At 32.7% G+C, this 144,179-nt stretch overlaps 2 protein-coding genes across 9 annotated transcripts; both read right to left on the bottom strand.

Moving 5' to 3' along the window:
• Positions 1-40,426: 40,426 nt before the first annotated feature.
• Positions 40,427-119,301, bottom strand: LOC127729557 (tripartite motif-containing protein 5-like). Of its 7 annotated transcripts, none has more exons than XR_007994698.1 (3): positions 119,202-119,301; positions 65,372-65,414; positions 40,427-40,479 (listed from the first exon to the last, which is right to left on the bottom strand). XR_007994698.1 is itself a non-coding variant. In XM_052237384.1 (3 exons), exons 2-3 carry the CDS (start codon positions 117,014-117,016, stop codon positions 63,726-63,728), a joined length of 1,374 nt encoding a protein of 457 aa, XP_052093344.1. In that variant the 5' UTR covers positions 117,017-117,333; positions 119,202-119,295; the 3' UTR covers positions 63,253-63,725. The 7 variants fall into 7 exon arrangements, 5 of the variants coding, with proteins under 5 accessions (XP_052093344.1, XP_052093343.1, XP_052093339.1 ...); XR_007994699.1 differs by lacking the exon at positions 119,202-119,301 and adding an exon at positions 69,749-69,870; XM_052237384.1 differs by lacking the exons at positions 40,427-40,479; positions 65,372-65,414 and adding exons at positions 63,253-64,688; positions 116,606-117,333 and having other exon boundaries at positions 119,202-119,295.
• LOC127729556 (uncharacterized) lies at positions 92,793-97,972 on the bottom strand. Of its 2 annotated transcripts, none has more exons than XM_052237377.1 (2): positions 97,867-97,972; positions 92,793-94,693 (listed from the first exon to the last, which is right to left on the bottom strand). In XM_052237377.1, exons 1-2 carry the CDS (start codon positions 97,969-97,971, stop codon positions 93,005-93,007), a joined length of 1,794 nt encoding a protein of 597 aa, XP_052093337.1. In that variant the 5' UTR covers position 97,972; the 3' UTR covers positions 92,793-93,004. The 2 variants fall into 2 exon arrangements, with proteins under 2 accessions (XP_052093337.1, XP_052093338.1); XM_052237378.1 differs by lacking the exon at positions 97,867-97,972 and adding an exon at positions 97,739-97,779.
• Positions 119,302-144,179: the final 24,878 nt, after the last annotated feature.

Genomic DNA, 144,179 nt, shown 5'->3' with positions numbered 1-144,179 from the left:
TGAGGATTATTTCTGTTAATTTATACATAATTTGTATGGACTAGGAAGTATGCAGAGTTTGGTATATTGTATTGAAATTTGTCTGTTGTCGGAGAATGTAAATTTTCCTATATAGACATCTAACATAAACAGCAGTAGTTGTCTTTTTCTAGATTTAGACATTTCAATTTTTAAAGGGAAAATCCATACTAAAATTTACGAAAAAAAAGACGATTTTTCATTCCCTATTGATAGTTTTCACTTTTTAGACGGCGATGTTCCTTTGTCTCTATCATACGGTGTTTATATATCCCAACTCGTTCGTTATGCCCGTGTGTGTAGTGATGTCATAGATTTTAACGAACGTAATCAATGCATCACTGGTAAATTATTCAGTCAGGGATTTGGTAAATATTTGGTAGATACAAAGATTTGATTATTAAATTTGGCTGAATCTGTAGAAAACTTATTTAAAACGGTATCTCACATCCTAAATGTTACGGTAATATTGTACTAAAAGCGCGGAAATCACTATGTGATCCGTGTAAACTCATCGAGCCTTTAAACAAACTTATTAGTAAAGGTTATCTTACCAATGTTGTAATTAGATCTTTGAATATAGTTTACATTGGCACATATATCGATTTTGTCATCAGCAGATTAAAACATAACTAAATTTGTATTCTTTTCAAACGGTTTTTGGGGATGTATAAATACACATCCACGTTCATTTTCTATATAGAGATTACTCTATCTATATATTACATTATACATATTTATTAACGGATTAACTCCTAACTATCCTACTGCCTGTCGATACTTTTATTTTTGCATTGCACAAGTCATGTCTTCTTTGACTGTCCATGACGTTAAAACACTAAATCCTTGGAATGTGTCTTACTTGAGTTTAGTCTCTGTTGCATGATTTTTTATTATTAATTGTTTTGGACTTTTAACTTTCAGTAACTGCGAGTACTTTCAAATCGTACTTTCGTGTTAATTTGACCTGTTGATACAATTTGTAATTTGTTTTTGTTATTCAATGTTTACTTATTCAGTGTTATATCTAGTCTCAATATTTTTAATATATACCACCTTTGATAATTAAGTGTTTTGTATGACGATAAATTTTTCTTTTGTTCTCGTACTAGGAACAACAAAATTATTCATTTTGTAAAAATTATTTCCGTACTTCATGTACACATTACAACCAAATTATTTTTATTTACCTGTGTACCTTATTTTATTAGGCGGCATTTTGTCCAAGGTTATGGTTGTCTTTCTGATATTGTTAAACATCTAACCCCTTTGTTTTGTTAATTTTGTATTTTCATAGTGTCATAGATCAAATTTATTCGTTCAGTGTATGTTCACTTGTTTTTGTCAATATGTCTTTTGATTGAGTTAAGCCATTTCAATTGATATTTTATAGTGTGTCTTTCTATGTTGTGATGTTACACTATTGTTTCAGGTAGTCAAAATATTGCATGAAGATATAATCTAAAAATTGTCACAAAAATACGCTGACTTATTTTTTCGAAATAGTAAGAGTACAGTCATGATTAGTTTTGATCAAATAATGAAAAATGAATGGTTTCTTTAAACGCGACATAAACAAAAACAACAAAAGTATCTTCCGTTGTTAGGTTCTATGTAAGCCTTAGAAATAGGAATTGTCAAGAAGTCGGTTTTTTAAAACTCGGTGTGATGCGACAAAATAACCGTTTTGAATTTGGACATGAATAATGATATTTGGAAAATCAAATGAATGGACCTTTTGTTGCTGCTTTTTATTTTTGTGAAAATTGAATTTTCTTAAAAATCTAATCATGAATATTTTATTTTTGTTCCATATGATAACATGGATAAGTTATAGATCAAATTCGCATTTTCCGTTCGACCCTTGCAGTTTTGAGTGGGTTATTTGAGTTGTCTTTTCTTAGTCGTTTGTGTTTTTGCCATGACTTTGTCATTTTCTCTTCGAATTATAAGGTTTAATGTACCCTTGGTATCTGGAATACAGAAGCCTTTTAAATGGCACAGGGGACTGCCCTTAAATACAACAAGCTCCAGTAATAATTACAAATTTGTTTACGCTTTGAAAGGAAATTTCAATAATAATAATGTAAAAATCAGACCTGACTTTTAGTCGTATAATGTTGACAACAGAGTATGTTTTTGGTCAACGGGAGTGAATGAATATACCCCTACGGATTGTCTACTGTCAAGGGATGACTGGTCGGCAAGTTCACACAATAACCAATTTGTCTGTTTTTACTATATTGTCATTTTGTAAACATGTAGACCTAACTATGTTCTTGACAATTTGGTTTTCTTTACAGTCAAGATATATAAAGACCAAAAGTTAATTGAAATAATTTAAATAAAACATGCACATTCCAAGTTAAAATCAGACCATGAAGAAAAAAATGCCTTCTTGTATGATGTACATATCGACTTGTTTTTGAAGCTACAATAAACAATGTTGTAAAATGCAGGTAGTCATCGGTGTCATTGATAAAAACGGCATGATAGATAAAAATTACTGCTTTTGGAAAAGCGAATATAACAGCTAGAGCCTCATTAACATTCGAACATACTTCTATCAGATTCCAAAAAAAGTATTAAAATAAAACATTATGTAATCGTGTCTAAAACTCTGCATGCATTGAGTTTCGATGTGTGCATGTAGATGACGTTATGCAAAGAAATTATAGCTTATAATTAATTCAAATATTTCAACAATAGCGATCAAAGCTTGAAAGTTTGCTTTATGTTAGTAGATTTCGATTTATTTGGGCTCTTTACAAATAAGCCGAAAATCTTATTTTATGTATAGTGTAGTATTTTCGTCTTTTAGGTTTGAAAACAAACATTGAGAAGGTTCAAAAAAGTGTTTGTATAAACCATTAAATGACTAAAACTTAGCGAAATCTCGAAAAAAAATGTTTCATCACAACCTGACATAGTACGGTAGAATGCAAAATAATCAGGTACGGATTGAAACTTCTACTACTTAAAATCCTACAATCGAGCATTTATGGGATGAATTTAAAGACGTGACCAAGATTACCCCAATGTATGGGAATTGCTCGAAATGCTGTAAATATCTATACCCGTTAGAATGTAACAACAAGCTCCCACTGTATCAATAGACAAAATTGTTGATACGTCGTAGATTTGAAGCTATTATAGCTAGATCCCTGAAATTGCATTGCGAATTTGAACTTTCAAACGTTTGGTAAAAAAAAACCACAAACATGCATCGAATAGCATGGCTAAAAATAAAGAATACTACTAGTAGTTAGAGATTTAACAATTCACAAAGTTCAGAGGATCGATACAATACCAATAAGACGGTGGTTTCTTCCGAAACAAAATGGTGGTTTAAACCTGGTTGTATAGCTAGCTATACCTCTCATTTGTAGGAGGGTTGTTTATAGTTCTGTTATAATTAGAAATTGGATGAGTAGCTCAAACAAACATAATTTGTTAATTCATTGGCATCCAGCAGCCAAATATGTGCAGATATACTTCACAGATATACAACACAGCTAACTATTGTTTCTATCAATATTTAATCTATTGACAAAATTACATACTTGATTGAATAAGTGACTACAAATGTATGTGATACAAAAAATGATTCTAATATGATAAAAGTCTGTTACATAATTGTGCTAACTATCGGCAATGTTAATGCCAATGTCCGTTTTTCTTCCTTTATATTTTATACAGGTTAGATATACAGCTAATTTAGACAACAAGACGGGTGCCTCACGTTTGGCTTGATCTAATCACCTTTCGGATGTCCCTGAGATCACTCCGAGTTTTCGGTAGGGTTACTGTTGTTCAATCTTTAGTTTCGTAGGAAGTGTTTGTAAGATTTTGTTGTTTTTTTTCGTTGTTTTTTTTTTTTTTTATTTATTTTTTTTTGTCATGACTTTGTCAGTCTCTCATCGACTTATGCGTTTTGATTCAGCCTTTGGTATCATCTGTAAATGCCAAAGGTGTCTGAAGATGATTTGTGTAGAATTGTTAGATAAATTGAGAGAGATTTAAAGTTTTTGTGGTCATCAAAATGATGTGGCAAGGACACAAATATACTATAAACTAACAAATTACCACTCCTCCAATTTACAAGAATTGGGATATCTCATGTTTTTAAAAGGTTTCTCATATTGTTAATGCTCAATGGTGTCATTTGGGAAAAATATAAGCCTATGACCCGTTAAATCGTTCATTCCGCTGCCTCAATTATGACATCCTCAATGTGCTATCGTAATTCACGCTGAAGATACTAGTGCTATTTTAGAAATATACTAGGAATTATACAATTCTTTCTGTTGTTGGTATAACGACAAGGAAAATAACAATTTATAAAATTAGGTCGTCCGAATCACATTTCTCAGTTTACCTTGCTTTTGCTTGTTATTCAGTGGATGTTGTTGGTTGTAGTTTGCAATATTGTTTTTCGTTCATTGTTTTACCATAAATCAGGCCGTAGGGTTCTTTTTTTTTTTTGTCGTTTCAGGTTTTTTTTTTTTTTTTTTTTTCATGCCGGGGTCATTATAGTTTTATACTATGCAGTATGGATTTTGTTCATTGTTTAAAGCCGTACTATGACATATAGTTGTTTATATTCTTGTCCTTTGTTCTGTGGTGGATAATTATCTCATTGCCATTCTAACACATCTGCCTTTTTTATATAGAATACGTGAGGAGCTTTATGACCGGTATCGATTTTGATTGTTGGTTTGATAAATCACTGTTTCAAAGAATGCTAGTTGTTATTTCTATGCACAGAATATCTACCAAAATATATATGTACGAATGTTTTTATGCCAAAAAGGTGTCTTACAGAGAAGGGTTGTATGCCGTTCAATTTAATCATATGTATCGTGAACGTGAATTTCATCAATTTATTAAAATAGATATCCAACCTTTATTAAATGTGTTCAATTTAATCTGAAAAGCTAACAGATATCTATTAGTACTAAACAAAAAGCACTTAATTATATTAAGGTATTGTAATGCGTTTTCATGTGATAAATGAGTATCTTAAGCAAAAGTAATTCTTTTTCGAATTTAATATTCAAACCAATGACACATTTGTCCCACGTGATGTAATCGTCTTTTTAAAGAATGTTAAAATGTCATATAAATCTAATGTCAGGCAATTCATTACAAACAGTAATTACTTCATTCTATTGTGAACATTTATTTCTATGACACTTGATACCATGCGACGCTTCCTTTCTTGTACCCTAAACAGACAATGTCATTTTCTTTGTTGCAATGCACTTCGATCGGATTATTAAGTCCATCACGATCAGTAAGTAAGACCTTACTACCTTTCCCGTCATGTTGTATTACTGTCAAGTTGTCAGACAATTCACCTACAACATATACGTTCTGATTACTGTCCACTGTCAGCCCTCTCGGATTGGAAATAGACTGATCATTGAATACCCATATTTCTTGTCCTGTCATACTACGGCAGTGCACTGTATTACTGGTCAGGTCTGTATAGTATATCCTGTCACTGGTCGTTGTTATAAAATACACCCTTGAAACATTGACATCGATTGTATTTAATGTCTTCCCTTTCAAGTCCATCACCACTATGCCTTGTTCGTAAACAATAACATACATCTTCTGGTCCTGGTAAGATATTCCATAGCAGCAACTACTACATTGTACCTTCTTCCTTTCACTAGTATTCTTAGTGTTTATAATCTCTAGGTATTTAAACTGTCCATATGTAACAGCAATACAATCGATGTCTACTGCTGTAAGACCGTACGGTTTATCTGCGACAGGAATGTCACGTATACGTCTTCCATTGTTATTGTATTCAATCAATTTACCACATCCAAAATAGTCTGCAATTATTATTCGGTCGTCAGGTAAGACGATGCAGCCACTGATTGAAGCTTCTGATTCTTTTAAATTAAACTTCTGTTTAAGCTTGATATTGACATTACAAATATTTTGCGACAATCTATGTATCTGTATCTGAGCATGGTCGGTCTTTACGTCTTTTAATTGCAGATCGGCCATAGTTTCACTGACTCTTATTTCTCCAAACTGTTTTACCTCCTTCATCAAGGAACCGATCACGTCATGTATATCTTTTTCCATTCTGCTATTCGTGCAACCTCTGATCTCTTCTTTTAGCGATCCAATTTTTTCACTTACTGTTTTGCTTAATTGACGCGTACCCAGAAAGACTTGAAGGTCAGATGCAAAACGTTTCATTTGAAGTGTCTGCTCTCTCAGTTTTTCTACTTCTTTCTCCATTTGCTTCAATTGAGTGAGAATTTTCATGATTTTAGATTTACAGTTATCATGTTTGGATTTCAAATCTAGGAGCAGTTTTCTTTCGAGTTCATCCAAGTATGTATTGAGATTCTTCCGTGTGTCTGTAATCGTTTTACGTATTGTTTGTTCGTCTTCGTCCACATTTGTCACGGCTTTTTCTCGATCGTTTATACAATGCTTGAAGTTATCCAAAGTTAGTGATATAGTCCCTTCTAAGTCTGAGAGAGCAGTTGATTGTTTGGCGTTTTGAGATGCTTCATCAATGGAGATTACATCAGAAGAGGTGCATGATTTATGTTCAGACGGAATACAGACTACACAAACCGCAATATCGTGCTTCGTACAGTATAGATCAAGCTTTTTACCATGCATCTCACAATTTAGATTTACTGAAATGTCTTCTATTTGACGATAGTCCTCAATAGAAATCATCTTGTGATCTCTCAAAACTTTCAAAGATTTATGGTATTTTTCACATTCTCCACAGAATCCCTCTTCACAATTGGTACACCATTGCTTTGCATTTTTTGTGATGTCCTCGTATGAACACGAACCACACGATATGGTCAGTTTTGCTGACATATGTAAATTCGTTCCTGTGTAAATATATAGTATTTTAGCAAATTAGAATATCTAGAATTCTTTAACGTCAAAATAGATTTTAATTGATTGTTTGTTGTTGGTGTATAACGCCATTTCGGGCACTGCATGTTTACTATTAATATACTGGTGGCCTGTTTTAATGTGGAAGATGCTGGCTTGCTCAGAGAGAACCGCCGACATTCGGCAAGAAAACTTACATTCCTTGTCAATTATCATCGGGGTCGAACGCATTTTGTGACGGATTTTATAATTGGAGAGGTGTTTAGGGGAGCAGTTTTATTGATTGATTGATTGTTGGTGTTTTAACGCCACTTTTAAGCACCGCTTTTGGGCTATTTCGTGGCGGTCAGTTTTTATTGGTGGAGGAAGCCGGAGTGCCCGGCGAAAACCACAGACCTTTGATAGGAAAACTGACAATCCTAGTCAATTAAGATTGGAGTCGAGTGTACCCGCACGAGCGGGGTTCGAACTCACAACCTCGGTGTTGACTGGCTAGTAATTACAGTAGTAGTGACGGATTTTATAATTGGTGTGGTGTTTAGGGGAGCAGTTTTATAATAAAAATGTAAAATAACACTTTATAAATGTAATGTGTCTAAAGCGCTTTTGTGGATTTACTTTCATCAGGAACGCTCGAAGCCATATTAGTATTTGAGAGCCAAGTATGTATAAGTACCGAAACACGTGAAGCTTAATATGAACTAAATGAACCTAAGGGTAATAGCCAAATCCATCTGGTAACTTCCAATTTGATAAATTCTGCTTGAAATATTTATTTAAATGACTTCTTTTTTTTGTGTATCGTTGCCGTCTCTAGGTCATTGACATACATCCTAGATCTTATTTAATTCATATCAAACAAATTTTAAATGGTATTTGCTTCCACTTGAGGTAAAACATTAATTGAAACCCTAGTCTGGAATAATCCATTTGGTAGTTGTGTCGAAAAAGCTCGCCGTTCACTAAAACCGAAAACTCTAAAAACCAACTATGCTCTTAAAAAAAAATCGTTTATGACAAACTATGAATCAATTAAACACATTACTAAGAGAAAAGATTAAAAAAAATGCATATTTCTGTACGATGTACATATTGTTTAATCCTTTCTCTTAGTAATGTGTTTAATTGATTCATAGTTTGTCATAAACGATTTTTTTAAAGAGCATAGTTGGTTTTTAGAGTTTTCGGTTTAAGTGTTGTTTGGCTGCTTGTACTGACATTGACGTTTACTATCATCTCTATTTGTCCATGTTTGAGGCAGCAAATATTGAACAAGATTTTTCTAAATAATATTTCACCTTTCCCTCCAAATATGTTGTTTACAAAGGTTTGTATCTTTTACAAATCAAAGCGCGAGAGCGATACAAAGCAATTGCCGCTAAGTCAATGTTTTTGTGATTTATATTTATAGATTTAAATCTATTTAATTTAAAGTGCATCCTGGTACAACATACATAATATAACATCATTATCAGGATTTCCCCTTAGTCAATTTCTTTTTCGCAACCTCTTTCGCCAAAAGAATATATTTTGCGCCACTTTCATTTTTTTTTCGCCAACTATCATTAACATATTTTTCGTTTAAAATTTTCCTTCTTTCTAACAAAAAAAAAAAACATTTTGACACATTGTTGTCTATGATAATTCTACAAGTCTATATTTAAAGCTTCATTGTAATAATAAAACCACTAAACATTTTCTTTTTAAACGATACTGTAAAATTGCAAAAATTAGATCATGAAATCGTCATTATTGAATACGTAATTCTTCTTCAATTAAGTTTATCGGATATATACTTCCCGTCTAGTTGAATATTTCTTCATAACAACAGTTTTCTTTTCCGGACCATGGTATATAAAGCATTAGTCGAGACGTAAAACTATGCTTTAAACACGTCAGTCGTAAAACGATTGTAAAGTACCCACTTCAAATCAATTATTTCTATCAAAGTTAAAGGATAAAATTTCGAAAAAGTTGAAGATTTTTCTTGATTTTGAATATTTTTGGTCAAAACAACAGTTTTCTTCCGGAATATCGCCAAAAAGAGAAAGAGGAGACGTAAAACGATACTCCAAACACTTTGTCGCTAAAACGATTGTGAAGTACCCATTTCAAAACAATTATTTATATCAAAGTTGTAAATAAATCCTTTAGGTGACATGTGACGCCATTCAATCACACCTTTTCATTATACAATACAATCAACACCTTTATTAATTAGTCCATTTTTGCCTATAGCTATAAAATACTATCAGCTGATTATTGATTTTCTGTCAAAATGGTATCGAGTTCAAGGTGAATTCCCAGTATTGTCTGATCCGGTTAAGTCCGAGAAACCCAAAAGAAGTACACAAGATGGATAAAATCGAACGTTATATTTCTTTCGCCAAATTATTTCGCCAATTATGAATTTTAATCGCCCTGATCATTATTACATTTCAATATATAAGCAATATTATAATATATCAGCCAGCCTTTAGAGGCTTATGAAACACTAACAATATTCATACATTCATATAAAAGAATTACACCACGTACAGCGTACAGGAGAAACTATATTGATCAAAAACAGGAAAAGACTATTGATAATTGATTTAACAACCTCAGTATCATAAGGTGAAGTGACTTTTCTTTTTAAAACTGATAAGCAGAAGCAGTGAGACTTAAAAAAGAAGTGCTTGTTTGGTCATTACGCTATAATGTTTGGTTTATATCTTACCATTTATAATATAAGAAGATGTGGTATAAATGCCAATTAGACAACTCTCCACAAGAGACCAAATGACACAGACATTAACAGCTACAGGTCACCGTACGACGATTTGTATTTTTTCAATTTTTTTTTTTTTTTTATAATTGTTTAAATTTAATTGCAATTCTTGTCTCAGAATACAATTATACAGAAACAGTTGTGCTTATTGCATGTCCTCAATTGACATTATAGTTATAGGCAATCAAGTGTTTCCACTTGTTAGAAACTACCAAAAAAAAATGTACCAACTAAATATCTAGTACTGTTGCAAATCTAGAGAAAAAAGGAAAACAAATTATTATTGATTAATTAGTTAAACAAAGAACAATATTCTGTATATGGTATACCTTGTTTTTGATTACAAAATGTATAAATATAACGATAAATTGAAAATAATTATGTTGCATTAAAATATACTTGTGACAAAGGGAAAAAAATTCTTCGATTGGCATAAACAGTTGTTCCTTTGAATTACCAACCAGTCTACAAATTCAATAGGCTTAGTTCTTACTTTAATTTCACATAACTGGCACTTTAACGAGTAGTGTACTAAAGAACAAAAATATGGCACTGATAAAACGCACTTTGCCACACGGATTTCTACCTATATTCAACTAAGTCATTCGGAAACATGAAAAATGAAAAATAAATCTTTTATTTCAATGTTTTCAAACTTCACCGTTCCACCATCGTCTTAAACAGAACTTCTTTTAAATCGATTAATCATGAAAACATAGGAAATTTATCATGTCATAAGAAGAATCTAAATTTTGTAAGTTTGGTATCCCGCTGCAAGACTACATCACAAAAATGTCAGATTCACCATAGCATATAAGCAAGCTATGACACAAACGTGTCATGCATCGTTCCATTACCATGTAAACGTTTGTAAGTTGGATTATTTTACACCTTACATGCCAACGTAAATGTTATTTGACGTTAGGGAAACAACCCGAGAAATTTAAACGTTTTTACACAAGAGAAGGAAATAAGTAGCTAAAATAAACGGAGGTCACACTCACAATGATTAATTATAGCAGTATGTCGAACTCAAGCACACTGTGATCCTCTTTTCTTCGATTATGACATACCCGAAAGCGAATTATAATAAAATGTTACTTGCTGTTATCGTCACATTGATGCCAATAATGGAGTAATTAAAACTGTTTAACAATCATAGCACACGAGCTAACCTAACCTCCTAACCCTCTCCCACCGCTCTTCGGTTGATTTTAGGATTCATGCTGCTCAATCTTTAAAGATGTTCGCTACTCATGTTTTTGAATTTTTTGCCAGATATTCGGAATCTTCTGGTGTTATCCATGTAGTGCCATTAAAACTTTTCTTTTCATAATATTATTACATATAGTTTTAAAAGCCATATTTGAAAATTTTATAAATTCTTTGTTATTTTTTCTTAGTTTTTGTAAGAAAAAAGGCGCCAGTGTTAAATGTATGAAAAATCTAGAGAGAATCATTTCACGCCAAATTTTCAATGGCTTATATCTAAAAATAAAGTACACGGATCCTTCATCTTTTTATGCTTTTTTAGTTCCTTTATTTACATACTATCAATTTATAACAGTCTTTTAAAAAGCTTGTTATTTTGAAACAGAGTAGGGGACATCCTTAATATTATATAGCAATTGAATTGACCCAAAAAGCAATCCCTATTTAAAACTATTATGATAACAGTTCTGTTGTTTATTTGTTTGTTTTGAAAATGTATGAAGTATGAAGCCTTTTTCAGGTTGTGAATGGTAGCAAATAGTTTCAACATATCAACAAATACCAAATTCTATTTCGGCACGTCAAATTATAACTGTTCTGGTTAAGTACCAAGACAAAGACATGGAAAGGAAAATGTTACTTTGTTCGATCTTGTTGTTGAGCTTGAAAATCAACAAGAACGTTTGTTACTTTTAAGATTTTACTTTGTTCACTAAAGTAATTATTTACACTAAGTTTGGAGATACATTGTAACTATTACTTACCCGTGAATATGATAAACAACAGGAAAACTGATGATACTATCTTTCTCAACTTTCTATCGTTAATCTAATGTTGTGTGCGTCAACAGGAACAAGCCGCATAAATCACATGACCTGTTTGTTCAAATCAAATGAAATCAAATCAAATCAAATCATTTCATTTCCTAATTAAAGGGCCCTTAAGGGCATATCAATTACAAACAAGAAAATAATAAAATACAAACATGTATACATTCATTTCAGACAAAAACATTCATTAAACATTATTTTATGATTTATATAACATGTACATACTATTAGTCAAACAATTTGTGAGAGAGCCAGCTGGGTGAAAGAAAGATAACTTCAATCTATATAATGTCACTAAAAACCTGCAGTAAGGTGTGTCAATTTAGTAAATTTATTTTCCAATTTTTAGTTTCCTAGTTTCAAAACTTATGTTCAGGTATTTGCATAAAAATGTTATAAAGTTTTTGTCGTTATTTGACATAATCCAAATGAATAAATTCTCTAAGTTTAGTATTTTGAAATTTGAATATTCAATAAATAGACTATCTAGTAAAACTTTTCTTGATGCTGCATAAAAAGGACATTCCAATACTAAATTGGAGCTTGTCTTCAATCACATTCAAAATCAATAATTACAAAGTCTTTCACATCTTTGGATATATTACAATTTACCTGAGGAGTTGAGCATGCGTTCATGACGGCCAGTTTCAATTCTTAATTTGTGATTACTCAATCTCAATTATGTGAGAATTTTCCAATCATTAGTATGTGTAAAGGATAAATAGTTATCTCTACCAAAGGAGAATTTGAATGTAAATTATGTACTTAATTTGCCTTTATCGTGTAAATAAGAAGACCTTACTTCCTTCCAGGTATCTAGGAAGCTGTTTTTGAGACAGATTTTAAGTGATTTTTTTATATTTCTGTTTACTCCAGGTCTTACAAATGGTCAGTTCAATGCTTACTTTTTCACCATAAAAGAGTAGGTATGTGAACCAAGAGTTATGACCTTTGTTCATGCTATGCAACTGAATATATTCCTTGTATGCATTGTTGAGCAAGTTTGATGTTTATACATTTAAAAAGTGAAAGACACGGGTAAATTTAAAAATTATGAAACATAACGCTTTTCATATTTATCAGTTAGATGCTCAGACCATATAAATCGATAGGTCTTCGACGTTGATTTCATAAAGTTATCCCTAGAAATGATGAACAATGAAATATACAAGAGATGTCATTCCCAGATCGAGCATATCGAATGAATTATTATGTTTTACTCCTGTTTACCATAAAGGAGGGTCTGGGTGGGGTTCCTTCATTTCTGTATTCTCTAATTCTTTAGGTCATTTTTCTCTATTCTTTATACTTTTTGCCCATTATTCTGTATTCTTTTTTTATGTATTTTTCTCTATTCTGTATTTTTTGCCTATTATTCTCTATTCTGTAAAGCCCCATCCACACCCTCATGAAGAAAGGGGAAAGGTCCAATAACACATGGCTGGGTAAAACTTTCTTTTCTGCACTAAAAACTACATAAATGTCGATCGATGGATTATAAACAAACACAAAACGAACGCACAAATATAATTAACAGTTTAGTAAAGTAAAAAATGTTACAAAAAACAATAACCTAACAATAAATTGAAAAAAAATCAATACCAATGATATTTAATAGAAAAGAATAAAAAAAAAGAACTTTGTACACGTAAAACAATACTATTCAAACATAACCGTATCAAAGTATAGTATTTATGGAATCAGGACTTCTGACAATAAGAGCATAATCAAATCAAACAGAATAAAGAATCTTAGACATAAACAGGTTGAGTAAAAAATATAGATCTTAGATAGGAAAACATTTCACTTGAAGAAACTATATGGATATTAAAACAAATTTAGAATTTACCATGGGGGGAAAAAACATTATAAAAAAACAGTAAGCAGCATGGCTAAAAGACTAAAATTAGTCGAAAAAACTAAAATTTGAGAAACACTTACTACAACAAATATGCACAAGGGTTTGACACAGGTTATCCGGATAGGACAACAGTTACTGTTCTAATAGAGACCATTCGTCATTTTAATTTTTATCAAAATAATTTAAAAGGCATTATTCAGTACAAGATGAAAGCAATTATTTTTTTCAAGATTTACCTTAATTCATCAGGAACTCTCACAGCCGAATACTTGAACGCTAAGGATGTATCAGAACCGAAACAGTTGAAAAGATACAACCAAAAAGACTGGTAAATATCTCCTGTTTCAACTCTCAGACAAACCAACTATATAAACCATCAAATACTCTATATCAAGGCCGAAAGGGAAATTTTGAAATTAAAACAAGTTTCAAGCTTAAGACAAGAGATGAAAGAAAAGCAGTTTTATTCATTGTAGCAAATGTTTTGTTATGGACTTTTTTGTTCTGTAATATCACTAGGGACATGACGTGAAGAGAAATAAAATATCTTATGATATGACAGAACACCTATAATAAAGAAGTATAAACCATTGTCTTTAAAAAATAAACTGACCGGAAAATAAACTTACATTTCGAATAGTTTATTGTGGTTTTATACCCAATTTCAAGTAAACTTTATGTGTTTTTTGTTACTATGGTAGCGTTACGTAACGTTGCTTTGACGTATAGTAAGCTATGAAAGTACTATTGAAAACAAAATATCCTGCAAATCAATTGCAAAGCAATGAATGAAAAACAAGCATTATCGACTGTCACCAACGATTAGCACAAGACTATTATATCCCTGCTTTAAATAAGCGCATACAAATGAGTGCAATTAACATGTTAATTAGCAGCACTCAAAACTGTTAATATAAGAATGGGACTTTGAAGTATGAAGCTAATAATGGACATACGACGGTTATCGCTAAAGTATAATTGCGGGAATTTTAAATTGCGATTTCTAGCATGCTAAAGCTTGGTTGTCATGTTTGTGATTTAAGTCCTTGTTTAACCCGATTGTTTCTGACATAAGATAAAAAAATTCTCTATGAACAAAAATGCAAATATCAACACAAACAAAAATGACAAAGAAAGATGAAATATTAAAAATAATATAATATAAATTAAAGTTACATGTACACGTACTTAAGTTAAAGAAACATACATAACACAGATGGATGTTTTTGCTTTAACATTTTCGTTGCGAAGCTGTCTGTTCTGGGACGCCGTGCAATTTTTTTTTTTTTTTTTTGGTAGAAAATTTAATTATCACGTTCTAAAGTTGTTTATTTTGTTGATCATGACAATAGATGATGTTTGTTTTGCAGAGAAGTAAGAAGTGTTAGATACAGTCAAACCTCCGGCAGTTCAAGCTCTGATCTGCATTCTCTACACAAATGGTGTAAAGGAAAATATTTCCTAAACAGAATAGATCAATTTTAAGGATTTGGGAAACAACTAGTGCACAATTTGGTTTTGATTATGTAAATGATACGGTATTGAAAATAATAAATTTATACATTAGAATTTTTGAAGGCATATTTTTATGAGTCATACATTGATGAAAACTAACGAAAAAAGTCCGAAACGGAGTGAAAGAAATGTCTGAAACGCAAATTAAACAACGGATGTTTTTTTATAAATGTTTTATTTGCAAGCTTGTTGTCTTCGGACGCCGGACAAAATAATTTTTGGTTGAAATTCAATTGTCCGGTCTTATTCTGTTTCATGTTATTCATTTTGTTTTTATCATGACAATAAATCGTGTTTGTATTGCAGAGAAGTGTTTGATACAGTCAAACTCCCCGGCAGTTAAAGCTCCTATCCGCATGCTACTCTATACAATGATTTGGTTACAATTATATCATGAATAAAATGAATATAAAAAAGGAAAACACAATATATAATAAAAAAAAAATATTTGCTTCCGCAAATTTGCAGATTTAACATTGTTGTGCTGATATTTAGAGTAATTATGAATATAATATGTGTTTTCAACCGTGTATCATCTTCACTGGTGATCCAATGGATGGATCTGTCGAAGAGTTGTCACTTGTTTAGACGTACTTATTATATATATTTATATATCTATATATATAGTGTTTCCTGCAGGAGGTTTTGGCGTGGTATGGTACCTGCCGTGTTTTCTTGACGACCTACCCTTTTTAGGAAAAAATTTGGCGCCATGCCTCTTTTCCGTCGTATTTTAGAACGCCCCGTCGTAATTTAATATCGGTTCTGCATCATCTATTAGCAAGGCCATTTCGAGTTATTTCCCTTGGAACGAAATAAAAATTTTAATGGCAGGCATTTATTAAATTTCATACTTATGTTTGAACAGTTTGAAGCAACAGAGTACAAATACGATTCATGATTGAACCTAAATATATGGATAACATCGATGTGTACCTCTACGAATTTAAAATGTAAACAATTTAAAAGGGAACCAGACGATCGTTTGAGTTATAATTTTACGATGCATGAACATTACAATCCGATGTTTTTTTATATTTTCTCTTTATACTATTTGGTCGGTCGAGACGTCGGATTGGGTGTGAATTTACAACGACTTTCATACTGTTGTTATCTTAATAAAATTAAAGCTAAGAATATAGCTGATATAGTTTTGAATAGTACGAAAAATCAACAACGTTTCAATAAAAAACAAAAAACAGAAATAAACACAGATGGAAACCAGATGAAATGAAGAAGAATATGCATAGTTGGTCTTGTTATACAAATCTTTGAATATCCTTAAAATATTTGTTCAGTTATGAGCCAAGGTAGCTTTGATTGGTATACACATGCGAGATCCAAAAGGTATTTGGCACTTCGAATTCTTTTGTGCATCTAAACGCAATGCATTACATATGCTCTTGGTCATGCAAAGTCCACTTTCACAACACATCCTTAGAGAATCAGTCTCAGTGATCCAGTATTAAAGTTTATAACTGGAGTTATTGATTGAAATGGGGCAGTTGCACAAAGAACATGATAACGATTCTATTAGCTGAGTCTAGAAGTGATAATTTTATTACAAAAAGGAAATAAATTAACAACCTAATATACCTACATCTGTATCTTTATTTCTTACCAAAAAATATGAAAAAATGGTATATACGATTAAATTCCTATCCATTAAAGTACCTTTTTATCTATGTAAAGAGTGCCCTAAAAGTGAAGTCCTCAGTGCAAAGGATGCCCTTAAAGTGTAGCCAATCGCGCTAAGAGTGACCTGTGAGAAAAACAGATACTCTGCCCTTTTCAAAAGCTGCAGGAAACACTTTATTTATATATATTCATATATATATATATGTTTTAAAATTACCAAAGACAATCATCCTCAAATATAGAAAAAATGAATCCGGAATATTAAAAGAAACATTCTGTTTTGCATGTGGCTGCCGTAGTCATATACTTATAATCACAATTGTAAATAGATCGATAAAATTAATATTAAGAAAACATTCCCGACAAATATTTCTTCTTACAATTGAAAATAAGATATTTACTTCGTTTATAGTTTCTAAAATTTGTGTCTAATAATAATTAAATTATTGATCATATTACATACTTGATTTAATATGTGACTATGTGATACAAAAGATGATTCTAATTGTGTTAATAATCAACAATGTCGTTGGTAATTTTAATGTCCGTTTTTCTTCATTCATATGTTATATTGGATGTTAGATATGTAGTTCCAATGATCATTACGACTTGGTCTTATCACCACTCCGGAATTCCTGTTTTTTTATTTGACAAAGAATAAAATACACTGTAAACGAATAAATGATTCACAAGAATTAGGATATCTTACTTTTTTAAAGACTTCTTATATTAGTTATGCTAAATGATGGCGTTGGGAAAAATAGTTCCCTTTTCCACGCTACCTCATTCACTCCTCTGCCTAAGTTATGACATCCTTAATGGCTAGTACACTTCACATGGAAGATACCAGTACTATTTCAGAAATTAAAAAAAAGAATTATGCAATTCTATGTGTAGTAAGTATAATGAATATGAAAATAAAACCGTTTAAATTTGAGGCGTCCGAATCACAATTTTCCCTGATCAGGAACGCTCAAATCCAAACATTTTAAGTCGAAGGATTTATATATCCTAGCCTGAAATTCAGTGGTTGTCGTTAGTTGCTGTTTGTCATATTTTCGTTTATTGTTTTTACCATAAATCAGGCCGTTGGTGTTCTTTTTTGAATCGTTTCATATTTTTTTCATGAGGGGGCCATTATCGTTTTACACTATATGGTATGGGCTCGGTTCATTGTTGAAAGCCGTACGATAATGGCGTATAATTGTTGACATCCTCCTCCTTTGTTCTCTGGTGGAACATTTTCTCATTTCCCTTCTAAAACATCTCCTTATTTTTATGTTGAATACATTAGGAGCTTTATGATTATCGACTTTGATTGTTGGTTTGATACATCATGTTTCAAAGAATACAAGTTGATATTTCTTTGCAATTTTCCGTACACTAAATATTTACGAATATATGTATATAAAAATGGATATAACAAAATCTTAAAGGTTATAATATCAAAAAAAACTTAAAGGTTAAACCCTACATGCTATGTTTTTTTTATGGCGATCAGATGTCTTACAGAGAGAGAGAGTATAGACTGTTGAATTAAATCAAATGTTTCGTGTTCGTGAATTTGATCAATTTATCAAAATAGATATCTAACCTTTATCAAACTTGGTCAATTTAATCTGAAAGGCTAACGGATATCTATTTGTACTAAAAAAAAAATCGTAAGGGTTCCGCGGAACTCAGTGTCTCGCCTTCTTTTTCTGTTAATCGCAGGCTCAACAAAAATGAGGAAGTAAATCAATAAAAATATTCCTCTTGATACTATCTTTTGATAGTAAGAAGATTCAGTCCAAGTTTGGTAAAAATCCAGGATAGTTTATGAATCTAATAAATGTTTAAAAACTTTAACTGCAGACTGAATGTAATGTTAACTGGAAGAAAACAAAATTTCCTTCTAGATACTAGCATTTGATCATAAACAAGCTTCTGTCCAAGTTTGGTACAAATAGTATAAGAAAGTTATTAAAATTTTAAAAACTTTAACCACAGAGTGAATATGTTGTTTCCTGGCAGAAAATCTAAGTCCATTCAAAAGTAAAATACGGAAAAAATAGATTTATTTTTTTACAAAATTTCCTTCTAGATACATACTAGCTCTTGATCATAAACAAGCTTCTGTCCAAGTTTGGTACAAATCCAAAATAGTATAAGAAAATTATTTAAATTTTAAAAACTTTAACCACACAGTATATGTGTTGTTTCCTGGCAGAAAATCTAAGATCATTTAAAAGTAAAATAAGGAAAAAATGGAATTAATTTTTTTACAAAATTTACTTCTACATACTATTTAATGATCATAAACAAGCTTCTGTCCAAGTTTGGTAGAAATCAAGGATAGTTTAAGAAAGTTATTAAAAATTTAAAAACTTTAACCACAGAGTGAATGTAATATTTCCCGGCAGAAAAACTAAGTCCATTTATAAGTAAAATATGAAAACTGGAATTTTATTTTTACAAAATTTACTTCTGGATACTATCTTATGATCATAAACAAGCTTCTGTCCAAGTCTGGTAGAAATCTAGGATAGTTTAAGAAAGTTATTAAAATTTCAAAAATTTTAACCACAGAGTGAATATTTGTGGACGACGACGACGAATGAATGTAGGATCGCTATGTCTCGCTTTTTCGACTAAAGTCGAAGGCTCGAAAAAAAAAGGCATTTAATTATAGAATAGTATTATAATGTGTTTTCGTGTGATTACTTAGTATTTCAAGCAATTTTTTTTTTTCGAATTTAATAACCAAACCAATGACTTTGTCCCAGGTGAAGTATTCGTCTTTTTATAGAATGTGAAAATGTAACATCGTTTAAATACTTAATATCAGACAAACCATTACAAACAGTAAGGACTTCATTCTGATGTGCACGAGTACTTTTTCGACACTTGATACAATGCGACGCTTCCTTACTTGTAGCCTAAACAGACAATCTTCTTTTCTTTGTTGTAATGCACTGCTACCGGATTATTTAGTCCATCACGATCAGTAAGTAAGACCTTTCTATCTTTCCCCTTTATGTTGTATTAGTGTCAGGTTGCTAGACAGTGAACCTACAAAAAAACGTTAAGATTCCTGTCCATTGGTATATCTCTCGGATTGGAAATCCCAGATTTCTTGTCCTGTCGTACTACATCAATGTACTGTATTACTGTCAATATCTGTATAGTGTATCTTGTCTCTGGTCGTTGTTATATGTGTACACCTTTGAAACATCGATATCGATTGTATTTAATGTCTCTCCATTCAAGTCCATCACCACTATGCCTTGTTTAAAAACAACAAGATACAGCTTCTTGTCATGTTAAAATATTCCACAACAACCACTACTACATATCAACTTTTTCCTTTCACTATTACTCTTACTATTTGTAATCTCTAGGTAGTTAGACTCTCCATGTGTAACAGCAAAACGGTCGGTATCTACTACTATCAGACTATGTTGTTTATCAGAGACATGAATGTAACGAATATGTTTTCCATTGTTATTGTATTCCATTAACTTGCCACTTCCATAATAGTCGGCAATTATAATTCTGCTGTCAGATAAACTGATGCAGCCAGAAATTGCGCGATCTGATCCTTTGATATCAAACTTTTTTTCAGCTGCAGACTGGCATTACAAACAGTTGGAATTGATCCAGGTATCAGAATCTGAGCCTGGTCGATTTTGCATCTTTAAATTGAAGACCGGCCATGGTTTCATTGACTCTTATTTCTCCAAACGCTTTTACCTCCTTCACAAAGGAACCGATCACATGATGTATCTCTTTTTCCATTCTGTTGTTCGTACAACCACTGATCTCTTCTTTAAGTAATTCAATCTTTTTACTAATTATTTTGTTTAATTGACGCGTTCCAAGAAACACTTGAAGGTCAGATGCAAAACGTTTCATTTGAAGTGTCTGTTCTCTCAGTTTTTCTACCTTTTTCTCCATTTGCTTCAAGTGATTAAAAGTTTTCTTGATTTTAGATTTACAGTAATCATGTTTAGATTTCAAATCAAGAAGCAGTTTTCTCTCTAGTTTATCCAAGTATTTATTGAGATTCATCCATGTGTTTGTAATGGTTTTCCTTATTTTTTTTTTTCGTCTTGGACAACATTTTTCAAGGCTTTTTTTCGATCGTTTATACAATGCTTGAAGTTATCCAAAGTTATTGAGATAGTCCCTTCTAAGTCTGAGAGAGCAGTTGATTGTTTGATGTATTTAGATGCTTTATCACTGGAGATGACATCGGAAGGGGAACACGATTTATGTACAGACGGAATACAGACCACGCATACTGCAATAAAGGCAACAGTAGTATACCGCTGTTCGAAATTTATAAATCGATTGAGAGAAAAACAAATCCGGGTTACAAACTAAAACTGAGGAAAACACATCAAATATAAGAGGAGAACTACGACACAACAGAAACACAACATTAAAATGTAACACACACAGAAACGAACTATAATATAACAATGGCCATTTTCCTGACTTGGTACAGGACATTTTAAGAAAACTATGGTGGGTTGAACCTGGTTTTGTGGCTAGCCAAACCTCCCGCTTTTATGGCAATGTTAAATATAACATTAAAATGTCAACATTACATGACAGGACTACAATACAAATAAATGGGAGAACATATAGGACAGAGAAACAATATCATGCTTCGTACAGTATAGATCTAGCTATGACAATAGTCCTCAAAAGAAATCCTCTTGTGATCTCTCGAAACTTTCATAGAATTTTGGAATTTTTCACATTCTCCACAGTATCCCTCTTCACAATTGGTACACCATTTCTTTGCATTTTTTGTGATGTCCTCGTATCCACACGAACCACACGACGTGGTCAGTGTAGATGCCATATTTCATTCCTGTTCAAAAATATAAAATTTAAGCGACAAAACCCCAACCTACATTGTTCATTAAAGCACTTATTTACACTAAGTTAACATTTAAATTATAACTAGTAACACCCAGACTACTTTTTAACCCACACAGAAAATACAACAACAAGAAAACTGTTGATAATATCTTTCACACCTTTTGTTTCTATCGTTAGTAAGATGTGTGTCCGTTGTTAGGAACAACCCACATAAATCACATAAATCACATGACGTGTTCGTTTATATATCTAAAATGTGGAAGACGCGGGTAATTTTGAAAATTAAGAAAAATAAAAGTTTATCATATTTACAATATGATGCTCTGACCATATACTTGTAATTCGATAGTTCTTTGTCGTATATTTCATAAAGTTATTCCATATTAAAGGGGCACTATACTAGCTACGAGATATGAAAAAAATTAGAATATGATTTTGTTTGGTTCAATCATTAATATAAGTGAAATGATGAAATAATAATTCGTTTTTAGCAACCAATTTGGTTCAATTTTGTCAAAATAAGCAAAGAAACATTGCTGATGAATTATTCACTTGCAAGTGAATAATTCGACCTCATTAAATCCGTATTCACGTCACCTTCAATTTAACCCAATAGCTAAAGGTAGGTTACGCATGTATAAATCGTGGCCAGCCATTAAAAGGAAAAGAATGTCAACATTGAAAGTGAAACTAAGGTGAATCATTTCGTTGACTGATTCGATCCACAAAAAAATCATTCTTATACAGGTAAAAACGATAGTTAACTTTTTATTTAACCTATAACATGAAATCAAACAGACCTAGACAAATCCAAATGCACGATGTCGCTAGTTATTTATATTTATGTTTATGTTTATATCGGGTTATATGACAATCGGCAGTCTACGGTGGTCATCTCGAAAGTTAATAAGATGGCGTCTAGACTAAAATACACACGAAATTCTGTTATATATTATCAAGTACATGCAGTGTTAACTGTTTATTTCAGACTTATTGTAAGTTGAATATACGTTTTAGTATGTTATAAATCAAATTTAAGAATTTGAGTCAAACCAGTGAACATGAATTTGACAGCTAGTGCCCCTTTAAATGAAATGAACAATGAAACATACAAACAACATGACAGAGGTGGATATACATGATATTTAAATCTCAGAATGATCATATGTCGAGGAAGACTTCTGTTTGCCATTAAGATAGCCACTGTCACGCGGGTTATTCAGTGTGCACAACATTTGTGATGTTTTTTATTCGTAAACAGAAAAAATATTACAGTCATTCCTTGAATAAACAAACACGAAACGAACGCACAAGTAAAATAAAAAAATATTTGAAACATCAGAACCTGACAATTAATAAAACGAAAAAAAAAAGAAAAAAATAATAAAAAGAAAGGGAAAAAAAGAGAAAAACATAACTGCATCAAAGAATAGCATTAATAAAAACAGGACTACTTACAATAAGTGCATAATCAAACAATACAGAAAAAAGAAAATTTTTGGCATTAAATGGTAAAGTAAGAACGATAGATAATAGATAAGTAGACATATCACTTGAAGAAAAATGTATGGATGTTCAGAAAACAAATTGGAACTCACCATGGGGCAAACAAACATTATCTAAAAAAACAAAACAGTAAGCAGCATGGAATAAAATCTAACAAGAGCCCAGAAAATCAAAATTCGGGCACAACAACAAACACAAGGGTTTGACTCAGGTACTAAGGGTAGGAGAACAGTTTCTGTTATACTAGTAACACCCGTCAGTTTCTTTTTATTAGAATAGTTGAAAAGGTATTATGCAGTAGAAGAATGGTACATATCTCATTGTTCAACTCTTAGTCAACCCAAATATATAGATCATCGATAGATGTAAATTCTTTATATTAGGGCAAAAAGTAAAATTTTGAAGTGAAAACACTTATCAGGACAATAGATAGAGAAATAACAGTTTAATTTACAGTAACACATGTTTTGTTATCAGCTTTACGTCATTTCTGTAATATCATGAGAAATATAATAATCATCTTATGATATGACAGAACACTTTTAATACGGAAGTATAAACCATTTTATAGCCCCACTCATAGAGGTACAGCACAGAAAAAGTGTTGAATTTATCCGATCACAATTTTGTAATTAAAGGTTCACTGTTATTTTGCCGTCAAATTGCTGATTTTCATTACATGCAACTTGGATGGAGAGTTGTCGAATTGGCACTCATACCACATCTTCTTATATCTATGACATCGGAAGGTGACAAAATGTGCTTTTTTTCTTTACAAAAAATTGATAAAATTGGATCAGATGTAATCGGTAATCAAATGAGTACCTTGAATAAATTTGAGTCGATAACTTTAAAATTGTTTTAAACAGTTACTGTATAGATTCCTTTATTCCGTGTATTCATGGGTTAATGGAAATATATATAATATCATTTACCCCTTCCTCAGTATATCTTCTATCTTGCAACTCAAGTTACCTTCAAGAGATCATTTTTTTCATATGTTTTTTATTTCTAGTAACAGTGTCCTTGACCATCTACTTATTGACCCCAAAATAAAAAGATTTCTTCTCCTTCCTTATATTTTCCATCTGGTTAGGTAGTATACACTGCCCTAGCTATAGTTGTCCACATCCTCATCCTTTTGTCTCTAGTGGATAGTTTTGTTTTCTTATTTGCCAATTATACAACATTTCCTTATTTACAGGGCCAGTTTGAGCTTTTCCTATCACTTAGCGACCGTCGTCAGTTGAAGTCTCCGTCGTCGTCTGTTAAATTAAGAAAAAATGTTCACCTTTGAAACTACTGATCCAATTGAAACTAGACTTGGCCATAATCATCATTGCTGTATCTAGATTAAATCATGCATCCGATGATCCCGCGCGCATTTCAACCAATATGGTAGAAAAATAAATTTAAGTTTGGTACACCAGGAGAAATTTTTCTCATAGCAACATTTTAAACCGATATTTCCCAAAACTCCTATAGCCTGCTGTACTCGTCATGTGCTATTCTTAAAAGGGAAATTATATTATAATATGGAAATTTTATATTTATTTCAATTCATTTTTATTGTTCCTATTTACCAGGATGTGTTCTTGTTAATTTATAATTAAATGGCGACCTTGCATGTTAAAACGGGACAATCATTAATTGAAAAGCTTAAGTTTTCAATGTTTACAGTAGAGGTAATATTTAACACTATATTTCCCAGTGTATAGATATAAATGTATACGCTTTAACCATGTTGTGATGGTGGTGAGCAATGTTATGCAATATTTATTAGCTATTGACAAACAAACCCATGCTCATTGGATAAAGATAAAGATTCTATATGCATCATTTAACGGAAAATGACTGTCTAGTAGATCTAAAAATTGCTCACATCGTACAACTCAACATCATAAAGTACCAGAGCAAATATGAAATAATTCCTTAATACAAAAACTTGAATAATGTGTTGCGTCACCACCGCACTATGCATCTCCCCGTCAGCTCAATAACCACACATGAGACGACAACATATCAATGTATATATTTGTTACATAAGTCAGTAAGTGTAGGACGTCTTACTATATCTTGGGCTTCACAGAGACAGTAACTGGTAGATTTCACTTCCAGTTTATTGCGGAACTATTTAAGTCACAACTGTTACATGAGAATAGGCAGTTTTGAAATAATTATCAAAGAAACTTCATCATTAGGGTCTGGAGTTGGGACCTTCATTTCTGTATTCTTTAATTTTTAAGGGCAGTTGTATCTTATTTTTGTTGTCCATTATTCTCTATTCTTTATATTTTTAGCATTTATTCTGCTTCTTTTTTTTTCCATTATTTTTTCTTCTGTAAACCCCATCCGGCCTCCCTCTATCATGAAGTATGATTCGCCTCGGTTGACAATGTTTTCTCTGGGTAACAATCTTGTCTATCACCCTCTCAGCTATGTGTTATTTATTTCCTATCCTCTCTCAGCTATGTATTATTTGATTTATTTTATCGAATTTTGAATTTGAAATTGAATGTCACAAACAATGACGAAAATTGTCTCCCTCTTGTTAACCAATTAAAATCTTAATTTTAGCGTAGTTTATATTATAAACAATGCCGTATTAAAGAATGCTGATATGAAATAATGCCGCCAATTCTCTAATATCGATGGTTATACTTCAGAGACTATTTATTCCTAAATTATCGTCATACTCATAAGTATCTCTGTATACTTCATGTAATTACATGTAATATATATTTTTACAGCTTTGGCTTAATACTTGTTTAACTGCTTTAGTTTAGCGTATACATATGAAAGATAGATAGCAATTTTTAGTTTAAAGTACAACTTGGTACATGTACATATAATACAATAATTTACATATATAGTCAATTAACATGTATATCATTACCAACCAGCCTATGTACGAAATATTATATAAATAAATTGTTGTTTAACAATCTAATTAAACTATAAATATCTGATTTCCTTATGCTCATATAGACGAGTTAGCTATTAACAATTAATAGATCTAAATTTTAATCAGATTGTGTTGTGTAGATGCTTTAGCTTAATACATATATAATGTATGTGCTTATAACTACTAGTATATCTTTTTAAAATACACGAACAGACTATGTGTATGGCATGTACAAAAAAATGTGTTTATAGACATGTGTGTTTTAAAATGTATATCTATTTTTATTGTGCATGCATGGTTGTCTATGTATATGTTTTGTGTCTATGCATGTTGGTTTTAAAAGCTTTATAAATTGTACGGTTTTGCATATGAAACGACTTTTAAATTAAGTTCTTTATCTAATTTAAACAGAAAATCAGAAAATTGATAAGGCAAATCGTCACAGAACAAACAGTCGAAATCAAACAGTTTATACTAATTTCAATAAGAGAGAAAATTCTTCAAAAAGTTTTTTTTTTTAAATGAATTCTAATCATTTGTGGTGTTCTCAGAACGAAACATTTTGCCATTTCGAAAACCTTTAAAAACCACAAGTAATGTTAATTGGGACGCAACGGTCACGTGACCATTATAGAAAATGCGCCGTAGATACGGTGGTGTCTGATAAGTCCAAATACTTATGACATCTTGGCCGGGTTTTTTTGTTGTTGCTGTCATCTTACGAAGAAAGCCTAACAAGACGTCATAACTATTTGAACTACTCTCTGGTATGAGACATGGAGACGCTGTGCAGCAGTTTCACGCATACTGGCATGGATGCCGATAACTTGAGTCGTAAGTCGTTTCAAACAGACAGGCAGTACGACATTACTCCAGTATAGTTGTATTCAACTTGTAATTACGTCATAGTGTCAGGGCAGGCATATCAGATTCATTCAGCTGTGGCAAATTTACATTCTGCGCGACACTTTCGAACCAATTAACTGCGAACATCTTACAAAATAGCTAAACGACAATGACTTAATTATGAACTCCGTAGTAGACGTTCTTGCAACACGAAACCACGAATGACACTTGACCCACTCATGTATAGCCTTATTAATTCAATCGGCACCACAAGCGTGTTCTTCTATAATCAGCAATGTCACCGGATTTATCATCGATCAAACATTTTAAGCATTTGAAGACGTGACCACAATTGCCCCGATGAACTGGAATTGCTTGAACTACTGCAAATTGTTTACTCCTAAGAATGTGACAACAAACCCCCACTTTATCATAAGACTGAATTGTTGACACTTCGAAGATTTAAAACATTATTAGCATATAGTAAAATCTTGAAGGAAAATCTTTAAAAAAATAATTTCGAGCTGTTTAAGAAAGGAAATGATCAGTAAGGTCGAATTTACAAATTGTGCTCAACTCCCCCCGAAAAGTGCATTCAGGAATAAAATAAGGGAGGATTTATAGAATAATGACATATACATATGCATATTTTGCAACTACCGACTTCATAGTTGTACTTTTATATTTCCACATTTTCCATAATGTGACAATTGTGTTTAATTAAAGACGCCAACAAAACAGTTATTGTTGTTGATAGGATGAAAATATTATCCTTTTCTGTTAAATTTTTATTATGTTTAAAAATGGATTCAAATTATTAGCACATCTTGGACCATATAATCAGTCGATCGTACGAACAGCTTTTCACTTCAATGAGCGGTCCAGTTTGTCCATTATCATCTGCTCACCGACTACTGCTAACTGTCATCAATCGACCAGTGGCTATACAATTATTTTAACCTTTAAATCATTCAAACTCAAGTTTATTTGAATAAAAAATAACAAAAAATTTGCCTCAAATTCCATTATGAAATATTAAGGTAACTTACCGTTGCTGACTTGGGGTTAAAATAGGTTAAGGGAGTGACACAATGTTTTTAAGAACTCGGCACAACGGGGTCAGCCCTCGCCCTCCTTAACTTTAATCTCCAGTATATTTGAAATGTATTGGTATATGGTGTTGTGTTTGTCCGTTGACTCAATCTTATTAAAATATAGAACTCGGATTTCGTTATACTTCATACGAGATCTAACAATTACCCGTATAAGGTTTCACTTCTGAAGGATTTTGCATGTGACTTTTTCAACCAATCAGAATTCTAGTTATCGAATCTGAACAACGCACACGGAACATATACTTGAACGAGGTTCATTGAAAGGTCCAAAGGGTATCCAAAAATAAAAACAATGGGATTTAAAATTTATCGCTTCTATTGTTAATCGTTTGGAAATAGTTTTTAAATCTCTTTCTTCGTAATATTGTAACTATAGCCATGAATATTTGAAATATGTGACGTTCGTCATAGTTTTCAGAAGTGCCTCATATGCTTTATGACTTGAGGTCGGATCGTAATCGTGGAAATAAGAGAGTACACTAAACACTGTTAAACTGTACACTATATCGGGGCTTCCCTCTGCCAGATGTGGATCAAGGATTTTGATAAGGGGGTGCAAACTATGCATAGTTTGAATGGGACATGTAAAAAGTCTAAGCATTGATAAACCATACATATATATGTGTAGCGCCACAAGCACCCCCCTCCTCCACCTTGGCTTGCATACAAGAAAAAAACTGTCCTCTATTAGCTGCTCTGGTGAAGTTCTTTTTAGCTCAGTTGGTAGAGTCTACTAGAGAGGTGCCTTACTGTCCCATTATTGTGCACTGTCAAGGGGGGCTCATTTATTTTGTATCTAGTAAGAAAAAAATCTTAGGTAGTAGGCTATATATTTTAATACACGTGTATTTCCTATACCATTCCCATGCTGTAGCGGATGCATATATACCAAAAACCAATCCTAGTCTATCATTGACATAATAATTGATATTTTTACTGCTTGTTTCCTAGACACCTTCCTTCATTAGAATACATCCATTCAAATATTCATCAATAGAACTAAATTTTATTATTTTTTTCTTATATGGACATTTTATTAATCTTAAAATCTAGATAAAAAAAGTGGCAAGGTTAATATCTTTACTTTAACAAGAGTGTATAAGCTGAAATGTCTTGCCTGCTTTACATATGATTGAATGTATGTTGAAAGTTATATGAAGGTTTCACTACAAGCATCATACAAACTTAACATTATCCATGATTATGAGGTCAAGATCAGATGAACTATCACTATAAACTGCTGAGTTTGAATTCAAAAGGACCATATTTTGTGCACAACCAGTAAGGTAGAGCACAGATGTTACTTGACACGACTCAACATAATCAGAACAGTACTTAACTGTACTTGACTTTACTTAATCAGCCTAAATGAGTACTTGATAATCTTGGTCTAGTCTGAATATGGTCTCGACAAATGATCGACTGGTCTGTACTTAATAGTCTCGAGCAGTCTTGACTTGGTCTGAATCAGCCCATCTATCTGTATATACATATACATAAAAGCATCAGACCGGAATAAAATTCGAACTTGATCTGTAACTTGTCATGATAAAACAATACACCAAAAATCAAATCAATATCTTCAAGCACGAAGAAAAAAAGTGTGGAAAACTGATTTGCCGGACTGACGGATGGACAGACGGACGGAGTGCAAACCTTAAGTCCCCTTTGACTTTGTTGGTAGGGGACTAATAACCAGGCATTTTGTAATATCAATATATGATTTAGATAGCTGTGAATTTAGCTCGAACTGAAAATTCTTGCTTTTTTACCTTTTAAATAAATCCTTACATTTATAGCTAGCAATAAACCAGACTTCCAAATAACCTTGCATTTTGTAAGATCAATATATGATTGAGATAGCGGTAGAGTTTTATTAAAATCCAAGTTAATTTGAAAAAGTTATAGACATTTTTAAAGGTGACTATCTGAATTTAGTCCAAAATGAAAATTCTAGCTTTTTTTACCTTTTAATCAAATTTTTAATTTTGAAAGCAATAAACTAAATTATCAATAACCTGTCATTTCATAAGATCAATATATAAATGACAAAGATGGGCTGATTCAGGTTGGGTCAAGACCAGAAGTCCGTATGGTGACCTATAGTTGTTCATTTCTGTGTCATTTGGTCTCTTGTGGGGAGTTGCCTCATTGGCAATCATACCACATCCTCTTATTTTTATATTTACCAAGATTATCAAGTATTCAATCTGACTTAAGTAAGTCTAGACAAAGGTCAACTACATTTAAGTACTGTTGAGTCTTGTCAAGTAAAATCTGTGCTTGACCCTTCTGGTTGAGTACAAAATATGGTCTTTTCAGACTTTGAGCAGTTTGTAGTGCATGCCAGACAAACATGTTCACCTTACATTCATTACATACACCAAACATAGTGGTCTTATATTTTTGAGTACTTGGAAATAAGACCAAATCAAAACTTACCATTGACAAATGACCCATGAAAATGAGGTCACAGTCATATGAATTCTGCCAAACAAACATATTCAATATATACCGGTACCTATCATTTCATATACTTAATCTGATAAACTGATAAAAAAAAAACATTAGCACTGACAAATGAACCTGGCATGACAATGAGGGATAGGTCAAATGAAACTTGCCAGACAAGAATATAGTGGCCCTAATGCTTTAAGTGTCTGCAAAATAGACCAAAATCATAAATAATAAATGTCATATAATGAATCATGAAAAAGGTCAAGGTCAGAAAAAAAATGCCTGTGTCGGACATGTTCACCTTAAAATCATTCCATACACCAAATGTAGAGGCCTAATTGCTAGTTTCCAAAAAAAGACAAAACCACAACAACTAAAGATTGAACCATGAAAAAGAGGTCAAGGTTCGATGAAAACTGCTAGTCCAACATGCACATGTACATCTGACAATTATTCCATACACCAAATATAGTTGACCTATTGCTTATAGAATCTGAGAGACCATAATACATTTGTAAGTGAAAATTTCACATGAGAAAAAAAAGCATGATTTTTATTCAAGCAGTCACTGAACCATAAAAATTAGGTCAAGGACAATGTACATTTGATGGACAGAAACTTAGTGACTACAGATAAGGTACACAAAAATGTATCTGTGTACAAGGTATGAAACATCCAGGTCATCTATCTTCTGAAATATCAAACTTTATTCAAATAGCTTATGCTGCTGCATGATTATGCTAATTGTAATCCCTAAGTCATGTAAGTTTCGCATTTTGCAACAATGGTCTCAGGTGACACAAAAACTATTTCAATCATAATTCATGTGCCTGTACCCAGCATAAACCCTGTTGTAGACTTGTAGTACATGTTGCATGGCATATAGTTTTTATTTTTTTATTTTTAGAATTGTGTATTAAATGCATATGACAGATCTATATAAAATAGATATCGATGTGGTACATGTAGTGATGTACATGTACATGAATGATTATCACAGACACAATGAACAAGATATTTCTGCTAAATTTATTCACTACTTTTATAGACACATTAAAGACTAGGGCTTGACATATTGCATAGACAATTGCCTTTCCTTCTATTGAAGCCTTATACATACATGTAGGTTTCACTCTAGATGTTATTTAATTATGTTTTGCTATTTCAGTTGCTGTCAAAGCACTACAAAGCAGGGTTAATATTCATATCACATTAACATATTCTCGTCCTGAATATGAATACATGTATTAATTTGCCACTGGACTGTAAGCAGCTATCCATCATCATCATCATCATTGACATATATATAAACGTTTCATGTATACATGTAGTATCTCTTCTTGTTCATATGTAAATTTTAACCTACTGCTTTATATACATTTTGTAGAATCTGAGAAATGGAATTAACCACAATTTGCACAAAAAAATTTACCTTAATCACTGATGGGTGAAATGAGGTTGGGGTCACATGAACACCACCTTTTGTTTGATTTTATTTTTACCTAATATATATACCTTAATGTTTTATTTAGATATCTGTAGACTTATAAGTTGAAAAAAATTGAGAGACAAGTTGAACCCTGTCTGACAACACATGTAAACCTTGGATCCCATACATGTATACCAAATATAGTTATCTTATTACTTATAATATGCCACAAATTCACTTGATAAAATCACTACACATATAGTTTTTTAAGGAGTCGCTGAACAATGAAAATGAGGATAAGGACAATGGACATATGACTTGACAGAAACTTCTAAACATAAGGATTCTTTATACATTATGATTTTAAGTATGAAAAATCCATGATTTCTACCCTCTGAAATATAAAAATTTATATAATTAGTAAATGTTGTTGTCCGATTAGCATTTCATGTCTTGCATGTCTTGTATTCTGAAACTTTTGTCAAAGGCAGGACAAAACTGGAGACCTTGGAGGAATTAAGCCTCCTTATAAGCCTCATGGTGATAGTCAGTAAATAAAAGGTACAATTATCTGGAGGAAAATGAACAAGGAAGATACATGTACAAAAAGTGCAAGTACTCTTTTAGTTCCAGAACAGACATAGTTGTCAGAATTTGTTTTTAATTATCTGGTTTATCCGTTCAAATAAAGACAGAAGAAATCTATTTATTACTAACTGTTCTGAACTGCATTTTATTAAATGAACTTATAGCACTGTCAACATGTACAATGTACCTGGCAAATAACTATCTTTTAGTTCACAAGTACAACAACTTGATCCATATGTGATCCAAAATGTGCAGAATGCTATTATGGTGGGAGGTTCAACTTCACTTTATCATGTTTATACTTCTCAACATTACTTTGATTATTAAATCCTATATCACCTTCATTGCTGGTGATCATCATGTCATGTACATGTAGAACTTATTTTTAAACTTCTATTGGAAACCAGATTGGTCAAATATGTCTTCATAACGAGTTGAAAATATGGAATGTCTTGAACTAGGTTCCGTGGCTACTGAAGATTTAAAGAATGTCTGTTGGCCTTAAATCTGTACTGTATATGACTGTTACATGTATAAATGAAAAAGGCTTTTATATCTTTGCTTTTGTACAGACATCATTGACATTTATGTTAGCAAACAATTTGCATTTCCTGGCATATCTATTTGTTTGGTGGCTGAACATTTCCAAATGCATATTTCATGTTTTTCACATCCTTTTTAGTTTTCTGATGAAAATGCTGTTGCTTCCAGTTGATACAGATTCTATAGCTGAGCCTATGTCTGGCCATTTCTTTATGTCTGGCATGTGTGTGAATTATTCACAGTGACTCTCAATTTCATTTCCCCAAACTTTCTGTGTCTGATTCCTTTCCATGAAGCTATATAGACCAGGGAAGAATGTCTGCTCCTGAAATATCAATTTAAATATATTTATGGAATATTCAAAACAATGCTGACTCCATAATAAAGCTTATTTAAGATTATTTAACATCCATTTCAAAGGATCTCATTTCATTTTTTTCTTTAATAATTATTACTAGCTTTTCGAGACTAAAAGGTGAAGACAAAATGTACATGCATGTTTGTTTAGGGTTTCCCTACCTACATGTACATGTACATACCCTGTTACTAAATACAAGTGTTTATTCAAACACATTTTAATTGATATGTTCCTCTGGTTAATGACAGAATGTCCTTAAATAAATGTTACTTATAGAGATTATATTAGAGGTTATCTAGAGTAAATTTATAAATTGACATTGTGAATCCATTTCTAGGACCCACATCTTCTTATCTTTGAACATTTTTTGGGGAAATATAAACACTGGCCCTTGAGTAATCCTTTTTGGGATTAGTCTTTGAGGTGTGGATTCCCTTATTAAATTTGTACGTATTTATTATCAGAATCAGTACACAAATCTTTAAACTTGTATTTCATTTCATTTCACATTTTTACTTTTTGTTTAGCATCATGATTTCCAGACATTAATTTTATAATTTATAGATACCTATTGATTTTGTTTGATGGTTGGTTGTTTTCTGAACAATTTAAAATACATGTATGTACTATGATAGAGATAGCCTCATCTGTCTTGTTCTTCTATATATATTGATCAAGTATATGTATTGGACATGTTGAAAGTAAAGAGAGAGTATTCTATCAGTCACAAGCATAATTACTTAAACATGTCTTCAAAATTATTTATACTAGTAATGTTACGAATGAAGACAAAGCAGTGGCGGACCCCATAAGGGGGGCCTGTACAGCCATGCTTCAGTGATTCCCTATATACTCAACCAAATTTTTCCCAAAAAAGGGGGCCCGGGCCCCCTATGCTCCCCCTCTAAATCCGCCTCTGCAAAGTTACTTATGTAGTTAAAGCTAAATATTTAAGCATGAAAGACTACAATAAATGGGGAATGTGTCCATAGGACACAGATGATGCCCACTCTTGCAGATCATATAAAGTTATAAAGAGACATAACTGAAGAACGGTAAAAGTGATGCTACCCAAATTTGTGCTTGATCTGAGTTTTGTGGTAATACGTATTGTGTATAAGTTTCATAACATTTGGTTGAGGCAAACTAAAGTTAGCATGGTTAGAGAAAGGAAACGAAAAATTCAGCAATTTTACTATTTGTAAAGAGGCATAACTCTGGAACGGTTAAAATGACGCCAATAAAATTCAAACTTGATCTGTGTTTTGTGGTAATAAGCATTGTGTATAGTTTCATAAAATTTGGTTGATGCAAACTAAAGTTAGAGAAAGGAAACCAACTTTGGGATGAACGGACGGACGCACGGACAGATGGACAAGGGAAACACTTAATGTCCCCTCAGCTACGTATACTGCAGGGGCATAAAAATGTATTTTCTGTAATTTCAGATATCTGGTTAACATACATGTACATGAACAAGATGGAGTTATTTTTCTCACAAAGCATTAACATGATTAAACTAATATTTAATGAACACTGAAACACTAATTGCCATTATGACCCACTGTGGCCGAGTCCAAGAATAGTGAACAATTAATTTCTTTCTTGGCAGAAAAATTCTAACAATTATCTGGAGCACCACATGATATCTACATGTATCAGTGTGTGACAGAAGTAAAAAAGTATGCTGATATTAAAACTTCTTCTGCATGTGCAGGCGTAAGTATACATGTACATGTATATCTTTGCAAGAACACAGTAGAATATCATTATGATCTATATACTATTACTAATGAATTTAGATTTATCTGATCCCATATCTTCATTGACATTGTAAATTATAATTTTTTGGTAGGAGAATGCTTGAAAGACTTGCAATGTATTTTCTGGGATATTGTCATGTTTTTAAAGTACACTGAGAATCCTCCACAAACATTTTATTATAAACACTTGAGAAGTTGCCCAATGATACAAAAATGTCAACCTTTAATACTCTATTTTCGAGAATTTACCTTTGAATGCAGACTTGATTATCGGTACAAACTTAAGTTTGGAAACGTGGACCGCAGACTACGATTTTACCATCGGTCCTAGTGTCTGTACCGTGTTCCTTCATTTTCCTTGCAACAGCGAACAGGTAGCAGATATCTGGTGTAAACTCTTTCCATAGCCCGTTTGAATCATGTTGGAAGCCTGACCATGCAATATTTGATCTCCAAAATAGTTTTCAAAATTTGTCTCTTCTCAAATTTCAATTCTTTCACTTTGTACTAATGCAAAATTTCAATTAATGCATTTTCTAAGTTGTTTTTCCATTTCTGCGTCGCCATCTTCAACATATTCCTAGGTCGCGTTCATAAGGAGCATTCTGATTGGTCGATATAAATTCTTTCTGGGGTCAAATATTACGTAAAAAAGGTCACAAAAGTGAAAGAGATTAGGGTCATCGTTAGATCTCGTATGAAGTATAACGAAATCCGAGTTCTATATTTTAATTAGATTGTCCGTTGACTTTGATTGCCTCTTTGTTCTTTATATTTATCAATTTTGATTTTACTACGAGTGATAGAGACATATGAAGACGGAGTATTCTATAAACTATTTAAACACCAATATTAACACATGACATAAGCAAAATTTCTGTGTTCTTACTGTGCTATAATCTGGATATAATGCACAGCTGAGGTGGCCATTAACTACCTTAAAGGGAAAGAAAAGCAATTAAACTATACTCAATAACCCTTTCAGTTATGGTAAGTCATAAACCGATTTAAAAGTACATTAAACGGAACTAAAACTGTAGGAGATGTGTGTTATACCTCAATAAGACAGCAATCAAACATAAAAAAAAACAGTATAATCTCATCTAGAGGGCAACATATAGTCTTCAGCAACAGACAGGTGTCTAAACAATATCTGTTCTAAATCGTCACGAATTTATATAAGAATTGGAAATAAATTTAACAGATACCATCAAAGATCTGCCATTAAAACGCATTTCTTGAAATAATGTATCAATTTATGAGAAAGCCTGAATATCAAAAACAAATTATAATTTAAAAGTTACCAATCTTTCTCTACTAAAGGACGTATTTTCCCCTTTATTTACCTAACAAGAGAACTTTAATTCCATAATAAACTACATTCTTTTTGTGCCTGTCCCAAGTCAATGTCTTTTATATTTGTTTTTCGTAAATTGTTTTGTTATAAATGAGGCCGTTAGTTTTCTCAGTTGAATTGTTTTATATTTTTCATGTCAGGGCCTTTTATAGCCGCCCATTCAGTATGGGTTTTTCTCATTGTTGAAGGCCGTACGGGGCATATAGTTACTTACATCCACTTCAATTGACTTTTGGTGGATAGTTGTCTCATTGGCAATCATACCACATCTCCTTATTTTTATATATTTTCCAGGTGCCGTGGATTTAATATCGCCCACATATTTCCAAAACGTTCATGTAAATGAAGGCGTCATGTGTTAAAACAGTTATTGGCAAATCAGATCGGTATATATCATTTAATTTCCACGGTCTGGATGACCCTTTAACCCGAATTCCTACGTCGTTCGGGTCAAATAGGGTGATCCAAGCCGTGCAGATTAAACGACATATACCGATTTTCTTGTTCAATAAATATAAATTAATCTCAACTCCATTAAAACAGTTGAATATGATACAAGTTCAAGTTCAAGTTGAAGTTTTATTATCAATTAAGGACGCCCATGACTACAGACAGGATTATCAAAATAAATTTGGTACAAATGATTTGGTTAATATCATATCCATGTATAAAATAAAAAGAAAAAACAAAATAACACAATACTATATATTTATTTATATATCTATGTTTTGACATTGACAAATACAGTTATCCTAAACTATAGGAAAATTAAATCCTGAATATTAAAACAAATATATTCTGTTTTGCATGGGACTTCCATAATCATATACTTATAATCACAATCGTAAATAGATAAATCAAATCAGTATTAGGAAATTATTCATGACAACTGTGTCTTCTTGCAAGTGACATTAAGAAATTAACTTACTCTTTAAAATTTGTTTACAGCAATATTTAAATTATTGATAAAAATACACTTGATTTTTAAGATATATGACTATGGAATACACAAGATCTTTCGCAGAGGACAAAAGTCTGTCACATAATTGTGTTAACAATCAGCAATGCCATTGTTAATGTCAGTATCCGTTTTATTTCCTTCATATTTTATATAGGTTAGTAATGTAGTTACTATGAACAACACAACGGGTGTCATACATGGGGCATGATCAGATCAGCAATCCGGAGCACATGAGAGCACTCCCAGTTTTCGGTCGGATTCCTCTGCTTAGTTTTTAGTTTCTTATGAAGTATTTTGTAAGTTTTTGTTGATTTTTTTTCGTAGTTTTTTTTTGTCATGATTTTGTCAGTCTCTCGTCAACTTTAAAAGAGATTTGATTCTCTTTTTGGTATCTTCTTCAGGTGCCAAAAATGTCTGAAGATGATTTTGTGTGGAATTGTTAGATACATTTTTAGTTTTTTTTTTAGTTTTTTGTGGTCATCAAACTGATTTAACAAGGACAAAAATATACTTTATAGGAATAAATTATTTACAAGAATTGGGATATCTTATGTTTTTAAAAGACTTCTTATAATGTCAATGCTTATTAGTTGAAATGGGGAAAAAATAATACCCTTTTACCCGCTAATTCAGCTGCCCAAGTTATGACATCCTCATAACTTCTAGTTAAAGATGCCAGTCCTTTTTCCGAAATGAAATAGGAATTATACAATTCTTTCTGTTGGTAAAACGACAAGAAAAATAACACTTTATAAATTTGGGGCGTCCTAATCAAATATTTCAATTAACCTTGATTAGGAACGCTCAAATTAGAAAAAAATTCAAGCCAAGGATTTTTAAATACTAGCCTGTAATTCAGTGGTCCTCTTTGGTTGCTCTTTGACATTTCTGTTATTGTCTTTACCATCAATCTTGGTTTTCCTTTTTTTCATACCGGGGTCATTATGCTATACTGGGTTTTGTTCATGGTTGAAAGCCGTTCAAAGACCCACAGTCCTTTTCATCCTCGTCCTTTGTTCTCTGGTGGAAAATTGTCTGATACGCATCCTCGCACATCTCCTTATTTCTATATTGAAAACGCGAGGAGCTATGTATGATCGGGATCTACTTTGATTGTTGATTTTATAAATCACTGTTTTAAATAATGCAAGTTGATATTTCTATATATGCAATTGTCCGTACACTCAATATCATGAAAATATATATAAAAATGGATATAACAAAATCTTAAAGGTTATAATATTAATAAATCTTATAGGTCATACCCTACATGTTATTTTTTTTAACAAGGTGTCTTACAGAGAGAGAGAGAGAGAGAGAGAGAGAGAGATTGTACCTTATTCAAATAAATCATTTGTATCGTTTTCGTGAATTTCATCAATTTATTCTGATGTGCAAGTTTATTTTAACGACATTTGGTACAATGCAACACTTCCACTCTTGTAACATAAACAGAACATCTTCTTTTCTTTGTTGTAATGCACTGCTACCGGATTATTTAGTCCATCACGATCAGTAAGTAAGACCTTACTATCTTTCCCGTCGTGTTGTATAAGTCTCAGGTTGTTAGACCTTGTAGCTACAACAAATACGTTTTGATTATTGTCCACTGATATACCTGTCGGAAAGGAAATAGACTGATCATTGAATACCCAGATTGCTTGCCCTGTCATACTACAGCAATGTACTGTATTACTGTCCTGGTTTGTATATAATATCCTGTCACTTGTTGTTGTTATATAAAACACCCTTGAAACATCGATATCAATTGTATTTAATGTCTTCCCATTTAAGTCCATTACCACTATGCCTTGATCGAAAACAACAACACACAGCTTCTGGTCCTGGTAAGATATTCCACAGCAGATATCACTACAAATCACCTTCTTCCTTTTATTAGTATACTTAGTGTTTATAATCTCTAGGTATTTAGAGTCTGCATATGTAACAGCAATAAAGTCGGTATCTACTAATGTAAGACTATGCGGTTTATCAGAGAATGTCAGGTACATGTATTCCATTATTATTGTATTCCATTAATTTACCACATCCATAATAGTCTGCAATTATGATTCTGTCGTCGGATAATATGATGCATCCATTGATTGTTAAATCTGATCCTGTGATATCAAACTTCTGTTTCAGCTGCAGACTGACATTACCAATATTTTGCGATGATCCATGTATATGTATCTGAGCCTGGTCGATTTTTGCAACTTTTAATTGCAGAACCGCCATGGTTTCATTGACTCTAATTTCTCCAAACTGTTTTACCTCCTTCACTAAGGAACCAATCACGTGATGTACCTCTATCTCCATGTTGTTATTCGTATAATCTCTTATCTCTTCTTTGAGCGATCCGATCTTTTCACGCAATGCTTGGTTTAATTGACGCGTTCATAGAAACAGTTGAAGATCAGATGCAAAACGTTTCATTTGAAGTGTCTGATCTCTCAGTTTTTCTACTTCCGTCTCCATTTGCTTCAATTGTTTAAAAATTTTCATGACTTTAGATTTACAGTTTTGATGTTTGGATTTCAAATCTAAAAGCAGTTTTCTCATGAGTTTATCTAAGTATTCATTAAGATTTTTCCGTGTGTCTGTAATCGTTTAACGTATTGTTTGTTCATCTTGGTCCACAATTGTCAAAGCTATTTCACGGTCTTTGATACAGTGATTCACGTTGTCTATCGTTGTTGAGATAGTTCCTTCTAAGTCTAAGAGTGCACTTGATTGTTTTGCGTTTTTTGATGCTTCATCAATGGAGATGACATTAGAAGAGGAGCAGGATTCATGTTCCGAAGGAATAAAGACTACGCATACTGCAATATCGTGCTTCTTGCAGTAAAGATATAACTTTTTACCATGCATCTCACAATTTAGATTAACGGAAATGTCTTTTATTTGACGATAGTCCTCAATAGAAATCATCTTGTGATCTCTCGATAATTTCATAGATTTGTGGTATTTTTTACATTTTCTACAAATCCCCTCTTCACATATGGTACACCATTTCTTTGCATTTTTCGAGATGTCCTCATATCCACCTGAACCACAAGATATGTTCAGTTGAGATTCCATATGTGTGTTTCTGGTTAAATATATAATACGTTAAGTAAATGAGGATATCTAGAATTCATTTGGGTAAATTTTGATTTTAATTGTTTGTTGGTAGATAATGGCTGTACACTATATGTTGGTGGCCAGTTTTTATTGGTTGAGAAAGTCAGATATAGAGTGCCAAGAGAGATACCCAGCAGTCAATTTATAATTCATTTGTAGTTTAAGGGGGCAGATTTTATAATAGAAATGAAAATAACACTTTATAAATGGTATGTGTCCGAAGACATTCTTTGAATTAACCTATATCCAGAACGCTCAGAGTCCAATATTTGAAAGTCAAGTATGTCTAATATGTACCAAAACACGCGAAGAGCAATTTGACCAAGATGTTGGATGTGTAATGATTAATATTTTAATCTTAGATACATGATTTTTTGTAACTAGGTATTATTGGTTATGAACTAGCTGTCAGAAACTGCGAGTACGCTCAAATCTGTACTTTGTGTCGTTTTGTTGTTAAGGATGTATAAATACCCTGCCACGTCCAGTCTGTGTTTTTGTTAGATGTTTTCTGCTTTGTATCGATCTGATGAGTTATACCCTTTTCAACTGATTTTTATAGTATTTTCTAATGTTGTGCTGTCCCAGGTATGGGGAGGGTTGAGCGCTCAAACATGTTAAACCCCACAACATTCTTTATGTGCCTGTCCCAAGTCAGAAGCATGTAGTTCAGTGGTAGTTTTTGTTTCATGTCTGTCTCATTTGATTCTCTAAGTTATTTTGATATAAATTAGGCCGTAAGTTTTCTCAATTGAAATATTGCATATTTTTTATGTTGCGGCCTTTTATGGCTGACTATACGGTAAGGGGTTTTCTCATTGTTTAAGGTCTTACAGTTATCTATATTTGCTTCCATCCACTTCAATTGATTTTTTTAAATTTTGTTTAAAAGATTAACTTTTTTTTAATTGCAGTTTTACAATCTTTTAACGCTTTATCTCGATAACTAATGAAACATTATGTGTTTGCATTTATATTTCTAATAAGTTAAACACAGTTTAACACATACTTATTTTAGATATACGATTGTTGTTTTGATATCACATTTAATCATTATCGTCACCGATATGGTTTTACTATTGAATTTGTCGACTTATCATTCGAAGATCGAGTTTCTTTTTTATAGTCCTTGTTTCATCGGTTTTCCTACTGGCTGTTGAGAACTGTGCATGGTTTTCTTAATTGTCTTTTTTTTATTAATTGATTCAAAAGTTTTCTGGATTCGTGTGGGTATTAGGATTAACATGTTGTGCAACCGATTGGTTTTTTTACGAGCTATGTTAATCACTAGCTTTTCTTTCGTTTATTGTGATTTTAGGTTGCACTGACATTGACGTTTACCCTCAATTTTTTTTATCTATATTTGAGAAAACAAATATAGAGCAAAATTTATCTAAATAATTGTTCACCTTTCCATCCGATTGTTGTTTACAAAGGCAAGTAACTTTATAAAAAAATTCAGGTAACTGCTCAACTTAACTAGCTATGACATAAAGGTGTCCGGCATCGTTCCATAACGATGTAAACGTTGGTAAGGTTTTTATATTACACGTTACATGATGAGGTAAATATTATTTGCTGTTAGGAAAAACAACCCCAGAAATAATAAATGTTTTTACACTCGTAAAAAATAATAATCGAAAGTCACACTCATTATGATTAATTATAGCAGTGTGTCGTAGTCATGGACAAAGCTGTCCTCATTTCTTCTATTATGACACCCCCGAAAGCGACTTATAATAGAACGTTTACTTGCTAGGTCATCACGATGGTGCCACTATAATGGGGTAACTATTAACCATCGTGAAACGCATTAGCACAGACCCTACCTAACCCCCGGATTTACAGGGACCCTACTGCTCAATCTTTTATATTACATAGCAAGTGACAAAAACAGCAATCTCTATCAAATTAGGATAACAGTTCTGTTGGTTTCTATTATGATGGGTCTATTATGAAAATATGTTAACTCTGTCGCCATTTTCAGTACGTGAATGGTAGTTTATTCAGCTTTTAATTAGCAGATAATTTCAACATATCCGAAAATACCAAATTCTATTTCTGCACGACAAATTAAAATAACTCTGGTGACCACCGACATGAAAAACATAATGTTAATTTGACTGTTTATGTATGTTATGGAGCCGGGGAAAATCAACAAGGAAGCTTGTTACCTAATTAACATTTACAGTTTGTTCATTAAAGTAATTTATTTACGCTAAGTTGGTAGATAAATTATAACTAATAAAACAACAACAGCAAAAACTGATGGTTATATCTTTCCCAACTTTCGTTTCTATCGTTAGTCAAAAATTGTGTATGTCGTCCACAAATCACATGACCTATGTGTTTATACATTTAAAATGTGAAAGACGCGGGTAAATTTAAAAATAAAGAAATGTAACGTTTTCCCTTATTTTTAGTTAGGCAGTCAGATCAAATGATGCGATAATTCTTTGGCATAGATTTCATAAAGTTTTCATGCATTCAAAGTGATGATCAATTGAAATAGACAGTGGTGGATTTACATGAGATATTATTCCAAGGAGGATCATATTTCGAAGGAGGAATTTAGGTATAGTTCTGTTTACAATACGGATAGCCGCTATCGAGGTTCATAAGCACGTGATGAGGTTACACGTTTTTTAACTGAAAGCCACGTAAATTTCTATCAATGGATTATAAACATTGTGCATGTACATGTTCAATACCTAAAGAAATATAAATAAAACTAACGAATGTTTTGCTTTAATATTTTCGTTGCAAACTGTCTGTCTGGTTGAAATTCAAATGTTCGTTATTATTCTATCGAATGTTTTTTTATTTATTTTTCTCATGACAACAGAGAAATCAAACTCCCGACAGTTCATTCTCCGATCCGCGTGCTACTCTTCACAACTGTAGTAAAGGAAAACCAATCTACGATTTGGCATACAGCAAGTGCACAATTTGGTTTTGATTACTTTACTGAAATTATATTGATATCAAATAATAAATTAATACATTTGAATTAAAGACATATGTAATTAATAAGAATGAATAAGAACTAAATTTGTTAACTCAAGTTTTTTATAACAACTATACTATAAAATTAATATACAACCATCGCACAAACTAATTGCTGGGTGAAAATGAATCCATTCCATAATCAGTGCCATATATAGTTCATTATATACACATGTAGTTGTCTTTCAAACATGTTCTGTCATCCATCAGTTCATAATTTGTGGCTTAGCCTAACACGTGAAAAATTATACACTAGTCAATAAGAGAAACGATACACGAATTGTTTTTTAATATGTTTACTGTTTACCGGGAGATGATTTCATCAAGCCTATAAGGAAATAACTTCAAAGAAAGAATAAGGATGTTCACTTCAAAAATTTGACCCTTATTGCACAACGTGAAGTTCGGGGGATTGTAAATGACGCCATTATGCAAACAGTGTTTAAATCATACGATATAATTATTTGTGGTGTTCTCAGTCAGACACATTGTATTTTTGCCATTTTCGAAACCTTCTAAAGCCACAAGTAATAGACGCAACGGTTACGTGAAAATTAAAGAAAATGCGTAGTAGGTATGGTGCTGTCTAATTTCTCTAACATATAATGACGTCCCATCTTGTAAGGGTATTTTATTTTTGTAACTTTGACGCCTTTTTACGTAGAATATTGAAATAGCCATACAAGACGTCACAATTATTTGGAATACTGTCTGGAATGCTTCATGGAGAAGCTGCACCAGTTTCACTCATATAGGGTGCTGATATCTTGACTCATCATTCAAGACAAACAGGCAGTACGGAATGACTCCCTTATAGTTGTATTCAACGTGTGACGCCTCAGTGTCAGGACATTTATATCATGGTTAATTCATCTGTGGCAAGTACATTCCGTGCGACACATTCGAAATAATTAAAAGCTAAAATCTTACAAAACCACCAGATGACAGTGACGTAAATATGAACTCCGTAATAAACATTCTTGCAGCAAGACAACCTCGAATGTCTATTGGCCCGCTCATGCATAGCCTTATTCAATCGCCACCACACACGTGTTCTTCCATAATCAGCACTCTCACCGTGTTTATCATCCATAGAGCATTTATGGAATAAATTTGAACGTTTAAAAATAATTACCCCAATGCACTGGGATTGATTGAATTCCTGCAAAAGAGAGGCGAAAGATACCAAAGGGACATTCAAATTTATAAGTCGAAAAACTGACAATGCCATGGCTAAAAAAGAAAAAGACCAACAAACAAACAAACAGCAGTACACAAAACACAACATAGAAAACTAAAGACTGAGCAACACGAACCCCACCAAAACCTGGGGTGATCTCAGGTGCTCCTGAAAGGGTAAGCAGATCCTGCTCCACATGTGGCACCCGTCGTGTTGCTCATGTTAGTACAAACCCGGTAATAAGTCTACTTCGTTGGGTTCGTTCGGGGAAAGGAGACGGGATTATAGTTACGACATTTGGAACATATCCGCTTCTACCTAAGGAATAGATTACCTTAGCTGTATTTGGCAAAACTTTTAGGAATTTTTGGTCCTCAATGCTCTTCAACTTCGTACTATATTTGGCTTTTTAAATTGTTTTTATTCGAGCGTCACTGATGAGTCTTTTGTAGACGAAACGCGCGTATGGCGCAAATACAAAATTTCAATCCCGGTATCTATGATGAGTTTATCTATCATCTGTGAAACAGATATTCCATAACGGTCAACCAACTCGTGATGGCGTCCTTAAAATTTAAGAAGGGATGATTTCAACTACACAACTTGGATCTCTTGGTTTAATAGCTTGTGAGCAGTAAACCTCTATCAAGGAAATCATGATAGGAAATACAAGCCCTGGAATATCGTATCAACTGGGAGATATATACTCCGTATGCAGGTGTAATACCACCATTGATTTTCCCCTATTAGTCTTTGTTAAATTTGCACTTTTCAAAAAATTGTGCAGAATTTATCTTTGTTTCAAATAAAGAAATACTTGGCATGAGTAAAGTTTTATCCAGTCCAGTACTATAGAAAAAATTTCACATAACATTTCATTGCATATAAGAAAATAACCATCACTGGAAGTTAACCAATCAAATTTTCCCCCTTTTTTAACCTGTGTACAAGCTTTAGTAACCATGTAACCTCAAGTTTCCAAAATATTTTATAGAAACCCCAAATAAAAAAATAATGGTGCTTTGAAATACCCAAGATATATGTTTATGACCCAGAAATGTTTTACTGCAATGACATGTAGGATCAATTACCTACAACTGTCAAATTCAAGGGAATATTTTTTTAGACCTATTTTCGTATGCAACCGGATGTGACGTACTATGATTTGGTGGTATTACACCTGCAGGCGCTGCTGGAATGTTGCTACATAGAAATGGAAAGTTCACAATTGGGAAGCTGAAATCATCGTAGTAAAGGTTTGTTTTCAACCGACAATCATTGTCAATTTCTAGATGTAAGTCTAGATATGAGGCAGACTTAACTGTATTTGTTGTATCCTTTATCTCAAGTTCGATGGAATAGATGCGTTCGACATAATTTTGAATTATTTAGTGAAAGAACATCATCTATATAGCGGAAAGTAAAGTTAAAGGATACTGCTCACTTCTTTTCTTTCTTCCTAAGAAGTTCCTGAACAAATCGGCAAGAAGAGGGGTGCAGTTGGTTCCCATGGGAATGCCGATTGTTTGTTGGAAAACACGTCCTCCAAACGTAACAAATATGTTGTCAATCAAGAAATGAAACATCTGCAAATTTCTAAATGTAACAACAAGCCTCAACCTTATCAATCGGCTGAATTGTTGATACTTCGGAGATTAAAACTGTTCATGGGTCAAGAGGAGAGCATACCCTATTAAAGCTAGACACTAGCGAAATCACAATGCGAATTTGAACTTTTAATCGTCCGGTCGTTTGTACATCTTCAGATTTTACATATTTTACTGTGTTTGCAATAATTTTGGTGTTCAGTTTTGTAGTAGTTAGTTTTTCATTATGATTAATGTGTTATCTTTCAATCAGTTTAATTGAAGTGTGGAGCTGGCATGTCAGTTAACTGCTAGTAGTCTGTTGTTATTTATGTATTATTGTCATTTTGTTTATTTTCTTTGGTTACATCTTCGGACATCAGACTCGGACTTCTCTTGAACTGAATTTTAATGTGCGTATTGTTATGCGTTTACTTTTCTACATTGGCTAGAGGTATAGGGGGAGGGTTGAGATCTCATACACATGTTTAACCCCGCCGCATTTTTGCGTCTGTCCCAAGTCAGGAGCCTCTAGCCTTTGTTAGTCTTGTATTATTTTTAATTTTAAATTCTTGTGTACAATTTGGAGTTTAGTATGGCGTTCATTATCACTGAACTAGTATATATATTTGTTTAGGGGCCAGCTGAGGGACGCCTCCGGGTGCGGGAATTTCTCGTTGCATTGAGGACCTGTTGGTGACCTTCTGCTGTTGTCTGTTCTATGGTCGGGTTGTTGTCTCTTTGACACATTCCCCATTTCCATTCTCAATTTTATGTTGAAACTAATGTTAATTTCTAACGAATGGCTTAAAGCAAAGGCGACTATTCAATAAAATTGAGAATGGAAATGGGGAATGTGTCAAAGAGACAACAACCCGACCAAAGAGCAGAAAACAGCCCAAGGCCACCAATTGGTCTTCACAAAGCGAGAAAATCCCGCACCCGGAGGCGGGCTTGAGCTGGCCCTAATACAAAAATGTGTACTAGTTCAGTGAAAACGGACGTCACACTAAACTCCGAAACATGTAAATGAACTAAAATTAAAAAAATATACAAGACTAACAAAGATCTCAACCGTCTCCCTATGTTTAAAATGAACAAATCAGAGAGTTCAGAGCTTCGATACAGTACATACAAGGCGGATGAAAAATGCTGGTGAATAATCGTAATTCACTCTGCAAAATCTCTCTGTATATTTCATAAATCAGAGAGATATCACCTTCAATCATAATAAATAATAAATACAATATTTATAGAGCGCATTATATAATAACAACAATTACTCTAAGCGCTTCACATTTAAAAATAAATAAAATACAAAAACACATAAAACATAAGGACGAAAGATACCTGAGGGTCAGTCAAACTCATAGATCGAAAACAAACTGACAACGTCATGGCCAAAAATAAAAAGACAAACAGACAAATAATAGTACAGATGACACAACATAGAAAACTAAAGACTAAGCAACACGAACCCCACCAAAAACTGGGGGAGATCTCAGGTGCTCCGGAAGGGTAAGCAGATCCTGCTCCACATGTGGCACCCGTCGTGTTGCTTATGTTATTACAAATCCGGTAAATAGTCTAATTCGGTAAGTCACATTCGTGAATAGGGAAGGGTATTGTAGTTACGACATAAGGAACATATCCGATATCATCTGTGAAACGGTTATTCCATAACGGTCAACCAACTCGTGATGGCGTCCGTAAAATTTACGAAGGGATGACTTCAACTTCACCATTTGGAACTCTTGGTTTAATAGCTTCCTTGTGAGCAGCAATCCTCTATCAAGGAAATCATGATAGGAAACACAAGCCCGGGAATATCATATCAATTGGGAGATATATACTCCGTATGCAGGCGCTGCTGGAATGTTGCTACATAGAAATGGAAAGTTCACAATTGGGAAGATGAAATCATCTCTTTTGTCGTAAAGTTTTGTTTTCAACCGACCCTCATTGTCAATTTCTAGATGTAAGTCAAGATATGAGGCAGACTTAACTGTATCTGTAGTATCCTTTATCTCTAGTTCGATTGGATAGATTCATTCAACATAGTCACCAAATTTTGTATTATTTAGTGAGAGAACATCATCTATATAGCGGAACGTAGAGTTAAAGGATATTGCTAACTTCTTATCTCTCTTCCTAAGAAGCTCCTGTATGAAGTCAGCCTCATAATAATAAAGAAACAAGTCGGCAAGAAGAGGGGCACAATTGGTTCCCATTGGAATTCCGACAGTCTGTTGAAAAACACGTACTCCAAACGTAACAAATATGTTGTCAATCAAGAAATCAAGCATCTTGATAATGTCAGTTTCAGAGAATTTTTTGTTTGAATCAGAGTGATTCTTTACAAAGTAGGATTTATCCCTCCCCAAGACAAGATACTTGTATCTACGTTCGCCATTCGTTTTAATGAAACAAAGTAATACCAACTCTTTCAATTTGTCTTTTAGTTTGGAATGGGTAATACTTGTGTAAAGTGTAGAAAAGTCAAATGTTTTAATACTATTGCAAGATGAGAGAGTCTTAGATTGTATGTACTCTAAAAGATCTTTAGAATTTTTTAGTATCTACATCTGATTCACGCCACCTCTAGAATAGGCAGTTTCACAATAACTTTGGAGCCCGGCTTTGATTGCTGATAAAATAGATGTTAATAATTTAGAAAGAGGTTTCGTGGAGCACTTGGAAGACCCAGCAATATACCGTTGTTTGTAAGGACACGTATGTAGTTTAGGTATCCAATACAGTGATGGAAGATCCAGTTCTTCGTCTTTGGTTGAAATTCCAAAGGAACATAGAACAGACCTATGATTATCTAGGATTTCCTCTTTGGTAAGTGTCGTGAGGGTATATGTTGAGTTTCCATGTGAATTGTCAATACCTAATTCATTTATCAAGCAGTTTATGTAATGATATTTACACACAAAAACGATGTTGTTTGGGGCTTTATCTGCGGGGACAACAACATATTTGTCATGGAGGTAGGACAAGTGTTTTGCAACATTTGGGTCTTTAAAAATTGATGTAGCGTGGGTATTGATATGCCCATTTAGTTTCTTAATTCGGATTTGTATCAACGACCTCACAGCCTTAATCCATTCGGAAAGAGTATCTACGTCTTCTTTCTCGCGTTTAGCCCATTGCCTGGCATAATCCTCGACGGAATCCATCAGTATTTTGAAGTTGTATTTCCAATTGATGGATTTAGGCTCACGATATTTCGCAGGGAAGTGTTATTGACAATGTTGAGGTCTCCAGTAATAACGTGGCCAGCCGGATTATATGTGAATTGGGAACTAGCACAGGTGCAATCAGGAGGTTTAGACTTGAAGTCGTCAATGTTGAGATCCTGCAAAACGTGTTTGTAATTGAAAATTTTAGTTGCAATTGGTTTGGTATAGGTATAAGAAATTATTGGTACTGACTGATCTTTAAAATAAGGAGGTATTTTCGACTGAACTAATTTATGATGAAGGATATTGCCTAAGTTGACGCCATCGAGACCTTTGTTGGCAAAGGAAAGTTTAAGAAAAGATCTTTTCTCTTTTTCATCTTTTCCAATGCGAACTGGTTTGAAAAGTCTGTGACTTGCAATATCCGAAATAATAGCTGTAAGTTTGTATTGGTATGAATGAGTGTTTGTAACAGTGGTTTCCAAACATAAATTGAACAGAAAATGAAGTTTTGAAAGGGGTAATGAATACAGTTTCGTGCAAATGTGATGAATACCTAACGGCTTTTGTATAAATGGCAGCAAGTCATTAATAGAGACATCATGCAAAGTAGGTGATGTATATTGACGATGACCATGACTGCGTCTACGTCGAGGAGTAGAGTTGAAAATATTCATCACATTCACCGAGCTACAGGAAGGACTAGATAGAATACCTATACCATCAATTTTGTCATTGCAACCATATGGTGTCGCAGTTCCCAATTGTCGAATCCAGTAGTCCTCTTTTTGTCTACGGAGAGGCGTTGCAAGTTGAGGATTGTTAGTCTTGTGGTATATTTTTTCGATTATACGAACTGTCATAGAAACGATGGAATGATCAGGCTGAATAAAATACGAAGCACCAACTAATACGAATCAAACAAGAGATAAAGATTTAAAAAAATAATAAAATAATAAAAAAATGCATGTTCCCTAAAATATACAAAACAATGGTAACTGTTCCAGAGTGTAGGCGCGGCCTTGTCAAAACGCCTCTCGCCGTAGCTTTTCGTTCTGACGTCATTCGGAGGATGTAAGAGCATACTGTTTTCCGACTAGCTGAGGGATCTGTTGGGTTTGTATGGCGTAATTAGATCTTAAAGGTAGCTAGGAGCCTTGCCATGCTGTGCTTTGTACACATATAACAGAAGTTTATATTGGCAACGGTAATGAATGGGTAGCCAGTGTAACGATATAAGAACAGGCGTAACTGAGTAAAATTTCCTTTTTCTGGTAATCAAACGTGCTGCTGTGTTTTGGATACGCTGTAGCTTACTGATAATGTTGGTGTTAGTACCGTACAACAACGCGTTGCTATAGTCTAGCCTTGGTGTAACTAGGAAGCACACTAGTGTTCTACAGGCTTCAACCGAAATTAAAGATCGAATTAGACCAATATTCCGAATCTGGTAAAAACAAGCCTTAGTGATCGCACTGGCTTGATGTTCTATACTGATGGTACTGATACAAATCATCAGCAATTGTCCTGTTTCAGTTTCACATTGACTCAATCTACATAATCAAGAATGGTTTTTAACCGAACTACTTTGCGTGTACTGTACGAAATTGAAAACACAGTCTAAGGAAGAACTGGTGCTGGGCACTACACCAGATTTTTGCAGCAGGTTTTAATTGATTCATTAATGGATTTTTGCTATGCTCAATATTATCCGTTTTAAATTAAAAAAAAATAGATGAAAAAAGAATTTACAAAAAAACCGAACTCCAAGGTAAATTAAAAAAAGGTTTAGTACCTGTCAAAATCAAATGTTAGACTATATCAACAAAAGAAACGAATGAAAAACAACTGCCATATTCCTGACTATCTACAGGCATTTTTCGAAAAAATGGTGGGTTAAACCTGGTTTTATAACTAGCTAAACCTCTTACTTGAATAACAGTTGTTCATAGTTCCGTTATATTGAGAAAAAGATGGGTGAGCAACCCAAACAGACATAATTGGTTAATGTGATAATAATGTGGATCCATCGGCCAAATCTGTGTAAACATAAATCACAGACATACATTGTGTACAACATAAATGACTAAAAAAAAAAAAATAAATCTGACAAAGACGCCAACAAAAAAGTTGTAGGTGATAGTAAGAAAAGATTATCGCTTTATCGTCTTTTTAATTGGTTTCAAATTATAGGCACATATCTGAGCATATAATCAAACGATTGTTAGTTAAGGACTATATCTCTCTCATGCATAACTCTGATTCTTAGCCCGTCTTTGGCTATACTTTTTGTCCCTGGTTTATAAGCTCTTCATTTTTTAAAGAAGTTTTGGATTTTCAAATATGTTGGCCTTGAGCATCACTGAAGAGACATTTATTGTCTAAATGTGCATCTGGTGCTGAAAAATTGGGACCGTGAATATTATTACAGGTATAACGTCTATGAGCGGTTTTTCGTGTCCATTATCATCTGCTTTCCAACTTCTGCTAATTATCATCAATCGACCAATGGCAATACAATGAATATGTCAACCTCTAAATCACCCAAACTCAAGTAATGTTTAAAAAAATAACAACATATCTACCTTAAAATCCAATATAAAAAAATAAAACTGAACGCTGCTGACTTCGGGTTAAAATACGGCTAATGGAGTGAAGCAATGTTTTGTTTTTACTTTGATTTTAATCTCCATAATATTTGCAATATATTGGTGTATGATGTTGTGTTTGTCCTTCTTTGGTTTGATTAGATCTTGGTATCTTTTATATTTATTATTTTTTCTTTTTACTATCAGTAATAGATACATTATAGGACGGGGTATTCTATAAACTATTTAAACACCAAACGATCAAATATTTATCTCATCTGCAATACAACAGTTGAATATAATATAAGGTCAGGTTCAAGTTCAATATGTTATTGTCAATTAAAGACGCCCATTACAGACAAAATAATAAAGTTAAATTTGGTATGAATGATTACAAAATTTTGGTTATAATTTGAGTCATGAATAAACTGAAAAGAAAACAGAAAATATGTAAACATCTATGTTTTGACATTGACAAATACTGTGCTCCTAAAAAATAGAAAACTGAATGCTTTATATAGAAATTAATCTGTATTGCATGGGGCTTCCATTACTATATACCGTAGAGTCCGAAACTACTACGTGCATTTGTTCATGCGATTTTCGAAGAATGAACAAAAAATTGACATATTGCAATTTTAGGAAAAGCTATATACAGATATGCCATCAGATATCATAATGCGAGTGCATATTATTGCGATACTCAATGAGTCGCATTATTCACATTGATAAAAACCTCTCAATAATATCTGAATTTCAAAACTTAAAATCACATTTTATAAATAGATATATTAACTCCATAAGTTTTAAGGTGATGTTGTTTATTGAGCCCTGAAATTTAAATACGATCTAGGTAAACTTATCAATCCCTTAAATAAACTTATCCTAAAAAGTTACCAATTCAATCCTGTAATTAGATCTTTGAATATCGTTTTATTGGTATACACATTGATTTTGTTATCAGCAAATTAAAATCATACTAAATATTATTGTTATACACTTTCACGGTACTACAACCTGTCGATACCTATAGTTTGACATTGTACAAGGTCATCTTTTTATCTGACTGTTAAAGGCGTCTTTTCACTATATCCATTGGATGTTGGATGTGTACTAATTGAAATTTTAGTCTAAGATACATAATTATTTTCTTATTAGTTGTTGTTGGCTTTGATCAGCTGTCAGTAACTGCGAGTACTCTCATATCTGCACTGTGTGTCTTTTTTGTTGTTAGTGATGTATAAATATCCTGCCACGTCCGGTCTTTTTTTTTTGTTCGATGTTTTCTGCTTTGTATCGATCTGACGTGTAAGCCCTTTTCAACTGATTTTGATAGTTTGTTCTTATGGTGTGCTGTAACACCACTGTCACAGATTAGGGGAGAGAAGAGTGCTCACAAACATGTTCAACACCGCCACACTCTTTATGTGCCAGTCCTTAGTCGTTGGTTCATGTCTGTCATATTTGTTTCGTGAATTGTTTTGTTATAAATTTAGCCGTAAGTTTTCTCAATTGAATAGTGTTATATTTTTCATGTCGGGGCCATTTAAAGCCGACAATACGGTATGATTTGTTTTCTCGTTGTTGAAGTCCATACGGTGGCCTATAATTGCTTACATCTACTTCATTTACACTTTGGTTGATAGTTGTCACATAGGCAATCATACCCCATCTCCTTATTTTTATATATGTGATACACAAGATGATTCTTAGATGATAAAAGTCTGTCACGTAATTGTGTTAACTATCAGTATTGTCGTTGTTGATGTTAATGTACGTTTTTTTTTTCACCATATTTTATATAGAAGGTTAGTAATGTAGTTACTTTGAACAATACGACGTGTGGCATCCATGGATCATGATTGACCACCACTAATTCGGAGCACATGTTAGCACTTCAAGTTTTCGAATTCCTAATACTCAGTCTTTAGTTTCGTATGTAGTGTTTTGTATAATTTGTTTTGTTTTCGTCGTTTTGTTTTGTCAAGATTTTGTTAGTCTCTTATTGACTAATGAGTTTTGACTCACTACTTGGTATCTTGTGTAGGTCCCAAATGTGCCAGAAGATGATTGTGAGTAGAATTGTTCAAAATGATTTGACAGAAAAAAAATAATACTTTAAACGAATAAATGATTCACAAGAATTGGGATATCTTATGTTTTTAAGACTTTTTAGATTGTTCATTCTAAATGGTGGCATTGTGAAAAATAGCCCCCTTTGCTCGCTACCCCGTTCATTTCGAATGGTGGCATTGTGCAAAATAGTCTCATTTGCCTTGAAACCTGGTCATTCCGTTATGACATTTTTCACATGCAAGTATACTTCACGTTGAAGATATCAGTACTATTTCAGAAATAAACTAGAGGCTCTAAAGAGCCTGTGTCGCTTACCTTGGTCTATATGCATATTCAACAAAGAACACTCCCCAACATTGTACACAAGAATATAATAATGACAAAAATCTCAGTTTTGTTGATCTTGTAAAGAGGGTAAAAAAAAATCCCCTTTGAAGGGCAATCACCCCTATAAAGAGTGATAGTCTAATAACTATATCGGCAAAATTTGTGATTTAAATTGCCTATTATTTTTTTTATTATTATTTATTTTTTTTTAGTTAGTCACCACTTCGGTGTTACTGTGACTTGACTGTAAGTGTTGCTCTCCAACTATTGCAACTTATTCAAAATTCTGACCAAATTGCAATTTGTCTTATAAACCCAAACTGTTCAACTGGTCAGAAATTTGAACAAACTGCTGTAAAAAACCACAGTCAAGTCATGAAAGTGCAATGTGATAAAATAAAGCATACTTACAATCCTATAAGACTTCAATGATAACATGCAAAATCTGTCTAACAGTTTGTATACAAATTTTATTGTTATTGTCATGCTAGAGGTGATAGTTAGTAATTTTGAATTGCTATAAAAATGTCCAAACTAAGCTTTCATACAATTTTTCTTTCGAAAAGTCTTCTATATTCATGAGAATCAGACATGATTTTAATTAAAACATCTTATATTCAGTAAAATATATGTGAAATTACAATACGTTGTTTATAAGTTTCCATGGGAGATAATCTTAAATTATTATTCAATTGAATATAGAAGACTTTTTGAAAGAAAAAATGATTATCACCCATGGAAACTTATACACAACGTATTGTTATTTCACATATATTTTACTGAATATAAGATGTTTTAATTAAAATCATGTCTGATTCTTATGAATGCAGAAGACTTTTGTAGAGAAAAAATTGTATGAAAGCTTAGTTTGGACATTTTTATAGCAATTCAAAATTACTATCTATTACCTCTAGCATGACCATTACAATGAAAGAACCTTAGTGAGCGCGCTCACATACCCCACGTCCCCGCATTGTCATTGGAGAAATGAAATGAGTGTAAGAAAAAAAAATTGTGTCAGAAAAAAAAATTGAGTCATAATTTCCTGTCAATATGCACATCTACATAGTATGTCCTTATTATCTACACAGTTTCATGAAATTCTGTTGTGTGGTTTGAGAGGAGTTGCGATGACAAAAGGTTGCAGTAGTATATTGGGCAAATAAGTTCAAAGGGGCGTAACTCCTGGAAAAAAATTGAATCCTAATTTCCTGTCGATATGCACATCTACGTAGTATGTCCTTATTATCTGAAAAGGTTTCATGAAATTCTGTTGTGTGGTTTGAGAGGAGTTGCGATGACAAAAGGTTGCAGTAGTACATTAAAGTAAATAAGTTCAAAGGGGCGTAACTCCTAGAAAAAAAATTTAATCGTAATTTCCTGTCGATATGCACAACTACATAGTATGTCCTTATTATCTAAAAAGGTTTCGTGAAATTCTGTTGTGTGGTTTGAGAGGAGTTGCGATGACAAGAAATAGGACTGACGGACTGACGGACTGACGGACGGACGGACGGACGGACAGACGGACAGACGGACGGGATAAGATGCAACTGGTGGAGAGCAACACTTACAGTCAAGGCACAATAACATGCATATCTATTATATGGTCATTTTTAAAAATTTACTGTTTGCAAAAATATAAATTATTAAAAATACTAAGGATTTCCTTATCCCAGGCAATAACCCTAGCCATATTTGGCACAACTTTTTGGAATTTTGGGTCATCAATGCTCTTCATCTTTGTTTGGCTTTCTTTGCTATTTTGACCTGAGCGTCACTGGTGAGTCTTGTGTAGACAAAACACGCGTCTGGCGTATTAAATTATATGCCTGGTACCTTTAATCACTATTAGATTGTCGCAATGTTCTATCGTATTGTTTATTTGTGTGTTTCTCTGTCCTGTATGTTCTTCTATTTATTTGTATTGTAGTCCTGTCATGTAATGTAGCCATTTTAGTGCATTTAACATTGCCATTAAAGCGGGAGGTTTGGCTAGCCACAAAACCAGGTTCAACCCACCATTTTTTTCTAAAAATGTCCTGTACCAAGTCAGGAAAATGGCTATAGTTATCTTATAGTTCGTTTCTGTGTGTGTTGCATTTTTGTGTTTCTGTTGTGTCGTTGTTCTCCTCTTATAGTTGATGTGTTTCCCTCAGTTTTAGTTTGTAACCCGGATTTGTTTTTTCTCAATCGATTTACGAATTTCAAACAGCGGTATACTACTGTTGCCTTTATCTATTCGTCTATGATAACTTTGATCATATAAGGCAAAACGCCAAAAAATGGTAAAAATCGTCATTTAAGGGCCATAACTTCAATAAGGAATCGTTGGACGATTATCTACATATTGTCTTGATTGTAGATCTTGTCTTGCTAATCAGTTTTGTATATTTAAGTTTTTATCTATCTATTGTAGTTTTCAAGATAATAGGCAAAAATGAAAAAAGGTAAAATTTGTCATTTCAAGGCTATTACTCCTATAAAAAGTCGTCTGGCAGTTTTGACGTTTATGGACAATTGGTAGGGTTCAACATTGAGAACATATTTGCTACCTTCAGATTTTCTCTATTTATAATGGTTATCAAAATAATGGACAAAACTTGTATTTCACCCCTATGTTCTGTTCTATTTTTAGCCATGTCGGCCATCTCGGTTGGGAGGCGGAGTTATCGGACACATTTGTTAAACTAGATACCCAAATAATGATTGTGGCCAAGTTTGGATTTAATTTGGCCCAGTAGTTTCAGAGGGAAAAAAATGTTAAAGTTAACAGACGACGACGGACGACGACGGACGCCAAGTGATGAGAAAAGCTTACTTGGCCCTTTGGGCCAGGTGACTTAAAAAGAAATTATACACTTCTATGTGTTGTTAGTATAACAAAAATGAAAACAATTGTCCATGATCAGTAACGCTCAAATCCAAAAATTTGAGCTAAAGGATTTATAAATACTAGCATGTAATTGAGTGGTTGTCTTTGGTTGCTGTTCTTTTTTTTTTTTAAATCGTTTCTCATTATTATATGCCGTGGTCATTATAGTTTTATACTATGGCTTCGGTTCATTGTTAAAAGCCGTACGATGACCTATAGTTGTTTACATCCTCGTCCTTTGTTTTCTACCGAAAAGTTGTTCAAGTTGTCTTATTTGCATCCTAACACATCTCCTTATTTCTGTATTGAATACGTGAGGAACTTTATGGTCAGTACCGACTTTGCATGATTGTTGATTTGATAAAAATCGTGCATGTTTCAAAGATTGCAAGTTAATATTCCGAACGCTAAATATATACGAAAATATATTTAAAAATGGTTATTACAAAATCTTAAATAATAAAAACAAATCTTAAAGGTGTACCCTACACGTATTTTTTTTTTTTTTTTTGGCGATCAGATGTCTTACAGAGAGAGATTATAGACTGTTGAATTAAATCATATGTATCGTGTTCGTGAATTTGATCAATTTATCAAAATAGAATTCTAAACTTTATCAAATGTGTTCAATTTAATCTGAAAGGCTAACGGATATCTTCAAGTACTAAACAGAAGGCACTTAATTATACAATTGGTTTTTTTTTTTTTTTTTTTTTTTGAATTTAATAACCAAACCAATGACTTTGTCCCATGTGATGTATTCACCTTTTTAAACTATGTGTAAATGTAGCATCGTTTAAATACTTAATGTCAGGCAAACCATTACAAACAGTCAGTACGTCATTCTGATGTGCACGAGTATTTTTACGACACTTGGTATAATGCGATGCTTCAGTTCTTGTAACCTAAACAGACAATCTTCTTTTCTTTGTTATAACTCACTGCAGATGGGGATTTAAGTTCATCACGATCAATAAGTAGGACCTTACTATCTTTCCCGTCATGTTGTATAACTGTCAAGTTGTTAGACCATCTGCCAACAACAAATACGTTCTGATTAATGTCCACTGATATGCTACTCGGATTGGAAACAGACTGATCTTTGAATACCCAGATTTCTTGCCCAGTCGTACTACAACAGTGTACTGTATTACTGTCCAGTCTTGTCTTTGCATAGTATATCCTTTCACTGGTCGTTGTTATGTTATACACCCCTGAAACATCGATATCGATTGTATTTAATGTCTTCCCATTCAAGTCCATTGCCACTATTCCTTGTTTAAATTTCAGAACATACAGCTTCTGGTCCTGGTAGGATATTCCCCAGCAGAAACTACTACATTTCACCCTCTTCCTTTCACTAGTAATTTTAGTGTTTATAATCTCCAGGTATTCAGCCGTTCCATATGTAACAGCAATACAGTCGGTATCTACTAATGTAAGACTATCCGGTGTATCAGAGACATGAATGTCACGTATGTGTTTTCCATTGTAATGGTATTCCATTAATTTTCCACAAAGAATTTCACCGTCTGCAATTATAATTTTGTCGTCGGGTAATACAATGCAACCCTTTATTGATGATTTTGATCCTTTGATATCAAACTTCTGTTTGAGCTTCAGATTGACATTTTGAAAATTTTGCGAAAATCCGTGTATCTGTATCTGAGCCTGGTCGATCTTTGCATCTTTTGATTGTAGATTGGTCATGGTTTCAATAACTTTGATTTCTCCAAAATGTTTTACCTCCTTCATCAAGGAACAGATGATGTGATTGTGATGAATCTCTATTTCCATTCTGCTTTTCGTGCAAACTCTTATTTCTTCTTTGAGCGATTCAACCTATTTACTAACCGAATGGTTAAATTGACGTGTTCCAAGAAACACTTGTAAGTCAGTTGCAAAACGTTTCATTTGAAGTGCATGTTCTTTCAGTTTTTCTACCTCTTTCTCCACTTGTTTCAATTGATTACAAATTTTCATGATTTTAGATTTACAGTTTTCATGTTTGGATTTCAGTTCTAGCAGCAGTTTACTCTCCAGTTCATCCATGTATTTATTGAGATTCTTCCGTGTGTCTGTAATAGTTTTATGTATTGTTTGTTCATCTTGGTCCACATTTGTCAAAGTTATTTCTCGCTCTTTGATACAGTGCTTCACGTTGTCTATAGTTGTTGAGATAGTTCCTTCTAAGACTAAGAGTGCACTTGATTGCTTTGCGTTTTTGATGCTTCATCAATGGAGATGACATCAGAAGAGGATCAGGATTTATGTTCCAAAGGAATACAGACGACACTTACCGCAATATCGTGTTTCTTACAGTATAGATCTAGCTTTTTACCATGAATCTCACAGTTCAGATTCAAGGAAATGTTTTCTATTTGACGATAGTTCTCAATAGAAATCATCTTGTGATCTCTCGAAACTTTCATAGATTTGTGGTATTTTTCACATTCTCCACAAATTCCCTCTTCACATATGGTACACCATTTCTTTGCATTTTTCGAGGTGTCCTCATATCCACAAGAACCACACAATATGTTCAGTGTAGATGCCATATTGTTTTCCTAATCAAATATATAATACGTTAAGTAAATTAGAAGATCTAGAATTCAATGAGGTAAATTTTGACTTTTATAGATTGTTGGCGGATAATGGGCTTTAAGCTATTTCTTGGCGGCCAGTTATCATTGGTTGAGGAAGCCAGAGTGACCAGAGAGTTCCCCAGCTGTCAATTTAAAATTTATTTGTGGTTTAAGGGTGTAGATTTATGATAGAAACGGAAATAACACTTAATAAATGGTATGTGCCCGAAGTACTTTTCTGGTTTTACCTACACCAAGAACACTTAGAGTCAAATATCTGAAAGTCAATTATGTCTTATATGTACCGAAACACGCCAACAGCAATATGACCAAAATGGACCTTAAAATCATAGCCACATCCATCTAGTAACTTCCCATTCGACAAACACTTCTTGAAATAGACATACTTATACTAAAAGGTTACCAATTTAACACTGTAAATAGGTATTTGAATATTGTTTTATTGGTATAAATATTGATTTTATTATAAGTGAATTAAAACCATACTAAATACTATTGTTATACACATATGCAATTTTACGGTACTACAATTATTACCTATATTTTGGCATTGCACAAGATCATGTTTTTCTCTCACTGTTTATGACGTCTTTACACGGAATCCATTGGATTTTGGATGTGTACTGATTGATATTTTAGTTTTAGATACATGATTTTTTTTATTAGTTATTATTGGCTATGAATTAGCTGTCAGTAACTGCCAGTACGATAAGATCTGTACTTTGTGTGTCTTTTTGTTGTTAGCGATGTATAAATACACTGCCACGTCTAGTCTGTGTTTTTGTTCGATGTTTTTTTCTGCTTTTTATCGATCTGATGACCTGGATCCTTTTCAACTGATTTGTATAGTATTGTCTTATGTTTTGAGGTCCAAGGTTAGGGGAGGATTGAGCGTTCACAAACATGTTTAACCCCGCCACATTATTTATGTGCCTGTCCCAAGTCAGAAGCGTGTAGTTCAGTGGTTGTTGTTGGTTAATTTCTGTCTTATTTGTTTATTGTAAATTGTTTTGTTAGAAATAAGTTTTCTCAATTGAATTGTTGCATATTTTTCATGTCGGGGTCTTCCATAGCCGTCTATCCGGAAAGGGTTTTTCTCATTGTTGAAGGCCGTACGGTTATCAATGTTTGCTTAAACTCATTTGAATTTTTTTTAAGTTTAAAGGGGCATTAGCTATGATATATAAAAAATATAAAATATGATTAGTTTTATTAAATTTTTAATGAAAGTGAAATAATGAAATAAAAATTCGCTTTTAGCAGTCAGTTTGGTTCAATTTTGTCAAAATAAGCCAAGAAACATCGCTGATGAATTATTCACTTGCAAGTGAATAATTTGACCTTATTGAGTCCGTATTCATGTGACTTTCAATTTAACCCTTAGCTATAGATGGATTACGTATGAATTAGACGTGTTCAATTGTCAAAAGGAAAAGAATGTCAACATTGAAAGTGAAACAAGGATGAACCATTTGTTTACCTGATTCGATCAACAAAACCTCATTCCTATACAGGTAAAAACGATGATTAACATATATTTAACCTATAATATGAAATCAAACAGACCCAGAAAAATCCAATTGCACGAGTTCGCTATCTATTTATATGGGTTGGATGATCGTTGGTAGTCTTCGTAGGTCACCTCGATGGTTATTTAGATGGCGTCTATACTAAAATACACACGAAATGCTGATACAATTATCGAGCCCATGCATTGTAAATTGATTATTTTATACTTTTTATAATTTGGAAAAAAATTTAGTATGTTATGAATCAAATACGAGAATTTGAGTCAAATCGGTGAACATGAATTTGACAGCTAATGCCCCTTTACCTTTTTCACAATCTTTTAATGCTTAATCTCGATAAATAATGAAAAGAAACATTATGTATTTGCATTTATATCTAATAACATGTTTAACAGATTCGTTTTTGAATATACGATTGTTGTTTTGATATAACATTTAATCAGTATCGTCACCGATATTGTTTTACTATTGTCGACTTATTTATAAGAAGATCGAGTTACTTTTACTTTTCTAATGTTCTTGTTTCATCGGTTTTGCTACTCGCTGTAGATATGTTTTTTAATCTTTTCTTATTTTTTTTTATTCATATTTTTTCTGGATTCGTGTTGGTATTAAGCTTAACATGTTGTGTAGACAATCATTTATTTTTGAAAAGCTATGTTGGTCTCTAGATTTTCTTTCGTTTTTTGTGTTTTTCGGTTGCACTGGCATTGACGTTTACCCTTATTTGTTTGGTGTCATTGGGAAAATATAAGCCTTTGCCCCGCTACCTCGAGGGACGAAAGATACCAGAGGGACAGTCAAACTCATAGATCGAAAACAAACTGACAACGCCATGGCCAAAAATAAAAAGACAAACAGACAAATAATAGTACAGATGACACAACATAGAAAACTAAAGACTAAGGAACACGAACCCCACCAAAAAGAGGGGTGATCTCAGGTGCTCCGGAAGGGTAAGCAGATCCTGCTCCACATGTGGCACCCGTCGTGTTGCTTATGTTATTACAAATCCGGTAAATAGTATAATTCGGTAAGTCACATTCGTGAAAAGGGAAGGGTATTGTAGTTACGACATGAGGAACATATATCCGATATCATCTGTGAAACGGTTATTCCATAACGGTCAACCAACTCTTGATGGCGTCCGTAAGTTATGACATCATCAACGTGCTATCATACTTCACGCTGAAGATGCTATTATATTTCATAAATATAATAGGAGTTATACAATTATTTCTGTTGTTGGTATAACGACTAGAAACTAACACTTTATAAATTTTGGGCGTCCGAATCACATTTCTTAACTTACCTTGATCGGGAATGCTCAAATCCGAAAACGTATAGCTTGAAATTCAGTGGGTGATGTTGGTTGCAGTTTGCAATATTTTTTTTCATTCATTGTTTTTACCATAGATCAGGCCGTTGGTTTATTTTTATCGTTTCACGTTTTTTTCATGCCGTGGTCATTATATATTTATACTATACGGTTTTGTTCATTGTTGATTGCCGTACGATGACCTATAGTTGTTAACATCCTCGTCCTTTGTTTTCTAGCTGAAAATTGTCTCATTTGCATCCTAACACATCTCCTTATTTCTGTATTGAATACGTGAGGAACTTTATGATCAGTACCGACTTTGATCGTTGGTTTGATAAATCACTGTTTCAAAGTTGATATTCCTGTGCAATTTTCCGTACACTGAATATGTACGAATATATAATAAATGGATATAACATAATCATGAAGGTTATAGTATGAACAAAATCTTAAAAGCATAATATAACAAATCGTAAAGGTTATACCCACTACGTTATGTATTTATATTATGGCGACCAGATGTCTTACAGAGAGAGATTGTACCCTATTCAATTTCGTCATATGCATCGTGTTTGTAAATTTCATCTATTTATTCAAATAGATATCCAACCTTTATCAAATGTGTTAAATTTAATCTGAAAAGCTAACGGATATATATTAGTACTAAACAAAAAGCACTTAATTATATAACAGTATTGTAATGCGTTTTTATGCGATAACTAAGTGTTTCAAGCAAAAGTAATTCTTTCGAATTTGATGTTCAAACCAATGACACATATGTCCCACGTGATGTGTTCGTCTTTTTAAAGAATGTTAAAATGTAATAAAAATTCAATGTCAGGCAATTCATTACAAATAGTAAGTACTTCATTATGCTGTTCAGGTTTATTTTTACGACACTTGATACAATGCAACGCTTCTTTTCTTGTAGCATAAACAGACAATCTTCTTTTTGTTGTTGTAATTCACTGCTATCGGATTATTAAGTCCATCACGATCAGTAAGTAAGACCTTACTATCTTTCCCGTCATGTTGTATTACTGTCAGGTTGTTAGACCATCCTCCTACAACAAATACATCCTGATTACTGTCAACTGATATACCTCTCGGTTTGGAAATAGACTGATCCTTGAATACCCAGATTTCTTGTCCTGTCATACTACAGCAGTGTACTGTATTACTGTTCTGGTCTGTATAGTATATCCTTTCACTGGTCGTTGTAATATGACACACCTGTGAAACATTGATATCGATTGTATTTAATGTCTTTCCATGCAAGTCCATTACCACTATGCCTTGTTCAAATACAAGAACATACAGCTTCTGGTCCTGGTAAGATATTCCCCAGCAGATACTACTACATTGCACCTTCTTCCTTTCACTAGTATTTTTAGTGTTAATAATCTCTAGGTATTTAGAATCTCTATATGTAACAGCAATACAATCGGTGTCTACTGATGTAAGACTGTACGGTTTATTAGAGACGGGAATGTCACGAATATGTTTTCCATTAGTATTGTATTCCAGTAATTTACCACATCCGTAATAGTCTGCAATTATAATTCGGTCGTCCGGTAATACAATGCAGCCAGTGATTGGTTCTTCTGATCCTTTAATATCAAACATCTGTTTCAGCTGCATATCGACATTATGAATATTTTGTGAAAATTCGTGTATCTGTATCTGAGCCTGGTCGATCTTTGCATCTTTTAATTGTAGGTTGGTCATAGTTTCAATAACTTTGATTTCTCCAAACTGTTTTACCTCCTTCATCAAGGAACAGATCATGTGATGTATCTCTATTTCCATTCTGCTTTTCGTGCAAACTCTTATTTCTTCTTTGAGCGATTCAACCTGTTTACTAACTGATTGGTTTGATTGACGCGTTCCAACAAACACTTGTAAGTCAGATGCAAAATGTTTCATTTGAAGTGTCTGCTCTTTCAGGTTTTCTACCTCTTTCTCCATTTGCTTCAATTGATTAAGAATTTTCATGATTTTAGATTTACAGTTTTCATGTTTGGATTTCAAATCTAGCAGCAGTTTTCTTTCGAGTTCATCCAAGTATTTATTGAGATTCTTCCGTGTGTCTGTAATCGTTTTATGTATTGTTTGTTCATCTTTGTCCACATTTTTCAAGGCTCCTTCTCGATCGTTTATACACTGCTTGAAGTTATCCAAAGTTATTGATATAGTCCCTTCTAAGTCTAAGAGTGCACTTGATTGTTTAGCGTTTTTTGATGCTTCATCAATGGAGATGACATCAGAAGAGGCGCAAGATTTATGATCAGACGGAATACAGACTACGCATACTGCAATATCGTGCTTCTTACAGTAAAGATCGAGCTTTTTACCATGCATCTCACAGTTCAGATTTACTGGAATGTCTTCTATTTGACGATAGTCATCAATAGAAATCATAATGTGATCTCTCGAAACTTTCATAGATCTGTGGTATTTTTCACATTCTCCACAAAATCCCTCTTCACATATGGTACACCATTTCTTTGCATTTTTTGAGATGTCCTCATATCCACATGAACCACACGATATGTTCAGTTTAGATGCCATATTTTTTTCCTGATCAAATATATAATACGTTAAGTTAATTAAAAGATCTAGAATTCATTGAGGTAAATTTTGACTTTAATTGATTGTTTGCAGATAATTGGCTGTAAGCTATTTCTTGGCAGCCAGTTTTCATTAGTTGAGGAAGCAAGAGTGACCAGAGAGTTCTCCAGCTGTCAATTTAAAATTGATTTGTGGTTTAAGGGTGCAGATTTATGATAGAAACGGAAATAACACTTAATAAATGGTATGTGTCCGAAGTACTTTTCTGGTTTTACCTACACCAAGAACACTTAGAGTCAAATATTTGTCAATTATGTCTTATATGTACCGAAACACGCCAACAGCAATATGACCAACATGGACCTTAAAATCATAGCCACATCCATCTAGTAACTTCCCATTCGACAAACACTTCTTGAAATAGACATACTTATACTAAAAGGTTACCAATTTAACACTGTAAATAGGTATTTGAATATTGTTTTATTGGTATAAATATTGATTTTATTATAAGTGAATTAAAACCATACTAAATACTATTGTTATACACATATGCACTTTTACGGTACTACAATCTGTTATTACCTATATTTTGGCATTGCACAAGATCGTGTTTTTCTCTGACTGTTTATGACGTCTTTACACGGAATCCATTGGATTTTGGATGTGTACTGATTGATATTTTAGTTTTAGATACATTATTTTTTTTATTAGTTATTATTTGCTATGAATTAGCTGTCAGTAACTGCCAGTACGATCAGATCTGTACTTTGTGTGTCTTTTTGTTGATAGCGATGTATAAATACACTGCCACGTCTAGTCTGTGTTTTTGTTCGATGTTTTTTCTGCTTTGTATCGATCTGATGAGCTAGATCATTTTCAACTGATTTGTATAGTATTGTCTTATGTTTTGATGTCCAAGGTTAGGGGAGGGTTGATCGTTCACAAACATGTTTAACCCCGCCACATTATTTATGTGCCTGTCCCAAGTGAGAAGCATGTAGTTCAGTGATTGTTGTTGGTTAATGTCTGTCTTATTTGTTTATTGTAAATTGTTTTGTTAGAAATATGTTTTCTCAATTGAATTGTTACATATTTTTCATGTCGGGGTCTTTCATAGCCGTCTATCCGGAAAAGGGTTTTTTCTCATTGTTGAAGGCCGTACGGTTATCTATGTTTGCTTAAACTCATTTGATTTTTTTTTAAGTTTAAAGGGGTATTAGCTATGATATATAAAAAATATAAAATATGATTTGTTTTATTAAATGTTTAATGAAAGTGATAAATGAAATAAAAATTCGCTTTTAGCAGTCAGTTTGGTTCAATTTTGTCAACATAAGCCAAGAAACATCGCTGATGAATTATTCACTTGCAAGTGAATAATTTGACCTTATTGAGTCCGTATTCATGTGACTTTCAATTTAACCCCTTAGCTATAGATGGGTTACGTATAAATTAGACGTTTTCAATTGTCAAAAGGAACAGAATGTCAACATTGAAAGGGAAACAAGGGTAAACCATTTGTTTGCCTGATTCGATCAACAATACCTCATTCCTATACAGGTAAAAACGATGATTAACATATATTTAACCTATAATATGAAATCAAACAGACCTAGAAAAATCCAATTGCACGAGTTCGCTATCTATTTATATGGGTTGGATGATCGTTGGTAGTCTTCGGAGGTCACCTCGATGGTTAATTAGATGGCGTCTATACTAAAATACACACGAAATGCTGATACAATTATCGAGCCCATGCATTGTAAATTGATTATTTTATACTTTTTATAATTTGGAAAAAAAATGTAGTATGTTATGAATCAAATACGAGAATTTGAGTCAAATCGGTGAACATAAATTTGACAGCTAATGCCCCTTTACCTTTTTGAATTGCAGTTTCACAATCTTTTAATGCTTTATCTCGATAAATAATGAAAAGAAAACATTATGTATTTGCATTTATATCTAATAACATAGTTTAACAAATTCTTTTTTTAAATATACGATTGTTGTTTTGATATAACATTTAATCAGTATCGTCACCGATATTGTTTTACTATTGAATTTGTCGACTGATTTATAAGAAGATCGAGTTACTTTTACTTTTCTATTGTTCTTGTTTCATCGGTTTTTGTACTAGCTGTAGATATGTTTTTTAATCTTTTCTTCTTTTTTTTTTTATTCATATTTTTTTCTGGATTCGTGTTGGTATTAAGCTTAACATGTTGTGTAGACAATCATTTATTTTTGAAAAGCTATGTTGGTCTCTAGATTTTCATTCGTTTTTTGTGTTTTTCGGTTGCACTGACATTGACGTTTACCCTTATTTTTTTTATCGATGTATGAGGGAACAAACACAGAGCAAGATTTATCTAAATAATATTTAACCTTTCCTTCTGATTGTTGTTTACAACTGCTTATAACTTTACAAAATAAAATTCAGGTAACTGCTCAACCTAACTACCTATGTCATAAAGGCCTCGGGCATCTTTCCAGAACGATGAAAACGGTGAAATGGTTTTCTTATTACACGTTACAAGCTGAAGTAAATATTATTTGTTGTAAGGGAAAACAACCCGAAAAATATTAAACGTTTCTATACTTGAGAAACAAATAACTAGCTCAAATAATCGTAGCAGTGTGTCGTAGTCATGCACAAAGCTGTCCGCATTTCTTCGATTATGACACCCCTGAAAGCTATGAAGCAAAATTTCGAATTCCTGATATCAAGAAAACCATTTTTTGATATCAGAAAATATGAAAGAAATGAATGGTGGCTCCCGGTGTGTCAATAAAATCATACAAGCTCATTCATGAGCCGAAACATCAGGAATTATATGCAAATAATGTTCCCGGTAGACCAATTGTTTTATAATGTAGAGTTTCGCTACACGATATTGGTAATTATATTGATGACATGGGGTCCCTCGTTACAAAAACTAATAACTTATATCAAGGAAACTTAAAGTTTTATAAACATTATTTAGACGTTAAGTCTCCGGAAAACTGCTATTTAATAACGTTTGAAGCAAAAAAACATGTACACTTATCTTCAGTTTGACGACACTGATCGAGTAATGAATTACCTCGATCTAACTTATTACGGAATTTGAAAAATAAATGACAGCCGTACGGTTGCCTATAATTGCTTAAATCTACTTCATTTGAACTTTGGTAGATAGTTATCTCATTTGCAATCGTACCACATCTCTTAATTTTTAAATTAAATAGAACTAACTAACTTACTGAATCCGCAACATAAACAACGGGAAAAACCCCACTAAAAACAAGATTACCAAAACACTAGGGCTTGATTTCACAAAATCCTGGCTGCATAAATCTGTTTCAGAGGAAACCAATAATTGCCTATGAAAGAAACTGGAACTTGCCAGAATTATTGACTATAAACCATAAAATAATTAATATGTGAAACACAAAAACAAAAAACTTCTTTTGACTTATTGAAGCCGAACTCTGAGATATTTTTTCCCAAAAAAACGACCGAAACACCAGACCTAATGTTACGGCTCATTGATGAGCTCGTATGCTTTTATTGATGCACAGGGAGCCATCATTATTTTTTTTATTATTTTCTGATATCAAAAAATCGTCAGTATTATTTGTTATCAGAAAATCTATTTTTAATATAAAAAAAAAGTCAGTATTATTTAATATCAGAAAATCGAATTCTTGATATCAAAAAGGGAATTTTTTATATAAAAAAATGAATTCTTGATATCAGGAAAAAAAATTTAATATAGAAAATATTTTCTGATATCAAAAAATCAAGTTTTGATAACAGGAATTAATTTTTTTGATATCAAAAAATATATTTTGATATCAGAAAATAAGGAATAAATAGTAAAACAGCGCCTCATAGAAAGCGACTCATAATAGAATATTTACTTGCTATGTTATCACGAGGATGCCATTTTAATGGGGTTACTATTAACCATCCCGAAACGCCACAAACCCTACCGCACTCCCGGTTTAAAAGGGACCCTACTGCTCAATCTTTTATATTATATAGCAAGTTCTAATTAGAATAACAGTTCTGTTGGTTTCTATTATGATCTTTTAAGAAAATAATTTAACTCGGTCGCCATTTTCAGTATTTTCATCGGCTTTAGCAGACAATTTCAACATATCATCAAATACCAAATTCTATTTCGACACGTCAAATTATAACCGTATCAAGACAAAGATGTTACCTTGGCCGATCGTGTTATGGAGCTGAAAAATCAACAAGGAAGCTTGTTACATTTAAGGTTTCACTTTGTTTATTAAAGTTCAGAACTTATTTACACTAAGGTTGCTGTTACATCATTACTGTTATTTACCTGTGAATATAAACTACAACAGCAACAGGAAAACTTGCGATACTATCTTTCCCAACTTTCGTTTCTATCGTTAGTAAAAGTTTGCGTCTGCCGACATAAATCATATGACCTGTTTGTTTAGATATTTAAAATGTTAAAGACGCGGGTAAATTTGAAAATTAGGAAACACAACGTTTGACATATGTATCCGTTAGATTCTCAGATCATATAATAGTTCTCTAACGTGGATTTCATAAAGTTATATCCCACATTAAAAGTGATGAACAATGAAATACAAATCCCAAAATGATCATATTTGATGGTGTGGATGGAGGTTTACTGAATAGAGAATAATTGGCAAAACAATATAAAAAAATATAGCAAAATGGACCAAAAAATAAAGAATAGAGAAGCATGAGGTGCGAAAATATAAAGAATACAGTATAATGGGCAATACAGATATGGAGTCCCCCCCCCCGCGAATTGCGGGAAAAATTATCTCCGTTTCTGGAAACGGTTCATTCCTCTATTCCCACTTTTTATAAATCTGGTAAAAAAGTAAAATTTCATGTGGGAATAGGGGGAAAACTTGTGCAGACAAAGGATTATACTGTATAAACATTGTTTAATCAACTTTTAATTGACAAGTGTTTTTTAGGACAGGTAATTAGGTTATTTTTGTATGTGTATGCATTCTCTGTTTTTAATCAAAATAAATATGAAAGAAATGGAAACAAATATAAGTAAATTATTTTATTTCTTTTATAACACAAATTCAACAGTAGATTCAAGCAAGCATTCAAATATGAAACAAACAATACAACAGCACTAAAACAATTCACACACATTGTAGCACACACATTAGAAATTCAATGTATATAAGTCTGTTAAAGTTTATTAATCTATTCAACGTGAAAAAGGTGGGAGTCTGCATCACCAAACTGTACTGTTGTGACTTCCTGGTTGCGGTGTCTAACTTAAGCTCTTCTAATCTGTTGTTGATTTCGACATACTTTCGTTTTTGGACCACTGACTCTTCCCACCGGCTGCATACTGGATCATGGTCAGGGCGTTGAAAGCTTCCTCATGTTTCAGTAGTTTTTTTAGTTTAAAGATGTTTGGATGTGGGTGCTGGAAATGTTTTTTCAGCTTGCTGTGCCATCCCTCTTTATGATTTGTAGTCCTCGGTCCCTGTGTTGTGTAATGGTTCCACAGGGTACTGTTCTGTTTGTCCCAGTATGTTGTTACATAGTCTGTAAAGGACATGTAGTTGATGTTAGTATCAATCTGATCTATGTCTATTAGGGCATTGAACCACACATCTTCAACCTCAGCATTAGGTACAAGTGGAAGGACAGCGGCACGGTGTACTAGTTGATGAATGTTGTTGTCTTCCTTGTATGGAACCTGAAGACCTTTTTTCTTGTGCTCTTCTCCAGATGCATTGTGTGTAGTGGAAAAAATAGCCTTTTGCGTTGATGCCAGGATATACAGAATAAGCTGCATTTCTGATGGCGACTTCATAGTCCAGGAAGATAGTGGTAGACTGAAGTTGTAGTTGGTGTTGGTGGCATACATCTTTGAGTAAAGTCAGGATCCTTGTGTACACTAGTTCGCTCTTGGCTACATTGCGCCATCAACCATTGCGTCGTGAAATGTGTAAAGTTGGAAGAATAGGTTCGGACAGGAGTAAAATGTACCATAAAACATATTACAAATAGACAACGTATTAATTTTTTTTTAAATAATATTATACTTAAACAGTGTAAGAAATATGTTTTCTTTTTAAAAAATACAGGTAAATCTTAGGTGAATTTTTAATTAACCCTGATTGTTATAAAAACAAATTAATTATCCCAACATCTATTGTTATTTGCATGTGGGAATAGAAGGAATAGTGATTTTTAAAAAGTGGGAATAGGAGGAAGACACCACTAATAATCATGTTAATGTAGCAATACACAGTAAGGATTTTGGTTTCGTATTTTGGCCCCTGTGAATTTTTCAAATATGAAAGTTATTGTGCAATAAAATTGATTTTAAGATAGCTGAAGAATAATATAGCCTTCAAAGTGAGTTTATATGAGCATGAAGATGTTTTTTTAATGTTTTATAGGCCATTTTCTGTTTGACGATCCGTATTTTCACATCTGTACCGCCCATAGGTCCAGAAATTATTGTAGTGTTTTCCAACAAATATTTAACTCTCGAACTTTTCAATTAAGTTTTATGAAAAAATGAGGTGAAATACATATGATTTTTATTTGACCTATAGATAGATAATTGTTAATGGTTTTCAGAAAAGGTATCACGATAATAAATTCTACTTTGGACCAAATTTTGGGAAATTTCTAGACATTTTCACTGTGTATTGGAATATGCTGTTTCTATACATATGCACATACATAATACAACATTAAGCCTTATTTGTTAGATAGCAAAGGAAAGAGGTTGGTAACAAATTATAAATGTCAATTTTAAGTTTTTTTCCTAACTGTGTATTGCTACCTAGTAAGTAATTTAAGACCAGTACAAATTCTGTATAAACAGGCTTTTCTGTATTGGACCTATGTCAATAACCAGCTCTCAGACACATGGAATGATATTAAATGGACAATTTATAATGTATTTCAACTCATTGGTTAATAATATGATATTATTACGTGATTATTTCTGTATTGGCCTTGTTATTGCTATATTTACCTGAGGCGAAGCCGAAGGCCAATGCAGTTGGCAGAGGACCAATAACAAGACCCATACAGAAACTATTACGTATTGATAGTATCTACATCAATTAACTACAGTGTTTACCTGGTTTGGTTTTTTTTCTTGTGTGTTTTATTACATTTCACAAGAGTTTAACATTTTTACCTTGAAATTGAACTACCTAAATCTGAGTTTCCTTTTATTAGCTGCAATGTCAAATGATCTGTTTCTGTTTCGATGTGGTCTACATTTTTTGATGATTAATTTTGTTCACCCTTTTCAGTCACTTTAAAGTGTTACAATTCATATTTAGTCGCAACACATAAATAGTAATAAGAAAGGTACTGCCAATGCATGAGAGATGCATAAGATAAGAAACAATTATTTTGATTCGGCATAATCAAATATACAACACAAGCTCTAAGGAGCTTTTGACTGGATATAGAAACATATACATAACATAAAACCAGTCTAAGATATAAACAACCTGTAATACAAAGTTGAATCTCACACATAGATATAGGTTGCACTTTGTAAATACAGCTGTTTCTCAAACCACGCCTCTTTTGGGGAGATATTTAATATTCATAGGTATGTTAATTTGTTAACGTACTGGTTCCCATTGATGATCTCTGTGTTTCATCTCATAGAGACATCACTTGGGAATGTAACCAGTATAGATAAACATGGTAGCGGCTAAATTTTAATTCTTAGGAGGTCCAAAAATGGAGGTAAGGGTAGTATAGAATTTTAGTATAAGTTTAAACTCTTAGAAGTTCAGGGCATATAAATGTTGAAAATATGCCGCACAGCCCTATATTTTGACCTTTGAATAAAATAGTAGTGCATATAAACTTTCCGTTCTGGGATATTATTTTTCACGAAACTTCATAGTAAAAGTGTCACAGTTTTAGCCGCAAAGGGAGTTCCTATGGGAAATTGCATTGTCTGTATTTACAGAATTGCAACCTATAGGAAGATGTGGTATGAGTGCTAATGAGACAACTCTCTATCCAAGTTACAATTTATAAAAGTAAACCATTATAGGTCAAGGTACGGCCTTCCACACGGAGCATTGGCTCACACCGAACAGCAAGCTATAGAGTGCCCCAAAAAATTACTAGTGTAAAACCGTTCAAACGGAAAAACCAACGGTCTAATCTATATAAAAACGAGAAACGAGAAACACGTATGAACTACATAAACAGACGACAACTACTGTAATCAGTAGCATGCAATAAAAATTAAGCAGCAAATTTGTAATGATGTAAAGCATGTTTTATCTACAATGTATTTAACAGTTTAAAACTTTTAGATAAATAGATTACTTTTATAAAAATCAAATAAAAAACGTTTGGAACTATATTATAGCTTTTTTGAATTTTTCTCAGTGCAAAAGTGCCATACCAAAGGACAAAAGTTAAAATTACTAAGAATAAAAGTATGAAAAATAGTAAGTTTACTAAGTCTATGCAAAACAGAGCCCAAACGTTTTAAAACATTTACTTACTGTGAGACTCTCCTGCAGATCGAGCTGATATGAACAACAAAATTTAACTGATAGTCAATTTCAATGCCTAATAATTTAACTGTTTTTTTCACATGTAAGGATTGAATTTTAAATATGTATAGATGGTTTTTTTCAAAGGTCTTTTTGCCAACAGCCAAAACTTGAAACTTGTCGGGATTTGCTTGCATTTTATTCGCCCGGAACCACTCAATAAGTATTTTGGACTGAGATTCCAAAGTTGAAATTAATAAATCAAAATCTGGAGTCCAGAAAGACAGAGTATTGTCATCTGCATAGTTATATAAGCTACCATTTTTAACAAAAAGAAAAATTTCATTTATAAATACGTTAAACAACAATGGCCCTAGTATAGAACCCTGTGGTACGCATTTATGGATGTCAGCCCAACCACTCAGAACATTGTTGTCTTTTATTTGTTGCTTACGATTAGATGAATAGGACTTTAAAAGAGCAATTGATAGGGGAATACACCATATGCTGATAATTTATCTACCAAGATAGTGGGTGGTAGGCAGTCAAAAGTCTTAGAAAGATCCATTAATACCGCGGCAGTGTTCTGAGTAGTGTGGTCTGACATCCATGTCCACGTCTAAATGCGCAAAAAAAGGATTAAATATTTTATCAAAGTATTCAGTTATTAATAATTGAATTTCATATATTTTTCAAAGATTTTAGAAAAATATGGGTAAGACACTAACCGTTCTATAGTTTATTTTCAATAATGGGTCACTCTTTTTACGAAGGGGAATCACTTGGGCTTCTTTTAGTTTATCTGGGAAACAGTTATTTTCAATTGATAAATTTACAAGAGTAGTCAGCTGTGGTGCAATATAAGATCTACAATTTTACTATTTTTGCTGGAATACCATCAGCTTCTGTAGTCTTTTTGGTGTTTATTTCATTCAAGATTCTATCGACATTTTCGTTAGATACTTTCTTGAATTTAAAAACAGAAACATGCTCTCTATTACTCAAAATTTCTTTTATACTTGAATGGTTTGAGGGGTCATATACCAAATCCGCTCCAATCTTGTCTGCTACTGGGGGGGGGATATTAAAAACATTTGAAACTTCATTTGGACTATTTACAATTTTGTCACTTTCAAACAATAAAATTTTTCGTTCTCCAGTTTCCCTTTTTTGAGAAAAATAGTTCGACTGTTTTCCAAAACTCGCATGATTTGATCCACCAGAGCAGCGTTCTAAAAAATATACTTTTATTGACTTTCTCTTTGTCTTCTAAGTTTCTCCAAATTTTTGTCACTCCGGTTTTTAGTACATCGTGAATAAGCATTTGTTTTCGATATATGGCCCTTCTCAGTTCTTTATTCATACATGGAAGAGGTTTTCTTCTTTGACACCTAGATTTTACAGGTGCATGTTTATCTAAAATATTTTTGAAATGTTTTTTATATTTATCATATATACTATTTAGATCTTCCTCAGTACAATTTTCTGAAGTCTTTATTTTCTGTTAATCATTTGTAAATTGATCAATATCAGAAGTTTTGTAACTTCTATATGTTACGTCCCTGCGTTTTTGTGCAGGTAAAATTCCCTTTCACAAATGTAGAAATAATGGTGTGACAGTCACTAACACTATTTAGACTATTTGTTGTTTTAAAACACATATTCTTTTTACTTGTAATAATAACATCCACAAGGGATGGGTTACAGCCCTTTTAAAAACATGTTGGACCTTTAACCCGTTGAGACAAGTTGAAAATATCACATATATCATATAAAGTCTGAGATTTTTCAGCAGACAATATATCAAAATCTAGGTCACCAAAAATAATAATATTTTCATATGAAACAAAACATTTATCTAGTGATTTAGTAAAGTTTTCTATAAAGTCCTCATTCTTCATGGATGGAGGTTTGTTTGCTCCCATGATAAGTCATTTCTCATCATTTATATAAATTTCATAGCAAATATTTTCAAGTTTATCAGATTCAAGACATTATTTTCTACTTTTGCAGAAACAAAAGGATTAAATAAAACTAGGAGTTGAATATGATTGACTAAGAGACCAACTATTCATAGACCAATTGACCACAGAACAAAGACTTGAACAATTACAGGTCATCCTTCAACAATTCAAATGCCTGGTTCGGTTGAAAAATAAATGACACCTTACAAAAAAAACGAGAATCGAAATAAACAGTTAATCGCTTTGTACCCATTAAACTGATTAAATATTTATGAGGTCGACAAGAAATTAACTTTGTGATTATCTACAGACTCGTTGCCCAAACCTGAAATAATGAAATTTTCTGCTTACCAAAGACTTTTTCAAATGAATGTGACCGTCTTTAGCTTGAAAAATTTCCAAACTAAACGTTGCGGCATTTTTATGGTGTATAAATGAAACAGCGTCTTCCAAACGACAGTTTACCATGAGTTAGTGTTCATCATGACCTTCAAACTAAAAATCAGAGATGTTCCAAAATCCTGTATTGGCCGGATCACAACTCGGCCAAGCTATTCTGTATTGGCAAAGCTGACACTTTTGTATAGCACAGGCAGTTGCCATCTCATTAAGTCCAATTACAGAGTAGTTAGTTAATGAAATACAATATAAAATAAAAAAATAAAATATTTTATAAATAGAACATAAAATACTTTATAAATAAAAAATAAAATACTTTATAAACAATTTAAAGATACAATAAAAAATACTGTAACAATATAAAATAGAATATAGAATACAATATAGAATTTACCGTTGAAAATGTGAATGTACAGGCACATAAATTTAAAAAAAAACTTGAATAAAACGGTCTAATGTGGTTGCTTAAATATTTTCGTTGCAAGCTGTCTGAAATTTAATTGTCCTGTTTTATTTAATTTAATATTATTTTTTTCATCGTGACAATAGACGATTTTTTTCAAATATTATTATATATACATGTATATACTGAATACAGTATTTTCAGTATATATACATATATTTAAAAAATCGTCGTGTACCTGTGGATTGATACAGTCAAACTTCTCAGTAGCTCGAGCTCTGATCCGCATACTACTCAACACGAATGTAGCAAAGGAACATAGTACCGGAACTTAATCGACCAATGTACGGATTTTTTAATACAGCTAATAAACAATTTGGTTTTGATAAACTTTTTAACTGGTAGGATATTGAAACCAAATAATGAATTCATACACTTGAATTAAAGACATATGTTTTATTACATAGAATAAGTATTTCTGTGATAAAAAAAAAAACGGAAAAAAAATCCGAATCGAAGTGAAATAAAATGTCTTTATTTGACATTTTAATTGATGTTAGATAAATATAACTAAGACGACCTGAATAATTGAAATAGCATTAAAAAGGGCGAAAGAAAAAAGTATAGTTTGGGGAATAAATACCAAAAAAAACAGATTACACATCAGTCCGTTCTGGTTACCTTAACTTTACCAAACCAGGTACTTCATATGTGAGAAACAGGCAATATACATGTATGCCCTCAATTTCAGAATTGATCCATACATTTTTGTATTATTCAAATTTATCAGTCAATATGTGTTCTACAAGGATCACCATTTAATAATTTAATTATTAAAATATATTCTACATAGTTTTATATTTACACTTATGCATAGGAACTATTTTTTTTCAAATATGTACTACTTTCCAGTATGCTTTTTTACCAGGCCCGATTCAATGGTGATAAAACTATCCGAATTCCTCTCAAACCGGTGCAAGGGGTCTTAAACTTGTAGCGAGGTGAGAGTTGTTTTTTTTTGCTCCGTGATGAAAGAATCACTGTGACTTTGAGATGAAGAACAGCAATAAAAGCTCGGTTCCTTTGCTTTTTGTGTGTTTTTTTGCTGTGCATGTACCGATTTCGCGTCATAGATGGATACCCCATGTCCATATCCTTTTTTTTTCTATTACGGACTAATTTTCTTAGGGGAAACGATTAGGCTAGGCAGAGAAGAAAAGAGACAAGATGTGAGGTCATAAAAGTAGGAACAAAATTGAATAAGGGGTAAAGCTGAAATATTAAAAGATCCTTGGGGGGAAATAAAAAAAAAGGTTGTGTTGTATCTAAAAAAAAAATTTTTGTATTTAGAAAATTTGGTGTTAATGGTAAAATTTGAAGATTGTTTTTTTTATTTAAAGTGTATCATATTGCATATAAATCTATCTATTGTCGGAGAGTGTACATTTCACACAAGTGTAACATGCTAGGTATTATACAACATTAATTTTGCATTATTTTTTTTTAAACATTCTATTGTTAGACCGATTAAAGACATTATCGTGATTGACGGTAAACTTATAAAATATTGTCCTGTCAAAGGACAGAACAGTCCTTTCTTGACTTTGACAAAAAGAAATGAAAATCATTCTTACAAGACGAAAAATAGAATAATAGATTTTTGTAATAAAATCCTGTAAGTGTGCCTCATGTTAGAAACTTTAGATTCAAAGCTCGTATCGCTCTTTACAAATACCTAAAATCTAATATTATGATAATATATTATAGTGCATGTATTTTTGTCTTTCAAGTATAACTGATGTGTACAGCGGCAAACCTACTTTTAACTACTGAGTATACCAAACGACTTTGAACGGATAATGGTATTAAACCTACAGATACATCATGGTGATAACCCTCAGAACAAACGAACAAGCATTATATGGGAGGCACATAAAAAGGAGTTTTTTTGTGCTCATCAAACCAGCTTGATGACAGAGACATGACTATGATTGATGATGAAAAAGTGAAGCACTTATTAATAAGATTAAGTCAAAGTCGGATTATAATATAAATAAGAATATGTGGTATGAGTGCCAATGAGACAACTCTCTATCCAAATAACAATGTATTAAAAGTAAACAATTATAGGTCAAAGTACGGCCTTCAACACGGAGCCTTGGCTCACACCGAACAGCAAGCTATAAAAGGCCCCACAATGACTATTGTAAAACAATTCAAACAGGAAAACCAACGGTCTAATCTATATAAAAAACGAGAAACGAGAAACACTTATGAACCACACCAACAAACGACAACTTCTGATCAACAGGCTCCTGACTTAGGACATATAAGTCAATATTTTCAATATTTTGCAAACTAATGTATAGTAAAAGTTTGAAAAATGTTCAGTGTGACTTTTAATGCAAAGATACATATTTAGTACCTAACCAATCTAGTTCTGACGCCATGATGTCATTCTCATCTAACAATAATAGAAAATAGAAAATTCATAACGGTTGGAAAAAGGCTTAAGAACAATACAAAACTAAGGTAAAAACTGGGGGTGAGGAAACTTAAGCGATCATATATCGAGAAAACATGTTTTCCGTTATTTTCTTCAAAACAGGGTCTTCTGTCTCATAACGGATTCGTGATGATTGGTGCAATTGTATGGCATAAGCCGGTTAAGTATTTAATCTAGATCGTGTCTAATATTTTGTTTGATTTAATTTCTTGGTATTTTGGTAAGATATGACAAACCATATATGCCAATATTTTCGTGATGAACACATCAATAATCTGCAAAAAAATAAATAAGATAATCGTTATATCTTGTAACACTAAACCTGCAAAAGGAAAATAAAGTTATAATCTGTAATATGACAAATATGCGTCTGATTGTAAATTGATATACCGATGATCTCCAGTTACTATACTTGAATTCGGAAACATTTCTCATAGCTGTATCCGTTTTTTATTCAGCAGCAAATTTGAATAAATAAAAATCAACTTTACTATGCTGGAATATTTCTTTTAAAATCAATTAATGAATTAAAGTATATATTATCTGGAATGTTGAAATGTACACTTTAAAAACTCAAATGTAATACTTTATATCTCTATATGACAAGAGGAAAAAATCTACAATTGATTTTTCGAAATAAATTTTCTGAACCATTTTCAATTTTTTAATTAAAATCTTTTGTAATCATACAGATTTTGTGTTTCCTGTCATGGTTTCCATTATAGAGTAATGCTGAGGAAGCTATTGGATAAAATGGAACTAGTGGTAAAGTTGAATTCCACTGAATTACAGGCTCCTGACTTCTGCCCGGATCATGCAGAATGTGGCGGGGTTAAACATGTTTCAGAAGCCCAATCCTCCCCTAACCTGGGACAATTGTGTAACAGTACAGTACTACATTAGTAGGTCTGTTTAGGAATTCTGTGTCACAGATGACCTCTGATATGTTCTAATTGGGTAGCCACAGTTCTGTCCTCGTTTTATCGATTCTCACCGAATGCATGGGTACTTACCATCAGCAACACGGGATGTCACATTTAGATCAGTTTCTGTTTATCCTTCTGGAGCATCTGGAATCATCCTGGATTATTTTGTTGTGTTAGTGTTGCTCAGTCTTTAGTTTTGTATGTAGTGTTTTGAAGCCTGTTGTTTGTCTTTTCCTCGTTTTTCGTTTTTTACCATAGTGAATCGGTTTCTCTTCGACTTTTGATAGTCCCATTGGTATCTTCAGCCTTATATTTGCCTGCCAAACCATGTCTTTGCATCATATAGTGGTCATTTGTTGTCCATTGGCTCCAGATGAGACTCTATGCGACTATAACAGTTACTATCAAATGATAAAGGAGAATTAAAAAAAACTTGAATAATTTTACTTCTTTTCAAACTAGCTATGGAAATTTTCTATTCATCAACCCGTGTTTTTTTTTTTATTTTTTCTGTCCTATCATAAAATATTTAGAGTAATAGAATATATTATTGCAGGAGGAAGGAAACTTAGAATTAATATATTTTTATTAACATCCACTGCTACATGTAGTGGAACAACTCATTTGGAATGAGAATCTATATCTTCTTTTGCATCTTTTGTCAGTCGTTCGCATGAATTCTTGCCTTACCTTATCTTTTGAATAGAACTTAAAACAATAACGACAGAAACTGAATTTACAAAAAATGGCATTTCTATGAAATTTCCGAATATTGTTCTAGGTTTTGCTGTATTTACAGCTTTATAAATGTATATTTAAACATGGAACTATTGCACTATCATTGGAAAAACAAATTGAGCCTTCAACATGGACTAATTTTGCAAGATTTTAAACTAATAGTTCGAATTAATAAAATCTCCGATTTGTCCGAATTGTAGATTCTGGTAAGTAGGTGAGTAGGTAGTGTAAATGTCTAAAAAAAAATCATTCAAATGTGTATGATACAAACCGTGTTCATATTACTCTAAATTTTTTATGATTGGACAGAAAAATAAAAAAAATAGTTCCTGAAACACGGGTTAATGAATAGAAAAAGCTAGTTTGAAAAGAGAAATACGCGAGTAAAAGCCAAAGAAGTTAAATGTTTTTATATTATTGAAGGAGGAAGGAAACTTAGAATTAATATATTTTTAGTTTTTAGTATCCTCAGTTGATTCCCATCTCTAGAGTATATAGTTTTCCAAAATCTTGGAGACTCTTTTTTGATTAAATCGAAGTTCATGATAAATAAAAACGGTTGCGTAAAGCTTATAGCAAACCCTGCAATATAACGCCGGTTGTAAGGACATTTGAAAAAATCGGATATCCATTAGAGAGATGATGTAGCATTTGTATTCACAGAACCATTAAAAAGTGTAACAGGATAATAATGGGCTTTTCAAACACTGTAAATAAAAAATAAAAGACTTGGTGGAATAAGGAGGGGTGAACTCTGTTTCCTCGGAAGAGCAAACATCCCTTGCTACATATAGTGGACCAACTGTTACGTTGCGTTATTGTTACGTTAAGGTTTATTAAACTTTTAACCTAGCTACTATAGTTCTGTTGCTTAATTCTTCGATATACTTGATAATAATAATAATAATAATAATAATAATGATTATTGTTATTACTATAATTATAATTATATATAAGTATCGTTATTATTATTATTCAACAAATAATGTTTAAATAGTTTTTAAGTTAAAACTATTAATTGTTTTAATGTTCTTCAAGATAATACTACAGTTAAGTAGTGCCAAAGGCGAAAAATAAAGTTCAATGGTACGATTTTCAGAAGAAAAGTGTTCACTTCGATCTATTTAGAATATAGCAAAGTGCTCTCGACCAATGAAATTGTAGGATTTGGTGTCTCTTAATTGTGAAGAATGAATGTAAATCATGTTCTTAGTAAGGGATTATCCTATTATTTGGGTCTATTTACATTTCAAAACAAAGAGTTTCTATAAATGAGTTACAACTACCCCGAAGCACATTTATCAGATTGAAAGAATTTGTGATTGAAACTGACTAAAAGTTGAATTGTGAAACAAACAAAAAATTCAAAATAAGTTGAAGTTTACTGGTGCAGTAAAATTTGTACCTTTAATTTTATTATGAAAATATTAATTACTTCAAATTACTAAAAAAAAAAAGTAAACGATATCACAGCAATGCAAAAAAAAAAGGAAAAAGTTTTAAAATAAAAAATAACCTAAATCTTTAGCTTTCCGAAACTCTGATTACTGAACCAGCGGTGTGGAAGAATAGTTATTTCTAATATTCCGATAAAATAAAAAAAAACAACAGGAATTTGATTTAAGTTTTTAATATATTTAAAACTTTTAAAGGCATTTTATTATAACATTTTCCTGACATAATGAAATAGTATTTGATTTAAAAAGCCGGACCAAAATATTGGCTGTGAAATAAAATGAGTTGTAACTCAAATGCATTTATTGATTTAAATTGTAAAAAAAAAAGGATAATTCCTCAATAAAATATTACATGATTTACATTCATACTCACAATCAGGAAACATATACAATTCCTACCTTTTCTTTGTACTGTTGTGTCACCTAATGTCTATAACGCATTTTTTTTTAAAAATATTTCCCAAATTATAAGGAAGTCCTTACATAACTAAAACTAACCCATAAATGAAATGCTGAAAAATAAAGTCATGCATCAATTATAAACATTTAATTTACACTGACAATGAAAATGATTCTTGAATACAACCAATCAAGAGACCATTTGAGCCTTGATCACTTTACAATATTCTAAGTTTGTAAGAGAATGATAATCCCTTACTTCATGATAAGTGCTCGCTAACGCTCGTACTTCATCATGAAGAAAGGGATTATCATTCTCTTACATTTACTGTGATGATTAAAGGATTAAAAAAATTAAGTGAAGCTAATCAACTTTATATTAAAATAACCCCAACCCCAACTCATTTGTGTCATCTGTTCACCTATCACTGATATTTTTCACACCTTTAGTGAATACAACTCTTTGTCTCTTAATTAGGGGTTATCAATTGATTATATTGGCTTAGAATATAGCAAAGTGCTCTCGACCAATGAAATTGTAGGATTTGGTGTTTCTTAATTGTGAAGAATGAATGAAATCATGTTCTTAGTAAGGAATTATCCTATTGTTTAGGCCTACTTACAGTTTAAAACAAAGAGTTTCTATAAATGAGTTACAAATGCCCCGAAGCACATTTATCAGCTTGAAAGAATTTGTGATTAAAACTGACTAAAAGTTGAATTTTGGAGAAAAAAAAAAGTCAAAATTAGATGAAGTTTACTGGTGCAGTAACATGGTTACTGGATCCGCGGTTGGTGAGTATAGTAATTTCCAATATTCTGATAAAATTCTAAAAAAAGGAATTTAGTTTAACTTTTGAATATATTTTAAACTATTTTAAAGGCATTGTATTTGAACATTTCCCTGACATAATGAAGTAGTATTTGATGTAAAGGACTGGACTAAAATATTGGCTGTAAAATAAAATTTATTTGTAACTCATATTTCGAATTTATTGATTTGAAATGGAAATAAACAAAACAAAAACCGCTAAAATATTACATGATTACAATCATACTCACAATCAGGAAACATTTCTTACCATTTCATTGTGCTGTTGTGTCGTCTAATGTATAAAACATAATTTATTATATTTTCCAAAATTAAAAAAAATCCTTACACCACTAAAACTAATCCATAAATGAAATCATGCCTAAAAAGGAAGTCATGCATTAATTACAAACATTGCACTGACAATGAAACTAATTCTTAAATACAACCAATCAAGAGATCATTTAAGCCTTGAGCACTTAACAATATTCTAAGTTTGTAAGAGAATGATAATCCCTTACTTCATGATAAGTACTCGCTAACGCTCGTACTTAATCATGAAGAAAGGGATTATCATTCTCTTACATATACGTAGTTAACTACCCTTATTACTGTCATTACTCTTTGAACAATTATAGATGACGTGATTCTTATTACAAAATTTGTTTTGGGTGAAAATGATATTAAAAGACAACATAAGACAACCTTGCATGTTTCAAACAAAAATTTTGGACGAAAATATAAACATTTCACGAATAAAAGTCTTCAAGTTGTATTTAAATACATATTACTAGTCCCATCATATTTTGAAGTGCATTAACGTAACAATAACACAACGTAACCGTAGACACAAATAGTATCGTTACGTTCGTAATTAATCGGTTCCATTTTTCAACGTAATCGTAGCCAGTGCCTTTATAATATTTGAAAATGCACAATTTTTAAATGCATTTTTTTTATTCTTAAATAAATAACATAGTCAAGGTTGTATCTGTTCGGAATTTTGGCTGTTCCACCTTGAAGTCTCAATCCCTGTCCAGCACTGTGGTATTCTTTAAGACCATCATAAAGATACCATTTGTTGTTGTGTTTAATGCTAGCACAAAAAATGGCCACCATTGCCATAAGTTCGTAACTGCAAAATCAAGAAACTTACCCAATTATTCACTCAAACAAACAGTATTTAAAAATATGTTTAGTTTTTAACTATACCATGTTTATGATACATGTCATTTTTTGTGCAGGTTTTATATAAAATGAGCCATATTCAAAATTTTCGTTTGAAACTATATTCAATATCTCCTTTCCTTTGCGTAATATTTTGGAGTGGGATGGCTAAAAATGCTTCAAAGTCTTTGGCTGCTGCTCATGACCTCAAAGACACAATCGATTCCGTACCATGTCATACTTCTACTATAAAGGAAAACACATTAAAAAGTATTTCTGAGAGCCATAAAATTCAGAAGAACAAGAAGAAGGGGCTCAGGAGAGTCCCTTCGAGCGGCCGCATGTCTGAAAGCATCACTGAAAAAAGTTCATGTATTTCTGCTACGGGAATAAGGGGATTATTTTTAAAAGATCCCCCATCATGCCAAACAACAAAAATTACAACATTTTTGAAAAGATGAGACATTTATCCCAGAGATATGGACATTTAATATAAATAAGAAGATGTGGTATGTGAGCCACTGAGACAACTCTCCATCCAAGTCACAATGTATAAAAAGTTAATAATTATAGGTCAAAGTACGGCCTTCAACACGGAGCCTTGGCTCACACCGAACAGCAAGCTATAGAGGGTCCCAAAATGACTAGTGTAAAACAATTGAAACAGGAAAATCAACGGTCTAATCTATATAAAAACGAGAAACGAGAAACACCTATGAACCACACCAACAAACGACAACCACTGAACAACAGGCTCCTGACTTAGGACAGGTGAATAAAAATGCAGTTGGTTTAAACGTTTTAACAGGCGCCAACCTTCATCCTAACCCGAGACAGTAGTGTAACATTACAACATAAAAAGATGAACTATAAAATATCAATTGAAATGGCTTAACTCGATCAAGAAGACATTTAAACAAAAACAAGTAAACATACACTGAACGAATAAGTTTGATCTATGATACAATATAAATACAATATTAAAACGTAAGTTAAATACAGTTGTTGTTTAATTGATATATACATGTTTTATTTGAAGGTTTCAGTTATTTGTTGAGAATTCATGGTTTTTCAATGACCTGTTGCTAGTCATTTTCCTTTCAAGTTTTGTTCACTTTTTCTTTTGTAATGCCAAAGTATGGTAATTATTTGTCATGTTTGTATGTATGTTTAAACGATATGCATGTTAAGTAGTTTTTTAATACATTAAAGTAGAATAATGTAATTATTTTTCTGCATTCAAATTTGTGTTTTTTTTTATATATATAAATACCAGTATAATAAGTTTATACGTACATCTTATAAATTCGATGTGAATTACATTATGATGTACCATTTAATCCAAATTAATCATCATCCTCTGGAAGTGAATCTTCTGAATTAAAAACTGCATATATTGCATACGTACAAAAAACAATATAGGTTAAAACGGGAAAAGGTATTAAAGTGAGGTAAATGTTCACGAGACAATATACCTCAATTGAAATGAAACCTATTTTCAGACATTTCAAAAACATTAATATTTATATATGGTGTAGTATATATATTATTAAAAGATTTTGGAAGTTTTTCCCGAGAAAAATATGAAAAAAGACGAATTTTGGTAGAATCTGGGGCCATCTAATACTTTAAAACATGCATTTATAAAATGGTTTAAAAGACCTGCCGAGTTATTTATTTTCAATACATTAATATTGTAGGTCAGGTTATCTATTTTCCTACCACAGAACAAACCTTTCATTTTTGTTATTATCAAGGCTGAGTTAATTGTTTTCAAAATCCTCATGCCCACCTGCCCCCACCTGCCCCCACCCCCTCTAGAATATCAAATGGTCGTCCCCTTATTTCACTTGGGATACTAAAGTGTTTCATTCACAGGCACTTGTTTCTATTAATGGGAAGGTCGACTATCAATGTATAATAGGAGAAGGTGGCTGACAAATGTCACGACCGTCTCCGCTTCTTTCTCGGGTTTTATTGAATATTTTCTTTTAAGACTACACATATTGTGTATCCCTATCAGTGTTCCTCCTCATTGTAATCTTACTGAACCGTGGTGAAAACTTGACTTTATAGCTTCTCACTGTATTCACGTGCAGTTGGCTTCGTACTTAATTTAATGGTCATATTTGATTGGTCTATTACCTATATTGTCCCTCTAGTTTGTTTTGAATGTCTTCAGTGTTATAATAACATTCTGAATTCTCAACCCCCAAGGGTGACTTGAGAATAGAAATATGGTCACTTTGGTCTTCTTTCGACCGGCAGTAAAACCCTCGCCAAAGTGGGGCGTCCGTTTGGCTGTGCGGGTTGGATCAAGTACGCAGCCACGTCCGGTCTGAAAGTGGACGTTAAATCCGATGCTTTGTGAAGAGAGAGTACCACGCTCTCTGCTCGTTCAGAACCCTTGCAACAACTCTTTGAGGAGTCCGTAGGTAGCCTGTTGCAAGGCAAAATTTCTGTCCCTATCCAATATACCTTCATTTTCCAGTGGCAGTTCAATTTTTCCCGACCATATCCCGAACGGCCTCAATTACAAGACCTACCTATTGTTTTTATTGTTAATTTGTTCTCCTCCTGAACATGCATGAAATGTTTGCCACTGGACGTTAAGCAACCAACAATCATCAATCGGAATTCTCAAATGTTTATCATTTTCCAACTATGCATATAGAAGTGCAGGAATTGTTAGGTAAATTGTGAAAGGTTTATTTTTTTTTTGGAGTTCATTAGTGATAGAGAAGACAGAGTAATCTATAAATCATTTCAGCACTTCTACATACGTGTGTTTTCTATCAATGATATATATAATAGGGAGATTGATTGATTGTTGTTTGACGCCACTTTCAGCACTATTTGTTATTTCGAGGCGGTCAGTTTTTATTGGTGGAGGAAGCCCGAGTGCCCGGAAGAAAAACTGACAATCAACGTGCGGGGTTCGAACTCACAACCTCAGAGTTGGATGGCTAGTGATACAGTAGTTTAACTAGTTAGACCACTCGGCCACCGAGGCTTCTAGAAGAGGGAAAACTCTATAAACTTAACACTGCCACATAATTGTGTTAACAACCAGTGATAAAGATAATAAAAGAGGGAGATCTCTTTAAACTATTTAAACAATGCCACATAATTGTGTTTACAATCAGTGATAGAGAATAATAAAAATACTTATTCATTTTATTTTAATTAATTATTGTTAACTATTATGAATGTCGTTGTAAATATCAATGTTCATTTTCTTCTTCTTTTTAAAACGGAGAGGTTAGATGTATTCTTACCATGAGCAACACGACAGGTGTCATACGTGTAATTTACTCTTCTGGATCACAATGTTTGGAAGGGTTCGTGTTGCTCAGTCTTTAGCTATTCGTAGAGTGTTTTAGACTGCTGTTTGTCTTTTCGTCGTTTTTAATTTTTTGTTATGATTTTGTCAGTTTTGACTTCTGAGTTTGGGTTCTCGTTTTTGTATTTTCCGCATTTTTTTAAGGTGAATAAGTGTTTGGAGATATTTTTCTGTCAAATTGTTAGATAAATTGGTTGAGATGGAAAAATATTTCTGGTTATAAAAATGTTTTGACAAGATAGCAAATATACTACAAACGATTAAATGACTAACGTAAATGTAGGTTTTTTCAAGGACTTTAATATTGGCAGTGTGAAATGGTGGCATTCGACAAAAATGTCCATTTGACGTGCTAATCCCGTTCATTTTCCCGCCAAATTTTACATCTTCAACGTGCTAGTATACTTTGCGGTGAAGATGCCTATACTATTTGAGAAATAGGAATACGTTATACTATTCTCCCTGTTATTGGTATATCAAAAAAAAAAAAAAAGTATAACATAACAAAAATACTAAATTCAAAATATTCAAAAAAGGAAAATCAATAAAAAATGATAAATTCAAACTTATCAACAAACAGATCGAACGGAAAACAACTGTCATATTCCTGAATTAGTACAGGCATTGTTTCAAGAAAATGGTTGGTTAAACCTGGTTTTACAGCTAAATAAACCTCCCACTTGTATGTTAGTTGTATCTTAGTTCCGTTATTTTGACAAAATTGAGGGAGCAACGTAAACAGACAATAGGTTAATGTGACAATAATTTTGATCCAGCAGCCAAAACTGTGTAAACATACATTACAGATATACAAGACAACTGACTAAAAAAATCAAACAAACATATAAATACTAGTTTATCCAACAAAGACGTCAACAAAGAGTTTTTATAATTGATAGTAAATTGACAAAAAACGCCGATAAAAAAATGTTCTTTAGTTGATAGTACATACCGTATATAGTCTACTCGATAAAGTAAAAATTAAGTAAAATTTAAATATAAATACAAGAGTAAGCAAAATTGAACCAACACTGTAAAAACATCATCCGTCCGAGTCTCACCTTAGGACCACATGCACCAGGAACGCCCATAGTAAAAAAAACGAATAGGTCAGCCAGGAGAGGTGCACATTTGGTTCACATAGGGGAAAGTCGACATCCTGCTAGAAAAATCTACCTCTGATTTCAACAGATATATTGTCAATGAGAAACTCCAGCATACTGATCACTTGTTCTTCGATGAAGCAAGTTTTATTTCCGGGCTTATTTTTAGCAATATACACAGAATTATATCACAAAATAATAAATTTATATCGCATCGTATCATTTTTATGGAGGAAAGCATTGTGGATTATCTCTTAAAGACGGGCTTTAAATTTTTCATGTGGTGGGGTAGTGTAAAAGGTGGAAACTCGAAGGTGTTGATAGAATTAATTTCAGAGAATGACCGAGATTTATAATTTTTCCAGAAGTTCTTTTGAGTTCTTCACAATCACGTATGGTTAATACGCGAGTAAACACTGTCACAGTATTTCTGTAACCCCTCTTTCACTGCGGACAACATTTTGGTTCATCTATCGGACAATTCCTTGGAAGAACATACAGATGAGCCGGCAATGTACCGTTGTTTGTCCGAAGCTTTGTAAAGTTTAGGTATCCAATACAAACAAGATAAGTCCTCAGATTTGTTGCTCATTGAAATATTCAATGAGGCCATGAAGGATTTATAGTTTGCTGAGATTTCATCCTGATCAAAGGTTACGTTTTTGTACGTGAGATTACCCGATTGTTCATTTATTTTTAATTCTTTGATTAGACACTCGTAGTAATAGGATTTAAAAACAAAACAATATTGTTTGGAGCTTTGACCACAGGAACAACAACATATTTGTCGTGAAGACACCTCAGACATTTCACAGCTTCTTTGTCTCTGAATACAGACTAGGTTGAATAATAACACTGTTTTTCAACTTGTGGATTCTAAGTTGTACATGTATCAACGACCTAATAGCTTTCATATGAAGATAACCCATTCTGACAGAGTTTCTATTTCAACTTTTCCTTGCTATGCCAATGCTCTGGCATAATCCTCAACGGAATCCATTAATATTCTAAAGTTATGGTTCCAATTGATGTGTTGTGGCTTTCTAAATTTAGGACCATGAGATATCACCTTCCGGAGATGTTCATATTGAATTATATCTAGATCACATAGTCCATAAATAACATGGCCAGATGGCATTGTAACAAGAGGCTCTCAAGAGCCTGAATCGCTCACCTATATTTCAGAGGAGAAGATTTTTAAATGTTAGCAAACTTGATGAACAAATTGTGTAACATTGTCTTTAAAGGGCAATAACTCTTTAAGGGGTCAATTGACAATTTTGGTCAGATTAACTTTTTTGTAGATCTTACTTTGCTGAACATTATTGCAGCTTACAGTTTATATCTATCTACAATAATATTCAAGATAATAACAAAAAACTGCAAAATTTTGTAAATATACCAATTTGGTGGCAGAAACCCAACAATGGGTTGTTCGATTCGTCTGATAATTTCAGGGCCGATAGATCTTGACCAATTGAACAATTTTACTTCATGTCAGATTGCTCTAAAAGCTTTAGTTTTTGAGATATAAGCCAAAAACTGCATTTGACCCTTATGTTCTATTTTTAGCCATGGCGGCCATGTTTGTCAATGGATCAAAACTTCGGATACATATTATAAACAAGATACCCTAAGGAACATTTAGTTTAAGTTTGATGAAGGTAATTGGTCCAGTAGTTTCAGAGGAGAAGATTTTTAAATGTTAGCAAACTTGATGAACAAATTGTGTAAAATTGTCTTTAAAGGCCAATAACTCCTTAAGGGGTCAATTGACAATTATGGTCTTATCAACTTTTTTTGGTAGATCTTACTTTGCTGAACATTATTTCTGTTTACAGTTTATATCTATCTATATCAATATTCAAGATAACAAAAAATTGCAAAATTTCCTTAAAACTACCAATTTAGTGGCAGCAACCCAACAATGGGTTGTTCGATTCGTCTGAAAATTTCAGGGCTGATAGATCTTGACCAATTGAACAAAATTACCCAAGTCAGATTTGCTCTAAAAGCTTTAGTTTTTAAGATATAAGCCAAAAACTGCATTTGACCCCTATGTTCTATTTTTAGCCATGGTGGCCATGTTTGTCGATGGATCAAAAGTTCGGATACAATTAATTAACTATATACCCTAAGGAACATTCAGTTAAAGTTTGAAGGTATTTGGCCTAGTAGTTTCAGAGGAGAAGATTTTTGAAATAGTTTACGACGACAGACGACGACAGACGACGACGACGGACGACGACGGACGCCAAGTGATGGCATCAGCTCACACGGGACCCTTTGGGCCCCGGTGAGCTAAATATATGGAGATTTGGAAAAGCCACATGTCAGAGGGTTTTTCAAGTATTCTTCTAAATCAATATCTTGAATGTTTCTTTTGTATCTTTCGCCTCTATTGCAATACTTGTTGATAGTCAAACATTTTAGGCGAATTGCTTTTGGTGTAACTAAAGTAGACAATACGAACAGATTGATTTTGAAAAAGATGTTACTTCGTTGTGATGTTGATAGCATCGAATCCGTTATTTAAAAACTGAGTTGGAAGGAATTTCCTATATTTTCATTGGGTAATGGTTTTGATATTACTGGTTTTAGATAAACGGAAAATAATACCTTATTGATTTGATGCTTCCAAAGTTTTGACATATACCTGGATCAGGAACAACAAAAAGTAAAAGCAGGGGATGTTTAATTACTATCCTGTAATTCAGTGGTTGTCAATTGTTCCTGTTTGTCATTATTTTTGCCTTCACAATAAATAAGGCCGTTTGTTTTCTGTTTTGATTTTTCCATGGTCATTGTAGCATATATAGTTGACAGCTATGGTTATAGCTAACTACATAGAATGTGTTTTGCTTATTGTCGGTGACCGTTTGTTGTTTACATCCTGGTCCTTTAGTCTCTGGTGGATAGTTGTTTCTTTAGAAATCATACCACATCTTCTTACTTTTATATTGAATATTTAGTGAGCTATATTACCATACGGGACATAGAAAGAAAAGCAAAATCCAACTTGGGTCAACTTTGCCTGATGGATTTAGATTTTTTTTTTCATTATTTCTAAATTAATCAACGGAGAATTTATTTAAAAAATGTAGCTGCTTACATCAACGTCGTTTTGGTGGATATTATCTAATTGGGATTTAAACCACACCCTCTTTTTCCATATATATGTAATAAACAATGCAATTACCGAAGCACTGACCAATGAGTTGATGATACCCTCTAGACTAGCAGTTGACCAGCAGTCAGTATCGACCCAGTGCTGGTAAAGGAAATAATCACTTTATAAATTTTGTGTATCCGAAGTGACTTTTCTGGATTTGCCTTGACCAGTAACTTGATTAACAACATCAACAAAATAGACCTAAAAAGAATAGCCATATCCACCAAAGGTCAATATTCATATATGTTTTTTATTAATCATTTTGTCTATTTTGTATCATATGTATCAAAATGCATTCAGTTAAACCAGAGAGGTCAATGGATCTAAAGTATACAGGAAAAATTGCAACATATGTTTTCATGTCGGGCCTAAACATATGTTTACATATGTTTTCAAACATATGAAAAACATATGTTAAACATATGAAAACATATGGTGCAATTTTTCCTATGTAATACAAACAAATGACACATACATTAATATTGTAATGCGTATGAACATAATGTGACAGATAAATATTTCAAGCATATTTACAACTCTTTCGAATTTAATAATCAAATCAATGACTTTGTCCTATGTTATGTATTCGTCCTTTTAGCTAATGTTAAGATGTAACATAATTTTAATGTCAGGCAATCCATTACAAACGGAAAGTACTATATTCTACTTTGCAGATTTATTTTTACGATAGTTGGTACAATGCAACGCTTCCTCCCTTGAAGCCTAAACAGAAAATCTTCTTTTCCTTGTTGTAATGCACTGCAGACGGAGATTGAAGTCCATCACGATCAGTAAGTATGACCTTACTGTCTTTACCGTCATGTTGTATTACTGTCAAGTTGTTAGAGGTTTGACCAACAACAAATACGTTCTGATTATGATCCACTGATATACCTCTCGGATTTGAAATAGACTGATCCTTGAATACCAAGATGTCTTGTCCTGTCATACTACAGCAATGTACTGTATTATTTCCCAGGTCTGTATAGTATATATTGTCTCTGGTCGTTGTTATATTATACACAATTGGAACATCGATTTCGATTGTATCTAATGTCTTCCCATTTAAGTCCATCACCACTATGCCTTGTTGTAATACAACAACATACAGCTTCTGATCCTGGTAAGATATTCCCCAGCAGTATTTTTTACATTTCACCTTCTTCCTTTCACTATAATTCTTAGTGTTTATAATCTCCAGGTATTCAGATGATCCATATGTAACAGCTATACAGTCGGTATCTACTATTGTAAGACTATGCGGTTTATCAGAGACAGGAATGTCACGAATATGTTTTCCATTGTTATTGTATTCCATTAATTTTCCACATCCATTATAGTCTGCAATTATAATTCGGTCGTCCGGTAATACAATGCAGCCAGTTATTGGTTTTTCTGATCCTTTGATATCAAACTTCTGTTTCAGCTGCATATCGACATTATGAATATTTTGGGAAAATCCATGTATCTGTATCTGAGCCTGGTCTATCTTTGCATCTTTAAGTTGTAGATTTGTAATGGTTTCAATAACTTTGATTTCTCCATACTGTTTTACCTCCTTCATCAAGGAACAGATCATGTGATGTATCTCTATTTCAATTTTGCTTTTCGAACAAACTCTTATTTCTTCTTTGAGCCATTCAACCTGTCTACTAACTGACTGGTATAATTGTCGAGTTCCAAGAAACACTTGTAAGTCAGATGCAAAACGTTTCATTTGAAGTGTCTGGTCTTTCAGTTTTTCTACCTCTTTCTCCATTTGCTTCAATTGATTAAGAATTTTCATCATTTTAGATTTACAGTTTTCATGTTTGGATTTCAAATCTAGCAGCAGTTTTCTCTCGAGTTTATCCAAGTATTCATTGAGATTCTTCCGTGTGTCTGTAATCGTTTTACGTATTGTTTGTTCATCTTGGTCCACATTTGCCAAAGCTATTTCTCGGTCTTTGATACAGTGTTTCACGTTTTCTATAGTTGTTGATATAGTTCCTTCTAAGTCTAAGAGTGCACTTGATTGTTTAGCGTTTTTTGATGCTTCATCAATGGAGATGACATCAGAAGAGGAACATGCTTTATGTTCCGAAGGAATACAGACTACACATACTGCAATATCGTGCTTCTTACAGTATAAATCTAGCTTTTTACCATGCATCTCACAGTTCATATTTACGGAAATGTCTTGTATTTGACGATAGTCCTCAATAGAAATCATCTTATGATCTCTCAAAACTTTCATAGATTTGTGGTATTTTTCACATTCTCCACAAAATCCCTCTTCACAATCGGTACACCATTTCTTTGCGTTTTTCGTGACGTCATCGTATCCACACGGACCACAGGATATGGTCAGTTTTGTGGCCATATTTCGTGCCTGTTCAAATATATAATATTTTAGCAAATTAGAAGATCTAGAATTCATTGAGGTTAAATTTGATTTTAATTGATTGTTTGTTTGATGTTGCTGTTTAACGCCACTATCGACACTACATGTTGTCTATATTGTGATGGCCAGATTTTATTGGTGGAGGAATCCAGAGTGCCCTGAGAGAAACTGGCATTCCTTGCCAAATAACCGGCATCGGGGTCGAATGCATTTTATGACGGATTTTATAAATGATGTGTTGTTAAAGGTAGCAGTTTTTGTAGAAAAAAAAATGAAAATAACACTTAATAAATAGTATGTGTCCGAAGCGATTTTCCAAATATTTGAAAGCCAAGTATATATAAGTACAAAAACACGTGAAGAGCAATCTGACCTAAAAGTAAAATCCAAATCCATCTAGTGACTTCACATTTGATAAACACTGCTTGAAACTTACATTAGATGTCTCCTTGTTTTGTGTGTGTCGTTGCCGTCTCTAGGTCATTGACGGACATCCTATATCTGCTTTTATTCATATCAAACAAATTTTAAATGCAATTTGCTTCCACTTGAGGTCAAACATGATATAAAAAACCTAATTAGGAATAATCAATTTGGGGATTTAGTCCAAAAATACCGGTGTTAAGAAATGTGCATGTTTTTTAATCTTTTTTCTTTGTTTTGTGTTTAATTGATTCATAGTTTGTCTTTACTTGTGTGGATTTCAAGCTTGACATGTTGTGTAGACGATTATCATTTTTAAGAGCTATGTTGATCTCTAGATTTGTTCGCTTTTTGTGTTGTTAAGTTGCTTACATTGACATTGACGTTTACCCTCACCTCTTTTTAACCATGTTTGTGGATGCAAATATAGAGCAAAATTGTTTTGATAATATTTCACCTTTTCCTCCGATTATATTGTTTACAAAGGTTAATACTTTTAAAATCAGAGCGCGTGAGCGCTACAAAGTAATTGCCGCCAAGGAAATGTTTTTTGTGATTTATACTAGTTTTCATTCTTACATAAAAGAATTTCACCAAGTACAACGGACAGTACACTATATTGATCAAATACAGAAAACACTTTTGACAATTGATTTTGACTACCTCAGTGTCATAAGGTGAAGTGACTTTTCTTTTTAAAATTGATAGACAGAAGTAGTGAGACTTTTAAGTTTAAAGAGAAATGCTTGTTCGGTCATTCTGCTCTAATGTTTGGTTTATATATTACCATTTGTATTTTTTAAATTCTTTTTTATATTGTTTAAATTCAATTTTATTTCATGTCTGAGAAAAACCATTGCAGTACATTTGTCTCAGTTTATGTTCTAAATTGACATTTATAGTTGCATGCAAGCAAATGTTTTCACTTGTCAGAAACTACCAAAAAATGTACCAACTAAATATCTAGTACTGTTGCAATTCAACATGTAGAGGAAAAAAAAGGAAAAGAAAACGAATTATCATTTATCAATTACTAAAATCAAGAAAATTATTCTGGTTATGGTATTCATTGTTTTTAATTGCAAAATGTATAAATTTAACAAATTTTAAGCAAATAAAATCAATGAATTGAAAAAAAAATATGTGGCATTAGAATATACTTGTAACTAAGGGGATCTAACCGAGTGTCTATTAATCGGCGCTAAATGCGTATTATTCACTTTGGGTTCGTTATTCTCCGATCATCTGCGCCATGCATTTTTCTATGGTTAATATCGTAAAAATGCGTATTTTGGTCATTGTTTGGTCCGGCATCCGCCTCCGATCCGTGGTTCGTATAAATATTTCAATGGCGGACATAGGAAAATTAACAATAATAAACAATCTTTGATGACCGAGTTGAAAAGGTTTATAATTCAATAAATGGATCAAACGTTAATAAAAGGCTGTCATAATAACGTTTTAATGAAGTGAAGCATTATTTTGCCGAAAATCAGAATCTTTTGATATACGCCCGAGTTACCAGTACTTGAAGTGAAAAAGAATACTTCGAATCCTTTGATTGTTCCTTTGAAATATCATACAAACAGTTTAAAAATTCAATTGGCTAAGTTTTTTATTTTTTAATTCACATAACTTGCATTTAAAGAGTAGTGTGCTCTGACAAAACGCACTTTGTCACACGGATTTCTACCTATATTCATCTATGTCAATCGGAAACATGAAAAATGCAAACTACATCTATGAATTAATGTTTTGAAACCTATATGGTTCAACATAGTCTTTAACTGACCTTTTTCTAAATCGATTACTTAGTAATCATGAAAACATAGGAAATTTATCGTGCAAAAGAAGAATCTAAATGTTGTACTTCGACCAGTTAAGTATCCCGCCGCATGAATCTACTTCACAAAAATGGCAGATTCACCATAGCATAGAAGCAATTGCTTTAAAAATCAAGTAATAATTGCCCAACTGAACTGGCTATGACACAAACGTATCAGGCATCGTTCCATTACGATGCAAACGGTTGTAAGTTTGGTTTTTTACACGTTACATGCCAAAGTAAATGTTATTTGACGTAAGGAAAAACAACCCAAAAAATATAAAACGTTTTCACACACGAGAAGGAAATAAGTAGCTAAATTAAACGGATGTCAAACTCACTAATATAAATTATAGCAGTATGTCGAACTCAAGCACAGTGATGTTCTCTATTCTTCGATTATGACACACCTGCAAGCGACTTATAATCACCAGTTTACCTTAGGGTGCCAATAATGGAGTAATTACTGTTTACAATTTATGAGCACATGAGCTTACCGCTTACCATCGCCTCTTCCAGCTTGTGTATGGTTTGTGCTGCTCAAACTTTATTGTTATCAAGCAAGTGACTAAAACACCGATCTCTATTAATATTATAACAGTTCGATTGGTTTTTGTTTTGAAAATATTTTTAACTATGTTGCTATTTGCAGTGTGCAAATGGTAGTTTTATCAGCTTTGAGAAATGGTTTTAACATAATTATCATCAAATACCAAATTCAATTCGGCACGTCAAATTATAACCGTTTAAGTACCAAGACGGAAACATGGAAGGGACAACGTTACCTTGGCCGATCTTGTTAAGGAACTGGAAAATCAACAAGGAAGCTTAAATTGTTACATTTAAGATTTCACTTTGTTCATTTAAGTCTTTATTTACCAAAGTTTGCAGATAAATTATAATTATTATTTACCCGTGAATATAAACAACAACAACGGTAAAACTGACGATTGTCTTTTCCAACTTTCGTTTCTATCGTAAGTCTGACGTTGTGTGCGTCAACAGGAACAAGCCACATAACTCACATGACCTGTTTGTTTATACATTTAAAATGTGAAAGAAGCGGGTAAATTTGAAAATAATGAAAAATAACGTTTGTCATATTTTTCAGTTAGGCGCTCTGACCATATATTACATCGATCGTTCTTTAACGTAGATTTCATAAAGTTATATCCCACAGTGAAAGTATTGAACACTGAAACATACAGAGGTGGATCGATATACTTAACATCAAATCCCTGAATGATCATATTTCAAGGAAGAATTCTGTTACACTACAGTTTACCATAAAGATAGCAACTGCCGTAGTTTCTGACTGGGGAAAGGTCGATTAACACGTGACGGGGTTAGACTTATTTTTTGCTCTGAAAACCACATAAATTTCGATCAATGGATTATAAACAAACACAAAACGAACGCACAATTAAACTAAACAGTTTAGCAAAATATTAACTATAACTATAAGCAGAACTTAACAAATTAACGAAACAATAAAGAAAAGAAAAATCAATTAAAATGATATTTAATCAAAAAGAAAAAAAGAAGAACTATGTAAAACAATACTATAAAAAAATAACCGTATCAAAGAATATCTTTGGTAAAAATACGACTACTTACAATAAGTACATAATCAAACAATATAGAAAAAAAAAGCAACTTAGGAGATAAAAAGGTAAAGTAGGGATTTGAGATCATAGATAAATAGACAGTTCACTTGAAGAAAACTTATGGATGTTCTGAAACAAATTAGAATTAACCAAGGGGACAAACAAACATTGTTAACTTTTAATACATTGTGACTTGGATGGAGAGTTGTCTCATTGGCACTCATACCAAATCTTCTTATTTATATTATCTGGGGAAAAAAAACAGAAAGCACTATGGCTAATAGACAAAACAAGAGTCCAGAAAACAAAATTCGGGTAACCCAAACCAGAACCAACACAAGGGTTTGACTCAGGGTCTCCGGAAATAACAACAGTTTCTGTTTTTCTAGTACCACCCGCCATTTCATGTTTGTCGAGCTTACGAAATTTATTTAGCGAAAGCGAGACAAAGCGATCCTAGATTCCGTCGTCGGCAGCTGCGGCGTCGGCGTCGGCGACATCAACATTTAGGTTCAGTCTGTGGTTAAAGTTTTTTTGGACATCAATAACTTTGACAAAAATACATGGAATTTTATGACATTGGGACAGAAGTTTGTTTATGACCAAAATACAGTATCCAGGGCAAAATTTTGAATATATTTATTTTCATTTTACCGTATTTTACTATTAAATGGACTTAGTTTATTTTACAGGTAACTTCAGATTTTGTATGAGGTTAAAGTTTTTCAGTCATCAATAACTTTGTCAAACCTTCATGCAATTTTATAAAATTTGGACAGAAGCTTGTTTATGACCAGAAGACAGTATCCAGAGCAAAATTTTGCAAATATTTATTTTCATCTTTCCGTATTTTACTGATAAATGGACTTAGTTTTTTTTACAGTTAACACTAAGGCTCGATCTGAAGTTAAAGTTTTTCAGTTATCAATAACTCTGTCAAAGCTTCATGGAAAGGAGAAGGCCCGGTAAGACCCATTTTTGGCCCCAAAATATAGCATTTCAAAAATTTGTTTAAAATGTAAACTTTTAGCTATTTTTTGGAAAGTTGAATACTTTTTTACATAAATATGGGCTGTTTTTGACAATACAATGCACATGCATAAGGTACTAGCATCATTAATTCATGCACAATTACTGAAATCTTCACAAATTTAGCATTTGTGCTAATTTTTAGACGGTTTTTGTCTAAAATGGAAGTGGCCGCATTTGTGTTCAGTCCTAATATTTAAATACATGTTGTATTTGATGATGATACATAACATATATTAAGGTTGAGACTGAACACGAATGCGGCCACTTTCATTTTTGACAAAAACATCTAAAAAGTGACATTTTGTGGCACATTTGATAGATTTTTCATATTCAAGCTTGAATTTAGGCGTCTTTAATGACCAAATCAGTTCAAACCATTTACATAAACTAATTGAATCGACTGAAGAAGACACAAAAATGTCAAAAATCTTTCATCAGACGTACTTCCAATTGTAGGCCAAAATAAGCTCTTACCGGACCTTCTCCTTTATGAAATTTGGACAGAAGCTTGTTAATGACCAACATATAGTATCCAGAGCAAAATTTTTGAAATATTTATTTTCATTTTTCCGTATTTTACTGATAAATGGACTTAGTTTTTTTACAGTTAACAAGTAGATACCGTCTTGGGTTAAAGTTTGTTACACATCAATTTCTTTCCCAAACCTTCATAGATTTTTATGAAACTTTGACAGTAGCTTTTTAATGATTAAGAGATAATGTCTGAAGCAAACCTTCGAAAATATATATTTTTCAATTTTAGTATTTTTTCTGATAAATGGACTTCATTTTTTACAGTAAACATTTAAAGACAAGATAAATTTGTAAACCTTCATGGATTGTGGATTGTTATGAAACTTGTACAGAAGCTCATCTTCAAGACTAAAAAATAGTATCTAAAGAAAAATTTGATTTTTTTTTTTTTTTTTTTTTTTTTTAATTCTGTATTTTTTCCTATCGAAGGTCGGTAGTGTTCTCCGGGCACTCCGGCTTCCTCCAGCAATAACAACTGGCCGCCACGAAATAGCCCAAAAGCGGTGCTTAAAAGTGGCGTTAAAACACAAAAGATGAAAAATCAATTTAATTCTGTATTTTACTGATAAATGGACTCACTTTTTAAGTCAAAATTAGAAGATTACACTTAACATTGACAGCAGCAATCGCAGGCGAGACACAGGGTTCCGCATATCCCCTTATGAATTTTTATTAAAATAATTGAAAAGGTATTATTAAGTGGCAGATTGGTAATGATCTTTTGTTTCAACCCTAAGACAATCCAAATGTTTAAACCATCGAAACATGTAAAATTCTCTTAATCAGGGCCAAAAGTGAAATTTTGAAATCAAAACCATTTTCAGAACAAGAAATAGAGGAAACACAGTTAAATTTGCAGTAAAAAAAATTGTTGTGGACTTTTTTTCTGTTATATCAACAGCACGATTTTCTAGAGTGCTTAAGCTTGGTGGTCATGTTTTAGTTTGAAGTCCTTGTTTAAACGGATTGTTTTTGACAACTTTCACATAAAAAAAAACAATCTCTATTGATGGCAATGCAAATATAAACACAAAAAAAACTGAAAATTAAAGATAAAATATAAAAACATTATAAGATTAAAAAGGTGCATGTACATGTACATTAATTAAAGAAATATGAATAAAACGGACGAATGTGTTTGCTTTTGTATTTTCGTGGCAATCTGTATGTCTTTGGGATGCCGGTCTAAATCTTTTTTGGTTGAAATTCACTTTTCCGGTTTTATTTTATTTATTGTTACATGTATTTGTTTTTTTTTTCATCATGACAATACATCGTGTTTGTTGCAGAGACGTGTTGGATACAGTCAAATTTCCCCGCAGTTCTAGCTCTGATCCGCAGACTACTTTACAAAAATGTAGTAGAATAGTTCTGGAATCGATCATTGTACGGATTTGGAATACAGCTGGTACATAATTTGGTTTTGATTACTGAACTGATATGATATTGAATAAAATTGAGAATGAATATGGGGAATGTGTCAAAGAGAAAACAACCCTACCAAAGAGCATGCAGAAAACAGCACAAGGCCACTAATGGGTCTTCAACACAGCGAGAAAATCCCGCAACTGGAGGCGGGCTTTAGCTGGCCCCTAAACAAAATGTGTACTAGTTTAGTGAAAATGGACGTCACACTAAACTCCGAAACATATAAATGAACTAAAATTAAAAACACATACAAGACTAACAAAGGCCAGAGGCTCCTGACTTGGGACAGGCGCAAAAATGCGGTGGGGTTAAACATGTTTTATGAGATCTTCACCCTCCCCCTATACCTCTAGCCAATGTAGAATAAACAAACACACAGCAATACGCAAAGTAAAACTCAGTTTAAAAGATGTCCGAGTCCGATGTCAGAATAGGTAAAAGAAGAAACTAAGCAAAATGACAATGATACATAAATTAACAAAGGACTACTATCAGTTACTGATATGCCAGCTCCAGACCTCAATTAAACTGATTGAAAGATTATGTCTTCATCATATGAAAATAAAGCACAATCCCTCCCGTTAAGGGTTTAGTATCATACCATCATAAAATATTTGAGAAGAACATAATCCGTATCATGCCAACAACTGGTTTTAGAATAAATGTGTTTATTTTCGATACAAAGACCCTATGAGTGAATCAATATTAATTCCAAAATATGCCATCGTTAATGACCTGACAACAGTATCGTAGCTATATCCCTTCTGAATAAGTCTATTTAAAGGTTTGGTTAGCTTATGTGGTGAATGACGACACTTTAGTGCTTTGTATAGAATATTACCATAAAAGATTGGATGTGACATACCTGAACGTATAAGATGTCTGCATGTTGATTTATATTTACGAATGATGTCCTTGTACCGATGATAAAACTTAGTATATGTTTTGACTAGTTTGTGATATCAAAAACCCTGTTGTAATAATTTTTCAGTAATACAGAGATTTCTTTCGTTAAAATCAAATACGTTGTTACATACACGAGCGAATCGAACAATTTGAGATATATAAACACCATAAGATGGTGACAAGGGAACGTCACATCTAAAAATGGATAATTAACAATAGAAAATGGAAAATCATCTCCTTTATCGTAAATTTTGGTATTAAGCTTCCCGTTAAAGTTATAGATATCAAGATCCAGGAAAGGGATTAGTATAAGCTTTATCTAAAGTCAGCTCAGCAGGATAAATCACTTTACTGTACATACTGAAGTCGTCATTATTGAGAGCCAATATATCATCCAAATATCTAAAAGTGTTATTAAATTTTTGTATCAGATGTTGTTTCGATGGGTCTTTGCTGATTTAAGTCAAAAATTGTAACTCAGAACAATACAGAAACAGGTCCGCAACAAGTGATGCACAGTTAGTCCCCATTGGAATTCCGATAACTTGACGATATACGGAATCTCCATAGCGAACAAACATATGTTCTAGCAAAAATTCAAGTGCAGTTATCGTATCAAAGCAGGTCCAATTGAAATAGTTCTTTTGTTTGTTGTTACTAAAAAATTACCTAAAAGAGTTTGAACATATATATTCGCATTCTGACTTTTTAAATGCCCATTTAATTAGATGTGTGAATTTTTTCTTAATGAGATTATGAGGCAAAGTGGTATATAGGGTAGAAAAATCAAAACTTTGAACAAATTCGAAATCACCAAAATAAGCATGCAATTTATCAAGTACTTCCAACGAACTTTTTACACTCCAAAAGTAATTAATTCCACTATATTCAAAGGCCTTATTTGAACAATTTATTACCAGGTTTTTGATTGTACCAAGTGTACTAGTAAGTAGAATAGACAGTTTAGTAGTGGAACAATGGCTTGAAGACGAAATAAATCTATATTTGTAAGGTGTTTTGTGCAGCTTCGGAAGCCAGTACATAGTTGGAACTTTCATTGTATTTGTCTTGTAAAGAGGTAGCTAAAAGTTGATGTTTGTTATAGATGTCATTTTCCGAGAATGGTTTAAATGTTGGTGAATTCGTGATTTCCTTTTGTAGAACCTCAATGTAAAATTTAATTCAAGCAATAATGATATTTTTGGCAGCCTTATTAGCCGGGACAAAAACAAATTCCTTGGCGAGTTCTTTTAGCTTATGTTTGATACGAGAACTAGGGCTATTATGGTTGTTGTTAGGAGTAAAATGTTCTTTAAAATGTTTAATACGAATAACAACTATGCTCATTACTGAATTAAATAAAGAATTTTTTGTCAGCTTTTTCTCGTTTTATCCATTTCGTGCAGTAAGTACGGAGTGAGTCGTGGACGATGTTACGACACTCATTCCAATTGAAAATTGATGGGGGACGTTATTTAGGTCCTTTACTATGGAAAAATTTCAACTATCGGTCCTGGACGATGTTAAGGTCTCCTGTAACATGGGAACTGGGTCCATAAATGTATTTTGAATTACTGCAATTTCATGACGTAGGTGTATTGTCACTGATATTAACATCTTTACACACCTCGCTATAATTAAACACAGATTTTCGGGCAGATTTTTTTATGAACATATCAAATTAGAGGGAGCTCAGTATTATCAAAATGACCAGGAGTTTGTTCTTTTACGGAATGATCATTAAAAATACCGGCAATATTTACAAAATCAAAACCTTAATTGACATATTTGATTTTAATGAAATTTTTTTGTGGTCTTCAGGGCGATCAATTTTGGGAAACAGTTTAGAATAACAATATGCAATTACAATTTAGACGATTTCATACTTGGGACTGCAATATGGAATTATGTTGCAATCCTCCAAAATTAGATGTAATTTATTAACAGGTAAAGAACAGAGCTTGGTTAACAGCTAATGTCTGCCGTTGTTTTCTGAAATAGTAATTAGGTCCGAAATATTTGTATTGTTAGTACGAAATTTCCTCTGATTGTGATTTATTTTACGTCCTTGAGAACGGTTTTTACTAATAGTTTTAGAAACTATATAAAAAATGTTAACAGAATCGGTTCTTGATACATTACCAATTCCCATGATATTATCATTAAGACCGAGAGGATAGACTGTCTGTAATTTATTAATCCAATTTAATTCAATTATTTTCCGTGATCGTACAAATTGTTAATGAGATTCCCCAGGTTGCTTATTTACTACTTCTAAAGGTTGAACTGTTAAATACTTAAAAAAATGGTTGTGCTTCGTAAGGTGTTGATAAATGATTCTATTAAATTTATGGGGTCTTTTAACACGATAAAGATGTTCTTGCGTGCGTTTAGATAAATATCGTCCAGTTTCACCTACGTACTGAATACCGCATCCCGGTTTGTTTCATGTGAGTAAATATATAATACTGTTAGTTTTTCAAGCGATACCAGTTTCAAAATTTGAGGAAAATGTGCAACCATTAAACGTGGATCTAACCGTATTGTTGGTGGAAAGACGGGGACATGTAAGTCATTTTTGGCATGACACTTATCGATAGAAGGGTAATCACGAATTTTATTATAAAAAAAATGTAGAAGATTGAGACATGTAAATACCCTTTGAACGAGTTTGGTATTGAGTATTTTTCCATTTTTGAATTTCGTTTTTTGTTTTCCGTAATTCCAATAGAAAGAACCAAAGACTGGCGTCAAGAATATGAACCAGAACACAGAAATTGAATCAAGTAAAAAGATAAAATGATAAAACTGTTCGGCTCAAGACGTCAAGCGCCATCCGTCATCAAGTATCCGACAAAATATGTAACCTACAAAACCAGAGGACAACCAATTGAAACCAATCAATAAATTCATACATTTGAATGACATGTTTTTATTTAAAAAGATAAGTTATAATGTGATGAAAACAAACGGAAAAAAAAGAATCGAGGTGAAAAAGAAATGTCATAAACGGAAAGCGTTCGATTTTGTTGACCGAGATTTGTTGCCATACAAGCTTCTGTTAAATAACATTGATGGAAAAATGTACAACTCAATTAAAAACATTTATCTAAGTACTTGTGTTCGTGTGAACAACAGACTTTAACAGTGGTTTGTATGCAGTTCTGGGGTTAAACAAGGGTATAATTTATCTCCGACGTCATTTTCAATTTTTATCAACGACCTGGTACAGGAAGTGGACAGTCTCGGACTTGGTGTAAATATTGGTGACTCTTCACTTTCGTTACTTTTATATGCGGACGATAATGTAATATTGGCATCATCGGAAACTGACATACAATATATGCTTAATAAAGTCCATGAGTGGTGCAACGATGGTGTGTTTTGATAAATACAGAGAAATCAAAATTTGTGCATTTTCGTCCGTACCGTTCTAAACGAAGTGAATTCCAGTACAAAATCGGTGGCAATCTTCTTCAAATTACTGACACATATAAATACATCGGGGTAACTTTTCACGACCTTAAGGACTTTAAGGATAATGCAAATAGACTATCGGAAGCTGGAGGTAGAGCTCTAGGAGGGGTCATCTCCAAGATTTATCATTTAAAAGACTTCGGAATGAAAACTTTTGAGAAACTTTTTACATCGTGTGTAGTGCCAGTCCTAGACTATAGCTCTTCGATCTGGGGATTCAAAGACTTCGCTTGCTTGAATCAAATTCAGAACAAAGCAATTCGTTATTTTCTTGGCGTCCATAAATTTGCACCGACATTGTCAATAAATTGTGAAGTTGGTTAAGTGCACGCAAAGGAACGACAATGATGTAATATTATAAGATATTGGAACAAACTTGTATCTATGGACGGAACTCGTGTATGTGAACGCGTCTTTACTTGGTACTACGAAAGGTGTACGAACAATTGGTCATCTGAAGTTAAAAACAATGTCATATACAGGATTTGAGAACAACTTTATTACAAAAAACACATGTGATTTACTTGTGTGCAAAACAGTACTAAAAGATAAATGCTCCGCAGATTGGGAGAAAGGTTTAGCGAACTTTCCGAAACTTCGAACATACAGATGCATAAAAACTGAATACAGCTGTGAACATTACATAGAACTTAATCTTAACGCAGCTCAGGTGTGGCATTCTTCCACTCAGGTTAGAAACTGGTCGTTTTGTAGATGAAGCATTAGATGACCGATTGTGTAAAATGTGTGATGATAACTGTGTGGAAAACGAATTCCATTTCCTCATAAAATGTAGTTTTTACAACAATCTACGAGTTCAACATTTCTCACAAATTGAAAATTTATATATTCTATCAAAAGATGAACAGTTTAAATATTTACTACAAAAATGTATGTCAACATCCGAGAAAAACTGCTAAATATCTATTGCAAGCTTTCAGTAAGAGAAAAAACTTTTTATATGAAAATTGTCGATAAAATTGATTTATTTTGTTCGTCGTACCATTGACATTAATATTTAAAGTGACTTATAGACCCAAAGGGTCGGGTGTTCTAATTATTGTTTTTATATTTCACTGTATTAAATACTATTTGTCAAAAACACATGTCACCATAATAAATAATTTAGTTAGTTAGTTAGTTTTTTTAAGATAAATGAATCAAAGAATTCTTACAGGGAGAAAGGCGATATGCAGATAAGAGAAAACTGAATCGACCTGAATAATGAAAATAACATTTAAAAGGGTAATTTAAAAAAATAAAAAAGGTCTAGTTTGGATGATGAATACCGAATCTTTTTTTTTAAAGATCAGACAAGGAAGGGCTAAAAAGGGACAAGCAAAAGACAGTGAACATATATTTATGTATGTAGGAAACAGTTTGAATATGGAAAATAAACTTAGTAAATAGTGCCTCAGGGGGGGACTTGTGTCGTAACCTAATCTCTTTGGTATTCAGAGAATTTGGCGTTAATGAAAAATGCTACTCGGACTCGGACTTCTTTTAAACTGAGTTTTACTGTGCGTATTGCCGTGTGTTTGTTTATTCTACATTGGCTAGAGGTATAAGGGAGGGTTGAGATCTTACAAAACATGTTTAACCCCGCCACATTTTTGCGCCTGTCCCAAGTCAGGAGCCTCTGGCCTTTGTTAGTCTTCTATGTTTTTTTAAGTTTTAGTTCTATTATATGTTTCGTTGTTTAGTGTGACGTCCATTTTCACTGAACTAGTACACATTTCTGTTTAGGGGCCAGCTGAAGCCCGCCTCCGGGTGCGTGATTTTCTCGCTGTGTTGAAGACCCATTGGTGGCTTTGGGCTGTTTTCTGTTCTTTGGTCGGGTTGTTGTCTCTTTGACACATTCCCCATTTCCATTCTCAATTGTAATGATTATTTCAGTTAATTTATTTATAATTCCTGTAGACTTCGGATACTTTAGAGCTTGGTGTATATTGTATTTCTTGATAGACATCTCTTTTTAATTTGTGTCGTTGAGTTTACTGTCTCATTGAATGAATGAATGAATGAATGAATGAATGAATGATTACTTAATTGCTAAAAGCAGTAAATATGCTATTGCATCGAAAAACATATTTACAACATGACAAATGAAAAACAGCAGAGACCAATACATAAAAGCATAATAAAAAATATAATAACATTTAGAAACAATATGTGATCTGATTGACCACGCAGATTTTATGTAATTACACAATTTATTTATAAGTAAAACAGACGTTAGTTTAAATAAATACTGTAATTTAGTAATGTTTGACCAAGAACAATAAAATTTTGGTAAATATTTAGGCCTTATTGATTTATAGGCGTACACCTCATACCCTCTTTCATTCGTATAAAATAGAAAAAGTCTGGACAGGTAATGCAAAACAAGGAACGGTTGAGTCTGTTTCTACATTAATTAATGTGTTATGTTTTGTCTTACTTAAACTCTGATCACATTACAATGATCAAAACTTGAAATGTTGATTGGTGTTTTTTTTTGCAGGACAATATTTATTTATAATCTGTGTGAATATTACTAACACAGGATCAAATTTTGAAAAGTGTAACATGCTAGTTGGTATGCAACATTTGCAAGTTTTATAAAAACTGTTTATCGTGAGACAGATTAAAGATATAATCATGATCGACTGTAAACTTATATACATATTTTCCATTCAAAGGACAGAACATTCCTTTCTTGATGTTGACAAAAAGAAATGAAAATCATTCCACACAAGACAAGAAATAGGATAAAAGGTTTATTGTTTTAAAGTTGTAAATTTTACCGGTTTCTCGAAACCACGTGGATGTGTTAGCATATTAACTCAACTTCATGAGTCTAGAGAGGCGAAAGATACCAAAGAGACTTTCAAACTCATAAGTCAAAAATAAACTGACAAAGCCATGGCTAAAAATGAAAACAAACAACAGTACACAAAACACAACATAGAAAGTTTAAGACTGGGCAACATGAACCCCACCAAAAACTGTGGACGAGCTCAGGTGCTCCGAAAGGGTAAGCAGATCCTGCTCCACATGTGGCAAGTTCAAGTTATTACAGGTATATGGTTTCTAAGTATATCGTTAAAGCAATGCGTAAAGACCTAATATAAAATTTGTCATAAAAATACGCAGAACTTTTTTCTCTCGAAAAAGTGAGGGTACAAATTGAGCTTTGATAAAACAATGAACATTGAACTTTATCTTTAAACGAGGTGTAAAAAAATTGAAAAAAAAAACCAACAGCAATGAAAGTCTTAGAGTAAACTCTTGCTTTTATCTAGTATCGTCTTTTGTTCGATTCCGGGTGAGCTTAAGAAACAGGAATTGTCAAACCAGTTTTGCAAAAACTCTGGGTTCTGCGACAAAATATCCTTTTTGAATTTGGACATAAATAATAAAAGGCAAATTAATAGAGCATTTATTGCTATCCTTTGTTTTTGTGAAAAAAAGTTTTTCCTTTGAAAGTCACTCATAAATATTTTATTTTCGTTCAATATAATGAGTTACAGAATTCACGTTTTCTTTCGACCCTCGATCTTATAATATGTGAGTAAAATTTGGTCACATTTATTGTTGTGACTTTATTGAAATAAAAATATAGAAATATTTTGCTTGATTTCTGTACTGATAGGTACTGATAGGTGTTGTTAGAGTTAATTTATAGAAAGCACCAGAGATCTTCTTAAGTTGTTATTAGAGTTCGAGTAGTAAAACTCTTTGGTTTTCTATTGAGTGTTTTTTTTTTTTTTTAATTGTTATCTTTTGGTTGACATTCGTTCTTTGCAATGGCGTTATCATTTTCCTTCGACTTAAGAGTTTTGAATATTCCTTTAGTATATTCCGCCTCTGGTTATAAATAATTCTTTTTTACATTTTGGTCTTTCTGATTGTGGTTTAGCTCTAAGTTGATGGGGGTTACAGGGGTAACGAGCGGAGAACGACATGATTCATTATGTACTTGATGAACAAAACTGGCATGGATCGGAGTACTTTAGAAATATGATGGAAATACGAGATGGAAGAATTTGCCCGTATATAGGATATTGTATAATTTGGTTTGACGATCTTGTTTTCTGTCTAATTGAACATGCATACATATAGTCTTTAGTGATGTATGTTTGCTAAACATGAGCTTTTTGTGAAACCCAATAAAATTGTATATGCTTGTTTTTCTGTATTGATTGGCCAGGAGACACCCGTGTTATTTCTTTAATGGGAGCAATGAACAGATCACGCGCGTGAAATTACGCTTTCGTATAATAAAAACTCGGGCGTGTTTTGAATCCTTAACATTAGTTCAAAAACATACAAAGAAGTGTTCTTCTATAATTAATTTGAATGGAAATAGACAGATGTGAATTTTGTTATATCATTACTTGATTGATGAAGAAAACGCGCGTCTTCCTGTTAAAGGAAGGATTCATAACACGCACGTGTTTTTTCATCATATAGACAATGAAACCATGCGCGTGATTTTCATTTCTTAATTGAAAAAGAAAACGAATGTTTGTATTTCTAAACTAGGATACAGGATTCAGGAAATGGGCGTGTTTTTCATCATACAGATGAAGAATTTCACGCGAGTATTTTTCTACACTTGATAAATTGAAAAAAAAATCCGCATTTCTTCCTCATGTTCCTTTAGCTTGGCAATGCAAGACGCAAACGAGTGTTTTTTTTTCATGTATACTCATAGTCATACTCATTTATTGCATGTATTTTCACTATAACGATTATATCTGATTGATTTAACCCGCATTTCAATGATATAGTCTCTATTGAACACATTTGTTTGTGTTGTAAACGTGGCATTTCGAATCTGTCATGCAGGGTGTAGTAAGTAAGAAATCATATATATTTTATATTTTATTTCTGAAAAAAGTATGGTTATTTGCTTTATAATCATAAAGAATTGACCATTTATCAATTTTTTTATGAATAAAAAACTGCACTTTGAAAGTATGTTTTGTTTTTACAAGGATCATATTAATATGTTGTCTCACGTCATATCCCCTTTTATAAGAAAAGTTATGTTCGGCGAGACAAAAAAACTATTACAGTATTATTTTTATTTACGCTAAACATCCGCGTGTATTTATTTTCTATGCACTGTCGAAAAGTATGCGACATTGTGTGTAATATTTAAACGAGCAGGAAAAAAAGGTGTGAGGGGTCAATACCACGATTATTAGAAAAAATTAAACTAACACTAACCAGCAGGGTTCAAATGTATCATGTTAATAACTTTGTAATATTTTATATTTCCGGAACAAATTGATTTCTTACAATTTTTTTCTGTGAGTGTGTCTGTGAGGGAAAAGGGAAGAGGGAATGTTTGCAGAAGTTAAGGATAATATGTAAATGAATGGTTCTCATATATTATATCAAATGTGTGATTATATATTTATATTTATAGTTTATTGGTGAAGGTTTAACTATTTGTCCGCCAATAAGAAAATAATTCCAATTGCTAAATATGAGTTGATGTTTTTGAAAGCATATGAGACCAATCCCTGTTCATGGACAAACATAATGGCCGAAATGATGGTTAGTGTGACGATTTTGAATTTGGATCTGCAGAATTTGTACAAAATGTACACATTTAAGCAGCTGAATTTCCGAATGTCAATATAGCTGGACAAATTGATGGCCACACCGCTTGAAAAAAATCACAGACGACGAAATTAGGTGCATTTCAATATTTGAATATTTGTTTCCTTGAAAAGGGAATGGGTTTGGCTGTGCAAACACCGATATGGTCAAACTAAATTAATTGCTAATTGCTATCCCCATCCGGTTTGATTTTTCATATTTTCTCTTTTTCAGAAATTGTCCCTAAATATTAAAGCAAACGTATACTACAATGTCATGTATTAGGAAATGAATTCAACTTATATCAATTAATATGTTCCATTAACAGTCAAACAAAATAATTCATATTAAAATTGAGAATTGGAAAGAGTGAACAAATTTTTAATGTCCAATCCCTAATTGAAATAACCCTTATATAGGAACTTTGAAAACAAGTTGGTTAGAGTGTGTTAAGAAAGTATAATATAATTGATTTAATTTTTAAAAACAGATAAAAAAAGATGGAGTGGAGGCTGACAAAAAAAATGCAGTCGGTAATTAAAGATATCGACGTGAGAGAGACAGCATCTTTGTTCATAATGTAATGTACCCTTTGAAAATGCTTCTGTCGGATACAACTCTGATAAGAAACATCCACCAACATCGTCGTACAAACGTACATCTTCTTATATCTATAAACTACCACTGAATGAATGAGCAGCAATGATTCAGAAAAATCAGTGACGTCACCCCACTAAAGAAAAAGATGAAACATACAAAACGCACAAGTTTTAATCTGGCTAGAGAGAACAAATTGCTTTACAACAAGTTCATCAGAAAACAATGCCTAAAGTCTTTAAAGACATTGGAATTAATTTAGACACTTGAAAGCAATTATAATTGCGAATCCACAATAAATTTACAAAACAAACAGTATTGGAGTTTTCCTTATTTACACACCTTCATTGTTTCAATATTGATAATTGTTAGCGCGATTTCACTTTCTTCCCGTTAGTTTGTTGTCTTTCATAGAAGAAAAAGTCATATGAGCTATTGCCATCATTGCACTTTTGTCACCATACGTCATCGGTGTTAATTTCCTACTTTCATTTTCTCTTGAAGCGGTTTGCGGAATAAACACAACTTTTCAGGAATTGTCTATTAAATACAAAACATATTCATAAGATGTTGTTAGGATGTAAAGGATGTCAAAACGGCATAAATGAGTCCAATATAACATAGAACCTTTATACGGGAAATAACAAATAGAGCTCAAAATGTGTTTCAAGACAACGTTGTAAGGACAAAAACACAAAGAAAAACCTGCCTTCGTAAATATGTCAGGGAGAAAAGAAAGGTTGAAAGGTTGGTCAAACGGGTAAAACAATCTTAAGATCTTTACTGAAATTATATAATACGAAATGTTTGGAAACTTTGCAGGTATATGTATAGGAAGATATCTTCCAATGACGAAAAAAGAAGTGTCAGTCAAGAAGAAGGAAAATTAAGAGACAAAGACAAAACCAAGAGATACACAAAAAAAAAGAAAAAAAAAGACATCTCCACTGTAAATCTAGGGACAATTGAGAAACACGGACCCCTTAAAAAGTCTTCTCGGATCTTTTCTACGATGCAACATGGTTCGAGGTGAAATCGTATAAAATTATATTTAGTAGGTCTTTAGAGACACTGTTTGATACAAAATTTGGAGGCCAAAAAATTGATCAAATTTACATATAAGCACTTCTTGTATATGTTCTTTGTATATACATGTATACATTTTGAAAAGTTTGAAATCTCTTAAATTAAAAGCTGTGGGGGGAGTTTATTACAGAAAACGGGTACCCGGTTTCCCGTCTAGCCTACACATCTACCTGCCCTCCGCCCACCAGCAAGCCCGACTGTCATCATATCAAATAAAAAGTCTGTTTGGCTTTGTTTTCAATCTTTCAAAAGTTCTTACCGCGAGTAGACCCATTTAAAAGGTCTTTCTTTTTATTTTTTGAAAACGCCAGAACTAAAATACCAAGTATATATATAGCTTTAAAAGATTGCAAGTGTTGACTTAAACTGAGTTCAATGTAAGCAAGAATGATTCAGTTGACTTAAACTGAGTTCTATCTAAACAAGATTGATTCAGTTGACTTAATCTGCCAAGTTTGATCTGACACGGTCGTTTTGATCTGAACAACTTTAAAAGACCAAACAACTACGTATTAAGTCATTTTCAGTCTTTCAGTCAAATATCCAGTTATTCCGATCTGTTCATGCAGTTTTCAGACTTTTCAGTAGTTGTTATTTAACTGTTCGCGACAACATCAAGACAAATTGTCTGTAAAACTACTGAACAGTACTGAATTGACCTCAAGCGAATTGTCTAACTGAAACCATTTGGTATCTTTAGCCTCTCTTGCAATGCTTGTTTATAGTTAAATATTTTAGGTGAAATGTTTTTGGTGTAACTATAGGAGACAATAGGAACAGACCTATTTTGAAAATAAAGCGGAAGTTTAGGTGTTATTTTTTTGTGATGAAAAACGTTATTTGAAAATTGAATTGGATGGAATTTCCTATTTCCATCGTGTAATGGTTCAGACCTTGCTGGTTAGATAGACGGCAAAAAACACCTTATTGATTTGATGATTCCAAGGTTTGTTTCAATCACCTTGATCAGGAACGCTCATATACATAAAATTAATGCATGGGATGTTTAAATACTATCCTGTAATTCAGTGGTTGTCAATTGTTCCTACTTGTCATTATTGTTGCCTTTACCATAAATCAGGCCGTTCGTTTTCTGTTTTGAATTTTTATCACATTTTGTCATACCATGGTCATAATAGCATATATAGTTGACAATTGTGCTATACCTTACTATACGGTATGAATTTTTCTCATTGTGGGAGGCTGTACGGTGACCGTTAGTTGTTTACATCCTGGTCCTTAAGTCTCTGGTGGATAGTTGTATCTTTGGAATTCATACCACATTTACTTTTATATTGAACATTGAGGGAGCTATATGACCAAAATGGACATGAAAATAAAAGTCAAACCCAACTTCGCCATTTAATCATTTCGAAATGTATCAACGGAGAATCAAGAAATTTAGTTGCTAAAATCAAAGTCATTTTCGAGTCGTGTAGATATTTGTCTCATTGGGAGTTAAACAAAATCCATTTTCTCTAGATATGTTATAAACCATGCAATTGCTGAAGCATTGTCATATGAGCTAATTATACCATCGAGACTTGCAGTCGACCATCAGCAGTATCGCTCCAGTGTTAGAAAATAAAAATAACGCTTTATAAGTTTGGTGTATCCGAAGAGACTTTACTGGATTTACATTCATCAGGAACGCTGGAAAAAAAATTGAAAGCTAAGAATGTACAAATACTTTGTAAATTGATTAACAACATGAACAAAAAGAGACATAAAAAGATAAGCCAAATCAACCTAATGTCAAAAGTCATATAACTGTTTGTATTAATCTTATGTCAGTACTTTATCATATGCCGTCTCTTTTGAGTTAAACTTATTGTATCTTAATTGAGAATATTTAGAGCTCGGTGTATGTTTTTGTCTCTAGTCCAACTGAATGTTATGCGTTTGATTAATTTTGTATATGGTTTACTTATGTCATTGTTTCAAAGATTCCAAATTGATTTCCCATGGAATTTATCATACACTGAAAATAAACCAATATAAAAAAAAACAGACAAAAATCTTAAAGGTTTACCCTACATGTTATGTTTGATGGCGACCAGATGTCTACAGAGATAGGTTCGACCCTTTTTAGTGAAACTATAATTTTTCGTGTTCGTGCATTTCATCAATTTATTCAAACACATATCCAACCTTTATCAAATGTATTCAATATAAATATAAACGTTAACTGATATCTATTAATACTAAACAAAAGGCACTTGATTATATATTGTAATGCGTATTATTGTGATAAGTAAGTATTTCAAGCAAAAGAAATTCTTTCGAATTTGATAATCAAAATAATGAATATGTCCCATGTGATGTGTTCGTCTTTTAAAATAATATTAAAATGTTACATCAATTCGGTACATCATGTGAGGCAATCCACTACAAACACTTAATACTTCATTATACTGTGTACACTTATTTTTACGAAACTTGGTACAATGCAAGACTACCCTTGTATCCTAAACAGACTATATTCTTTTGTTTGTTGTAATTCAATGCACAAGGAGATTTAAGTCCATCGAGATCAGTAAGTAAGATCGTACTGTCTTTCCCGTCATGTTGTATTACTGTCAGGTTATTAGATTTTTGACCAACAACAAATACGTTCTGATTATTGTCCACTGATATCCCAATCGGAAAGGAAATAGACTTATCCTTGAATACCCAGATTTCTTGTCCTGTCATACTACAACAGTGTACTGTACCACTGCCCTGGTCTGTATAGTATATCTTGTCTCTGGTCGTAGTTATTTCATACACATTGGTAACATCGATATCGATTGTATCTAATGTCTTCCCATTCAAGTTCATCACCACTATTCCTTGTTGAAATACAACAACATACAGCTTCTGGTCCTGGTATGATATCCCCCAGCAGTTACTACTTGTTTGTAAAATCTTCCTTTTACTATTATTCTTAGTGTTTATAATCTCTAGGTATGAATACTCTCCATATGTAACAGCAATACTGTCGGCGTCTACTAATGTAAGACTATGCGCTTTATCAGAGACGGGAATGTCACGAATATGTTTTCCAATGTTATTGAATTCCATTAATTTGCCATGTCCACAATAGTCTGCAATTAAAATTCGGTAGTCCGGTAATATTATGCAGCCAGTGATTGGATCTTTTGATCCTTTGATATCAAACTTCTGTTTCAACTGCATACCGACATTAAGAATATTTTTCGAAAATCCATGTATCTGATTCTGAGCATGGTCGATGTTTACATCTTTTAATTGTAGATTGGTCATGGTTTCAATAACTTTGATTTCTCCAAACTGTTTTACCTCCTTCTTCAAGGAACAGATCATGTGATGCATCTCTATTTCCATTCTGCTTTTCGTGCAAACTCGTATTTCTTTTTTGAGCGATTCAACCTGTTTGCTAACAGACTGGTTTAATTGACGCGTTCCAAGAAACACTTGTAAGTCAGATGCAAAACGTTTCATTTGAAGTGTCTGCTCTTTCAGTTTTTCAACCTCTTTCTCCATTTTCTTCAATTGATTAAGAATTTTCATGATTTTAGATTTACAGTTTTCATGTTTGGATTTCAATTCTAGCAGCAGTTTTCTCTCGAGTTCATCCAAGTATTTATTGAGATTCTTCCGTGTGTCTGTAATCGTTTTACGTATTGTTTGTTCATCTTGGTCTACATTTGCCAAAGCTATTTCTCGGTCTTTGATACAGTGCTTTACGTTGTCTATCGTTGTTGAGATAGTCCCTTCTAAGTCTGAGAGAGCAGTTGATTGGTTTGCGTTTTTTGATGCTTCATCAATTGGAGATGACATCAGAAGAGGAACAGGATTTATGTTCCGAAGGAATACAGACTACGCATACCGCAATATCGTGCTTCTTACAGTAAAGATCTAGCTTTTTACCATGAATCTCACAGTTCAGATTTACGGGAATGTTTTCTATTTGACGATAGTCCTCAATAGAAATCATCTTGTGATTTCTCAAAACTTTCATAGATTTGTGGTATTTTTCACATTCTCCACAGAATCCCTCTTCACATATGGTACACCATTTCGTTGCATTTTTCGAAATGTCCTCGTATCCACATGAACCACACGATATTTTCAGTTTAGATGCCATATGTATTTTCCTGATCAAATATATAATAGTACGTTAAGTAAATGAGAAGGTCTAGAATTCATTAGGGTAAATTTTTAAATTAATTGTTTGTTGGTGGATAATGGCTGTAAGCTATACCTAGGCGCCCAGGTTTTCTTGGTTGGGTAAACCAGAGTGCCCAGAGAGATCCACCGACCTTCGGCATGAAAACTGGCAATCAAAGTCAAATAACATAGGGTTCGAACCAAGCTGTCAATTTATAATTGATGTGTGGTGTAAGGGGGCATATTTTATATTAGAAATGAAAATAATACTTTATAAATGGTATGTGTCCGAAGAACTTCTCTGGATTTACCTAAATTAAGAACGCTCAGAGTCAAATATTTGAAAGTTAAGTAGGTCTAATATGTACCGAAACACGCGAAGAGCAATATGACCAAAATGTTGGATGTGTAATGATTGATATTTTTATCTTAGATACATGTTTTTTTTTTGTTATTAGGTATTATTGGCTATGAACTAGCTGTCAGTAACTGCGAGTACGCTCAGATCTGTACTTTGTGTCTTTGGGTTGTTAGGGATGTATAAATACCCTGCCACGTCCAGTCTGTGTTTTGTTAGATGTTTTTCTGCTTTGTATCGATCTGATGAGTTATGCCCTTTTCAACTGATTTTTATAGTATTTTCTAATGTTGTGCTATCCCAGGTTCGTGGAGGGTTGAGCGCTCACAAACATGTTTAAACCAACCACATTCTTTATATGCCTGTCCCCGGTCAGAAGCATGTAGTTCAGTGGTTGTTTTTAGTTCATGTCTGTCTTATTTGTTTTTCGTAAATTGTTTTCACATAAATTAGGCCGTAAGTTTTCTCAATTCAAATTTTGCATATTTTTCATTTCGGGGCCTTTTATAGCCGACTATACGGTTTTATCTCACTGTTGAAGGCCGTACGGTTATCTATATGTGCCTCCATCCGCTTCATTTGATTTTTTAAAATTTTGTTCAAAAAATTAGCCATGACGTTGTCAGTTTATTTTCGACTTATGAGTTTGAATGTCCCTCTGGTATCTTTCGACTCTCTTTTACAAAGGCTAGTAACTTTATAAAAAATTCAGGTAGCTGTCTAACTTAGCTATCTATGACACAAAGGTGGCGGTCATCGATCCATTACGATAAGAACGGTGCTAAGGTTAATGTATTACACGTTACATGCCGACGTAAATATTATTTGTTGTAAGGGAAAACAACTCTAGAAATATTAAACGTTTTTACAATCGAGAAAAAGATTAGTAGCTAAAATAATCGAAAATTACACTCATTGTGATTAATTATAGCAGTGTGTCGTAGTCATGCACAAAACTGTTCTTTTTTCCTCGATTATGACACCCCCGAAAGCGACTTATAATAGAATGTTTACTTGCTACGTCATCACGAGGGTGTCACTATAATGGATCATAATATGGAGTAACTATATTAACCATCCCGAAACACAAGAGCACAGCCCCTATCGCACCCCCGGTTTTACAGGGACCCTATATAGCTACTGCTCAATCTTTTTTATATTATATAGCAAGTGACCAAAACAGCGATCTCTATCAAATTAGGATAACAGTTCTGTTGGCTTCTATTATGAAAATATGTTAAATCTGTCGCCATTTTCAGCATTTGAATGGTACCGTAGTTTCATCAGCTTTAGCAGATGATTTCAACATATCATCAAATACAAAATTCTATTTCGGCACGTCAAATTATACCCTTTTATAATGTTAGAATAAATCAACAAGGAAGCTTGTTACCATTCAAGGTTTCACTTTGTTCATTAAAGTTCTTATTCACACTAAGTTTGCTGTAAACTTATTTACCCGTGAATATAAACTACAACAGCAACATGAAAACTTACGATAATATCTTTCCCAACTTTCGTTTCAATCGTTAGTCAACATTTATATCTGCCCACATAAATCACATGACCTGTTTGCTTATATATTTATGTGAAAGACGCGGGTAAATTTGAAAATTAAGAAACAAAACGTTCGACATATGTATCCGTTAGATTCTCAGATCATATAAATCAATAGTTCTATAACGTAGATTTCATAAAGTTATATCTCACATTAAAAGTGATGAACAATGAAATACAAATCCCAGAATGATCATATTTGAGGGTGTGGATGGAGGTTTACAGAATAGAGAAAAATTGGCAAATAAATATAAAGAATAGAGAAAAATGGACCAAATAATAAAGAAAAGAGAATAATGATGTGCTAAAATATAAAGAATAGAGAATAATGGACAAAAATTATGAAGAATAGAGAAAAACACGAAAAATGGCCTTACAAATTAAAGAATACATATATGGATTACACTTCTGTTTACCATAAAGATAGACAATGTCGAAGTTTCTGACTTGGGAAAGGTCCATTAACACATGCCGTGATACACTTTTTTCGTTTGCACTGAAAACCACATCAATTTTCAACAATGGATTATAACAACACAAAACGAACGCACAATTAAAATAAACAGTTTAGTAAAATATAAAGTACGTCTATAACCAGAACTTAACAAATAAACGAAACAAAAAAGAAAAGAAAATATCAATAAAAATGATATTTAATAAAAAAAAAAAAGATAAAGAACTATGTACAAGAAAAACAATGCTATTTAAACATAACCGTATCAAAGAATATCATTGATAAAAACAGGACTTCTGACAATAAGAGCACTATCAAAATAAAAAATAAAAAAAATAAAATCCAGACAATTCACTTGAAGAAAACTATTATAATTGTGGATAGGAAAAATTAGAATTCACAAAAGGGGCTCACAAAAGTTATCCGAACAAAACCAGAAAGCACCATGGCAAAAAGACAACCAAGATTCCTCCAGAAAACTAAAATTCGGCCAACACAAACAATAACAAACACAAGGCTTTGACTTAGGTTTTCCGGATAAGACAACAGTTACTGTTCCACTGGCAACACTCGTCATTTTTATTTTTATTAAAATAATTGAAAAGGCATTATTCCTAAATGACTGGTAAATATCTCTTGTTTCATATTTTGAACACACCCAATGTATTCGTTTTTTTAACCCTAAGACAAATCTCATATGTAAACCATCGATGCATGTACATTCTCTAAATCACAGCCAAAAGTGAAATGAAAACAATTTTCAGGACAAAAGACATCTTCGCTAACCAAGGGTTACGGCCCAGTCCCCTCCTCTAATTGGGAACTGGATCACTCTAATCGATTGCAATTATACTTTGGACCAAATTTTGGGGAATTTCCTTTCATTTTCACCCCCACCCCCCTCCTCTAAGTGGGGACTGGATCATAAACTTGGATAGCAAAGATGGACAAAAGATAGAGGAATAGCAGTGACAAATGTTTTGTTAAGGACTCTTTATCTGTAATAATATCGCCCGGAAAATGACGTAAAGAGAAAAATCTCTTTTAAAAGGACCGGTGATACGATAGCTAACGTGACAAATATTCATAAAGTTAAAGGCTGAAGGAAAAAGATGCAAAAAAATACGATCACAATTTGACCTTCAAAAATGTAAAGTAGGCTATGAAAGACCCCTTGATAACAAAATATTATACAGTTCAAAACAGAAAACCAACGCCCTGACTTAAGCGTATAGCAATGTATGAAACAAAATGTATAATAGACTTTCACCAACGACAATCACTAGGCTATAATATCCCTGTTTTGGATAAGCACGTAAAATGTGGAGGGATAAACATGTTTAGAAGCACTGAAGCCTCTAATATGTGATAGAACTCTGAAGTATGATTATTGAGCTAATTGATATGCTAATTGATATACGACGGTTGTCGCTAAATTGTAATGGCGGGAATTTTAAATTGCGTTGTTCTAGAATGCTTAAGCCTGATGGTCATGTTTGAACTTGAAGTCCTTGTTTAACCCGATTGTTTCTGACAACTATTACTTAAGAAAAAGTCATCACTATTAACGACAAAGGAAATATCAACACAAACAAAATGATAAAAAAGAGAAAATATAATATAGTGTTATTAAATGGGTGTTTTCATATTAATCCTGTATTATGTTCAAGTACAGTCGTATTGGGTTGAGGTTAGCTGTGTTGGCTCGAGGCGTAGCCAAGAGCCAATACAGCTGATCGAGACGCAACACGACTCTACGAGGACATGATACAGGATTAATATGAAAAAACCTATTTTATGACACCTTTATTAACAATGACTTAGAACAACCACCAAAAGCTGACTGAGTATAAACACCACTGTAGGAAGACTCAGACAGAATCAATATGAACTATTTGGGTTAATTATCAATCTAATTGAAGGAATGTCGAATAACTCTACAAAATAATAAAATGCGATGAATTACCCTTGCATTCACCGGTTGAAAAATCCTTTGAGCATTTTGATTTTCACACGCGTTATCTCCCATCAAAATCACTGACCTATGTAAACAAGATGGCAACGTCAAGGTAAGTACTGATCCACGGACTGGAGAGACGAAGAAACCAGTATTTGAAATCCATTTGGTGTCAAGGATAGCTTTCACAAACTGACCTTTTCAGAGCCACCAATACTTTACAGAAAGAGTCTTCATTTTATTTGCGACTGTCCCAAGTCAGGAGCCTCTGGCCTTTGTTAGTCTTGTAGGTTTTTTTAATTTTAGTTCCTTTATATGTTTTGGAGTTTAGTGTCACGTCCATTTTCACTGAACCAGTACACAATTTTAGTTAGGGGCCAGCTGAGGACCACCTCCGGGTGCGGGATTTTCTCGCTGCGTTGAAGACCCATTGGTGGCCTTGGGCTGTTATCTGCTCTTTGGTCGGGTTGTTGTCTCTTTGACATATTCCCCATTTCCATTCTCAATTTTATTTTTTACAGAGTTTGTCTTTAGTGCCGTGTGGAGACAGTAGAGTGCCTCCCCGTGCTTCAGGTTTATGCTCTTGTAATACACTAGTTAATGGAGTCCGTGTCCAAGCGAGAACATCTCTATGTTCATTACTTTAGGATTATTTATTTAAAACACAGTATTCACTATTCAGCCCCATTCTACTATCAATTCAGACGTCAGGCGCTACCTTGATATACCCTGTCTTTTGTTTTTTGTCCTCAAGTTTTGTTGTTAACGTATTTTGTCGGGTACTTGATGACGGATAGCGTTTGACGTCTTTAGCCGAACAGTTTTATCATTTTTACTTTATTATATTCCTGTGTGCAGGTTCATATTCTGGACGCCATTCTTTGCTCCTTTCAATTGGTAAAACGGAAAAACAAAAAACAAATAATGAAACTTCGAAATGGAAAAATACTTAATTCTAAACTCGTTCAAAGGGTATCTACACGTCTCAGTCTTCAAAATCGATAAGGGGCCTCGGTGGCCGAGTGGTCTAAGTAGTAACTACTGTAATCACTAGCCAGTCAACACTGAGGTTGTGAGTTCGAACCCCGCTCGTGCGGGTACACTCGACTCCAATCTTAATTGACTAGGATTGTCAGTTTTCCTATCGAAGGTCGGTGGTTTTCTCCGGGTACTCCGGCTTCCTCCACCAATAAAAACTGGCCGCCACCAAATAGCCCAAAAGCGGTGCTTAAAAGTGGCGTTAAAACACCAAAAATCAAATCAAATCAAAATCGATTATCTAAAACTACTACTATCGCTAACATTTGTAATAACAAAAATCGTGGTTACCCTTCTATCTATAAGTGTCATGCCAAAAAATGACTTACATGTCCGCGTCTTTCCACCAACAATACGGTAAGGTCCACGTTTAATGGTCGCACATTTTCCTTACATTTTGAAACTGATATCACTTGAAAAACTAACAGTATTACATATTTACTCACATGAAACAAACCGGGATGCGGTATTCAGTATGTAGGTGAAACTGGACTATATTCATCTAAACGCACGCAAGAACACCTTTATCGTTTTAAAAGACCCCATTATTCAAAAGTATCATTTATCAACACCTTAAGAAGCACAATCATCATTTTAAATATTTAAAAGTTCAACCTTTAGAAGAAGTTAATAAGCAGCCTGGGGAATCTCATTCTGTAAGATCACGAAAAATAATTGAATTCAATTGGATTTAAAAATTACAGACAGTCTATCCTCTCGGTCTTAATGACCATATCATGGGAATTGGTAATATATCTAGAACATATTCTGTTAACATTTTGGATATAGTTTCTAAAACAGTTCGTAAAAACCGTTCTCATAGGCGTGGAATAAATCGCAATCAAAGAAAATTTCGTAATAACAATACAAATATTTCGGACCTAATTTCTATTTCAAAAAACAACGGTAGACATTATCTATTAACCAAGCTCTGTTCGTTACCTGTTAATAAATTACCTCAAATTTTGGATATATGTAACACAATTCCATATTTTAGTCCTTAGTATGAAATCGTCCAAATTATAATTGCATATTGTTATTCTAAATTGTTTCCAAAAATTGATCGCCCTGAAGATCACAAAAAACATTTTATTAAAATCAAATATGTCAATAAAGGTTTTGATTTTGTAAATATTGCCGGTATTTTTAATGATCATTCTGTAAAAGAACAAATTCCTGGCTATTTTGATAATACTGAACTCCCTCTTATTTGTTATGTTTACAAACAATCTACCCGGAAATATGTGTTAATTTACAGCGAAGTGTGTAAAGATGTTAACATCAGTGACAATACACCTACGTCATGAAATTGCAGTAATTCCAAATACATTTATGGCCCCAGTTCCCATATTATCACAGGAGACCTTAACATCGTTCGTGACCGAGAGTTGAAATCATTCTTCAGTAAAGGACCTAAATATCGTCCCCTGTCAATTATTAATTGGAATGAGTGTCGTAACATCATCCACGACTCACTCCGTACTTACTGCTCTAAATGGATAAAACGAGAAAAAGCTGACAAGAAATCATTAGATTCTTTTTTTAATTCGATAATGAACATAGTTGATATACGTATTCAACATTTTAAAGAACATTTTACTCCTAACAACAACCATAATAGCCCAATTTCTCGTATCAAGCATAAGCTAAAAGAACTCGTCAAGGAATTTGTTTTTGTCCAGGCTGATAAGGCTGCTAACAGTATCATTATTGTTTGACGTAAATTTTACATTGAAGTTCTAAAAAAGGAAATCACGAATTCACCAACATTCCAACTGACTCCATTTTCGGAAAATGACATCTGTAACAAACATGAACTTTTAGCTACCTCTTTACAAGCAGAACCAAATACAATGAAAGTCCCAACTATGTACTGGCTTCCGAAGCTACACAAAACTCCTTACAAATATAGATTTATTTCGTCTTCAAGCCATTGTTCCACTACTAAACTATATATTCTACTTACAAGTACACTTGGTACAATCAAAAACCTGGTAATAAATTGTTCAAATAAGGCTTTTGAAAATAGTGGAGTTAATTACTTTTGCAGTGTCAAAAATTCGTCGGAAGTACTTGATAAATTGCATGCTTATTTTGGTGATTTTGAATCTGTTCAAAGTTTTGATTTTTCTACCCTATATACCACTTTGCCTCATAATCTTATTAAGAAACAATTCACACACCTGATTAAATGGGCATTTAAAAAGTCGGAATGCGAATATATATGTTCGAACTCTTTTAGGTCATTTTTTAGTAACAACAAACAAAAGAACTATGTCAATTGGACTTGCTTTGATACTATAACTGCCCTTGAATTTTTACTAGATAACATTTTTGTCGCTATGGAGGTTCCGTATATCGTCAGTATTTCGGAATTCCCATGGGAACTAACTGTGCACCACTTATTGCGGACCTGTTTCTGTATTGTTATGAGCTACAATTTATGACTAAAATCAGCAAAAACCCATCGAAACATTATCTGATTCAAAAATTTAATAACACTTTATAAATTTTGAAATTATAAAGAAACTAAGGTTTCAACCCCCTCAGGCAAAGTTGACCTTAGATGAATTTGTTTTAGGTATTTTTGTCATATAGCTCTTCAACTGTTTCGGTACTTATACATCCCTCGGTTTTCAAATGTTTAGCATTGAGCGTTCCTGATGAAGGTAAATCCAGAAAAGCGCTTCGGACGCATGGAATTATTAAACGTGCTGTTTCCAATTTTTTAGATATTTGGATGATATATTGGCTCTCAATAATGACGACTTCAGTATGTACACTAAAGAGATTTATCATGCCGAACTGACTTTAAATAAAGCTAATTATTGGTATTAATATTGATTCACTCATAGGGTCCTTGCATCGGAAATAAACACATGTGTATTCTAAAACCAGTTATTGGCATGATACGGGTTATGTTCTTCTCATATATTTTATGATGGTATGATACTAAACCCCTAGCGGGAGGGATTGTATCTGATTTTCATATGATGAAGACATAATCTTTCAATCAGTTTAATTGAGGTCTGGAGCTGGCATGTCAGTCCTTTGTTAATTTATGTATCATTGTCAATTTGCTTAGTTTCTTTTGTTACCTATCCTGACATCGGACTCGGACTTCTTTTAAACTGATTTTTACTGTACGTATTGCTATGTGTTTCTTTATTCTACATTGGCTAGAGGTATAGGGGGAGGGTTGAGATCTCACAAAACAGTTTAACCCCGCTGCATTTTTGCGCCTTTCCCAAGTCAGGAGCCTCTGGCCTTTGTTTGTCTTGTAGGTTTTTTTAATTTTAGTTCCTTTATATGTTTTGGAGTTTAGTGTCACGTCCATTTACAATGAACCAGTACACAATTTTATTTAGGGGCCAGCTGAGGACCACCTCCGGGTGCGGGATTTTCTTGCTGCGTTGAAGACCCATTGGTGGCCTTCGGCTGTTATCTGCTCTTTGGTCGGGTTGTTGTCTCTTTGACATATTCCCCATTTCCATTCTCAATTTTATTCATTTTTTGTACATATGACGCATTTTAATTCGTTAAATAATTCTCTGACGTAAGTGTTTTGACAAATTATTTGCTACTACAGTAAGACATGTACAAGAGCTTCTTTAACATGTATTTTAAATGGTTCGAAGGACCCTTAAATTCTGGAATAATTAAACAAATGTGGCCCATTCGAAGCGGTGCATATCCAAGATTGCCAACCCTACAAATTTCTCTTACCTCAGACGGCGCCCTCAAAGAAATAGTTTTTTATTGTTGACAATTCTAGATAGTCACACTTTCTACCGTCGTATACTCAAAGAAAAAAATAGTATAACATATGAAAAATAACAACAACTCGTACCATCAAACATGTTGAAATCTTATATTTTACAAATCCATTTTCTGACCCAAAAACCGGAAGTTAAAATCCTGTATTAAGGTAGCAATTAACAGTTAGGAAATTGGTTTCGCATTTTGGCCCCTGTGAATTTTTTTAAATATAAAAGTTATTGTGCAATAAAATTGATTTTTAGATAGGTGAAGAATAATATAGCCTTCAAAGTGGGTATATATGAACATCAAGATTGTTTTTTGCATATTTATAGACCATTTTCTGTTTGACGGTCCGTATTTTCACATCTGTACCGTCCATAGGTCCAATAATTATTGTAGTGTTTTCCAACAAATATTTGACCCTCGAACTTCCAATTCAGTTTTATGTAAAAATGAAGTACTAGTGAAATGCATATGATTTTTATTTGACCTATATAAATATAAATGTATATGGTTTCAGAAAAGGTATCACTCTAATGGATTGAAATTCTACTTTGGACCAAATTTTGGGGACTTTTGTGACATTTTCACCCCCTTTTTTGCAATATTTTGTATCAAATAAATGCAGATTGTTGCCATCGTTACACCAAAAAAGAGATTATATTTCACCATTTTAACATTGGAAATCAATTCTATGGAAGATGCTGTTTCCATACATATGCACATACATAACACAAAGATTAAGCCTCATTTGTTAAAAAGCAAGGGAAAGAGGGTGGTTAAAAATTTTGAGTTTCATTATTTTTTTTCCTAACTGTGTATAGCTACATTGTACCTAAGTTACTTAAGACCAGTAAAAATTCTGTATAAACCGGCTTTTCTGTATTAGACCTATATTAATGACAATTTCTCACTCATGAAATCATATTAAATGGACAATTTATAATGTATTTTAAGTCATAATTGGTCAAATCAGGCCGTTAGTTTTCTCGTTTGAATTGTTTTACATTTGTCATTTCGGGGCCTTTTATAGCTGACTATGCTGTATGGGTTTTACTCATTGTTGAAGGCCTAAACACTAAACTCCAAAACATAAATATGTTACAGTCATTTTCCTAACTTAGGCATTTTCTATATTGCCTGTAATATTTAAGCAATTTATATATTGACTAATGTTTTCAGGCATTTTATATAATACCTAAAAAATTGAAAAGCATTTTACAAAATGCCAGATTTATTTTATAGAATGTAATGTACACACAAACTGAGCCATTGAAAGTATAGAACAACACAACAGTTGTATGCTTGCATTTAAAGAGTATTATCAAAAAAATTCAACTGAATTATTTAAAATTCCCACAATTATTGAACTCGACTTTTTTTTGTTATTTTATGAAATATTTGGATTGCAGATTATGTTGCACATTTCGCATAGTTTTTTTGTCAAATCTTTCGTTTGGCGTTGAATCTGGTCTTAACACTTAGTAATAACCACATTTGGTGAAACCCGAATCATAACTTTTTCAACTCTGTCAACATTTAAACGTTTGAAAAACATGGGATTTCACAAACAGCACACACATGAATATCTTCTTTTCATGTGTTTCCAAAAGATTCGAAGTATTATTGGCGTGATTATGTTGACTTACATCTTTTGGATTATCAGAGTATTCACCAGACTGAATCAGATTCGTCGCATAGTGGGTGATACATGTATAGCAGGAGACGCTTACCCTTTTGACGCACCTTGATTTTTCTCTTCTTGGTTCATTGTTTTATTCTAGCATCAGTACACCCTAATTCGTCAGATTTTAAAGACATAAGAATATCCTTGAGGCAGTGACGATGAAGAAACTTATGTCTTTACTTTACAACCAAACACGACCTTGTATGGTGAAACCAATGCTTTTGAGGAGAATTCGTTTTGCTGTAACATCTGTCCCTATCCAACATACTTTCTTTCAAATCGGCAGTCAAATTTCTTGTCCTTTATCCGATCAATCCATTGCAGAACTTACCTATTTGATTTATTATCAATAAGTTCTCGTCCTAAATAAGCATAAATTATTTGCCACTGAACGCAAACAAACAACTATCAGTCAATCAAACAACATACTTCTCTTTCTCTGCTTCATATTTTTGTTTTGAATCTAGATTTTCTAAAATATTATTTGTAAATTTCGTTTTATTGTAATTTGTCCTTCTGTCACCATGACAAGAAAGTCATAAGATTCTGTCTTAAATACGAAGTAAGTACAAACAGTATGTTCATTAACAAAGACCTATGACATACATACAAACTTTCCCAGTTGGTATTTGAAGAATAAACTTAATATTACTGTACCATTTTGGTCATATCTCCATGATTTTCTTTTTCTACAAATTACCTGAAACTGAATAGGCAATTTGTTGAATTTTGTTTAAACATTCCAGTCATTTTGTTCATTTTACAAAATGACTAGGTATTTTTAGTCATTTTATATAATGCCTGTCAATGTAAGCCATTTTGTAAATTGCCTAAAAATTCAGTCATTTTACAAAATGCCTAAATTAAGAAAATTCCTGTAACATATATACTGAATACAGTGTTTTCAGTATAACTACATGTATATTTTTTTTAATCGTCTTGTACCTGTGGTTTGATACAGTCAAACTTCCCAGTAGCTCAAGCTCCGATCCGCATGCTACTTAACACAAATGTAGTAAATGAAAATAGTACCGGAACTGAATCGACCAATGTACGGATTTTTTAATACATCTAATAAACAATTTGGTTTTGATAACTTTTTAACTGGTATGATATTGAAACCAAATAATGAATTCATACATTTGAATTAAAGACAAATTTATATTAAATAAAAGAAGTACTTAGATGAAAACAAATGGAAAAAAAATCCGAATCGGAATGAAAAGAAATGTCTTTATTTGACATTTTAATTGATGTGAGATAATTAGACGACCTGAATAATTAAAATAGCATTAAAAAAGGGGAAAAGAAAAAAGTATAGTTTAGGGAATGAATACCATAAAAACATATTACATCAGACCGTACAGGTTACCTAAACTTTGGATACACCAAACCAGGTACTTCATATCTGAGAAACAGTCAATATATGCCCTCAATTTTAGAATTCATTTATACATTTTTGTATTTTATCAATATTATCAGTCAATGTGTGTTCTACAAGGATCACCATTTGATACCTTAATTACTAAAATATACTTTACATAGTTTGAAATTTACACTTATGCGTAGGAACTATTTTGTTTTAAATATGTACTACTTTCCAGTATGTTCTTTTTGACGGGGGCCCGATTTGATGGTGATTACATCTACCCGAACTCCTCTCAAACCGGTGCAAGGGGCCGTCCTAAACTTGCAGCGAGGTGAGAGTTTTTTTTCTCCGTAATAAAAGAGTCACTGTGACTTTAAGATGAAGAACAGCAATAAAAGCGCTGTTCCTTTGCCTTTTGTGGGTTTTTTTGCTGTGCATGGACCGATTTCGTGTCATGGATGGATACCCCATATCCTTTATTTCTCTATTACGGACTAATTTTCTTGGGGGAAAAGATGAGGCAAGGGAGAGCAGAAAAGAGACAAGATGTGAGGTCATAAAAGTAAGAACAAAATTGAATAAGGGGTAAAGCTGAAATAAAAAGATCCTAGGGGAAAAATTAAAAAAAGGTTGTATCTTAAATTATTTTTGTATTTAGAGAATTTGGTGTGAATGATAAATCTAAAGATTGTTTCTTTTGATTTTATTCATATTTTTTGGGAGAAGATTTAAGGTTTATCATATTGCATATAAATCTATCTTTTGTCGGAGAATGTAAACTGCCCTATAGACTTCTCTTGTTAATTTGTTTGATTAAGTTTACCGTCTCATTGACATACATCCCACATCCACTTTTTTCATATAAAATAGAATATTCCTGGAAAGGTGGGAAACAACGATTGCATCGGTTTCTACATTAATTTATGTGTTAAGTTTTGTTTTACTTAAATTCTGATCATATTACAATGATACTAATGTTTATGACAGTACTTCCAATGTTTATTGATAATCTGTGTGAATAATACTAAACATAGGTTCAAATTTCACACAAGTGTAACATGCTAGGTATTATACAACATTAATTTTGCAATTTTTTTTTTAAACATTCTATTGTTAGACCGATTAAAGATAGTATCGTGATTGACGGTAAACTTATAAAATATTTTCCTTTCAAAGGACAGAACAGTTCTTTCTTGACTTTGACAAAAAGAAATGAAAATCATTCTTACAAGACAAAAATAGAATAATAGATTTTTGTAATAAAATCCTGTAAGTGTGCCTCATGTTAAAAACTTTAGATTCGAAGCTCGTATCGCTTTTTACAAATACCTTAAATCTAATATTATGATAATATATTATAGTGCATGTATTTTTGTCTTTCAAGTATAACTGATGTGTACAGCGGCAAACCTACTTTTAACTACTGAGTATACCAAACGACGTTGAACGGATAATGGTATTAAACCTACAGATACATCATGGTGATAACCCTCAGAACAAACGAACAAGCATTATATGGGAGGCACATAAAAGGAGTTTTTTTTGTGTGCATCAAACCAGCTTGATGACAGAGACATGACTATGATTGATGATGATGAATAAGCGAAGCACTTAAGATTAAGTCAAAGTCGGAATATAATATACATAAGAATATGTGGTATGAGTGCCAATGAGACAACTCTCTATCCAAATCACAATGTATTAAAAGTAAACAATTATAGGTCAAAGTACGGCCTTCAACACGGAGCCTTGGCTCACACCGAACAGCAAGCTATAAAAGACCCCAAAATTACTAGTGTAAAACAATTCAAACAGGAAAACCAACGGTCTAATCTATATAAAAAACGAGAAACGAGAAACACTTATGAACCACACCAACAAACGTCAACTACTGATCCACAGGCTCCTGACTTAGGACATATAAGTCAGGATTTTCAATATTTTACAAACTAATGTTTTCAAAGTACTGCTTCGATATGCTTCATAGTAAAGGTTTGAAAAATGTTCAGTGTGACTTTTAATGCAAAGATACATATTTAGCACCTAACCAATCTAGTTCTGACGCCATGATGTCATTCTCATCTAACAATAATAGAAAATAGAAAATTCAAAACGGTTGAAAAAAGGCTTAAGAACAATACAAAACTAAGGTAAAAACTGGGGGTGAGGAAACTTAAGCGATCATATATCGAAAAAACATGTTTTCCGTTATTTTCTTCAAAACAGGGTCTTAGAATCTGTCTCATAACGAATTCGTGATGATTGGTGCAATTGTATGGCATAAGCCGGTTAAGTATTTAACCTAGATCGTGTCTAATGTTTTGTTTGATTTAATTTCTTGGTATTTTGGTAAGATATGACAAACCATATATGCCAATATTTTCGTGATGAACACATCAATAATCTGCAAAAAAATTCAATAAGATAATCGTTATATCTTGTAACACTAAACCTGCAAAAGGAAAATAAAGTTATAATCTGTAATATGACAAATATGCGTCTGATTGTAAATTGATATACCGATGATCTCCAGTTACTATACTTGAATTCGGAAACTTTTCTCATAGCTGTATCCGTTTTTTATTCAGCAGCAAATTTGAATAAATAAAAATCAACTTTACTATACTGGAATATTTCTTTTAAAATCAATTAATGAATAAAAGTATATATTATCTGGAATGTTGCAATGTACACTTTAAAAACTCACAAATGTAATACTTTATATCTTTATATGGCAGGAGGAAAAAAATTTACAATTGATTTTTCGAAATAAATTTTCTGAACCATTTTCAATTTTTTAATTATACTCTTTTTTAATCACACAGGTTTTGTGTTTCCTGTCATGGTTTCCATTATAGAGTAATGCTGAGGAAGCTATTGGAGAAAAGGTAACCAGTGATAAAGTTGAATTCCACTGAATTACAGGCTCCTGACTTCTGACCGGCACATGCAGAATATGGCGGGGTTAAACATGTTTAAGAAGCCCAATTCTCCCCTAACCTGGGACAATTGTGTAACAGTACTACATTAGTAGGTCTGTTTAGGAATTCTGTGTCACATATACCTCTGATATGTTCTATTGGCGTAGCCACAGTTCTGTCCTCGTTTTATCAATTCTCACCGACTGCATGGGTACTTACCATCAGCAACACGGGATGTCAAATGTAGATCAGTATCTGCTTATCCTTCTGGAGCATCTTGAATCATCCTGGATTATTTTGTTGTGTTAGTGCTGCTCAATCTTTAGTTTTCTATGTTGTGTTTTGAAGCCTGTTGTTTGTCTTTTCCTCGTTTTTCGTTTTTTACCATAGTGAATCGGTTTCTCTTCGACTTTTGATAGTCCCATTGGTATCTTCAGCCTTAGATTTGCCTGCCAAACAATGTCTTTGTTTGTATCATATAGTAATCATTTGTTGTCCACTGGCTCCAGATTAGACTCTATGCGACTATAACAGTTACTATCAAATGATAAAGGAGAATTAAAAAAACTTGAATAATTCAACTTCTTTTCAAACTAGCTATGGAAATTTTCTGTTCATTAACCCGTGTTTTTTTTTTTTAATTATTATTTTTTTGTCCTATCATAAAATATTTAGAGTAATATAGGATATATTATTGCAGGAGGAAGGAAACTTAGAATTAATATATTTTTATTAACATCCACTGCTACATGTAGTGGAACAACTCATTCGGAATGAGAATCTTTATCTTCTTTTGCATCTTTTGTCAGTCGTTCGCATGAATCCTTGCCTTACCTTATCTTTTGAATAGAACTTAAAACAATAACGACAGAAACTGAATTTACATAAAATGGCATTTCTATGAAATTTCCGAATATTTTTCTAGGTTTTGCTGTATTTACAGCTTTATAAATGTATATTTAAACATGGAACTATTGCACTATCATTAGAAAAACAAATTGAGCCTTCAACATGGACTAATTTTGCAAGATTTTAAACTAATAGTTCGAATTAAAAAAATCTCCGATTTTCCGAATTGTAGATTCTGGTAAGTAGGTGAGTAAGTACTGTAAATGTCTAAAAAAAAATCATTCAAATGTGTATGATACAAACCGTGTTCATATTACTCTAAATCTTTTATGATTGGACAGAAAAATAAAAAAATAGTTCCTGAAACACGGGTTAATGAATAGAAAAAGCTAGTTTGAAAGAGAAATACGCGAGTAAAAGCCAAAGAAGTTAAATGTTTTTATATTATTGAAGGAGGAAGGAATTTGTAAAATACATGCTAAGTTGATAGCATGAAGATTTAGAGACAAAGGGAATATTTAGAACGATTTTTTTATCGTTTTATCCTTATCAACTTTCCAATGTTAACCGTTCTAAAAAGGCGGTAATGGACAATATCCAAGATAGCAGCTACGAGCTTGTATTGATAAGATGTTTGTAAAGGAAAAGAGGTTTAAAAACATAATCTGTGCAATTAAATAAGTTTCAAAATTGGGGACGAATAAAGTAATGTTGTGTACAAGTGTGATGTATACCATGATACGGTTTATGTATAAACTGTAGAAGGTCATCTACACAAAACCATGAGGGGTAGGGGTTATAAAATGACAATGCCAATGTTTGGGTAAAAAAAAGCAGGGTTAAAAATAATCATCACATGTAGCCAGCTGCAAGATTGACCAGAAACAATACACCAACAGTTCCCCCCATTTTATCCGTCAATCAGCAAACTATAATTGTGCAAATAACAGGTACACACATATTATTTTGCTTTAAATATACTTGTTAGTCTCCTGTTATTCCGCTTTCATATAGAGCAAACGGTTATTTGAATAATTCTTTTAGGATACATGTGTAGCAGTTCATTTTGGGGTCCTAGTCGCGGTCCGCGTTTAAACTATGTCGATTTCTTTGAAAAATCAGAGACAACAATTTGCAACAACTAAACCTTAAAATGCCGGTTGTAAATTGCTGGATAAGAACAATAAATGTACATTGTTGGAAATAAAATTGGATTTGTACTCGCTACGAAATGGGAGAAAAGCTCGGCGAGCCTCGAATTTCGTCATGTTTCTGAAGCTTTTACAAGTAAATGTTATATTTTCCGACAATGTACAAATATTGTATAAAAAAGTCTAAATTGAAAACAACGTTCAAACCTATGATAGGTTGGATAAAAACCGCAATTTTTATACGTGTGCATGCAAAACAAATTTTTTGGTAGAGGGGTCTAAATACAGCACAAACAACAGTTTCCAAAAGACCAAATGAGTGAAAAAGTATATTTAACAAATCGCATATGACTAGCAGGTCGAACAACAGATATTCTTAAACCCTGCTGACTGCCATGGCGATTGCCAAATAAACGGATCACCAGATGAATAAAATGGATCTTAATTATTAATGTAATACCAAACAGAAAACAATAAACTTGCGGAAAAGATGGTATACTGCAAACGAAAGGTGCAAAAATTGGTACACCATATCCGGATTTCGACAATTAATGTCTCTTCAGTGATGTTAGGAATCGAAACGGTATTTGGAAGGCCATATAATTTACCTCAAATATTGTATATATATACTCATGTCGAACTTCCCTGCTCCCAAAACAAGTAGTCTTCTCTTTGTTTATGGAGAGGTATTGCAATGTGATGATTTTTAGTGTTGTGGTATATTTTACGAAGTACTTATATCAATCAAACGGCCATTTGTCTGTAAATTTGCTGATGATAAATTTTTAATTAATCAAAATGGGTTTATACCTCAATGGCTTAGCCGTATTCAAAACAACTTTTCCTATTTTTTTATTCTCACAGCTGTTGAACCTCGATTCGATTTGACTTTCCGAACAATTTTATTTGAGCGCCACTGATTTGTCTTGTGTAGACTAAACTCGCCTTGCGCACCACATTATAAGACTACATGTAGTTGATTTGATGAGTTTTTACGATGATACAAACTCGCATAAAAAGGATTGAATGATCAGACTGATTTAAATTTTGATTAACAGTGTCATTTTAAATTAAATATGACAAATTTATGGCGTCACATTCGTCGTTAAAAGTGATGTTTGTTTCACAGATAAATTTTCACTATCAACTGTTACACTGCAATGTGCAAAATAATATCAGCTGAACTTTTGGGGAAGTAAGATTTTTTAAATTACATAATATGTGAATTCAGCATCTATTATCAAAATTACTCAAGCTTTGCAGCTTTTGGTTGTACATTTGTAGATAATTCTGGTCTATTCAAAGTTATTATAACGTCGAAGAATATTTTGACTTAGCTGGACACGGCTGCGTGGCAAAATTATTATTGTATGATTAGGATGATGATCTAAATGTGAAATATCAAGTTTTTTGTCGAATCTAGAGATAGTAGGATGCCTACTTTCCAGATGACACCGTGACCTGATGACGTATATATCAGACCTGTTTAAACTGGACCTCGTCCGATTTAGTATTCTTGCTAATCATCTTTTCATGCATATATAGGCAAACTGAAGATGATGTCTTTGGGGACATTGGCAAATTGAATCTCATACGAAGTCACTGCTTAGCTTGTTTCTGAGTTCACGACCTGGTTTAGGTTGGAGTCGTTTTCTACTCCAAGAATAGATTACGTTACGTGTATTAGGCAAAACCGGTCGAAATTTTGGATCCTCAATGCCCTTCATCTCCGTACTTTATTTAGCCTTTTTAACTTTATTGATTCGAGCGTCACTTACTAGTGTTTTGTAGACAAAACGCGTGTCTTTATTTTAATCCTGGTATGTATGATGAGTTTATTTGCTCAATCTATCGTCAATTTTTCTTAAAATCTTTTATATTTTAAAAATATATTAAGGAATAGAGTCGTTTTTAAGGAAATTTCCTACAATATAAATCATACACTATAAGATTTTTTTCTCGTGAATATGTTTATGAATTCAGAAGCTATGATCCCAAGTAGCACAAACGGATGTAAATCCTCGCATACCTCCTATATTTGTCTACGTTGTTTTATATGAAAAAAAAATCACGTGACAGCGTTACTATGAAGTGGTTTATTGTTCGCGATTTTTGGCTAATGTTGTTGGCGAAGGTTTGTTTTCAATATTTTGAACCCTTAAATATTTAATGTGAGGGAATGTTTTTGCAAGTTCAAAAATATAACGTCAAAAATAGCAGCTTTTCCGGACCGAATGATCTGGACTCATATACAGAAATTATTGCGTGCATTTATTATTGCAATTTTTCAAGAATGAACAAAGAATGCGAGTTCAATTATTGCGATTTTATGAAAAGCTTTGTACAGATAAAATACATGTACATAACAGATACCAGAATGCGAGTTTTTATTTTTGGGATACTCAAGGAGTCGCATTATTCGCATTAATAAAACCTCGCAATAGTTTCTAAATTTACAGTACTCAGTACACACACGAACCTGTGATATTGTTTATGTATGAATGTTCAAAACCTTTGTAAATCACTTTTCTGACTGAATCAGATAAAACGTATGAGCAATCACCATCAAGGTGACTATCGGGAATAATTGGTAGCTACTACCATTAATAAAAATGTATTTAAAATAAAAGAAGACACTATATTCAAACTATGAGTTTATAAGCACTAATAGATCACACGTTAATATTCAATGAAGCAGAATATAATTATATATAATCTGCATACCAATTAAAAATAACAAATAGTGAAAACAGCTAGGCACTTTAAATCTGTTGAGAGACCCTTAACAAGCGATAAAAACTACTAACTTAGCCTTGCGAGCCTCAGTTTATATCACGTTGTGATTGTGTTTCTATCTCCAATTTATATTTTCAACAAAAATATTTCTAACACAAAATCAAGCTTTCACTATAATTCAGTTGTTTCCTATAACAAAAGAGAATTGATGTTGGAAATTTATAATAATTGTTTCGATTTCAGTGTTAAAACAAAATACCTGTATTTTCGGAACGAGCCTTTTCAATGTGCATATAAATAAAATTCTTATACATAAGAGTTTCGTTTATATTGGAAATTGAAAATAGGAAATTGAAAATATATTGTTTAAATGCCAACACAAAAAATCTAAATGCCAAGGAAGTTATAATATAGAGATAATTGGTCCTTTATGCGCAAAATAGCTAGTTTAAAATTGATTCCAAGGTAAAATAAAAGCAGTAAATATAGATAATTCTAAATCAGATATACTATTATACGTATACATATTTGGGTGAGTTTGCACATTAATAATTGACTGAGTATAGACATTTGATACCACAACATGTAAAATTTTATATATTTGTATTATAAATTTGACATAGTTTCCCAAGGCGTTCATGCAACAATTGGAACGAACAAACTTCTGATGGTTTCAATATATACAATGAATGCTTCTTTTGTTGGTATTTTTGTAAATTTCTCTCTATGTTGTTCCGCGTCTTCATGTTGATTCCATGAAGACTTAACACGTTTTCTTCTGTATATTATATCAATTTAATTTCAGAAGTAACACGTTTTCTGATTGGATACATTATTTTTTGTCTATCATCTCATCGACGTAATTTTACCATGTGACAGTGACGTCATCAACAATTTTTGATGATTTACTCGTTTTATTTCGATACCAAAATTAAATTATAAGGAATTACTATAACATTTTTCTGTCTATTCGAAATAACCTCAATGCCCGTGCTGCACCTTGAAAATAACCGGCTACGCAGGTTATTTAGTGTACACCACGTGATTGAGGTTATTTCTTAATAGACAAAAAAAATATTACAGTCATTCCGTAGTAGGTTCGTTCTTGTTGGTTGATTTTATAAGTAAGATCAGTTATATCACATGACATACCTTATTGGATTGTCTAGCTCTGATTATGATTCGGTTTGTATTTAACATATAAATAAGGAGGACACCAGCACTAGTATATGCCTCCAAAGCAAATGAAAAATAGTATATCACTGATGAATATGGAGGGCAGCAGCACTAGTATATGCCTTCCAAGCCAATGAAAAATAGTATCACCACTGATGAATAAGGAGGGCAGTAGCACTAGTATATGCCTTCCAAGCCAATGACAAATAGTATCACCACTTATGAATAAGGAGGACAGCAGCACTAGTATATGCCTTCGATGCCTATGAAAAATAGGATCACCACTAGTGATTAAGGAGGGCAGGCCTTCCAAGCCAATGAAAAATAGTATCACCACTGGTGAAATTTTATGAGTTTTACGCTGACTAAATCTTTTGACTGTTTGAATGTATGCCTTTCCTTGCATCTTTATCGATCACTTTCATGCTGCATTTTAGTTGCTCAATTTCCATATTTTAGTTAAAGTCCGATATGATGGATCAGTATTATAAATAAGGTTGTACTTATGTATGTTTTTTATACAATTTTGTATGTTTGATGGAATTGTTTTTAATCTGGCTATTATGTCATTATTATGAACATCAAGGTATATGATGTCTTGAGTCATAGGCAATAATTGATGTTTGCATTTTCTAGTAAGAAAACGAATATGAATACTTTTATAAACCAATTATCGGCCCATAAAAGGGATGTTACACATAAATGATTACAAATAAACATAATTTAAGTAAAGAAACATTTCCATTCTCTATTCTAAAAATGAAAATGTTGATGATGTAAAACATTTATAACAAATCAAAGCCACAGTGTTACATATTTCTTCATTATCACACGAAAGAAGCCAAATAAAACTGTTTTCTGTATTTAGAGTTTTGAAATTATAACATATTTTAAAGTGTGATCTTACATAATATGTCGTTGTTGTTCGAATGCTTGACTTTCTATCAGAAAATGAATTTCATCTTCAAATGATAGTATGATAAATTTGCGGTAACGTGTGTTTTGCATGTACATAATATATGATGTTGGCATCATTGTCATGTCGAAGTGTTGATTCCACCTTTCTCAATTTTCTTCAACATTTAGTTTCATTATTGTTGTTGGGTATTTCATTTCTATCAATATAGACTGCAAACATGGTATTGATGATGCACATGCGTCTGGTAGATCGTTTTAGAGATCCCTAGGAGCAATTAAAACGTCCAATAAAAACAGACAACACCATGGCTCAAAATTTAAAAACGACGAAATGACAAAAACAAATATAAAATACTGCACCGAATACTGGAATAGAATAAAGATGTGGGGTTAAATCGAATGCTCCGGAAGCGGACATGTGTTTGCAAGTCCGAATAGCGAAAACAATACTCAAAGAAACGATAAAATATTTTAAGAAAGAACAATAAAGAGAACGATGCAAAAGCAGGTATGAAAGCCGACAAAAGAGGTTCGTTCTATTTGTGACAAGTGAAAAAAAAAACTAAAATTTCCATGTGAGGAAAAAAGAACACACTACAACTGATTAGAATACGGAAAATACACATCTTTGAATACTTAAAAGATTGCACAGAAAAATAAACACTAAAAAAGAGGCAAATGCTAAAAGAGAATAGACAAGCAAATTAAAAGAGAAGCATAGGAAGGGAAAATAATTATGTCGGTTTCAACATATATTGTGATATTGTGTTTAGATTCTTGTGTTATAAAAAAGGAATAATATAATGTAATATAATATTTTTATTTTATACATAATCTGTGTATAATACTGAAAATAGGATTAAATATCCAAACGGTTTAATCCTGCTTTGCATGCAACATTTACAGATTTATATTAACGCTTCATTCTTAAAACAGGAAAAAAAATAACATTGTGACACAATGTAATATTATATACTTAATCTCTTATCAAATGACAGAAAGGGCATTTCATGAAACTTTCAAATTCAAATAACTTATTTTTACAGCAAAGAGAAGAAAATAGGAAAAGAGGTTATTTTTGTTAATAATTTGACATTTTCTTTAAATACAAAATGCTTTTTAGTAAATTTAGCAATCATACATGTGTATATGATTGATCATTGTTGTTTGCTCAATGTCCAGTGGCAAATATTTCATGTAAGTTCAGGACGAGCACATTAACAATTATTACAATAGGTCATGTTATAGGTGGTCAACCGGGATAAAGGGCGGGAAATTTAGGATGCCACTGACAAATGAGAGTATATTGGATAGGGAATGTAATTAAGCCTTGACACAAACTTTATTTGACCTTTTGAACTTTAATGATTCGAGCGTCACTTACTAGTGTTTTGTAGACAAAACGCGTGTCTGGTGAACACAATTTTAATCCTGGTATGTATGATTTTATGAGTTTATTTGCTCAATCTGTAGTAATTTTTTCTAAATATCTTTTATATTTTAAAAATATATTAAGAAAACATGTCGTTTTAAAACTAAGGAAATTTCCTACAATATAAATCATACACTATTAGGATTTTTTTCTCATGAATATGTTTATTAATTCAGTAGCTATGATCCCAAGAAGCGCAAACGGAAATGTTAATCCCCACATTCCTCTTATATTTATCTACGTGGGTTTATACATGTATGAAAAACATTTCACGTCACAGCATTTCTATGAAGTGGTTTATTGTTCGCGTTTTTTGGCTAATGTTGTAGGCTAAGTTTTATTTTCAAGATTTTGAACCCCTTAATATTCAAAATATTAACTGCAAGGAAATGTTTTTGCAAGTTCAAAAATATAACTTCAAAAATAGGAGCTTTCCCGGACCGAATGATGCTAGACTCATACACTTAGTACACACACGAACCTGTGATAATGTTTATGTATAAACAATGATAAACCTTCAAAACCTTTGAAAATCAGTTTTCTGACTGAATCAGTTATAAAAGGTATGAGCGATCACCATCAAGGTGACTATGGGGAATAAATGGTAGCTACTACAATTAAGAAAAATGTATTTAAAATAAAAGAAGACACTATATTCAAACTATGAGTCTAAGCAATAATAGATCACACGTTAATATTCACGTAGCAGAAAATAATCTACATACCAATTAAAAATATCAAATAGTGAAAACAGCTAGGCACTATAAATCTGTTGAGTGACTCTAAAGAAGCAAGAAAAACTACTACCCTTGCCTTGCGAGCCCCAGTTTATATCACGTTGTGATTGTGTTTCTATCTCAAATTCATATATTCAACAAAAATATTTCTAACACAAAATCAAGCTTTCACTATAATTCAGTTGTTTCCTATAACAAAAGAGAATTGATGTTTGAAATTTATAATTGTTTCGATTTCAGTGTTAAAACAACATACCTGTATTATCGGAGCGAACCTTTTCAATGTGCATATAAATAAATTCTTATACATAAAAGTTTCGTTTATATTGGAAAATAAATAATGGAAATTGAAAATAAATTGTTTAAATGCCAACACAAAAAATCTAAATGCCAAGGAAGTTATTATATAGAGATAATTGGTCCTTTATACGCAAAATAGCTAGTTTAAAATTGATTCCAAGGTAAAATAAAAGCAGTAAATATAGATAAATCTAAATCAGATATACTATTATACGTATCGTAGTGAGTTTGCACATTAATAGTTGAATGAGTTTAGACATATATACCACAACAAGTATAATTTTATATATTTGTATTGTAAATTTTACACAGTTTCCCAAATAAGTGTTCATGCAACATTGGAACGTACAAACTTTTGATGGTTTCAATATACACAACGAATGCTTCTTTTGCTGGTATTTTTGTAATATCCTCTCGATTTTGTTTTAAGTCTCCATGTTGATTCCATGAAGAGTTAACACTTTTTTCTTCCACATACTATAATAGGTTCGTTCTTGTTGGTTAATTTTACAAGTAAAGTTCAGTTATCGTTTTTCTATTACGTCACATGACATACCTTATTTGGATTGTCTAGCTCTGATTATGATTCGGTTTGTATTTAACATATAAATAAGGAGGGCAGCAGCACTAGTATATGCCTTTCAAACCAATGATAAATAGTATCACCACTGGTGGATAAGGAGGGCAGAAGCACTAGAATATGCCTTCCAAGCCAATGAAAAATGGTATCACCACTTATGAATAAGAAAAAATGGTATCACCACTTATGAATAAGGAAGGCAGCAGCACTAGTATATGCCTTCCAAGCCAACGAAAAATGGTATCACCACTTATGAATAAGGAGGGCAGCGCACTAGTATGTGCCTTTCCAAGCCAATGAAAAATAATATCACCGCTAGTGAATTTTTATTAATTTTACGTTGACTAAATCTTTTGATTGTTTGAATATATGCCTTTCATTGCATCTTTATCGATCACTTTCATGCTGCATTTCAGGTGCTCAATTTCCATATTTTAGTTAAACTCCGATATGATGGATCAGTATTATATATAAGGTTATACTTATGTATGTTTTTACACAATTTTGTATATTTGATGGAATTGTTTTAATCTGGCTAGTATGGCATTATTATAAACTTTAAGGAATGAAGTCTTGACTTACACAAAATTATTTTTATTTACCTGTGTACATTATTTTATTTGGCGGCATTTTGTCCAAGGTTATGGTTGTCTTTCTGATATTGTTAAACATCTAACCCCCTTGTTTTATTAATTTTGTATTTACATTGTGTTATAGATCAAATCTGTTCGTTCAGTGTATGTTCACTTGTTTTTGTTAATATGTCTTTTGATTGAGTTAAGCCATTTCAATTGATATTTTATAGTGTGTCTTTCTATGTTGTGATGTTACACTATTGTTTCAGGTAGGGTGAAGGTTGGCGCCTATTAAAACGTTTAAAACCGCTGCATTTGTTTGCACCTGTCCTAAGTCAGGAACCTGATGTTCAGTGGTTGTCGTTTGTTGATGTGGTTCATAAGTGTTTCTCGTTTCTCGTTTTTTATATAGATTAGATCGTTGGTTTTCCTGTTTAAATGGTTTTACACTAGTCATTTTAGGGTCTCTTTATAGCTTGATGTTCGGTGTGAGCCAAGGCTCCGTGTTGAAGGCCGTACTTTGACCTTAAATGGTTTACTTTTACAAATTGTGACTTGGATGGAGAGTTGTCTCATTGGCACTCATACCACATCTTCTTATATCCATAGAGTCGTAGGCAAGGACTTACATTTGCATTTTCTAGTACGAATACGAATGCTTTATTTAACCAATTATCGGTCTATAAAAACATGTTACATACATGTATAATGATTACAAGTAGACATAAGAAAAGAAACAATAATGATAATGCTTATGATAATACGGATCCAACTATTAGTATAACAATTGTTTTCTTAATGTAAAACATTTATAACAAATCAAAGCCACAGTGTTGCATATTTCTTCATGTCTACATGAAAGAAGCCAAATAAATCTGTTTTCTGTATTTAGATTTTTGAAATCATAACATATTTTTAAATTGTACATAATTTGTCGTTGTTATTCGAATGCTTGAATTTCTATCAGAAAATGAATTTCATCTTCAATTGATAGACTGAGAATGATAAATTTGCGGTAACATGTTTTTTGTATGTACATAATATATGATGTTGGCATCATTGTCAGCCTTTCTCAATTTTCTTCATCATTTAGTTTCATTATTGTTGTTGGGTAGATTTTTTTATCAATATAGACTGCCAACATGGTAGTGATGATGCACATGCGTCTGGGAGATCGTTTGAGAGATACCAAGGAGTAATTAAAAGGTCCAATAAAATCAGTCAACACCATGGCTCAAAATTTAAAAACGATGAAATAACAAAAACCAAAATAAAA

This window comes from Mytilus californianus, unplaced genomic scaffold, assembly GCF_021869535.1.
Source record: "Mytilus californianus isolate M0D057914Y unplaced genomic scaffold, xbMytCali1.0.p SCAF_2, whole genome shotgun sequence".
Taxonomy (NCBI): domain Eukaryota; kingdom Metazoa; phylum Mollusca; class Bivalvia; order Mytilida; family Mytilidae; genus Mytilus; species Mytilus californianus.
This window is presented reverse-complemented; position numbering and strand designations above follow the sequence as displayed.

Excerpts from the sequence above, each read along its gene's own strand:
- LOC127729557 (XM_052237383.1), bottom strand. The coding sequence starts at position 65,405 with ATGGCATCTAAACTGAACATATCGTGTGGTTCATGTGGATATGAGGAC.
- LOC127729556 (XM_052237377.1), bottom strand. The coding sequence starts at position 97,971 with ATGTGGCTTGTTCCTGTTGACGCACACAACGTCAGACTTACGATAGAA. Across the intron at positions 94,694-97,866 it reads GTTGTTGTTTATATTCACGG|GCACGAAATATGGCCACAAA; the intron begins GTAAATAATAAT and ends ATATTTGAACAG.